Here is a 144179-nt window from a genome sequence, read left to right on the forward strand (position 1 = left end):
TAAAAATGATGTACTATTCTTAGTACTACGTAGTACGTAAAAAAATTTGAAATGGGGATAATCTGTAGAAATTTGTGTGAGACAAGTCTATCCACACCTCTCACCGCAATCCATTATTTGAGGCAATTGATGACTGGGTTTTATGGTGCCAGCTCTAGAATCCATAGAGTTCCATTGATCCTTTCTCATAGCACTCCTAGGATTTGAGCATAATATTGATAACATATTATAATAATTTCAGGGTAAAAGGAACAGCGGCGACAACGACGCAAATAAAAACACTTGCTCGCTCGTGGCGGCGTTTTGGTTCGCTTCACTTTATTTATTGAGCTCAGTGAGATTTAGTAGACTATAATTTATCGTACACTGCAGATATACATATTATTATATGTAATTATATAGTACTTAAACGTATATATTATATTATTATACATTTATATTTTATATTATGTATAACTTAAAATAATATTACCGACACGTAAACAATATAAACAATAATAATAATATACATAATATAATACTATATACGTGTACACATAAAAACACATGCATACAATAATATGCGTTCAATAAATATGTGTAAGCGTATAAGTACATGTATGTCGTTTTACATAATAAATTATAATATAATATAATATATTATGTTTGCTAACACAAAGAACGGAAGCACCCAAATAGATAATAATAATAATAATTAGAACCTTATATAGTGTTTTTGTTTCTCATCGACACAGTTTTTTTTCACAAGGGTTAAACGTAATATAATTATAATAACATATTACGTTTCGTCTAACAGCGAATACAAACAGGTGGTAAACAAGTGAATACAAGGTAATAATATATTAATATAAATTATAATAATATAATATAATAAACAGTAATATTTTTAACCGGAATGAAACACAAAATTATCTCGTGACAATAAACTACACATACAAACTTAAAATTATAACAATATTTTTTCTTATAGATTCACATTAACCTAATACAAGATTTAGAATATCCGATGGTAGTTATTTGTACATTTTAAAACAACTACCGTTTATCGTTTAATTAATTTGTATTATAATATTATTATTGTTATTTTCATACGTTATTAATTCTAAGGAAGTCAAATTTTTTTTACGTCAAGACGTAATTATTATATAATATATACGACGCACGTACAAACGTATAAATTATGCTTAATACACATTCTAACATGCGGCATTGATTTGATATTTTATTATTTTTAAATTTTAATATCTTTAAAATGTGCGAGTCACAATTAGTTGAAAGTGCTTTTAAAAAGTGTACGTAAAATAATCAAATCGGTTATAATAATAATAATAATAATAATAATAATAATAATAATGTTACAGTGATGTCGTCTACAGAGTTAGAATATATTATACCTACCTATACTATAGCGTATACAAATAATGATATTATAATATAATACGTATACTAGCTGATTCGCCACTGTTATGTCCTTTACGATTATAAATATTATGTACTTAAATAGTTTTACATATTTTTCCCGTAATTGCTTGATTGGTATCGATTTTAAAATGTTTTCAATAGGTTAACTTTTTAGGAAACGGACGTGCAGCTCAGTTGCGATACATCGTCGTGACGATGACAGAAAATCAAGAGACTTCAATGGACAATGATGGTATCGCAATAACGAGTATCGTACACATAATATAATATAATATATTATAATATCGCATGGCGTGGAGTCAATCATAGGCGCAACTAGCGGGTTCTAGCGTGTCTTTAAGACACACCGACTCAATATTAATCCATTAAAACCCAAGCCATAATTCTTAATTTTTACATACCTATTCAATAAATATTGTGTTGCAATTAATATTTTCCGATTGTTCAAATTCAGTTTTTTATGTTTTGAAATATTTTATTTTAGATTAGTTGTATAGAACGGTCTGATAATAATCATAATTACCACGGTTTATATTTTTAATGATATCATGCTTGTGGAATATCAATTAATATACAAAAATATGCAAGCTATAGATTTCTTAATTAATTTAATGATTTTTTATAGGAACATGTTGAGGTGAGAATCAATTGATTGGATGGGTATTACTGAATTAGTCGGCCGATAACAATTTAGTCTAGTGGCGCCTATATGGAGTCAATATTACATAATTTGTGACGTGACCATGCAAATTGTGGTGGTGGTGGTGGTGGAGAAGCTTAAGTCACTGAAGTCTTCCAGGAAATTTCAGAACAATTTTTAAATGGTGTGTGTTGTGTGAACGTATTATGTAAGACGTATCTGCATAATAATAACTATTAAGGTTGCTGCAAAATGTTGTATACCCGTAGAGTCAGCATACCAATCATATTATAAGGGATCCTAATAAGAGCCCCCCTCCAAAAAAAAAGAAGAAAACCATGACCACGCCACTGCATATAGTATGTAATATATTCGTAGATATTGTCTGGACTTCTGAGTACGCGACGATATCACTGAGTGTTAAAAAAAAATAATAAAAATTCCGTCCTAATATTATACATCATATTGATTACATAAAATATATGCTGATTTGTATTTGTAATATAATCGTATTAGAATATAATACTGATCAATTGAATAACAATAAATTATATTATTAATATCGTTATTATTTCGTAATTATAAATAATAATTTTTTTGTTTTTGTTTTTTTTTTGTACACGCGCATTCATTAATCGAATTATATAATAATAATATAATATATAATATAGTTTCGTCTTTTATAAAAATAATTTAATAAAATCAAAATCATGTTCATTTTAACAGGCGGAAAGGAAAATCGCAATAACACAAAACGATACAATAATAATAATAATAATACATTAATAATAATAATTGAATTTGATTAACTGTCAAAAGTTTTTTAAATTTTGTTCTCGATAATATTATAATCTACCATATACATACATATATTGTATTATTGTATAGTAATATAATATTATAATCGATGCGACGCGTGCCATTAAATCGAATGAGCTATATTATATTCGTCAACGATGCAATCGACTTCGAAACACGTAGACTATATTATTTTATATAATTTATGTATAATATCATCATGTTTATATTATATAATTTAATACATTTTAAATAATATGTAATTTTATATTTACATGTTATATTGTTAAAGTGGCGTTAAATTAGTTCTGTATTATTTATTATTTTACAAGTTTATTTTCGATTTTTATATTTTCTGTTTACAGTATAAAACACTATAAATAGTTAACTTTATAATTGTTTTAATTTCCATCATATTTAATATCAAATAATAATAATAAGAATAGTTTTCGTTGTAATGTTCTACACTTTACAATAATAATAAGTGGCCGAAATCAAATTTTTTTTTTAACAAGACGATGCGCCTGTTTCATGTCAATCCGGCGATTTTTATCCATTTCCATATTGGTAAGAGGTGTATCGTGTACGTAATAAATAATAATAATATTACCGGCATAATGTACCTAACTAAATTATATACAGCTAGTTGCGCGGATTTAGAACCTTTTCAAATCGGTCGGCGGAGGGTATTATAAAAACATTTACCTATAATACTCAAGCTCCAATCGAAATTTGGATTATTTATCATAATATCATAATACTTAGAATGCGTGTGAACTATACATTTTAAAATAAATAAATACGAATTTATATAGTAACATACAATATTCTTATTTGCATAAATAAAAATTGTAGACATTTTTTAATATTTTTCAAATTTACACCAAACAATGGAAGCATATCATTTGTAGGACTTAAAAATGTAAAGCAATTAGGGAAAAATCTCAGCTGGATTCGAAAAAAAATTGAAATGTTAACTGTGGGATGGGGTGAGAAATTACACCTCTCTCATAATATAATACATTACGTATCATAAATACGTCACAGAATAAATGCGCAGGTAAACATCATATTATTATAAATCATCTATAATCGTTTTCGAGAATGGAATAGAAATATTAACAGCTATATGATAATAGTTACTGTAATCGTAAGTAAATGTGAGTGTCACAAATCGAAATCGGAAATAAAAACGACGATTGAGCACTGCAGTGTATAATTATATATATATTATTAAATCACGTCTCTACGAAAATATAATATAAATATAATATAACGCCAATAAATATATCGACATACCAAAAACAAATGGAGAACTTGGCGCGACAACCGCTATTATCGTCGAAATTGTAATAATAATAATTATGATACTAATTTATTTATTATTTTAAATTTTAATTAAAAAACATCTTAATTCGAGAGACTTTCCGTAGTCGCGTTCCATCATCCGAATCACGCGATAAATACCGCTTAAAAACGAAATGTCGGTTGGTCGCCGTAAAATATTGTATTATATAACGAATTATAATCATTATTATCATCACGACAATCATGGTCAAGTTGGATCAGAATAAATTGCAATCAGTTGTAATAATAGAAATAATAACGACATATTACTATGTAGTCGTTCAACTATAATTTTACACTGCGGTAGACGTTTTTATTTTAAAGACGGAACGCATTAGAAATACGGATTTCAAAGCATCTTTTGAGACGGTAATTTTGTTTTTGGATATTTATTGCGTTTATAGAATATTACGGAGCGGATTTCGTTAGGTTGAGTCTGTGCGTTTTGGTCGAAGCGATAAAATAGAGAGTTGATCACGCGAAAGACCCTGCAGATATAATAAAGAAGACAATTCTGTCTAGACCTATGTTTGATTTTATTATAACCAGGGAACATAATATTTGTATGCTTTTGCGTCAATTTATGGGTTGGTAAAATAAAATAGCTGGGTTATAGTTTTATACCAAAATGTTTTTCCGGCTGAATGATATTGTACGTAAAATGGAATATTATATAGATTCGTTGTGGGATTTCATCCACTTTAAATTTTGATGCATAATTTAGATATTTCTGAAATGAAGTACCTACTAAAATTTCAATATTACAATATTTTTACATTTGAGAAAATAGCAAACATAATGTTTGATTTTCAGACTCAATAAAAGTAAAACTTAAAGCTGCTTTCCAAGGAAATATTAATAATAATGAATTTTTTTTTAACATTAGACGTTAGACATTTATAATTTTTATTATTATTTTAAAGATCACATTTTTATTAGTAGATATTTTAGGTATAAACCTAGGTATTCAAAAGTATAATTTAATATTAAACTTTGGTATTAAAATATCATATTACTACATTAGAATTTACTTTTTTCTTAGAGTATATTTTTGGGCATAATTTGTTAATTTTTAGGGCATATCATCATAAATATTATTTGTTGGTTTTTAATTTAGGTATATAATTCTCTGCCCTAATAATCCCTTAATAATTATATCATAATCGTACAATTAGGTACTATAATAATAATAATAATAATAATAATAATAATAATAATAATAATAATATAATAATAATTTAATATACTCGGGATGCAGTATTTTTCGTAGTTGAGCTCTTATACTAAACCTAGATAAAAATGTTATATTTTATTGTAGTATATTATAACATTATAATATATTATCGTAGCTTCCTCGTCGTCTTTGAGGCGCAAAGTCTGCGAATAAGTCTACTTGTCCGCCTGGAGCAGTACTAGGTCATCGGCCACCACGTCGCTGATGTGTAGGTAGATGATCCAGTACATAAGGTTGAAGCAAACGAAGCACACCGGGAACACGATCCTCGAGTACTTGTCGATGTCACTGGGCGTGATGCCGTACAGCTTGTTGATGTCCTTGCTCGGGTGCATGACGTGCTGCGGCGGTAACGGGGTGATGTTGCAATCGTCGTCCCCACGGCCGTTGATGGTGTTCTCCAGAGATCCGCCCTTGAGGTAGTTCTTTGGATCGTGGGCCTTGAACCGCACCTCCTGGAACAAATGGGAATCACTTACAAGGGGCACTGCAACTTATGTTTTAATTGGCGACCTATATAGTCCAATGTAGAATTGAGTTCAATAACATAGTGAGTTTTTGTTCATATTATAATAAATCCCATTGAAAAAGTAAAAAAAAAATGGAAAATTAAATTGTAAAAAAATGTTTACCATAACTATAATTATTATGTGTTTCCTCTACTTTTAATCATATACACTTAAGATCACTTACGAGAGAGTTCATTCATTTTAGCAAGTATTAGTCAACCCTGCAGCATATAGTTCCTATTGACTATTATATTCATCTTAAGTGCGATAAAAAAATATATTACGTTTACGGATCTAAAATCCAAATACACAAATGATTTTGATGAGCCTGTGATTGAAAATCTCAAAATAAATACTTCACTGTATGTTTTTTTGTTTTTTTTTTGCAAAAATGTAAGTAAATAGGTACCTAATAAGTGTGTCATCTGTGTTCATTTTTCGACAGTATATGGACTAAATGCATCAAAAAATTGCCTTATTCGAAGAAAGAAATATGACAACTGAAATATCAAATAATAGTAGGTACAATAACTAAGTACTAAGTACAATTTCTTAACTTTCTATTTTAGAGCGGTTACCGGTTAGTGATCCCTGACCAGAGCATATTAATCTAAAAACAGAAGGACATATTAAACATATTATGTTTAATCAACATAATATGTTATAATATAATCTTATTTAACGCGTAATATCCTCAAGCATACATATTATTTTAGAGTTCACCAATTAGTTTTATTTGAAAACAAAATAACTTTATAGTACAAATATTTGTACAATAATTATTTAATTTTTAATAAAACATGTTATTCGCACTGTGTTGAAGTAAATTTAAACAATATATTTAAATTTGATAATAATTGTATCATATTTGTTGATTTTATTTTTCTACATTTACCCTATATTATGTTTTACTCGCTGAATCAATCTATTTATAAATCTCGTCTGAGGTATATTTGACTTGGACACATATTATGACAAGATGACAAGTATAACAGAACTTTCTGATAAAAAAATCACTTGTTACAACGACACTCACCGTTTGTCTGTGCGCGTGGTCCATGTCTCCAGGAAGGATTTGGCTCGGCAAGGTGCCGCCGTGACCACCGTGGCCGCTGTGACTGTGCCGGTGGGTGTCGTATCCACCGTGGCCGGCCATTGTCCCGTGGGAAGGTGGCAAACCGTGGCCCGACAAGCCGTGTGACAGCGTATTGTGGCCGGAAAGGGTATTGTGGCCGGAAAGCGTATTGTGACCGGAAAGCGTATTGTGACCGGACAGCGTATTGTGGCCGGACATGTTGCCGTGACCGGAGCGCTGCTGTTGATGCGAGTGCCCGTGACCGAGTGTGTCGTGGCCGCCCTTCTTCTGCTCGGCGATCTTCTGAATGGCCAGGAAACGATTTTTCCTCATCTGTATCCTTTTTGCCATGTACCCGACGGTGGCGTACTCTATTCGAAACGTATACAATTTCCCGGCATTAGGAGGTATAAGGTATAATGCAATGTGGCTGGTATCATAATATAGTAGTAAATATTATAAAATTTACGGTATATATAATATATATAGCCTGGTAGCCTAGCGCGTCGATAGAACTTCATAGGAAGTAAATCGTAATGGTTTGTCCCTTTCCCCTATCCTGAGCACACTAGATGGATCCAAAGACCAAAATTATTATATTTTTAGCACTAGTTTTTTTAAGCACAATGTGTAATTAAATGATGTCAAGTATTATAATTTATAATGCTTATAAAGTGTAATCAGTCATAAATAATAATCGGTATAAATTAATATGATATAATATAATATTATATTTATATAATATACAATACCTATATCTCATTTTTGGAGGAAAATGGCAATGGTGATAAAAGTTATATCGCCAACGTATGACAAAGTAATAACAATAACGGTATTTTGCACACTAACCCAATAGTGAGGCGAACACCATGACGAAACACGTGCCCAGGTACACGTCGATGGATTTCACGTACGATATCTTCGGCAGCGCTGCGTTGGTGGACGACATGAGCGTGGTCATGGTCAGCACGGTGGTGACACCCAACGCCACTCTGGCTGGCGTGGCATTCCGGTTCAACCAAAAGCTCACCCAGGATATGATGACGATCAGTCCGCTGGGTATGTAGATTTGGATTAGATAGTAGCCCATGGACCGCACAAATTGGATCTCGCAAGCCAGTCTCGAATAGTTACCTGTACAGCGTATAATCCATATAATAGGTACGTTACAAGTACGAATCGGACTCGGATGTAATGTATAATGGTACTACGACCAGGGGGCTCGAAACCGTTTCCAAATTTAACCAGTTTCGGTTTTGGTTCTGATAACGGCGGGGTGCTTAATTTTCCGATTTTGTTATTTGTTTCAAGTACTGTTTTGGTTTTGGTGTTAAGATTGTATTTTGATATTTTTCTTGGGTTTTTTAAACCTTATCCTTGGTTACCAGTAATAAATATAGACCAGATATTTGTATCACCAATTAATGGATTTATTGACTAAAACTTTATAATATTATGTTATATTATATTTTCGTAAAATATAACCTAACCTAATAATGCAAATGTTTATGGAAAAAAAAGTGTATTTTTTATTGGTCTGAAATTATATTGTATTTCTTTTAATAATCTAATTACCATTAAGTAGCATATTAAAGTTATAGATTTAACTTGTGCATAAATGCAATTATTTTACAATGTCACTTATATTAATTTATATTATTACATTATTCTGCCTACTATATAAATTTATTAAATTTTATATTAACTTATTATTTTTTAAGACTATACTTTAAAACAGAATAATCCTTATTTTTTCAACTTTTTTTTAACCGGTTTCGAGCCCTGACTACGACTATTTGCTGCGGCTATATAACTATTTAACTATTATATAATAAAATGACGACAATGTAACGTACACACTACTAAGTCTATCGGATATATAAACTGACTACTGCCCTCCTATATGTATTGAGTGAAAATTATCTCTAAAAATCTACGTGGTCGGGAAAACTAGTTTTTTGGTTTCTACGTTTTCCACCTTGAAATCATTGATCCTCACTGTTTTTTTGCACATAATACTGGTATTTTCATTAATAATTATAGACGTTTAAGCGTTATTGATATTTTTTATGATTCATATTTGCAATCATTTTTACTTTCAATATACTCTATCGTACTATATTAATCCTAAATAATATCTCCTTGTAGTGATAAGAATTAATTTTCGGGGGGTAGCGCCACTGTCTCCGTAATAGTAAAAATATGTAATTTACCATTCGCCGATATACTGATAAGTAAGTAATCGTACTTAATATCTAATCTGATCTCCAAGTAAATGTTTCGGCTCATTTGTGCGTACGAATACTGCAGAACAATTTTATTGCAAATAGAATCACTGTAGGTGAACGAATTAGAAAATTGGTTTGAAAAAAAAGTTTATTTTATAAAAAGACTGTTTATTCTTTTGGACATGCTACATAAACTGCGTTTTATCATGGTAGGTTAATTACGTTGGGAATAATTATTGGCTATTTAGTCAGAATGACACGAAATGCCTTTTTTTTTTCTTCAAAATTTGGGTTAACTGTGTTTTCTTTAGGAGGGCAGAATGTTTAATTACTACTGTTATTGTTGACATAATTATGTGACAGTTTCACTTCCGGAAAAGTAGTTTAAAAAAATTATGGCTTGCTGTATTATTGTATAATTTAATATACGTTGACGTCAAAAACACCAAAAAACATTACTATTACCTATGTCATTATACATTTTATATTAAAATATTATTATTAGGTATATACTTGCGTTGGAGATATTTTTTCGTCTGAAACATTACCTGTTGTCAGGCTAATTTCCATAGCTCTCTGCCGATGTCCCAGCACTTTAAACTGAGGCAGGGACACTTCGTTGGACACGCCCACCGAGTTTGGTCCCTCATTCCACTTATACCGGATGTCTCTCATCGTATAACCAACTGGGGAAATCACAAATGCACACCTCTAACGTTTAGACCTGTCCTCGGAGCCCGAGACCCACCCATCACGTGTCGGGCACGCGGTCGACAGAATATCGAATGAGGTATAATATATAATATTATTTCGTACATCATGTTATTACTATGATATTAAGCGTATCATAAATTAATACAATATACAATGCATGTACGTGTGTTGATTACATATCGTAAATCATACATCCGACGTACCGTAAAAATCTATACAATATTGTATATTACATTATTCATCGTTATAATTATTAGGCGTAATCACGCGATTATACAAGTCGCGCGTGCGTGATGGTTAGGTCGCGTGTCAATAATCTACCTGTAGATAGGTTAATTTCGGTGGCCCTCTGCCTGTGCCCGAGAATTCGGAACTGCGGCAACTGCACCTCGTTGCTAATCCCGACCGATTTAAAACCACTTTTCCACTTGTACCGGATATCACGCATTGTGTAACCGACTGCGAATAAACGTGACAAAAAATGAAAAACAAACACCATCAGAACGCGTTGAACGCCGCGCGTCACTCACCGCAATCCATCGCAATGCGAATGAAGACAGTGTGACGCGCGCGAAACTTTAAGATAATAAGTCTATACATAATATAATAGGTATTATTATTATTGTTATGATTATATATATAATATAAAAATGTATGCGTATTATAAGCTTCGTCTCGTGTGTGTGTGTGTGTGTGTGTGTGTGTGTGTGACTGTGTGTGATGTGTGTAGTATATTTTTTTAGGTGTGCAAATTTTAATAAAAGTTGTCATATTATAATATGTAATATATCGGGTGATCCGTTGACGTACAACACTCATTAATAAAAAAAAACTATTAATGTACCTTGAAAATATTTTTTTTCACTTAATTCTCGGTCGTTAAAAACAACATTGTTCTAAAAATGTATATTTTCATGTTCTATCATTACCATTTTTTTAAATCGTTTATTTTGTTTAAAGACAACATGCATTTTTAATTTATTATTTCAGAGCAGAATATTTTATGGAAAACTTGGATGTATTAAAATTAATCGAGTTTTGGACGAGTAGTTTAAGGGTTATAATTTTAAATACCTATAACGAATAAACTACTCGTCTGAAATTTGAGTTTTATTGATTGAAATGCTTCAAATAATATTCTACTTTAAAATATTAAATTAAAAGTGTATGTTGTCACTCATTAAAAAATGATTAAGATAAAAAAAAGTTTAAAATATTTATTTTTTTCAAAAAATGTTGTTTTGTAACGTCTAAAAGTTATTTATGTAAAAAAATATTTTCAAAAATTTAAGTCTTTTCTTAAATATCGAGTGCCATACGCCAAATGAATCGCTCGGTATTGATTATTGAGTAATAAAAGAGAACAAAACATAATATTATGTGGTGCGTGCGCGATGTATATTATAAAATGTCGGAGAAAAATATATAATAAAATAATATTCGCGTGATGGTTGCCTGCAAAAAATTGTTGATAACATATAGTTATTATATAGCGTAATTTTCATTTTTTTGTTTAATATATTTTAGGTAGTTATATAGGTGCAATGTGCCTGGTCCTTCTCTCCTCAGGCACGTGGCTCAGTGCTGTCTGCGGGGTAGAAGGACACCGAAATCAACGATAAAAAAAATGTACAGATAGATTTTTTCATCGTCGTTATCTTACGATAACAATCGATAAATCAATAATGTATAAAATAATAAAATATGCATCGCTTAAAGTTGATACGCATTGACACTTACAGCTCTCGATTTCGATGTGACACAGCTGTCGGTCCATCGGGAAGTACTGCAGGTTCATGGGACACGACGCAGTGATCGTCAAGCTGTACATAACACGGAAACGTCAAACATAGACATTATTAAAATCATTATAATATTATACAGGTATTATACATACGCGCGTTATATATATTATAATATTATATTAAATGTGAATACCGGGGATAGTATTGTCTGCACAGTTTAAACCATTTAATTTTTTTTTAAATACAATTTTTCAAGTTCTGTTTGTTAAATTATTCAAGTTACCTTCTTGAGAACATACGAAAAAATAAATAAAACACTAATGGTAAGTCAGAATACATTTTTTAAATAATAAAAAAAAAAAATAAATGAATTTGTGACAACATACCCCGCGCTTTTGAGGCAGTTTTCACATCATCATGCGGGGTTAGTTGATGGGTGGATCTGCAGGTGAATCAAACGATAAGCCACATACAAATTAAACTTCTAGTTTTCAATGTTAAATTTTTGTCAAATTTAGAATTATTCTAGGTATGCAAATAAATTAAATTTAAAATAGTAAACATATTGAGTTAATAAAATGTAACAGATTTAAACATATTTAGTTTGAACCTTATAAACCCAGATGTGACCAAGCCCTTCGTAATTTGTGACAAGAAACCCCGTAGTTACAACTTATCAATACAGACGAAAATTAAACAACAAAATATATGTTAACACACTAGATAATCATTTGTAATTTGTCGAGTTAACAATTATGTCGTTCCCTATAGTAGCTATATAAATGGTAAATATTATACCTATGCATTTACGGAAAAAAATTATTCATAGACTTAAAGTTCACTTTTTTCGTCTTAAAATTCGTCATATGACTTCAACTAACCCGTAGTCGAGATAAATATGATTATTTTCATTGTGATAAGGTATAGTAGGTACATAATTTTATTACAACGAACATAAATACCATCTAGTTTCAGAGTTATTAACATTGTGACAACCAACCTGCCGGACAACTAGCCCCGGTCTCCCTAAATACATATATCCGTGACATATCGTGTTTTCGCGGTCATCTGGGACCGAATATCGTATTGGAATATATATATTATACATGTACAAGTGTACTACACGCCAGCTATCAGGTAGGTGGGGTACAATGTAATATATTATATTATTATACATGCTCGGTCCGTGTGTATTATAATTCGATCATCCTTGTAGTCCTGCCGATGCGCCCGTAACCGTTTCGTGTAATATGTATAATAATATAATATTATACGCTTACGACTTGGACTTGTACGTAGCTGCAGGCGACATACGACGACAACGACGGTTATTCGACGAGCGGTGGGTATAAATAATTCGATACAAATTATTATTGATATTATCAAATCGTTTTACTACCGAAACGTTATATGCAAAGGCTATAGACATATAACATTCCTACACCTGCGTATAGTTGCATAGAAGTGGATTTACGGTGGAGGGTGGCATGAGCGATTGACCTCCTTTACAACCTCCCCAACAGAATAAATGTTAAACCTTATTATTATAACGATAAGCGTTTACATTTTACGTATGTGTATACACTGCAGATCAATGATACCTTTTTGGAAAATTATTAATTATAAACACTGTAACAAGATGTTATTTTTTCAGTTTTATAAAAAAATATTACCTGATTAAAAGGTTATATTTAAGTTTTGTTGTTTGTATTTTATTTTTTATACAATGTTTTATGATCAGATGATTTTATATTGCAGAGTAAATCTTCCATCCCCATGGGTTTTCTATTGAACAAATATCACATATTATTTACATCTCAATGATTCTCATTAAATATTCATAAAAATACACCTCCGATACTATTATGCCCAGAAACGAATATTCACAGTACTGCCAAATAAATCTTCATTTTGGAAATTCTATTAATATTGAAAAACACATATATTGGTAGTATCACATACTTTAAATCTATAAGCTTAATACTATTAATTAAACATATTTTTTAGTTGGTTATAGTTGTTTTGGGCGAGTTTAACTATTTAATAGAATTTTCGAATCACGATATTATATATCCTATAAAAAATACTATGTTACGAAACAGTTCGAATTTATTAATATTGATTTTATAATAATTATACATTTAAAATATTTTTTGAACTTTTGTATTAATATAGATGATTCAGTATAATATATTTTTCTATAATATAAACTCTAATTTTCTTGTATATATAAATTATAAATGCTTTGGGGTGGAGTTCTATCCCCTCATCCTCTCCTTAATTACACTCTTTTTTTGGATTATATTAGGATATTTATTAAAAGTTTAATCAAGAATAGGAAATAATGATTTTATCATATCAATATGAACATACCATTCGTACATGAAATTAACGTTGTTATGCAATAAAAACTAATTCTAATTAAAAATAGATTAGCCATAATATAATGTATTAAAATAAATAATTAATCTTCATAGTTTATTCGTTCCCTTAATTAAATTATATATTTATATTTTGTTACTTATAAGTTATACCATAACTAATAATGAGGGACAAAAATGTCTGTGTCTTGATATGATAACTATCAGTTATAATCTATAATAAATGTATAATACGTTTATACTAGCTACAATGTTATAATTAAATTGATTAAAAAAAAAATCAATATTTCACAATTTCACCGGAAAACGAAATATTACGTCAGACTTCATCCACAGCGCTGTAAACACCGTACCACGTTATGCTATAAAATCGTTGTAGATATATTATATTATAATATTATCGTTCCAAACATTAATGAAAGTATGATAACGGAATAACATAAACAAAAAAGTTACCTACATTGAATTTTGACCGCTCCGATAAATATAAGTACCTACTATATATATTGAGAGGTATTGAAAATTGCAATACATTTCAATAATTTGATATGGATAATAACTTTCAAAATACCAGTGACTACATAATATAATATTATTTATGACGGTGTGAAACTCATAATTTATGCAACTTTGTAAACGCGATGTTATTGGAATTTGGAAATCGGAAATCACAATTTTATGATGCAAGTATAAGTATTTATCATAATAAGAGTTAAAAGGAGATTTCTAAGTGTGATTTCGTCTATAGTCTGCATATCCTTTGTCCTACCATCTACAAACAACTATAATAACTGTGCACAAGATTTCCAAAATTTCTCAGGTCTCGGCTCTCGCTGATCACAGACATGCGACAAATCTTGGATTTTTATCCAACCTCCTAACTGGTAAAATCGAATTCCTTCTAGCCTTCATATAACTTTTAATGGATCTTTTCAGTTCTCGTTTTATCCGGTCATATCATGTTCTATACCCCAATTTATCCAGCAAACTATAGGTATAACATAAAGAACATGTTCAGTTGGGAGAGGATAAAAAAAAAAAAATAGTAAAAATCTTGATATACAGTTTTAAAACCCAGATTTTAGTGTTAAATGCTTTAAGTCCCAACATGTTCTTAAAAATTGAATAGATGACCTTAAAATTGGAAATTGTCAAAAAAATGAAAAAAAAACTTCCTATTCTGAAGGAAACGCATATCGGAATGTGAACGAATAAATCGAGTATCGCGTAGATAGTTTCAGAAAAACTATGCAAACTTCATATTAAAATCCCAACCCTATTTTTATCTAATAATAATTACCGGTTCGAAATTTAATTTGTATAGATAAAAATACATCGTAAAATATACTGCTGCGGAATACACAATTATAATGTATGTTGTGATTCAAATGAGTGAAAAACTTAAAAAATGACAACAATACCAAATTTGAGGAAATGGATTTTTTTTTCTTGAAATATTGTTTCGTAATGCCTTAAAATTATGTAAAATAAATATTTTCAAAAACTTCAGTGGTTTCTGAAATAATGAGTATCCTAAGTTAAATTAATCACCCCTAAATGTTAACACCGTTGTTTTTTTTTGCGCTTATTCCGTAAGCTCCTATTTATCAATAAAAAAAAAAAAAAAAATAAAACAATAATAAATATGTAAACAGTCGTAACATTTACCGAATGCTCCGCGTTATGCTCCCTGAATGGTGTATCCGGATGAATTCGTTGCTGGTGGTCGCTATGTGGAAGTACGACTGTTTCTCATTGACGAAGAACGTGTCGGGTACCCAGATGTTCTTGATGAACTCCGATCCCACGGACAGCGTCTCGACGCCCGGCCGCTTGGTGAACGCCAGCCGGGGATCGGTCCAGAACTGTCTGAAGTAGAAATCTAACGTGAAGTCCTACATATGCGATGTGGGAAAAAAAAACAACAAAAACGATTAATTTCTCGCGCTCATCCACCGAATACAATAATAAGTCGAGTATTTCAAACCTTTCGCGGAACGTTTTACACAGGGCTGGATTTAGGGGAGGGGGCACAGTTTTGTAATTATTCAACGGTAAGCACAGAAAAATGTATTTAATATTATATTAAGTATTTATACACGTATAAAAAATATGTATAGGTAGTTTGAAACTTCATTTTTTAACTTGAAATTTAATTTTTATAATTTATACATTATACTGCATGGTATTTTAAGAAAACTTGATTTTCAAAATTTAACTGATAGTTTTGTGTGGAAATAGACCAGGGCAATTTTCAGGCATTCAATTTAAATCATTACTTAACATAATTATTTTCATTATTACCTAATATAAGTTACACTGATGTTTAGGCAATTTCTATTTTAGTAACGCAACTCCATGTGCTAATATAAATTACCCGATTTGATTGATTTTTTTTGTTTATTGTTGGGCAAGTAAGCAAGTTAATTAAATAAGAATCAATAGTTGAAAATACTTATTAAATATTTTTTGTAATCAAAAATGTATTGTTATGTTTATTTGCGTCATTACATTTCTAAATCCGCCCATGGTTTTTCATTTAAATGAATCAGCGAAACGTTAATAATTTATAACAAACGTTGTCGACAAATCAAACTGTTTTATTGTAATAATTGTAACAATTATATAAGTGTGATTAGACCGTTTTTAAAATTTTATTAAAAAAACAGATAGGTACCTAGTATGGTTTTAGATGGTTTCAAATACTCGACGTATTAATGTTAGTATCACTATTAACTATATAAATTGTATTGGTATTGCATTTTGATGATGAAAATGAAATTGAAAAAATAATGAAAATAGTTTTAATTTTATAATGAAATTATAATAATTTACACGTAGGTAGTAAATAGTATGAATTTTAACGTAAACTAGGTTTTATTATCATTGTAATAATTAATGTTCGTAAACATAGAAAATGAAAATGTGTATATACATGCAGCTAGTAAGCCTAAATCCAAAATCGCACGCCAAGGACTTGCGTAAGTGCGTTCGGTAAAATACCCGATTTTTTCTCATAAAGTACAGTGATATTCAAACGTTGCGTGTCGTGCAATCTATCTAACATGCGTTGAACATGCAATTTTAATTGACCGTGCACCATTTGTCGGCTAGCACGGAACATCCATAGTACAATAATATATTAGAATGAAAGCTAAATGGTGTGAAAACGTTTAATAAAATAATAATACGTATACGGAGGGAAACATATTAAGTATTCCACCGTTGATTATTATAATTATTACTATCTAAATATTTTCACCAGTCTAATTCTAATATTCACATTTACGTAGCCAGGTGGGAGGGCAAGGTGGGAGTTATCGCAGGAAGGGTTCGTGGGCGTTGAAAACTGTACGGCCTCAGTATTAACTCTAACGACGTTTTCGTTTTACTTATTCGGCTTGTGTCTAAACGATGTTATCATCGAGTTATATATTTACAGGGATATATTATTTGCCTGCAAGGAAATTCACCTCACTATGATAATATGGTTTTGTTATCTCTATACAGTTCAGTCAGTTCAGTGCAGTGATCGAACTGGTTCCTAAGCAATAAAGGCTACTGTTGCTGTACGCATTCATCAATATTTTGATTAAGCTCTTAATAAATTCATAAATACAATTTTGTTTGTGATTAATTCGTTGTTTTTCTTTGACATCATTTTTTCCTTATTTCAAGTGTATTTTTACGTATATAGATTTATATTCAAATTTAATATTATAAAACAAAAAAAAAAAAATAGAAAATTGCAAATTATCAAATTGATTTGAACAATTTATCAAAAATCTAAGTCCCTAAAATCAATTTTTAAAAATTAAAATAACTAAGATAGATTTTACTACAAAAATATTAACGTAAGTTCCATAAATGTTGCTGTTTCTGTATTTTACATTGTGTTTGCAGCAATCGTAAAAATAACGTCATCAAAATAAAGTATTTTATCATCAGCATAAAAATAACTATACCTACATTTACATTATTTTTTGACTTTGATTAATAAAATAATACATTATTAAATTGAAGCCACATAGATGTTGATATCTTGTTGATGGTGATTTATTATAATATTATGCTCGTGTATAATATATTAATATATAATAGCAAAGGAAAAATTACATATTACAAACTCTCTCACACGAACCCTGGCTACGCACCTGCTTCTAATGTAATATTATAGTAATATTTCTTTTAATGGTAGAGCGAAATATTTTTGAATTTTTTTAACGAGATATAAAGCACTATATTGACTATATTATATTCTATAAGCACGTTATTCGATAATAACGATGCAAGTACGATACTATATAAAAAAATCGTATTCTCGTTTTTACCCGCAAAGCATGACAACATCATATTGTTCAATACTTAGTTTCTATCCACAGCTATGTAGACCTCGCTGGACTCTTTTATCGTACGTAATAGACAATAATATTTTCATAATTATTTATATTGATATTTAATAGTACCTAAATATTTTTCTTATTCTTACTATTATTATAAAATGGATGAATAAAATATATTATACATGACATAATTCAGCCAAATGTTGTGTGTCGCAGTATGCGGGATCTGTTACCGTTGCGCAAGCCGAATGAACTCATTGAAATTCAAACGCTGAAACGGACGTGACCTTTGCCGAAAAAAGGAAACGGTTTTTGGACGGTTTTCCGAAAAAAAAAAAAAACGTTTGCCCTTTTCTCCACCTCTCTTTACATTTTGCGGTATACTTTATTGGACCGCTCCCGCGGTGTTAACGCAATGCGGCGGACGACAATATAATAAAGGTCGTTGTACGTAAACTTTGTTTAAAATAATATAATAATATTATGTACGTTCAAGTATAATAATTATAATACAGCTCAGCATGGTGTACATCATAATAAATTATACACTGTTATTTCCGGAGAATGACCAATTATTATTATATTATGCGCGTGGGTAGAGCCGTGCAGAGACTTATTTGCGGCGCTCGGAAACGATGCCGGGTGGACGAATAAATGGTGGTGGTGGATAGGGGTAAGAGAAAATAAATTACCAAAAAATTACGATAAATAAATAAAAATATGAATCGGTTTCGTTTACAGGCCAACCCTTCCGATGTTATCCGCGTCTAGCCGAGCAAAACATGCAAAACGCTTTCCCCACCGCCGTATATTATACGTATTCAAACTTAATCGGTCGTATATTACAGTATTGTTCCACAGTCTTTGCGCACATCTAATCAAAATTATGCACCACACAACTCTCACACACACACTCACACAAAGGACAGTTTTATAACACACTGCGTTGTGATATATTTAACCGGTTGCACTAAATTTCCAAGTCCACAATTTGTATTTTTGAAGAAAACATTTTTTACGTAAAGTGAAAACTATGGGTGACAAAATACCGGACAAACGGTTTTAAACACTAAAAAAACTTCCGACAGTTGTATACTGATTTTTATAATTTTAAACACAAAAATTGTTCATCTCGATACAGAAGAGTACAAAAGAGATTGTTTAGTTATTTTTTTAGTGTAGGTATATAGGGTTTTTATTTACGCATATACATATAATTATAATAATGTGTAGATAATGGAATATTCAAAACCAATTCAGTGAACTGGCTAAACTAAATATAGGTAAAAATAGAATTATCCAATTTTAGAATATCGATAGTGATATTTTATAAACATTTGTGTCTATAAATAATGTAACCGATATCCTACAATTATAAAAAATATATTATTCTTGTGTTACTGTTCAGGTTTTGATTCTAATACCGAATGTCAGGGACGCTTTTTCTGTATGGTTTACTTTCAACTTTGATTTTACAGGACTTTTTGTGACAATCGAACTTTAGTGACGCTCATAAGTAGCACATAGTGGATATTGGGAGTTCCCCCCTTACGGCTTATTTTGAACTTTAGTTTTATTTTCTAGGACTTTAGTTTTAGTATCTATTAAATTCTAGTTACCTACACACATGAATGGATCAGAGGGAAATTATACTAAATAAAGGGACTATCTGGAATAATCAAGAAAAACTGTATTTTTAATTTCATTCAAACTCCAGATACTAATAAGTAATAAGTAATAATTAATAAAGGAAAAAGGAGTTGAAATATTCGATGTTTATACATTTTAAATTTTAAATTTTTAGGAAAGCATTGCGCTCCCGGCTTTGAACTTAAAAACACATAATATAATATATACTTAAGTAATGGGTTGTTTTTAAAAACAATTTATCTTATTTTTTTGTAATAATATTATATTATAATGATATACAAAGTGTTATAAAATATTGTTCATGCTAAATAAAAAAAACACCACAAAACATATAACTTGGGAAATCAGTGTAGCCAGTTAAGTAGATCACTCTGTACATGTGTGTATATAATATATGTATATATTATGTAATATGTATATGTTGATTTATAATCCTATTCATTAATTATGCATTCGGACTTTTTGTTTTGTGCCACTTTATTTATGTGCGTTGCCATTTTGTAACGTCGTGTATATTATATATACATATATACATACATTTTACTGCTGACGGACATTCAATTTTGAATAACAAGTATTGTACCATGTATATAATATATATATATATAAAATACAATAAGGATTTAGAGGGCGTAAAAATACCAAATCAAATTACAAAAAAAAAACCATAGGTATAATATAATAAAAACCAACATCGAAACACCAAAAACAATAATATCGTAATATTATGTATATGTATATATAGATTTACTACTTCACAAATGTTTAGTAATATTGCACACATTTTACTCTTTTAAACGGTCTCTTATACTGTTAAACAGTTACCGTTTTTTTCCGCGCATGTGACGCATAAAAAAGGAATATTCGAAATTCGATGCTAATCGCGAAAAATAATTTAGATACCTATACAATATATTATTACGATCATCTTTCGTTTTTAACGCGAGTCTTCACGATTTGTTGAGCAAAACATATTATTACATGTTTGTAGGTACATAATATAGATCGTAAATAAAATATCATAAATTACTGAAAGTCGAAAAAAAAAATGACCATCAATATTTTATTATTCAGTGTTTAGCGGTTATAATATAATATTTCAATTAATTTTATGATTATCCATTAACTCGTTTTACAACATTCGCGTTGTGTCAATGCATCGTTGCTTATTATATTACAGGGTAATATACAGGGTCTTCCAAAGAGCAAATTTCGTGTGACAGAAAGGACGAGGATTACGTTCGTTCTTACGCGATCCCCACCATTTTTGTCAGACAAAATTTGGAATGCCCTGTGTATGGATATTGTTTTACAGCTCCGAATTTCGAATTACCTTTGGCCACGAAAACACAACGTTGTAATATATATAATATTATAATAGGTACCTACCTATAATATTAGGTGTAACTATAATATTATAGGCAGGGTGACACACGCTCGCGGGACCATCTGAAATAATAATAATATGTAGGTAATAAAACACGTTTAGGGGTATACTCAAAATGCAAACGAACGCCGGACCAACCAGGACTCCTCCTATTAACACAAATGCGACGAAAAAATATAGTATTATCTATTGTACATCTATTACAACGACCGCGGTAACCGAAGCCATACGTCTTATTGTGATGAGGTTTCTGAGACATTTTCAAAATTTGATTATTTTAACATTTTTGCTAAGCACAGGAAGTTTATTATGTTTAGATTTTTAAAATTAATCTTAAATAATTAATGACATATACTGTACTATTTTAATATTATGTACCTACCTACCTATAAAATATTGCTTATTTTTTTTGAAAATTATCCAAAATGAAATTTACAAATAACAGATATTATATCCTAATAATATCATAATAAGTCTTATTATTACTCATATAATATAATATATTATACGTATAGCTAAATAACATCAACGGTAATAGTTAATCGTCGTGCTGTAATAAATGTTATTAAAAGCCATTTGACAATACCTATATCTGTTTTATGTTTCACCGATTGTAGTAAATTTGATTTATCCCAAAATGTGATTCATGACGTAAGTACTAAGGAATAATTATTGCTTATTATGAAATAAAATGGGTATAATGAATTAACAAATTTTAAATCGTTAATTAGTTGGGAAAATTCAAAATTCTAGGTTAACAGTATTATTTAGTAAGTATTATAATAATATTAAACATTTCGAAATATCGAATTGTCTATCTATCATAGATTAGATAAAAACGAAAACATGTTTAAAACTATTAATTAGGTAGTAAAATAGGTACCTAGAAAATTAAAAACCGTTTGTTCGTATATACCTATACAGCTACCTAAAATTTGGTTTTACGATCATTATCAGCTGCACGGTCGCTACAACTAAACGAATTATGATCACTAACAATATTATTAGACTGCTTTGATAAAATCGGAGTATTTATAAGTAATTTCATTTTTAAAAAAAAATTGTCAGAACATGTATTTATAACGAAATAACAGTATACCTAATAGTGATATGTAATATACAATGTAGCTTAATTTAGTTAGGTTAACTATCTAGAATCTTTAAAAATGTATTTCACACTAGAACATTTTGATAACATGTAGGTATCTAATCATAATACCAGCTGTGATGTGTTTACTGTTAACATAGCAATCTGAGCTCTAGTTATTATAAAAAATGAAAAGAAATAAAAACGAAATTTTAAATCTATCACTGATCTAATTAATTCTTCTCAGTTGGGAATAATTCCTTACACATTTGAAAGTATAATAAGCTTAGTAAAACCTTACAAGTGTATGATAATATGTTTAAGCTATATTGTACCTTTCATCTACAATAGTGTGGTTATTTTTGGAATAATTATAAAACTCCCATTTTCCCAACGATTCGGTAACAGCTTGTATGTATGATAGATAATATTTTAATAAACCATCAAAAATATTATACCTACCAGATTATATTAAACTATATATTTTTATGATAATAAGTTCCTTATAGTATAATATGATTTATATTATTATTGTGGTTTTTATACAACATAGTACTGCCCATAAATTATTAGTTTGAGAAAAGGTATTAGGTTGATGAGACATTGAGATGTCCAAGTTATTCGCAATTTGTAACATTTAAATTTTATATTTAATTATTATTACACGAATACTAAGTATGTATGGCAAGTTATCTAAAGAAATTAAAATTAGTAATAACAATACAATTAAGAATATTTTATTGGTTTGGTGATTAATTAAATACACTGAAATCAGATTCAAGATATAAATATTGATTAAAAAAGAATATTTTTGGCGAAAAAATGATAACTTTATAGATTTTTTTTATAAAGGCCCAAAATATATGCCCGATAGAATATGATGTGAGTTAAATATCTCTTACTGGGTACAGGATGGGGCAGTGAAACGGATTTAAAAATCATCCATTTCATTGCCCCACACTGTATAAATTATGTAAATTTTTTTGACTTATTGGTCTTATCCGTTATTTTAAATGTTCCGTTTCTTTCAAAATAACATAGGTTAGGTTACCTAGTTATTTAAAAACATAAAAATGGTATTTATGATCCAAAAAATATAAGATATATATATAGTGTAAAAGAACACCTGACAAATGAAATAACTTTGGTTTTAATCAATATTTTAAAATATATTTTTTATGACCTCTTAAAATGTCAACATTTTTTTAGTAAGACTCATTAAGTGGAAAGGTAATAAATTTCAAATAAAAATGTACAACAACAAAGATTTTAACAAGTACTCATAAATGCTCTTAAAACATTTAAAAAAAGTTTAACTTTTTGAATTTGAAAAGTTTTTTACAACTGTAACAACATTAATTACCTAACAAAAATAATGAGATTTTAAAAAACTGTAAAAAAAAACTACAAGACTTAAATAAATGTTTTTACAGTCAATATTTTTCTAAAAACCAGACGATTAAAAAAAAAAAATGAAAAATATTGACTAGAACAAAGGTTGTTTCATTTGTCAGGTTTTCCTGTTACTCTGCGTATAAGCAAAATAATATAGTCTGGGATTATAATTTTTTAGTATCCATTATAGCCCATCTTACGATTTTTTCCCACTTTAAACACCGGTCTTTGTTGATTCTTAATTATTACTGGTTTCATGGATAGTATTTTAGACATTGAGGCGTCTGTGTATAGATAACTCTGACGTAACTGCGATGTAAAAAAATGCTGACAGAATACAATTATTGTACACTCAAAATGGAAAAATATGCGTCTTAGGAATAAAACTGTTCAAGTTGTCTATGTAAATTTGTATGAAACCAAAAAAAAAAAAAAAAAACAAGATGGCTCGCAGTAAATCCCGAAAGCCGATAATAGCCGTTTTCCAAATGTATATGTCGTGTTTTATGCATTTCCTGCAGCGGTTGAATGCCATGTCAATTCCAAAGAAATGCGCTGCAGGATGAAATACATTTTTAAACTGACGTATTCGAATATTACTGAGGTAAAGGTACCAACTGGGAATCGAATTTAAACGTAAGAATACGTTTATCGCCGTCGTTCGCGATCCAATATAAAAATATTATGTTTTACCCCAGTCCCCAAATGTCATTCTGCAAACAGCTTTGACGTAGTTTATCTGTACCTACCTACGTTATATTATAATATTTATTAGATCGTACGTGGCATGTGCACCTATAATAATAAGGAAACCCCTTACCACGCACCAGCTGTGTATTATAGACATTAAGTTAGCGTTAAAGTAAGAAATGGTGGAATTTCATGAAATGTCTGGGTGCTTTATACACTAACCTGCAAATAGAGACGATAAACCTATACGATAATATAATTTTAAATTTCACCACTAGTTATTTTATACATTTCTCGTGATTTCTCGGTTATATTGTGAACAGTATAGTTAGGATAAAACTACATTGCTGTGGCGTGTGAACTAGTTGGAGTCGTCCACGTTGTCGATAACTCTGTTAGGTTATCGTGTTCGAAGATTAAATTGATAATTTTTTTTTTAATAATAAATAATAACAACAGTGATAAACACCAGTGGTGTATTTAGGTTTTTGTCTTGTGGGGGGAGGGGGTATGATTTTCTTATTTATTAGAATACATATTAATTATTATATTGTAATGGTGTATTCCACGTATTATAAAACGTAGGCAGTAAATAAATTAATTTAGTTTTTAAAAAACTATAAACAAATTATATATTACCTATATATAATTAAATTGTTGTACCTAGGTATTTTTGTATGGTTTATATTTTCATGTCTTCATACAATTTTACGCACATTTTTCATTCAGCTTTTCTATTTTGTTCTAAATGTATGTGAAAAATATTTTAAGTATAAATTGATTATATTGTTTTTCCTGTATGTAACCAATACTGAATACTTTATTAATATCAAAATAATAATAAATGTATAACTAATCTTTTGCAACTGCCAAGTATAGATGTGTACACTTTAGCCATTACCAATCGGGGATCGTTTAGATTAACTATAGTTATACTTAGTTTCATACTTTAACACTAACATAATATATATTATGTTATAATACATATCTAGAATCGTGTCAAGTACGTATATACAGGGTGTGGTTACTTAGTGCTATTTATCGTATACTATAATATTCAATTGACGTAGCCACACAATGCGTGGCATTGACATTTTATATATGCATGCCGTGTACCTATGTACGGCAAAGGGATCTCCTAATATAATATGTGGATAAGATATTGCTCGGTACCGTTAAAAAAAAACACTCTCTACACTATAATAATAGGTACATTATATTATATACGTATATATATATTATATTATAGGTTTAGATATATATAAAATATCGTAGTAATGGGAAACGTTATTCGAATTCAATTCAGAACTCACGAAGCGAATATAGTCACTTATTTTATAACAATAATACGTCGTACACGTAATACATAGAATATTATGCTATGTATATATATATTATATATTATTGAAGTAAAACTACTTGCGCAATAGTAACCGTACATAATATAATAGATATATATATATATATATATATATGAAATATGTGTAAACGTATCTAATATCGCGTCGTCTGCAGAAAGCCACTGGAAACATGACGTGCAGAATATTACACGCGCGTCGTTGTAAATATTGTGCACAATAGTATATAATATAATAATATATTTTACTCGTTTCGCAAACTTTGAAGGTGCGTCTTGCATTCGACGTGCGAAACGCGATTGCGAACGTTTTACAGTACTTTTTCCTAGTATACAAGCTATTTGAAAATAGGTGACAAGGATTGTGGAAGAGTGTCGGAAAAGATTGTGTGTGTGTGTGTGTGTGTGGGGGGGGGGGGGGTAAAGAAAAGGAGAAGGAAGAACGGTTTTTCGCACATTTCACGACTATAGTATATTATACGTCTTCCGATCTTACTGATTTATACACGCGCTCGCAGATTTTGAACTGCGTCGGATCGAGGAAACTTCCGGGAAGATTGATTCCGTTAAACTCTGATTCTAAACCTCAACAGTGTGATTCACCGCTCATCCGCTCACTTCCATTTTTCCTTTAGTAAAAAACATATTCAAGTTCTCATTTTTGAAACAATTAAGCATAGTCGAGGACCGTCGTATATCTATTATTATATTTTTTCTTTGTATTACCACCACGCGAGGGCGAATCGTTTGCTTAATTCTTATAGCACCATGTAATGTCGTTTATCGAACAAAAAACAATATTCAAATAACGTCACAAATAATGCGTAGTTTTGCCTCGCAGAAGTGGATCATATATTCAACCATTTCGATTTATATACCATTTGAGAAGTGTCATGCGGCGATACAAACTTCTTTTTTTTCAATTGAGAATCATCAATTTCTATTATAAATTGTAAACCAGATTTTTTTTCAAATGTTGTTATATAATTTATGTCTATTTCAGAATTTGATCTGGAAGTTACTGAGTTATCAAAATATATTTTATACTAAGTACAACAGTTCTTAAAGATGGTTTTACAAATTTTATAAATGTGTGTAATATTGGACATAATTTTTATTATTATTCTAGGAAAATTTGTTCAAAATTTAAATGATTATAGATTAAAATATTAATTACTAAAATAAAGGTACTAATCACCATTATCATGAATCAAGTAATTTTAATTTTTTTTTAATTTAATAACAGTTATAATTTATTTCAACTCAATCCTTATAACATAGTACAATTATATAAAGTATTTACAAGAATTGATTATGTTTACCTTTTCAAAGGTAAATAACTCAAAGATTACTCATTCGAATATCGGTTTAGAAACAATACAATTCTGAAAAATAGTCATTAATAAATTTAAAAAAAATGGGGGAATGAGCATGGTTGGTTGACCACTGTGCATTTGATATACTATTTGATAAATTATCATAATGCTGAGTGGAGAAAACGAGACGATGACAATTAATAAGAAGTATAATACGTAATAGTTCATGAAATTATTACCCATATAATAACATCCATAGTAAATTTGATCAAGTTTAATCTGTTGAGATGGAAAAAATGTCGGGAAAAAGTTTATGGTAAAAAAGTGACTAGCATAGGTAGCCACAATAAATTATGGAAGGCGAGTAAAAAAAACACACTGGTAGGTAATTCTAGACAATAGATTTCGTAAAAATGGGGTCATTTGGACGATTGTTGAAATTCTCAACACGCCAAAAAATATAATACCTATACGATATCGTTACAAAAGTGAAACTAAAACCATGTCGTACTTACGCGCCTTTTATCTCATAAAATATGTAAGCCCCGCAGGTACATAGAAATAATAATGAAAATAAAAAATACAAATAAAACGCGGCAAGGTCGGACGGAGGAAGATGAAGGTAGTAACTAAAATAAAAAAACGTTCGCAATCGCGCTACACACACGGAAAACGTTAAGTAGGTATAGGCACCTAATTAATATGATACTTGCCCAGAACGCATAGGTTCTGCCGTGGTGTTCATAATAATAATAATAATAATAATATCATAATATAATATTATGCAGAGACAAAACACGAAATATATATTACACTCGATAGTTATACGGATGGTATTCTATATGTTACACATTTCGTGTTCATGTGAACGGTACAAATTCGCGATATATCCCTCGCTGCCAAATAAATATATTATATATTATTTTAGCTGCTGCATATGACCGTGTCCGATGGACTGCGGTTTTCGAGCTCTTCCGGTCATACGTATGGCTATAATATATTATATTTTTATCGTAGTAAAACAACATATGGAAATAATAATACTATTTTAAGCGATATATAACGCAAACGTCGTTAATATCATATTGTTATAATATATTATGTAATAGGGAGTGGCACCCGGTTGGCAAAGCAACGGACTTGCATGCAGGGAACGTCATTTAGTCCCATTCTGAAACGCATCGCTTATTGTTATCATAATATTATTATATTGTTATTAATTGTGTGTGATCGTTTCTTTGATGTATAATAACATGTATTATAATACAACACGAACACTTAGCAACAGTACGCAACATCAAAATAATAGTGAGTATACCAATAACGAAAGTATACGCGTTGTTTGTGTGTAGGTATAGGTAATAGGTATATGGAAAAAAAAAGTCGTTTTCGTTTAGGATTCTCAAACGATGAAGCGGAAAAAAAGCATCGGTATATAATATCATCATACCGATATAATATTATATTATCATAGGTACGTATGACTACGGACGAAATCGGTATAAAATAATATATTATTATAGTAGCTTACAACAATATATATTATAAAAACCGAAATACGTCAGTATAATATTATATTATAGGCAGTAAATATTATAATATATGCGCATAATAATTATATATATGTAGAAAACACTCATCAAAAACATCAGAATATAATGCATATTAAATTATAATAATATTGTGTTGTTCGTACAATATTATCATATTGTTAATTACTATCAAAAAAAAAAAAAAAAACACGAAACATTTAAAAAAAAGTAACAGTATAATATATTATTATTATATTATATTATTATTATCGTTCATGTTTGTACCATTAGTACTTCGGACACGGAGCTTATACTGAGAACATACATGGTGACTCCGACCTCTACTGGGGGCCCTGCAACGATATGTTAAAACGTCAGTGCCTTATATTATAATAATAATATAATATTATCACGTATTTTCAAATTATTAAACAATATATTATAATATTTTAATTAGGTATAATATGATCGTCATTTTCGACAAACAGATGGAATTTGTACATGATTTAGTTTAATTTAAATATATATATTTATTATATAATATACTACATAGGTAGTATACGTCGCGACATGCATGCATAGGTATTTAGGTACCTACACACAAGGCCAGATTTAGAATTTTGATGGTCTCGTAGTTCAAAAAAGATTGTGGGACTCTGGATTTAATAGACTTTTCTTCCTTATTTCCTCAAATTGTCGTCATGCTATACAATACACTGTTTAAAAAAAAAATACATCTTCACCATTGATTGTTTACAAATAAATAAAATAAGTGGTCTTCTTTTTCTACTACTTTGTAACATTTTAAAATATATTTACCTAATAGTTTTTGTGGATCGAAAAGAAAATAGAAGAGAATAATTGAAACAAAAATATCAAAAGCAAATAGTTATGTTTAAAAAACAATAATTTCTATAAACTATATACTTTAGATTATAAAATTGATACCTAATCATGAATTCAATAGTAAAGTTGTTGTCAGTCCGATTTAGTTGGGCAAAATATGTTATTGCCTATTGCCAAGCACTTTTCATTCTCACTACATGTTAGATTATCTACTATACGGCGCTAAAAATTTGGACATAAAACAAAATGTTACATAAATATTTGACCCTTCAAACCCTTTTTAACAAAATATCTCGTGGCACGTTTTGTGACACACATACACACACACGCGGGTTTAGATCGATATCTCAAAATAAAAATATTATATAGTGTTACATCATATTTAACTCTGCAAAATCGATATTTATTACTGATCATTATTTATTTGGACCTGTTATTATACAATGACCATGGGATATTAAACATCCATCGTACCTATATATTACTCATTTAAAAAATGCACAGCATTCGTAAAAAATTATTGTTTATCGATTGTAGCGCGTACCTATAATGTTTTTGGTCGAATGATTGAAAATATGCCATGTAAAAATAAATCCAATGGTTAGGAAACCCAACACGAAAACAATACTATAATACATAATAATATAATGTATAATATAAAATCTCGACTCGACGGGTCATTTTTAAGGACTATATTATCCTTAGTATAAACGTTTTAATAACTCAGAAATGGCTTGTTCAAATATTGAATAAGGCAGGTACATATAAATTTTCAGAATAATCATCCACAGTAAAATTTATAGCAACAAATGAGAGGTTTAAATGTATTAAAAAATAGACGTTTGTATCGTTTTTTGTAGTACAAAAAATCTCAAGAATTTGAAAATACGGACTTTAAGAATAGGTATACGAAAATTCAAAAAATAGGAAATTTAACAAAACAATAAATGATTTTATGGAAAAAAATTAAGAGGGGTAAGCATAGTTAGTGTAGGTAACACTCTGTATGTTAAAATGTTATTACAAAATATGTATTGATCATTATTGTTGCTTTGTTCTTTAACCATCACGTACCCGCTTTATTATAACGGTTTAACACGGCGGCTATCTATTATCGGACCTTGTGGTTTCAATCGATTTATTTCGACGCATCCGTTCTTGTTCATAATACCAAGACGTCATAAAATATATAACGACTAAAACGTCTCGAGGGCGATGTACATAGAATTACCGCACGTTTACGCGTAATATATAGGTAGTGTTTTCAACGGGAAATTAACTATAAAACATATACCGCCGCCGCCGCCGTACCTATACCAGGTAAGTCCACGGTATCTTATAATAGTATTTATATTAATGTCGTACGAATCGTCACGGCAGTGCGGTACACCTCCACCGAAACTCCATTTGCGTGCAATCGGCGGTATTCGGCTGACGATGTTAAATCATTTTTATGTGTAACCGTTTTGCGTATATTATATTTCGCAAACACGCCTATCATATTATTTTATCGTTGCATACATACTCCTACCATAATAATACGCGTACATGTCGAGCTGGTACCGCTTTTCCCTTCGGTTCTATTGCATTTTGTGCTGTATTACGAGGTTCGGTAGTCATTATTACCGTTGTTGCGACACGCGGAGAGCTCAACGAATTTGATAGGTCTCGACACGCGAACCACGATTGCCTATATTATACGAAACAACGCGATTTGTACCTGTTCAGCGGCGTGCACTGCATCGAGCCTATACGCGTCACCCTGATAAGTATAGTTAGGTAACCGTGGTATTATCGGCTCGGACGTCGATAACGGCGGCTCATTTGCAGAACGAGAGGAAAAATTCATCGGTGACTAGCCGAAAATTCAGAGGGAATAACAATAACTATCGACCAGTGGGATATTATTGCTTAAAATCTCGTCGATATGATCCAATGCGAATCAGCCACCATGTGTGACTTTAATGTTATCGTGGCTCGTGACGGTGAAAACGACAACGTACTATAATGCTTATCACTTATAAAATATAATCATTGACATTATTGATATTATTATTAATTTATTGCAGCATGAACATTAGCCGGCGTGGTATATAGGCAATATAGGTACATTGGTGTGTAGGGGCTTATAACAATATTTATTTTGTTAAAATATATTTGTCCCAAAATATTGTGATTATTTTTATAATAATACTATTACATTTTTGTGGGAATTTACAAATATTATAAGGCGTGATCACATTTCTTAATATTTTTTTTTAACTTTACACAATTTAAAATAATCCTGAACTCTGACTTATTAACAGCGTAAGTTATAATGACATTATCGTATTATAATATTATTATTATTATAGTGGTTTCGAAAACGCCGAGTTTAATCAACGGAAACGATACATGCGGTTGAATATTATAATATTAAATCGATTCGCGCGATATGACTGACAGTAGCCGTGGGCTGTATAGGTATTATAGGCAATTTAATTGTACCAATAGTGTTGGTATACGGACGAATTAATTCGTGTTATTAATAAACGGCGCACGTCCTCCAGTACCGTTGTGCAGATAGAATTACCTCCACGTCCCTCGACCGAGCTCAAGTCTCCGCGCTCGCGTATATACACACTCGCCAACTCTCTCTCTCTCTCTTTCTCTCTCTCTCACCACGCACACACACACAAACACACCCACATATTATAAATGGTGGACGGTGGGGAATTTTAATAACACGGCGCGGTGGGTTGAAGGACTAAATATTATTAATATCCTGCCTGCCTGCCTGGCATGCCATCACCACTTCTCTTCCTAAACGATCCTTCACTTCATACATAATATATATATATGTATACCACGTCACACAATTAATAGAATCCCGTCCCGTTCTGCAACCAGCAGCACACGGCTAGTCATTGGTTCTGCGCAATATAATATAAATATATATATAGTATATATTATACGACTTCCCACACATAATAATAATAATAATAATAATAAAACGATCTCTGTGGAATGTCTTCCGTCCCGGAAAGTGTGGTCGAAATAACGCGTACAATATAATATATTATGTAATGTATAATTGATTGTCGGCCCCGAAAACGGACTAGGTTCGAGCGGTATATAGTTGTACATGTGTGTGATGTGTATATTATGTTTACGGGTGTATGTGTTTATAGTGGCTTTGGAGAGTGTATAGTGCGGCGGATATTTCTTCGCAGAGGGTTGTAAATAGTCGCGTGGCACTCGTGTTTCCGTGCTTGTATATATATATATATATACAAGTTTATATAAATAGTATATTATATATTATGTAGGTCATGTTTTTCTAACCCCGTCGCGATGGCGCCCCTTCATACACACGGACGCGCGATGGATATAGTATAGCATACAAACACAAATACGTACATGTTATATGATATACTCCTACTGAGCTGAGCTGGTTCGCTTCGATGTACAACTCGTAACGTGTAACGTGTACCGTGTATAATATTATGTGGCTGTGTTGTAAATCGTGTGTGTGGCGTATAAATTCCGCGTTCTACGACGTTTTTCTGGGCCACAACTTTAATATAAAATATGTGTACATAATATACCGGGTGATTCGCTTAACGCAAGACGCTAAATATTTAACAAATGCAACTTCCAACGATTTAAAATTTTTTTTTGTTTTTACCTGATATTAGAGGTCGTTTTTATTTTTTAGTATTTTTTTTTAAGGCTTATTGTAACAGAAAAAATAAATTTCGATTATATGATATTATATTGTTGTATAAATATCAGATTTTGGACGAGTAATTTATAAGTATTTAACATTTAAACGAGCGGAGTGGAGTGACAAGAGTATCCTGCAAAATTTTAGTCCACTATTCCGATCATCTAAACTTTAAATTCAAATTATAACTAATAAACAACTTGTCTGAAATTTAGTTTTTATGTAATGAAATACTATGAAAATTGTTCAGTGAACAATATTTCACGTCAGAATATGAAATAAAATGATTTGTCGTTCATTTAAATGAGTAAAAATTAAAAAATCTTATAACGATAACAAAATACTTAAAACATGATTTTTTTAAAAAAAATTATGTAAAAGAAATACTTTCTAAAACGTTGCTGTTTTCTGAAATAACGAGTGTCTTATTTCGTTCCATGGATCACCACATTTATATAAATATACGTGAATATTATATACAATGATATTTGCATTATGTACTGCCGATGGAAACCACTGGAAGTCTTTCTATCGCAAGTATAGATTTATAATAATAATATAGTGTCCTGATTTATGCGAAACACGTTGCAAATGGCGCAAAATAATGATTTCCAAAAATATTCTTTCAAAAAACAGCACTGCATTTAAAACGTAAATACTTTTTATTTACATGTTTAGATTAATTGGAATATTTAGCAGAGTTGATATATACCTCTTCAAATCAAAGTTTATTATGTTTATCGAAATATAGACTATTTAAATTTACTAAATTTGGGCCCAACCTATTGCTTTCGATAAAACTGAATTTGATTAGATATATTGATAAATTCTGAATCGATGTCATGGTGTCAATTAATATTCGTATATAATATAATAATAGCCGTAGTGCTTGGTGCCAACAGTAACTAACAGCTTCCTATTTGTTGTGACTCGTGAGAGACCCTCGTGAAAACATTGATTAATGTTTTATAATTATATGTGTGCACGCAGAACTGTTTATTGATAGGTACACCGTGCACCGTTTCGGTCGGTGTACGTAACACGAATGCTTCACCTATATAGTCGTGTCTCAATATGTATACACACACATAAGAACATGAAATTAGGTGAGCATAATTGTGAAATCACATGAACAGAAAAGTAAACATTTTCAAACAACCAAAGCATCATTAAAATACTAAGCTTTTGCGATGTTAATTTACTGCTAAATTGGCGCGACTCGATGAGCGAACTGTCGAGCGTCTCGAATTTAAAATGAGTATCACCTAAAGCCCAAACAACCAATTTTTAGATTTTTTATTCTGTAATATTACTAATTCACTGGATAGTGTATAACGGGCTTCAGAACCACCTCGGGGGGGGGGGGGGGAATTCGAAGCTGATGAATCAGAATTTTGAAATGTTTCGATAACGGTCTTGGTTCATAAGGAACTCTAAGCGTTTACTCAACGTTTTAGTTGTCATTTTTTAACTGAATAACATAGGTTGAGGGCATGGGAAAGTCAGATGGAAATGGTAGATCGATCCGATATAGCAATAATTACACTATCCCTACACACACTGCATGAAGTCGTTCGAAATTTCTGAGCACGCTATGCAGACGGTCATATTATAAATATTTAATGGGCGTTCGTATTATACGATGCATCATATTATTACAAATAGAATTGTTGAAAATGTTATCGAACGTTTCGACAACAATATAATAATATAGGACCTAACCGCATAGTCTGGGATTTGTATTGTTGAATATTTAAACGGTATAATGATATAGATATAGTACATTGCGTAAAGTTTAATTCTGTATACTGTTATTGTTTGACAAAATATTACACTGGAATCGTGGTCAAAATATTATTGATAAGAACACAACTGTCACTGAAAGCTGAGCGGTTAAATCAAAAATTCCAATTATGTGCGCCGTGTGCCGAGCTTGTTATATAATAATATATTATATTCAGACGTCCTCCCAAATCCGTCATAGCTGTGCGTTTATTATAATAACAATAGGATATGGATTTAAATTCATATTGAATGTTTTCTTCTGAATGTCCCAATACGTAGGTATTGTTTTTCACGCACAAAATTCGTTTCAAACAACAAAAGACTATTGTAACTTTTATTTTAAATTATTTACAATTTTCAGGCATTTTTTAAACGTTTGGTAGGAATTTTTCTTGTTTCTTATGATATTAAAATCTGCGCCCCAACAATAATAATAACGATCTGCTGGATCGGAGTATGCAAAAAGAGTGAAAATCTGCGGGCCGCGTAACACTGAAATACCTGCACAGGATTGGTTGACCGAAGACGGTCTCGGTGGGGCGTGATGGGAAACAAGTGGGTGACGTGCGGGGTGTGACCGGACCGAAAAGTGTGAGTGGAAGCTGCAGTACATATATATATATATGTAATATATGTAATAATAACTAAATTATACAGGGTGATTCACCGAGCATGCTCATCCCCTTTTGTCTTCAACGACACAGTTATTCAAAATCTGATTTTTGGAATTTTTAAATACACACATAAAAACCATAATATTTTAAAATTCTTGACATTTATTGTACTACTTATAGGGTCTCCTGTGGTGATACATTCCTCTATTTTTAAAATAAGTATTTTCCTCCCCGTTTCAACTGAAAATTATAAAGCAGCCATTTTTTCTGAAAATGTTTACGTTTAAAAATTAAAATTCGAACGAGCAGTATTTGAGTTGTTTAACTTTGTGTACTAAGGATGATAGGTTCATTACACCAGGTTTAGATAACATACGAGGGATATTATGGTGATTAATATTAATCGAACAATATTTATAATTTGTAATAAACAACAAATACTAGATCCAATGTTACATCTATTTTTATTTCTGAAAAATCAATTTCAAGCAGGTCTATTATTCTTAGATCACACATTTTAATAACTGAGTAGCTCGTTTACATTTTGAATAACTTACATCCAAATTTTCAGTAAAAAAAGGGGTCTTCATTTTAAAACATGGCCTGTAAGTACCTGCATTTAAAAATTCCAAAAACCCAGAATTTAAATGAATTTATTATTGAAGGAAAAAACGGGGGATTTGCATGCTCGGGGAATCGCCCCGTATAATATTATGCACACTTCCACGCTGACCTACCTCCGCCGACACACGTCCGCCCATAGGTATACAGCTGCGTATATTATATTATATGTACTTCTTCGCGTCTTACCTATTATTATTATTATTATATATAAATTATACATTATATTACGCTATGATGTACACGCGCGTTCAGCACAGCTCTTCCCCGCCGACGAATTGGATTAAAATTATGAACGTCCCTTGATAACGTATTCAAAGAACGTAAGGTTTTATATATTTTGCATGCTCGTGGATTCGCACGCGCGTTCACGGCGGCGGCGCGGGCATCGTCATAGTCACACCGGCGGCGGCGGCGTCCGGAAACCCCATGAATACCAAACACGATGTACTCGCATTCAATAATGCAAAACCATTAAGGTTTACTGGTGCAACGCGTATTACATTAGACCGGCTCATGAAACATAATATACACCTACCTCTGGCCACCTACGCGCGTATTTCACTTGTACCTAAGTCATACAGGGTGTGGTTTGCCAAGCGTGCTCTGCACCTTCGCATTATCGCCAACAATGATAGTTGATTCACTCGAGTGGAGTGTCTCGTGCCGAGATCCACTTCGTTTTCAATACCACCCTTGTATTTTCCAGCAAATTGTGAATCACAATGACGGTTTTTTTTGAAAATTTTGATGTACGTCCTATCTAAATCGAAATTTAAACGAATAGTTTTTGATTTATTATTGACATTGTGTATTAATAGTGACTTGGTGATATTGGTCCACGATAACTATAAGTAATGGGTATGGAACATTTGATATTCCAAAAACCAGTATTTGAATGAATTCATTATTAAAGGAAAAAAAATTAGGAGTCTGTTGAACACCTTATTCACGTGCAATAATATTTTTAGATTATATTATACCAATTATGTTATGTTAAATATGGTGTGTGTAGTATATAATTATAGCTACGCTAACAATACTGATTGAGGGAAACGTAAATTAACCCGACGTCATATTATGACACCAATATAGCGCGCTGTCCGATATAAGTGTCTTAGCCAGATAATTAATAAATGTTTAATAATGAAATTTCGTTAATTTTAATTTTTCTCTAGAGAACCGCTAGGTATTTAATATTAGATACTTATAGTTCTACCTATGCTGCAAATTATTTAAATACAGTTTGTTGTCATTCTCAAGCCGTTGTCGCTTATTTACTCAAATTCGTCAATACGCTTAAAATTATATTGCAATTATCAATAAATACTTTAGCTGTTATCTGTTATATTATTATACTGATAACTTTAATCAGTAATCACACATATTGATGAATATGTCGATGTTTGTTTGATAATATTGTCTGCCACGAAATTTTTTAAAATTATATAGGTACGAATAATTTATTGTTTACATTGGCAGTACTTGTACCGATTTAAATTTAACAATTTGAATATACCTTTTGAGTAGTAAGATAATTTTTTATTTAATTTTAAAGGCAATTTTTTCAATTATTTTATAAATTTTTAGTGTATTAGATGCATAGCTTTAATGTACGTTTATTATGTTCTACATAGAAGTTAGTTACAGTATTTTAGGTCGATCTGAATAAAAGAAAATATAATGTTATAATATTATGTTTGACGCGTCCTAGAATGAACGACGGTGGTACTGCGAGATATGGATTACGGAATTATAATCCGTAGGTACGCCACTGCGTGGTGTGTCTGTCCTTACACTGACGGATGAGTTTTGGAAAATGTTAACCCTTTACACAAATCGCGCTTGAATAAATTACATTTTTTTGGCCCAGGAAGTGCTGGTTTTTAAAACGCCCGGGTCATTTGTTTTTCTGTTATTTCATATCGTGACCGTCGCGCAGCTGATCACGTGAACCAGTCAAAATATTGCTAATACGATTTGGTGGTAAAGCAATATCAATATCTGAATAATATACTAATAATATATTGTATTTGCAATTTTTATTCATTGGGTAATTTTTACTTCAAAACGCAGTTAAGGTTGGATAAGAAGGTGGTTGCGAGCGTCCATCTCAAGAGTGAATTTAGGGTGGTCACTGGCCGGGCCCACCGTAGTTTCCCCCAGGTCAACCTTAGCAAAGTGCCTGCCGATTTCGGGATATATAATGTTATAAAATAGTTTATACTTTCATAGACGATGCTGACGAGAATGTATAATAACGTGTGGTATGGAACCTTTGTGCGTTTCGACGTACAATTTCAGATACAATAATAACAATACTATATATAGATGTGCGATATTATTATATTACATTGAACTATGTAGTGAAGGTTTAATAATATTATATGTATTATATTATTATTATTATATTCTGTATCGGGTGCGTGCGTGGTTTAATTGAAAAACGTAATTATTGCAGCGAGCGGGGCATAATAATATTATAATCACGGCCGGCACAAAGGCAAATCCACCGTCGTGTCGCGTGCGCACCTTTCCGTGACCCAATTTTCGTCGAAGCGCCAACGCGCGCGGTTCGTCATCCCTCATCCCCCTCCGCGTATTGTATAATAAATTATTGTACCTGTGGTGCTAATAGCCGTCGTTTGATTTATCAACATACCCACACACTCACACACATAAATAGAAAACCTCCGCTTTTGACGGACGGAATAATGATTTATATGACGGCCGTTGGTGGAAATTGTGGGCGAGGGTGTGGAGAGGCAGGTTTGCGGGAGTTTAGACCACTCAAAAGTATTTCAAGCCCCTCTTAAAACAAATAAAAAATAACTTAAATACAATTTTCCGTCATAATATACTGCCCAAAGTGTCTAAAAAACAAGAAATTTATTCAGGGTGATCCATTCAATATGAGACACTCATTACATCAGAAAAAACCAACTTTGTTTTAATTAGTTAGCACCAGTATAGTATAGTAACCCCCTAATAATAGTACACCGTGTCCACCTATGACGACAGCCGAGCGAAAGTTATTCAAAATATCAAATAAATTCACATGATTATCTCCCACGTGCATTAGCAGTATTGACAAGACTTCATGGCAGAAGAGGGGGTGGAAAATTTAGTACTCAGTACAAAAAAAAATATGGTTTTCATCCTCTTGCCGAAGACCGTCCAAGCGTACTTGAGTTCTATATACCTAGGTAGTTGTTATATTTTCAAAAAATATTAACTGTTTGCCATAAGTTATTATTTTTTAAATTAATTTAAATACATACAAATAATTGATCAAATCCAAACGCTGTAATAAGGGGTTCACAATATATTTATATAACAATATTATAACATGCATCAAGGCGCAAAGCCGTTTTTTTTATCATTCCGCGCAGAGTTCGGACTCGGTCGGTTTGGCATGTCCTCAGGGGACCGAAAACATAACTGTACGCATTCGCCGGAGGTGGATGTTATATATTATAGTAATCCAAAGGGGCAAATAAAAATCGCACGAATTCGTAAAATATAATATGTATGTTACTCCAGTGCTACTGGTAAAAGTAGTAACTACAAAAATCAAATTTTTGGGAAAATGAACTTGTGTATTTTTAATTTTTTCTAAATGAATTAAATATTTCAAGTATACCTTTTTCCAGAAACAGATGGAAAGTTATGCCAGCAATTGAAAAAAGCTGTTCATTCTGGGGTAAATTTAATTCGACATTTTTCTCGTAATTAAATTAAAAAGTAACCATTTTTCATTTCAGAATTACCTACTCCAACACATTAAATACTTTAGTATACAATAATTAAGAAATGCAGTATCATCAATATCATTTGCCATTATGAATGGAAAATTCAATCGCTACAATGAACAAATAAATAGTAATTAAAAAAAAATATTTACGAATTGACAATAATAGTTACTTAAATATTATTGTTTTATAAATTACTTAATGACAACGAAATTATTATCTATATCAATAAATACTGCAAAATATATAACAACTGTTATAAAAAGAAAATGTAGTAAAAGCAAAACGTTTTGAGGCCTAACCTAGCTCAGTAACTGTGTGTCATATTTGATACGACTACTTTTAACTGCAGGAATTATTGTTGTTAACTTCGTTTTCCTCTAGGAAATTCACTATTTTTGTAAGTCATTTGTAGTTGTAAAGTTAATTAATAATTAATATTTCAGGCAGCACAAGATGCCAGTTTTTTTCTGTATTTTACCTTTACCCATATAAATCATTTTTGAAAACTCGCATTTTAAGGATGGGCTCGCACTGTGATTTTTTTCTGTAAACTGAAAAGGAATATTTTGAAAATCAACAACGGTATAAAGCTATGATATAGAACTTATAAGGAATTATAAGTATGCTCAATGATAAAACTTTGCATATTTTTTTAAAGGGAAATGTATAATTTATATAATATGCGACAAACAATTAACTCAAGGAGCCGTTACAAGTATATATATTTGATTTTATGCAATGCACAAAAACACAAGGCAATGCACATGGGTGAACTTGGACAAAAACATTGTTCGTGTTGAGCATACCTTTTATTTCTTATTCTATACGATGCTGGGATGAGTTGGAATAGCACTTGTGGAAATTATTTCAAAAAAATTGATATAACAAAATATTATAAAAAATAGAAATAGTTTTTACGCTCAATTTTATGTTTTATATGTTTTAAAAGTTGAAACCAAAAGGTTTTTTTTTCGTATATGAAAATGTTATAAAAAATTAATCATACATATTTTATAATGCTCGTAATGATGATTTATTGTGGTGGGTTGTGAAAATAAACAACGTATATCTTTCAAAATAGATAACTATTATTTCGTTGAGTTACCTATAACTCATCACTTCACCACACTTTTTTCCGCATACACAACTGGTAATATTATACTATATACATATTATTATATCGTATTAAGGTCACAAGTCGTATCTATATAATAATATTATTATACACTGTACAGGGTGATTCAACAAGCGTACTCAATTCCTTTGATAATGTGTTAAATCAAATTCTTATTTTTGAAATAAGATATATCTTTAATAGATACCTACATAAAGACTATATTTTCAAACTCCTGAGATTTGATGATCTACCTTTCAAATGAGAACCCACACCAACCCTATCAACTGTAAATTATTTAGATAAATTATATTTATATGAAGTACGAAATTTCAAAATTCATGCAAGTAGTACCTATCTCAGTTATTAAAATGTTTATACTAAGGAATACATAATATTCCTTAAATAAAGTTATACAAAAACATAAAAGAGATGACGTACAATAATATTGGATCTAGTATTTATTATACTAGGATCATTATTACAAAATATAAAATATATTGATAAATTAATATTATAAAATCGTGTGCTATATTAATGGATCTATTACGTGAGTAAAAAAATGGCATAGATATTATTATTGCTGTTGTCGCAAGCAATGTACATCGTTGAGTGTCCCGAGTTTACGTATATAACAACGGATTCAATATACTATTATATCTTCGTACATTATTATAACCACCCTACTATGCAGTTTAAGTGCAATTTACTATTCCCACACCCTGAAAAGTTTTTGACATCAGCTGCAATTTTGTGTCCCTAATAAATTATATCGAAATTTAAAAAAAAATCGATAACTTACGTTATGTATTTTTATAAATACATATTACATGAACAATAAAAAATTTAAAAAAAATTTAAAATTCAACAATAACCAACAGGTCTATAGGCTTAAGTAATAGGTATTTAACTAATAAATAGGTAGGTAATAACTAATAAGTAATATTTCGTTCTCTAAGGTCCATTTCACAGCCGTACGTTACGACGCATATGGGACGCACAAATCACGATCTTGCTCGTACGGCTCGAAGGTAGAAATCAAAATTAAAACCGTAAAAATGAGTGATATTTTATATCGAAAAAATTAAGAACTGTGTTTAAAATGGAACTAAAAATCGAAAAACAATTAATTCGATATTGTGCAAAAATATAAAATTCATAAAACCAATATATTTTAAGTAATTTAAATCTAAATCAGAATAACTAATATCGATTGGCAAAATTTAAATTTAAATCAATACATTTCATAAGCCCTGGTTGTGGCATATAGCTTATAATATCGGTGCGATCAATTATTCAACTCGTCTGTAGAAAAATTTGTAGGTTGTTGTTATTATTATTACATCGTTGTACATTGTAGACGTCAGGCGCGCGTTTCCCGAGAGGGTCGTCGATCGCACGCATATTTCGGATCACTGTGCGCATTTGTGTACACGACAAGTAGTAATAATAATATGAAAAAAACCGCTCGTGCGCTGTACCAATATATTATTATATATACGGGTCACGTCGGTCTTCGATTCCGCCGGTTCTCGAGGGGGTGCAACAAAAAATAAATAGTATCGAAATCGGATCTGTATATTCGGTTGCGTCGCCCAGAGAGAAAACGCGGTTGAACTCGAAATCCATCATAATGTCACATACTCCCCTTTAGAAAATAATATTTTGGGTCAGATTTCTATAGCGTCTTAAATACGTTCCGTACCTACCGTTATGCACAGTAAAGATTATTTTTGTTTTACTATACGTCACGATACAATAAATTGTATAGGGCGTTATCATCCATTTCGACCTAAATCCAGTGTTCCAGAATCTCCAGTGTTCCAGTTATGTCCTTAAGTCAGGTTATAACACTGATAATAAAATGTATTTTTTAATTATTTAGTCCTCCTATATTAAACTAAATTGTGTTGATATACACAAGTTTTTCATTCATTAAATGTTTGACTGATTATATCTAAAATATTATAAATAATGATACATTATTTGTACTATTGTTGCCTTAATTAATTTCCCTGATCTCTCATTGTACACGCTTTATAATGTTTTAAATACCTACGTAGTTTCATTTAATGTTTATTAAATTTACAATAAAACGCCCACAGAATAGAAAAAAGGAAAAAAGAATTTATATACCTGAGTACCTACCTTACTTTGCAGGGACTCAATGGACAATGTCCGATTGAACCATGCTCACTGTACAATATTATAGGTATATTATTATTATTATTACTTCATCATTGTTACACGAAAACATGCAGTTGGCGTCGTTCATTGCCATAACTTAATGAGTGTCGTAACTTTTTGCAAACATCGCCGCACCATCATTATAATTACTTATATATGTGATACAGTTGCAATAAAGATTATAATATAATTATTATTGTAATTAACGTTGTAGTGATCCTTCGCTTAGCATTATAAATGTATTCCCTAGAGACTCTGCAGTCTAATGTTTGGATAGTTCATGGTAGGTTGTTGAAGAAAGAACGGTGTTGTTTTCATGTAAGAATAATAATGTATTTATATAAACTTATGAACATTTGTGGACAAAGTGGATCAACTCTGACCTAGAATACATAATATGCTAAGTTACACTTTGGGTTTTGCACTTGTAAAACAAGCAGTGATGTTACCGCGGAGGGAAACCACCTGTATTATGTAAGCCTTAAAACGTGTCTACTGATAATGGACTTAAATGGCGGAAATATCGGTGCATGGCTCAACGACTAATCTAATTCCTGTAAGCTGGGATGTTTGACTAATTCTAATTCTATAGAATATCGAGACTTGTATATTGTACGAAGTCTCGGCTAGTTACACGATAGATTATAGACAAGGACTAAGGAGATGGCTAAGAAGACTGATGTGCAGTAGGTGAGTTGTCGTTGCACAATATTATCCTTATGTGATTTCTGTGTTATCTTAGCGAATACCTATAACGATTCTAAGAATCTGGCAACTCACGTCCGTATGCATAGTCAATTGATGTTTTTCGTAAGACTTGTTGAACTATTTAGTTAGCTAGTGATCTAACTTGTTTAATATTGTGAATGTCAAATTCTAGGAATCTATGAGTGGGTTTCCCGCGAATGTGTTGGTAATTTGAATAAATTCCAATTTTCGTATGTAGCAAAGACAAGTGAAACAACACAGTTACGTGACGATTTTCATAATACATAATAGAAATGGGACAAACAGTTGTATAGTTAATTTATATTTTTAAAGATATTTCGAGGATAATGTTTTCCTTTTACATTATGTGGCAATGCAATATAATTACACTGTGGAATAGGCTAATACAATAGGACATTAGGACGTGTATCATTATGCTTATTGGCTTTCGCTGACAACTGTTCGTCGTAACTCGACACTCGTTACACAAAATTGTTATTTATAAATATGAACATTGGTTTCAATATCTCAATACAAAACCGTAACAAATCCCATTGGTCACCATTATGACCTAATTAATGCGTGAAAATGATCTGTTTTTGAACGTATTATAGTTGAATACTTAGAACAGCTATGATGCTATATGTACTTAATATGTACATTATAAAATATATCTAAACGACAAAATATTTATATAATATAAATTATAATGATAATCACACACTCTCGGCATTCAGATGGCCCATAATGTATTTCAATACACAAAAGCGTATAGCATTTCAGTCTATAACTTGACAACATTTATGTAATATACCGGATGGTTCATCAAGCATGTTCATCTCACATTTTTTTATTTAATACATAATTAATTAATTCAAACTCCGATTTTATACTTTATCGGGTACATTGTTTGGTGGATAGTTTTTTTTGGAAATTTGGATTTACTCACCTAATTCAAAATTCAAACCTGTAGCTTCTCAATTATTAAAATGTTTATACTAAGTTTATACTTGTTACTATTAGTCATTGAAAATAGTTTTACAAAAATAAGAAATAGATATAATAATGGACATAGTATTATGCTTGGACTATTTTTATAAATTATAATTGTTGATCGATTAACATGAATTACTACCATTTTCAAATCATCATGTACCCATATCTTCCTAACCCATTATCACGGACCTATAAATACCCTTAGTATAAAGTTAAATATAACCAAACGACTCGTTAAAATTTTGAAAAATTAGAAAAGTCAGAAAAATAATCACCTAAATAACTTGCGGTAGTAAAAATATACTGTTTGTATCCACAGGACATTTCCTTTACATAAAATCCCAAGAATTTTAAAATATAGTATTTAAGTCTATTTAAAAATTCCAAAAAATCAGGTTTTCAACAACTGCGTTATTTAACAAGAAAAGGGGGTGAGCGTGCTTGGTGAATCACCCTTTTTAATATTATGCTCATACCTAAACTTACTAAGTACCTACTATTACAATTTATAATATACAAAAGCTAACTATTACTACGATTACCTATGTTTGTTATAATATATGATATGCGTTTTATTGTTTGATGCAGCCTTCACTATTACAATTTATTGTGTACGTATGCTATCATCGTATACTTAACGTGTTTTTTTCCAGAGAGTACAAGTGAAAAGATAAATAACAATAAAAAAATAAAATAAAAACAATGATAATAACGACTCGTGAAACAACTATGCAATATATTGCGTGCTCAACAACCCTACTACGCTAACAACAAAGCGTTTCTACCGTTTGAATAATACATTTCTTTACTAAATATTCGTGTGTTACTCGACTGTAGATGAAAATATTTTGAAATCGTTAAAGGTATTAATTTTATTATTACTGACTGAATTGTAAGTCATTTAACACGCGAGGCACTGTCGTTTTCCTAAAGAATTATATTAGATATTACATCATTCGATTTATTCCACGAAAATATTTTGGCAAATGTTTCTTTTCTTTTATTTTTTTAAATTTAACGCAACGAAAACGATTAAATTGTTTAACGTTGTAATCCAATTGTATTGAAAAAAAAAAAATAATATACCTATACTGATAAGTCAAAGATGATTGTTTGATACAGCAGATTGCAGAGTATAATAATTAATATTATGTAACACACGGCACACGCAAAGTTATATATATATTTTAATTAAACGTCATGACGAGTGGTTTGAGGTATAAATGTACACATTTACGCTCTTGTATACTTTAAACGATTATTGTATGATTACATAATATATTATTACTAATTAGTAATCACCTATATTTCTTATGTTAGACACGGATTTCTAAACAAAAATATATCCAGTGAAATAATAAATTAAAAATAATATTTGATTAGCCTATTATGTAGCCACTAGGTAGTAAAATAATGGTTTGATAGTTCATAGCATTATAATAATATATTAATATTTAATGTGGCCAAGTGTGGCCCGGTGGTTGGCCTCAGTCACTAACGTGTTTTGAGATCAAGCATCGGCCGGTGTAGTTAGCTTTCAGATGGTATACTACCCGGGTTTTTAGTGACAAATCCTCGCCACATATACACGTGTTCCAAACCATACCCTCCTCCATACTAAAAACCGACTGAAAATCACCTTTAGGCTAATGACCAAAGTTGTAGAATCCTTAATTCAAAAAAAAAAAAATATATTATATTTATTAACTCGTTCCATCTACTTCTACAGATAAAATATTTTGATCACAGTAAGTACACTTATGTTCACAAATTTGAAAACGGAGACCGTCAAATAGAGACGATCACTATTATAAAGTATGTATAATATATACCGCACGTACGGGAAATAATAACAATAAATATTGTTCTCGGAAGGTAAATTACCTACTGCGTAAAAAAAAATCAAGTTTTTATCGTACCGTGGCGTGTGTGTATGTTTTTTTTTATTGCGATAATATTGTATACTGTACATGATATTACTGCCTATATATAGTACGTCGTAATAATAATAATAATAATAATAGTGGTGGGTACATAATGTATACGCGGGTAGGTATAATATAATGTATATAGTAATAATAATAATAATAATAATAATAATAATACGTGAACTTGAATGATCGCAGTCGAAAGTGATAATAATAATTCCGTATATCACGCGGAAAGAGTATAATAACGATAAAAAAAAATTCAAAGTTTGCGATCGCTTTTATGATAAACGCACAAATTGCATGTACATAATATAGAGCGATTGTTGCGAAAGTTTTTTTTTCGCGTTCATAGTCGTTGACCTGACACCTGTAATGTTTTCGGGGGCGTCGAGGCATATAGCGTGTATCAGAGACCGGTGTGTGTGTGTATATATATATATATATTATAGGTGGTATATACATATTATATATTATGTACTCGTGTATATAATATATTATATATAAATGTATATATAATATATGAGTGTGGGGTGAATGCAGAATTAAATACCTTGGCGTTTTTATTTGTGCGCTTGAAATATCTACTCGGCCACCCGCCGGGAAAATTTATTTGCACGCGATCACGTGATACCGTTTTACGTGTAACTTTTCTTTTTCTTTATCATATTAAATGTGTTTATTCGTGATAGATATAATAATAATAATAATAATATGTGTGTGTGTGTGTGTGTGTGTGTGTGTAATATTATATGCGTGCACGCATGTGTGTTTGTATGTATTACGTAGGGAAATTTATGTTTATTATTATTTATATCTTTAAAAAACAAAAATAATAATAATTACGTAAGGCCAAAATATTATATTATTTGAAGTGAGTAGTGTAATGCAAAATTTATGTTCCACGAGTCAGTTATACAGGTAGGCCGTATGCTAATATGAATACGTGTAAAAAAAATGCATACTAATTATATAATATTATGATACACCTACCAACGCACAATAAAATAAATGAATGATAATGATTTTGTTGTAAACAACATGCTGTCGGTAGAGTTCCAGTTTTATCGATGTATCAAAGCGCATTTCGGCAACCGTTTTCCGCATTATTAGTGTTTCATTGCTATATATATATTATATAATATTGATGATTTTTCTTAGAAAAATGCAGTTTATAAATATATAATATGTGATGTGCAATAGTGATCACGTCTTCTAAAACAATCTATATAGTACATATTACTGTGTTTTATAGTTATACAAAAATAGGTATAGTTTTATTTTTTGTCTATTGTATAATATGTTCAATAGATATGATAAGATTATAATTAAAATGTTTAACCAATAATTAATTAGTAATTTAATACCGATGTATAGCGATTGATCAAACAATCGTAAATTGAACATAAAATGGATGAAAAACAGTTTTCTAAAGACAAAAATGTATGAGCATGACTCTAACTGTAAAATTACATTGAAAAAAATAGAGTAAAGCACAAAAAAATATCTAATAAATAAACGAATCGCCAATAATTTATAAAATTAACACTTCCATCCCCCAGAAAAAAAAATGTTATATAAAAATAAAATTGAAAATCTTGTCACGAAAAATTAAATAATATTATAATATGATAATTTAACTCAGATAATTTAATTTAAATAGATATATATACAGAAAGATACTTCTATTATTCATTTTTACTTATAATTATAAGATAAAAATTAAAATAAAATATAAATATTATTATCTAGATAATGCACGACACTACCTACAACTAATATCACTAGTACCTATATATTTCTGTAGTATTTTTAAATTAATAATCATATAATTTCCCTTCCTTAAAATACCCAAACCATGACCTCAATATAGTATGTCATCTGAAGTTTTACAACTCGTGTTATTTATAAGAACATTATTATATACTTATCTATTAGCACAATGCTTGTGATAAAAATAATGATTAAAAATAATTTTAAAAAGCAAAATATATTATAATGGGTATAACAGTCAATATAGTAACGTATATAATATGTAATTTCTATTTGGATTGTCTATAGATTTTATTTGAAATCTATATACCTACATGTGTTGAGGTGTGTATGATATCATGTTAAAACCGGTGTTTGATTTTGTACTAAATCAATATGAATTGGTTTTACGTCTTAAAATACGCCTAAATCAAATGCTCGACGATTCTACAGCGTGCTTCTATAGCGTTCTTTCTAGCGGAGAATAATACGTAGGTAATACAAAGCGGAAAGAAGATCGCAATCGCAAAAAAAAGACTTTTTTTTTCTTGAAATAAAATAATATCATTATTATGTTATTAAGTAATTCATAGTACAAAACATCACGCAACTCTTATTTAAGAAATATATGTATAGACACTACTTATTTTCAATAATACAGAATGACGCGTAAAAAAATGTTTGGTGTAATACGCTATTTATTGATAGGCACAAAATATAAATTAAAAAAAAAAAAAAAAAAAAAATCATGATTGTTTTGTGTTGTGTAAATATTTTGTGTGTACCATTTTGACTTCTGACAAAGAGCTGATGCTCAACACGTACATGGTGACACCGACTTCAATTGGCGTACCTGAAATTCGGTACATTAAAACAAGTTTATGTAGAATAGATATATTTTATGATATGTTTATTTTTAATTTTTTTCTAAAGGGAGTTGCAGAGTTATAAACTATATGAGACTGACTATATGTATTGGTAACCGTGTATTTTTTTCTCGCGATATTCAATAATAATTTACGCAAGGCCGTACTTAGAACAAATTGTCGGTGGGGAGGGGGTTGGGGAGGATGCAAAAGAAATATTATTTAAAAAAAATTATTATCTCATTCAAACATATTAATTTCAAATCTCACAACAATAACATTGGTACCAAACTAATAAGTGTTAACCCAATTTGACGTTTAAAGAGACATATTTTGTGCAATAATCATTTAAACAATTAACCACTTTTATGTTTTTGATTATTGTGTTTTGGCATAGGTAGATTGTAAATATTTGGTAAACAAAACGTAGCGTATTACTAGATATTTTCTGTGTATACTAGAAAAATAATGAATAACAGGTATTATGTTTGTGCTGGTCCCAGTATACGCCATATTCTTAGTTTGGATTTCTAGCGTTCAGAATACCTAGTCGTAATTACAATTTTCAAACCATTTTTATTAAGAATATGAAATCAAGGTTGCTATGGTAACTTAATTATGAAATTATGCATTGGTTGCTAGGGAAAACCAAGATACTGTAACACGAAATCGGCCTGCAAAATAAAACCTGTACCTGCCAAAAAACATATCCACGTCAAAAACTGATGTTGAACTCCAAAGATTTTTCCGAAAAAATTTCTGGGGGGGTTGAACCAAATCTTGAACCCTACTCCCCCCCCCCCCCCCATTACAAAGTACGGCCTTGTACACACAATACACCACCACGTTATACTGCAAGGTTATAGGACGTATTTCATAATATAGCAGTGTATTGTTTGTGTATTGCGGCTTAATCGTGTCGGAACTCGCGAGAGGGAAGAAAACACTGAGTATAATATTATACCGTTTTGTGATTATATTTTGAACTTTGATATCATATTGCGCAATTTCAAACGCGTGACAATCGATTTATAAACGCGAACGATTTTTCATCGCTTAATAATCTCGCTCGCCGAGCCATGAATTCTGTTCCCGAAAAGGGAAACCGTCGTTAACACTAAACTAAACTGCATCGTAATATTACTATCGCGTATTCAACCAACGTTTTCCACCCCGAGGATAGTCGTGGAAAATTATTCTATATTTAACTCTGAGTACGTATAACCTTGATTTATCATCGTAATCTCCTAATAAATATATTACTTACGAGTATATACCTACATAACATCGAAACGAATATTAATCCAATGTTGATGGTTGTGGATTTTTATCAAGTTAGATTTTTTCCTCTTTTTATAACACTTAACTTTCTCAGCACGATATAAATGTAAATAGTGTGTCATACTCAATTATAGTTGTGGGAATATCGTTTTCTATTTTTTTTTTATCGTTCATATTTCTCTAGGTTTAATTTTCTACCTTTTTTGTATATTATCGTTGTTTTTAAGCATTTTATGGACATTTATACTGATAATTGTATTTTTTAAATACCTTGTACACAGTAAAGTAGTACACAATATACAAATGGGCAAATAGTAAACAAATGGTTACGGTTGGATAAGATTATTTAAATGTGTGGGTTAATTAATTAAAATATTGATTTTATGTTTTTACTTTAATATGTTAACTATAATTACATATATTATGTGTAGCATTCAGTATAGTTTATTTTGTTTACAATAGACTTTTTTAATTTTCATTGATTTTTTTAAAAACTATTTGAGGTTAAATGTACTTTTAAGGTTTTATATTGCATTATATTCATATTAGTTTTACGTCAGTTCTCATAATATACAACTGAATCGAATTCCAATATTATTTTATTGCCTCTATTTTCATGAATGAAATTAAAATGATTCCTTGTGAATTTTTCTCCTTGTTAAAGTGCTGTTTACTTTTTCGAAATTTATGAGACACAAATAAAATATTTTAATACCTACATATAATTATATAATATACCTCTGTGCGTAGTTGAATATCTTATACAAAATAAATCAACCGTGTTCATGATATTCTGCTGGTTTAATATTCTACCTATGTTATACGTGTAAAATAGGGTATAAAAAAATCTGTTTTTAAAATATTGTATATAAACTCTTTCTTCTATACATTTACAAGTCTATACATTTGATGTGTCATGAGACGTCAACGTTTTTTAAAATCACAATGTCATCTGAAACATATTATATTATGCTACGTCGCACTATTAAAATATAAATAGTGATAAAACACCCTATATCGTCTCTACGAAAAGCGAACATGACGCAGCTCGAACTATAATAATAACAGTTTGCGTATGTGTTATGAACCCGTTTTTTAATAACATCGATCTGCTGCGGTGTAAATAATAATAATTTATTATACCTAATTGGAGCGATACTCGGTTTTTATTTAATATTGTTGTTGTATACAATAGGTATACCATAACGTACGGTAAACGATAATTCGGTATACTAAGTCTCACGGCAGCAGCGAATATCAAAACATTTTATTGTGCGACTGATTTCGATTATTTGCGTAGCGTTTTATAATAATAATAATAATAATAATAATAATGTAATTTCTCTTATAATAATGAATATTGAACACACTCCATAAAAATATTATAATGGCTTTGCGTATTATAGGCACTCGAGCTTCACAATAGTCGCTGTACAATTATTATTTTACGTAGTAGTTGTCGGTTTTGATCTATATAATAAATGTGGATTTCAATTGTATATGATAATATTATTATCACAGACTGGCCAAACGCGTGATCTACTAAAAATCAGACGTATAATATTGTCTCAACACCCACACCAACGAATTTAAACACTTTGCCACACCTAACTAAATATACATAGACATATATAGTTGGTACGCAATTTTTACAACACAAGTTTTTGCTCCACAAAACCTAAACTATGGAATCCAAAATCCGGGGAGGCGCTACCTACCAAGTAGTGATACCGATATAATGTTGAAAAAAAATGTGATTCAGACTTCATAATAATAATGTTATAATACTGTATGTCAATATGTTATAAGATTAGTTATTGTAGTTTTAAATTCTTAAAAACTGCTATCGAATATCGTAAAGATTGAAAAAAATGTATTTCTATGTAATGTATTGGTTTTCATAAATTTTATAAAATTTTATCATTTCGGATATCACCTAATACTGCTTTGTATTCGTATATTTTTAATAACGATTTAAAAAACCATCCTTTATATTTCGACCATATATTTTGTGCAAAATTATTAAAATTGCGTTTTTACCATAACAATGCTCATAACTTATTTCTGAAGCAGTCACCAAATCGATACTACGTTTTTCCGATTCCGAGGAAGATAATTGAACAAGTTTTTATTATTGCAGTTGGTTCACAATATAGGTAGATATGTATCATAAATAGACAGTTTATTCGGGCATTAAACCGCATAATAATAATGTAGTAGACGGTTTTTTTTCGATCGCCCCTCTCGACAATGTCCAATCCAGAAACGCCCTTGATCATCAGTGCAGCGTTTCGAGTAATTTACGGCAATTAAAATCGTTTGTGGACCTCAAAACGTCGCATCCACGACGGTCGATAACAATGATACGAGATTATAACGTTAAAAAACGAATAACACGCTTCCCCGATTTCTGGAAAACCACTGCAGTAAGAGACATAGATGTATGATTAGAATCGTCCGCAGTTGTCAACGATCTCATAATATTCTACAGTATTAAACGGGACGATCCACCGATCATGCTCATCCCCTTTCTTCTTTAAAAAGATACAAATTTCTGATTTTAAAATTAGATTCACCTTTTGTTACTTTAAGTCATTTAGAAGATATTTTTTTTTGAAAATATTGATGTAACTATATCTATATTAAACTTCAAACGAGTACCTACTTACCTACTTTCCTGTTTATTAAACGTAATATATGTACTAAGAATAATGGATAATAATACAGTGGCGCAACCAGGATTTATTCAAGGGGGGAGGGGGGTCCAAAACAATTTATTTAACTACTGTTTTTCTGTCCCTTTCCTGAGTATATACATACATTTAATTTCTTAATAAACACAATTTGCTGAGTTTAAGACCAATAAAAAAAAACACACAATTATATTATTTACATTTTTAAATTTATATTTACAATGTATGTCAATTAATTATCATCGGATTAGACGTGTTATCAACAAAATACCTAATGTCCAAATCTAATCTAATAACTAATAAGTAATAATCAATCTAATCAATAAATTTCGATGAACATTTCACGGGAACTTTTAAAAATAAAAATACATTTATGACATAATCCAAGGGGGGGGGGGAGAGGTCCGGACCCGGAGTCCACCCCCCTGGGTTCACCACTGTAATATATGCTTATAGTATACAAATAACCTAAAATATATTATTATGCAATATTTATTTGTTTATATAGATTTACGATGTAATTTAGATAAAAGATTCGATAAGATATAGGAAGGTGTAAACCACATACAAGGTTATTGCACATAGCCTATACTGTAACCAAACAAAAATAAAATGGCAGCGTAAGGGTACAGTCCATAATTTTAGGATATAATATAATCATGGTATAGCCAGTATAGGTCGTCCCCTTACGATGCCATTTTAATTCCTTGACGTGATAAAATGATATAGTGAGGGTACCATTGCAATAACCTTGTATATTTAAGTCAAGGTGTAAACTATATAATTAATCTATTAGTATTTAATAGCGTGCAGTAATTGTCTGAATAATAACTATACCTAATAAGAGCACGACTAGACAATTATTAAATTTACATTTATAGAACATAAAGTTTAATAAGCCGGAAACTACTCGATCGATAATTTTGATTTAAATACAATAACATTTTCAAAATAATTGTCTTCTGAATAATTTAAAGTAAAAAAGAGTGGTTAATGTTTGAAAAACAGATTTTTGTTCCGTCACGCTCCTTAAATGGTAAAAATAACTCGAGTATTAAAAAACATTGTGTTTGAGTATAATTAAAAGTTTCAAAAATCAGATTTAGAACAAAATTAAAGAGAAAAGGGGTGATCATGCTTTAACAATCATCCTGTTTTTTTAGTAAATCAAGCGATTTTTTTTTTAGAAAATCCAGAGGAGAAATGCTAGTTTGAAGGTCACGAAAAAACGTGGGAGTGGATCACAAAGCCACATACTTGTACTATGATGTACCTAAGTGCCTGTAAATCATGCGTTTGACAGCGATTATGTAAGAACTATGATTAATATTAATTATTATTATTATTAATATTATTTTGATCAGCGGTTCGTCATCGCGTAGTCTGCGTTTTAATCCGATTTAAATATTATATTATATAATAATGTTTGGCGAAAAAATCGCACGTTGTTTTATAAATAATAATATGCTATACAATATATTTGGGCGCGTTATGATCTTCTAAGCTGTAGCACTTTGCGAGCAGTAAAAAAAGGGCGGAAAAAAGTAGGAGTGAAAAAAAAAATATAACGGTGGCGGGTGGCTGAAACCTAAAGTTGTTCACGTACACAATAATATATATATATGCGGTGGCTGCGGCTATGGGGGGGGTGGCGGCCGAAAGGGATGTCGGCGGGCGCTACAGGTCAAATCGATTTCGGCGGCACAAAGATGATGTGGGACCACCGCGAGGTTATATACGCCCTCGCGCGGGGTGCACGCTTGACTCGACCACCGCCGCCGACGACACACAACTCTCTCCATGGTCGGGTTTGCGTGTACCTATATAATATTATGGAATAATAACATGTTGTACACCTCGACCACGTCTACATTATTATTGTTTACACTACAAATGCAGTAGAAACCGTACTTTGTATGAAACGGCGTGTGTTTCCACCGCCATGGCATAATAATAATTATTGTGCAAAGCGAAAACGGGTCATGGCCACCGCCACCGATCTAATTTATAATATGATAGTATTATTTATAGGCCACGGACTGAAACGGGATCGAAAACAACCGGTTTGGGATCGACAAACCCAGAAACGACGCTACTACGGTGGTTACCATTTTAACACCTTTTTTGGTAAATGTCCAATTTAATTTTACAGGTACAGTTTGTGCAAACATTTTAAAAAAGGTCATGACACGTGGTGCATACAAAATAATAATATTTTATGTTATATTTTTCTAAAGGCTCTGCCCCCTGCATCACTACTACAGTCCAAGGGTCGCCCCTTCTACATCTTGACATTTTTATTCCTATAAAATATGTGAAAATTAAAATATACCTAATGCAACTTTTTCATATAACTGTAGGTAGTTACTTATCATTGAGATATCTAACCAATTATTTAATAATCATATAAATTATAATGTTATGGTAGGTAGTCGAACTTAGAACTTATAATATTTTGTTAAAATAATTTTTCAAGTCCTTAAAGTTCTGCATATAATTGATTATTTGGATTATGTTTTATAATTTTGTATAATAATATCATTCATAGGTACCTAATTAAAATAATAAAAATTTGGATTGAAAATAAAATTTTGCATAGAATAATAAGATATCATCATCGATAGTGATTAATATTAAAAACTAAGGCCTGTGTTTAAAACCGATTTTGACCAATATTACATATATTTTTAATGTAGGTATACCTTCGGTTTGTTACTTTTTACGATAGACGAGCTTTGCACTTTATCATTTTTCATTTTAAATATTATTCAAATGTAGGTACAACAACGTGCAATGACTTTTTTATGTATGCGGAAACGGTCTATCAAATTACAAGTAAAATATCCAGAATGCACGCAACGGTATCGTCACCAAAAATCTGAAAATTATTATTTTTGTACGAAAAATACCCGCAAATGTTTTGATATCGAAGTGATTTATTGCTTCTTCGTTTTAAATATTTTTTTTTCATTACTTAGGTAAATGATTTCAAATCAGTTCTCTACATTTAATCGTTATTACAGCAAAAAAGTACCTGAGTTCGCTGGGAAATAATATCAAATCAGATCGTATGTAAATTAATATTTTTGTTGCACAAAGTTTTGCAAGCGATCACATCGACAATAATATTTTATATCGGGTTTGATCGCCCGTGGGTTATTTATACACAGTTTTTATGGCGTATTTTTTTATAATTTATAAATAATATTACGACGAATACGACGATCTATCGAGATCGTATTCCGGAATGATCGCAACGTTTACTTTCGCAAATTCGTTAGAGATTTTATTTACAACCACACGGCGAATATCGCCTTGGCAATATAATATTGCATCATTTCAACGAGTTCGGCGAGTGGCGATGACTCGGTGTCTATTGTCACCCCTAAATAAGACGATTGATTCGTATATTTAGAGCTCGGGACCGTATCGATATTCAATGATATTTATAATATTTTATTATATAACATATCTTCAATTATTATACACAAAGGTGGGCATTAACTTAACTATAGTTGATTGATTTTATAATAAATTAACTCATGAACTTAACTGGTTTAATAATTTAACTTTTTTTCAATACTTGATTTAATTTTGTCAATCCGTTTGTTTATCCATCGATATAAAATCAAAAATGTTTTTGAAATTTTTGGTTTTTATGGCATTATACTTACTTACATTAACAATATATTACTATGTGTATACGGTATTAAATAAAAAATCATATAATACTATAGTATTATAAGTGTTATATTTTTTTAATGAAATAATATTATTTAATATAGGTAGGTACCTACTAAAATATATTCTTTTTGTGTTTTACGTAAGTACTAATTAAAAAAGTAAGTACACAGATTTGTTTTTAAATTGAGTTAAATAAATCTTTTTTTCCACATCAACTCGTAAACTTGGTGAATTAAATTTGTTATTTGTTACTTGTACTAACTGTTTACTAACGGTATTGTGTTCACTTAACTCAACTTGAGTTAATTAATTTCATTAACTTGCCCACCTTTGTGACGATATACACTAATTTACTACGATCGTGGCCGTCAAACGCGTCTGATTGTCGTGACAAACACTCATCACGTATAACTGCAAACTGCAGTAACTTAACTGCAGCTGCTGTGTAGTATTTAATATAATATGTACTATTATAACGTAATTGTGTTTTGTGGCAGTACCTAGGTATATCTCATCGGCTTAGAGCCATCGAATCTTGGCGATCGCATCCAAAAAAGTCGTATTATAATGACGTATACAAAATGAAATATAATATGATTATTAAATATAATAGAACATTATTAGGTAGGAGTTTATCATCTATTTTTATAGTACAATTTCATACCTACTATATTATGCATTTTGCGTAATCGCGTTTTACATAAAGCGACGACCGATAGAACGGTCGCATAATATATTAATAATAAGACGTGTTATACGGCCTGCTCTGCCAGCTTTGTATTATTATTGATCTGAAGTCGTGAAATCGATTTTTGCTTCACGTGACGAAGACCAACGCTCGTGCATCGTAAGTCAGGTGGAAAATACGCATTACACTTTAGTTACGTATGTATACATATAGCTGGCAGTATATAACATAATATTATTTATATTATGATTTATATACTCCATCGATTTGGACGATTTCACCACAAATATTCAATATTATTAGACAGTTATTTAAACATTATAATATCATGGGTTATCAATTAAACAAAATTATTCATAAGATATTATTTAATAATAAATATTTTATAATATTATGGTTAGTGTAACAATAATAATATCATGTTAAAAGGCAACACTCACCTCCGTAGTTTGGTCTTACTCTTTTGTCATAGCTCAAACTGAACGAATCGAGAATCGCCGATATGTTTACGTCACCGAACATACCACCGCCAGGGGCCCTGAAATAACAATAAATCGATATAATTTATATTATAGGTATCTGGGTATAGTGAGGTTATTGAATAATATTAATTTCTGTGTGACGAGATTAGGACGTTCCATCAGTGGTGCGATCATCTAGACCAGGGGTCTGCAACCTTTTCGGTGTCAAGGCCCAGTACACCTTATTTTATTTACATTTTACAGTTTAAATTCTGAACAAAGTATTTAATCAAATTTATTTAAGTTTCATCGCTGTTTGGTATATTAATTTATTATTAACATTATCAACTAACATAATGTGATATTCCATATTTTTATACCAATTATAAATTGTAATCGCGAGCCTCATAAAATCGCCCGTTCCCCCATTAAGGTTAGTTTCGAGTAATCATATCGCAAATAATATATGTTTTAATAAACAATATGTAGGTAAACTATTCTATTATTCATGTTCAACAATTTAACACAAAGGTTTAAAACGACATGTCAAACCTGTAGAACTCAACTCGAAGTGAAACATATATAACCGCGAGTGTCGCCGATATGAGACATTAAGAAAATATAACAATATAATATACCCGATAAACTGAGCCAAATCATGAGACCACAAATTAAATCGAAGTGGTACAGTTTTTAAAACAGACAGCTTTGTATAAACTTATTGACAATCAATAAACGAAAACTACCTAATGTTAAATATAAAATATTGCATATAGATTTGTCATATACTTTACATACAGCCAAAGTCCGGCTAAGTGCATTATTTTTTTGGACGCTCTGGGACAATTTTCAGCGTTTTCAGGTAATTTTATTGGTTTTTAGTACACATCTAAAAATATTATACAAGATTGTAGTGTAAAATGGTAAACTCGAACTATTATAAAAATAAATATTCTTATTATAACTTTAACAGTTTTTAGGTATTTTCCATTCATACAAAAATTTGTCAATTGTGTACTATTATTATATGAATGAAAAAACTTCTTTAACTATCTTCAGTGGTTATTGGATGTGGTACGTATTACCAAACAATTAATAAAAATTAGGTACCTAGTTGGTTAGTAGAAAATTTATCGCGAACGCATTTATTTCCAAAAACTAGTAAGTATACTGTTTATTTATTGAGCATGACAAAGTTTGGTATTTTGTTTTTGTATTATTATTTTTTTCTTTTATTGGTTAAACTTCAGCTACACAGGTAATTAACTTTAACATGAGTATTACTTTTATACATTCTGTTATAAGTTATTGTACATTTCAATTTTTTTTAAATATAAAATTATGTTTTAATAGTTTGAAATGGACCAATCGCTTCGTACAGGTTGTCAGGGATGTTGAAGTCTTTCCTAGCTTCGTTGAAGTTTGGGCAGTGGATGATGATATGTTTGATGGAGTAGTTTGTATTGCATGTTGGGTATAGGGGTGGATCTGTCTTTGCCATAAGGTGTCCGTGTGTGAGTTTCGTGTTGCCAATTCTTAGTCAATTAATAATTATCTCATTTTTTCTGTTTGGATCAGTGTATTTGGGCCAGAGTTCAACAGAGTGCTTAATTTATCCTAATTTATTTTCCGTGGTCGTGTTCTACAAATAAATGTAGTAAGTATTTGTTTATATTTCTTTTTATGTCTACGAGTGAAGAAAAGGGAATTATTTCACTGTCGGGACTATTAATCGCATTTCTAGCTGCTTTATCTGCTTTCTCGTTTCCCTTTATGTAGCAATGTCCTGGGGTCCATTTGAGTCTAATGTATTTGTTTGATTTGGAAAGAAGGTTAATTATTAGAGCCAATGGCTCAGTTAGTATTTGGATTGCAGATTAGCTAAGGCACTGAGTGAGGCAGAACATACATCTATTTGGTTTTGTATTATTGTTACCTAGCTAAGTTTAGAAAGTATAGAAGAACCTATTCACATGGTAGTTGTGTGCTTATACAACAAATGTTGGTCATTTTTAATGGGATTGTTGCGTTAAAAATTCATTTTTTATGGCATTTTTTTGTTATTTTTTAGAGTAGGTAGGTAGGTATCTATGTTTTGATGGTTTTTATAGGACTTTTATCCAGGTTCTTTACTCATGGCCAATAAAGTTATAATCATTGTTGTTGAAGAGTATTATAATTAAAATATAATATGAATAATAATAAAAAGAAGATATAAAACAAAAATGTATACTTATTATTAGGTATATGGATTATTTTATTATATTTATATATGTATTAGATATACCTCGTCTCCTAGTCACATGACAAATTTACGATTAGTGGAACCCATTTTAGTTTCATCAATTATTATTATAGAGTGAGATGTTCCAGCCATCATCAAATATATATAAAATAGGGTAGTAAATAAATAACAGATATTATAAAAGTACCTGTTTATTTCCTCATAGGTTTGTAGTTTAACTATAAAGTGAGTTGTATAATTTATAAGCCCATAAAATATTACGATTAAAAAATTCACATTTCTTCTTTTAAATTTGATGCATAAAATAACCCGATAAGATAACACATATTATAATGTTCTCACCTTTACATATTTTTATTACTAGTTAATTAACTCTTATATTAAAAAATACTAACTAATTAAAATTATTTCATCAATGTATTGTCTTATGCGTTTGTATAAGCTCGGGTTGAACATAATTTCAATAATATTAAGTAGTAATTAATAGGTGCGTAGATTGAGCCTCACTGGATCATAATATAAAAATATGTGTGTACGTGCAATAAACGTCAATGGATTGCGTAAATCGCGGACATCACATTTAGGGGAGGTAGAACATTCTTTTTCGTTTTATATTATGTGTTCCCAGTGGGTATGTCTACATAAGAGAGAATAATAATCAGCCGAAACAAGCTTTCAAACGTATTTGAATCCACAATATAAAGTTTGAATAGAGATATTCAACGGAAATAAATAACAAATCTACTTTTAAAATATTTACGTAAATATTCTGGACTCTGAATGTGAATTGATTGAAATGAATTATTTTCAAATCGAATTTCACAAATTTATTGAACAGAAAATAAAGTTGCCGAAGATGGAAAATACCAGTGAAATATCGCTTTGTATGTTATTATTATACCGGATGATACATTTAACATAAAACACTCATTATTTCAAAAACTATCGACGTTTTTGAAAATATTTTTTAAGTGTTTTGAAAAAACTTTTTTTTTATAAAAGTATATCATTATATTTTTATAACTCCTTATTCCGAAACAGAATATAATATTAACAAAAATTGTTGAGATACTTTGATATAGGTCAATGAAATTTGAATTTTGGATGGCTACATACTATATAGTTTGAGTCATAAGTTTTTCGAAGTTAATATGTTGGTCTACTATTCCTCTCATATTTACATTAAATACCTACTATTGTAACTAATAAATTGTTGTCCCGTATTTGACATTTCTAGATCAATATATTCCAAAAAATATTCTGCTCCAGAATATAAAATTAAAAATTCACGTAGAAAATGACTTAAAAATACTATGTAAATGAATGATATATTTGGAAAATTTTTAGTGTTTTGGATGTGGCGATAGTGCGCCTTACGTTAAATGTAACACCCCGTACATTACGATGGCGTCGTCGAAAACTCTGCGATAAAGGGAAATGCGTACACATTGCGTACCTATGATATATAAATATACATATATAGACAAATCACATACACGTGTATAAGATTATGTCCATACGCCGAAGACGACCTCGTTGCCAATTTGCGGTGAACGCAGACAAAGAGAGAAAATTACAAGAAAAAAAGAAATTTAAAATTATATAACATATAATATTGTATGACGTTTTGGTTGGCGTGCGCGACGTCGACCCCGTTGTGGTGGCGTCTCTGCAGATGAAAACTTTTCGGGGTGGCAAAAAAATTGTTAAGCGAAAAGACGCTCGTTCGGTGTATACACACACACACACACACACACACATATAAATATATATGATTTCGAGCCGTTTTGAACGGTGTGTGATTATGTAAATTTCCGCACAGCCGAAACCCTCGACAAAAAGGTCACCAGTAAAATAAACAAGGCCGCGACACAATCCTGCACGTTTATATATATATATAATATAATATTACGGTCTGCTGCAGCTCGATATAAATTATTCTTATCATATCTCTTATATATTATTTTTCTTTATTTCGTTCTACTTCCCGGCAAAACTTAATATACGGACCACGACTGCCAACGACGCAAAAAGTACAACTGAAAGAAGAAGAAGAACAACAACAACAACATCGCGTAAAGCGCGCGTTAAAAAAAATAATAATTTATCATAAGCACTCAGAATACAATATATATACACCAGGTGATTCATTAAACGCAAGACACTCATTATTTCAAAAACTATTAACGTTTTTAAAAAATATTTTTTTATATAATTTTAAGTTGTTAAAAAAAATTATATTTTATACTGTTTTTTAAATTCTTTAGGTACTTACTTTTTTAATGACAGCATACGTTTTTAATTTCTTATTCCAAAGCATAATATTTTTTGGAATACTTTGACTTATACAAATCAAATTTTGGACGAGTAATTCATGAGTTATAACTTATAAGTTATAAGTATTTTAAATTTAATTGAGCAGTGTGGAGGGGTTACAGGGAATCCTGCAAAATTTCGATCCACCTTGTCCATTCGTCAAAATGTTAAATACTTATAATAAATAAACTAATTGTTTGAAATTAGATTTCTATACAACGGAATACTCCGAATTATATTATGCTGCTTCAGAATATGAAATTAAATGTGTGCGCTGTAATTTAAAAATAATAATAATTTAAAAAAAAACTGTTTCGTAATGACTAAGAATTAGGTAAAATAAATTTTATCGAAACATAAGAGTTTTCATAAATAATGATTAATGTGGGTCTCTCATTATGTGGACCACTCATAAGCGTGCGCACGGGGTAGTCATGGTAGGCACTTGACTACTCTGCGAACTCCCACCGGCCCCCCTCAATATTAAATATTATTATTATGATAATTGATTGCCAACCATAAAATACTTTTTTACTACCTACGGTAAATTTAGTTAAATGAGGTTACCCCATCCAAATTAGTTTTTATAACTTAGGCGTGAATATGAATATTATAATATATACGTAATATGTGCGTGTGTTATTGTTTTATATACTTATGTATATGACTACCCTGCTAGAAATTCTGCGCACGCTTATGGGACCACTCTGTATACATACACAGAAACCGTCTACGTGAGTTTTTACAACCGCTTCATTATGTTAATATAGTATGATATTATATTGTTCAGGCGAAATTTTTCGTTTTTAAACTGTCGCTACTTTATAATATTTAAAGCCACAATCACGCGCGTGTCAATCACTGACAATGCCTATACATGACGGATTTATAAACACCGCTAAATAATATGATTAACTTGTAACTACACAGTGGGCAATAAATTATTAACATGACTTATAAGTGTTTGGGGAATCAATGTGTGCAGATAGACATTTATACAGTACTTATAATAAATTCACGAACGGAATTCTCTTTTATTATTTAATAATTTTGGGTTTTAGAATTTCAAAGTTTATAATATTTTATTTATTTAAATTTAAATAGTTCAGTTCCATGTACAATATATTTTTAATAGTACAAGTTCAAATGTTAACAGTAATAAAATGATAATATTATAATACAATAATAATGTCTATGAGATCCTTGATGAATTCAAAAACTATCATAAAGTATACGCCGATGCCTCCAAGTCATACGGAGGGGTTGAAATCGTAATCGTATTCGAAAATATAAAACTCAACATTCAATAAAATATATGTAGTATTTTGTCTAGATAACACTTAGGTATATTAGAAAAATGTATACAAATCATAAAATATCAATACATTCGTATCAATTATATACTGGAATGTTCAAATCATTATATCCTCTATATATTTTAAATCTATTGTCATGGACTATTATCTTGAGTTCACAAGTTTAAAAACTCAAGAAGTACAGGACAAATTGTCATTTAAACACGTAAAACTTTTCAATTTACAATAAAAAGTGTGGTTCTCATTTAAAAAAATCAATTTTATCACTACAGAAGACTCCTTGAATGAAAAAAAAATCTAAATAATTTAAAATACCGTCTTTATGTACAACGAAAAATTTAAAAATCATAATTTGAATAATTGTATACCTAATGTACTAAAATAAAAAAAATACGGGAGTGACTATGCTTGTTGAATCAATCTGTATAATCTTTATATAGATAACAATTTATAATACCTATAGTAACCATTTCGTTTATACATTTAGCTAATAATTGTATTATTCAATAATATTTAAATACAGTAAGAAGATACATAGGTATATCTTACCTACCCGGTATCAGGAATAGATTTTTATTAATAGGTACTTGAAAGCGTTTACCAGATGTTATGATATTACATACCTATATCTTATCGGATAACGGTTTTAAAATAAAGAAAACAATATCAGTTTGAATATATTGTACAAGTTTTATAATAAAATCAGTTAAAAAAAATATATTTTTAATATTTCTAATCATTAAAAATATGTTGCAGGTACCATCATGGGATTATATAGAAGCCCATTTCTACTCAAATTTTTATCGACATTTTAAAAAAATCGGCAAGAGAAGGAAGTCTTTATAGCGTTAGTAATTGAATTATGTCATAATAACGACTTATAGATTTTATGATGAAAAACGTTTGTGACGTAATAATAATAATTGAAGCGTATTCCGTTTGACATTATACGCTGGGAACGAGAGGAAATCAACGAATTATAGGTATCTTTACAACTTAAACTGCAATCACGTCCGATTTCCTACCGAAAACAAAGATACCGTGTGGGATCTTTCTCCTCATATTCCAAAAATAGCGACTAAAGACATATACATACATATGTAGATAAAAACACATCGTTGTTAAGCTATATAATATATTAATACATTCCTCGCTTCGTTGGAATCCATAAAAATGTTTACGACACGAAAACGATTCCAAGCAGCCTGCAGTACCTATGATGTTTTATATATTTTTTTTACGTGCCCGGCGTTTGTTTGAAATAAAACAAAATACATTTATATATACAATAAATAAAACAAACGGTAATTGGACGCCTATGGTATGACTAAACATAATATAATATATATATATATATATATGTTCACGACGGAAAGTTGAAAAGCAAAGTACGTTGCGATTTAGTTGTGGGGGACGGGCCAAGGACGAATGTACATGCGGACGACCTTGGGCGTTTAATGAGACAAAATGCGTTTTATTTTCAGGGTGGTTTTTTTTTATTTATTTATTTTTTAATAACATCGTTACACGACGTTTCTCCCTCTCACCCTCCCGTGCGACCTGCGATGCTCATTACACCCAGCTGCAACCGGTGGTGGTGACGTAATATACAACGACGTTTCAATGGTGGTTCCAAAATGTCACCCTGCCGTATAGACGTATAGTAGCCCTGACACGAGATAATAATATAATAGTAATAATATTCCGTCAAAGTAGTACGATATTATATAGTGTACGAAACAATAATGATTTGTATGATCTTTATATTTTAATGTATGCAATCGCTCGAAATAAGTTCGTGTGTACGTTCAATATAAATTATGATAAATATAATGTTATAAATTTATAATAATTTATCAGATTCTATACGATATAATATTATTATAATACAACGTACACTTTATATCTAATACGACGATAAAGAGACCGTCCGGAGCGATTATTTATTATATAATATTATATTCACAATCCCCCCCAACACGTGACCTACAAATTAATAATGCTATGAGCATATTATGATATCCTAATAAGACATGTCACGACATACACGAATAATAAAATGTAAATAATAACAGCTTAAATAGCATAACAATATTATTATTATGCGATCGAAAACGGCGACGGATCGGTGTTGTTCGCGTGTTGTGCGAATTACGATCGAATATAACCGTACAATACGTGTCGTTGGCGCCAAGTGAAGGGTGTTAGGGAATTTCATGCGGGTGCGGTGGGTTGAAAGGTGGGGATCGTCGTATTTACCGATACGCCACTTAATTCCATACAATATTAAGGTCGTATATTATACTATATAGTAGCTATTTTTGCAAGCCTTATTATTATTTTTATTATTCATTGGCGAGAAAAAAAAACTTTATCGTTTATACTGTAATAATATTACAATGTTGTTACACTAAAGAATAATACTATATACACCGCGTATATTCTGTAGCACAAAGTTGAGATCGTTCTCAAAGAGACGGCCGAATACAGATAAGTTTTTAGGAAACTGACAACTTTTACAATATTATATTATTGTAACCGTGAGACGTAAGGTTTTATAAACAGCCACAAATTTCGTAAAACAAAACAGACAAACTTGTAAACAATTGAAATTATCAGTTGTTCTACTCTCGAAACTCAAAACAATAGAACTTTTCATAAAAGTATTTTATAATCTCTCTCCATCGATTTATCACTTTTTATTCACTGCATAATATATTATGTCTACTGCATGTACCTACTACAACAGCGATCAACAAAACAACTAAAAGTAACTGCGGTATAACGTATAACATTTGAAAGTTATCAAAAAGCTCAATCAATAAACATGTGTAAAAATAGAACACTAGGTGGGCCGGAGAAGAAAGCTCTGCCATAATCCCTTCTGTCAAATCCACCCCGAGAGAGATTTGTGAATTGAATACGTATAATTATACGTATATTATAATAGTATATTACATATATAATATATATGTAATATATATGTAATATACTATTATATTATATTGTATATTATACAATATAATATAATGTAATTTAGGTAATAATGTAAATTAATAGCCAATATAATTTCATTAAATATACAAAATATTAATAGACGATATTGTCAATACTTATGCATCAATAGACAATATACAGGGAATGTTGTAAAAATTAAATATTTCGTTAGTGCATTTACAACAATGACTATGAAATTACCTTAACGCATTTAAATACTGCTAAGACAATATTGATGATTTCAATGATTATTGACAGTCAACAAATAAATAAACTAGCTGATCCCGCGCACCTCGTTGACGGTAAAAAATGACAACTCTTAAAAAAATTATGATTGTTCAACTCCTTTTGGGAATAGCTCGCTACAGTAAATGCAACTCAGCCTCCTTGGTAGTCAATCCGACTACGTTGGATCGCGAACCTTGGTAGGCAATGAGTGATAACTTAAAGTTTACTAGGTTTAGAAGAAAAGAGTCGTCGACTTCAAGAGAAAAGAGTTGTTGACAGTAATTTTACAAGCTTTTAAAGAATTCATTCTTAAGTTCTCTTGATATAATATTAGATAATATATATACCTACATCAATCACGATTAAATGGAATAATTATTCAATTATGAGACATGCGTTTTATATCGTTATAATATACGAAAACAATATTTTACACTTAGATATAATGTGCGTTTATGCGACACTATATTATACTTATATACAATAATAGTATGGCGTTCAACGTTTCAGCGGTGTCTAATTTCGTGTGCGAATAATATTTATTATTTCACATTCAGTTTTTCTCGTATATTTAGTGTGAAAAGGTGTTATTATAGTAAGTATTTTTTTTTTTTTTGATGAAAAAAAATTCATTTTTACAAAAGCTTTTTATCGTAGTGAGCTTTTGCTGGATTTGCTTACACCGTGCAAACAGGTTATTCATTTCAATATTATTAATTTTCTATTATACAAATCAGAATAATATTATATTATTGAAAATATACTGTGCACGGTATTATTTAATCAGAGTCACCGTATAATTTTGTCGTTAAAAAAATGCCCTTTTCAAATACACCTCCTACCGACTGGCCGACTATTGCGCGTGTGTCTGTGTGGCGTGCGTGTCGGTGTGTTGTATAAACATAATTATATTATAAATATCATACGAAATGCCGAACGCAGCAACGAGACGTCCCCAGGCGAACGTGTATTATATTATATTATTATTATTATTATTATCATTGTATAGGTAAGTGTGTGTGAGATATTATTATTGTTACAATGGAAAACGACAGAGTAAATGTTTTTAAATATTCAAAAACCTCTTCAAACCGCCTGGGCGGAGGGTCGTGTGTGCATGTGTGGTGCGCTCACGACGATTTGGAACGGTAATATAAAAACGGGGAAAAAACCAACATCCGTTACACGGGCAATAGTATTTTTCGCGGGCACACATACACACTTTGAATGGACTATATTATTATTATTATGTAGGTATATAACGCGTACGTACAAAAATAATAGTTATTATATATATGTATAATACAACAACGACGTACGAAGTCGGTGCAGGCATGGTTAAACCCATATTTCCGCCGTTTTTATTGTTCTTCGATATACAACTACTACAACTGCACTCAGCGGGCGTTAAATAAAAGCGTAGGTTTTCCGACCAGCGTCTCTGTACGATGATGATAATAATAATAATAATAATAATATACACGCATACTGCAGTCACATATAACTATAATATTAACGTGCATTGGTCCGTTAGGATTTGGGTAGGTTTTCATCGGCGTAAAGTTTATCGAAATTGGTATACACCGTGTTATATTTTAGTGAATAAGAAGAAAACTTCACTCTGAAGTGTTGTAACTTTTATAAATGATTAAAAATACTACCTACCTACCTATACTGAATTAAAACGTTCACTGACGGTTGGGAAGGCTTTACCTCCTCAAAAGTTGTCCAAGCCTATCTTGTAATATTATTTTCCTCATAATAATAATATTATACTGTCCAAATTATAAAATTAATATTGTATAATATGTATTTAGAATATTTGCTTGGTAATATAGATATTTTGACTGACAAACATTCCTTATTTTCTTATTGTACTTATTGTAGGGGAAGCTGTCGTTATTTAAAAATTAAATTATAAAATATCGAGAGCTTGCATTAGAGAACCGTTTTAAATTCAATAAATTCAATAAATCATTGTAGATTGTATTTATACGAGAAAACAATTCCAAGCAAAGGAGATGTACAATTATTTGAGTCTAAAACACTTATCAAATAAAATACCTATGGTCTTTTCAATATTCTTAGACCTTTGTAAATTGTTATTATTTGCATTTAAAGTAATTATTCACCCCCCCCCCCCCCCCAATATAGTTTTTTTTGTTGTAAAATTATACTTTTTTCCGTTTTATCAAAAATTATTATTTAATATTTATTATTTGTGGTAGTGACCAGTGATCATTTTATACGTTTGAAGGGAGCTAATTACTCGGATTGTACGTTTGAGAAGAGAGTACACCTCTCAGGAACAACTAATTTTGGCCAATATGGTGACCGCTATGTACATCTTCACGTGATTATTGTGATATCTGATGGACAGCTTTGACAGGTAGGTGACTATATATGACGGACATGGGATAATATATACTATAATGCGATGCGTTGACTTTGACGTACCTACGTTTAGTACAACGACAAAAGTCGTACCGTTGACGGTGAATTTTCATGGTGGGTGGATGAGGGTGGTCGGGTATATAAGACGCAGAAGGTAATTTACCGACTATTATTATGGAATGTGGCGAACTGTGTAAGTACAACATGACAGAGTGTTATCATTATTACAATAATATTATTATGTTGACCGGTCAACGCCAGTCTGAACTGAAGGCTGGGTGGGGTTGGACGAGTGGTTTTATGGATTTCAAACGTAATCTCTGGCTGAGCGACCAACAAACATTTAACCTATACCACGGTCTGGGTATATTACGTTATTAATATTGTACCTATACCCATAAGAATTATTAAAGCGGTAAATTAACCCCCAAAAGTTAAGATCGGCCCAACTCTGGAAATTTACCGGTAGTTTGTGGTTAATGAACGATACCGTGATTAAGACCTCCAGTGTCCGACTTAGGGAGAGACTGCAATGCACGGGCCTTCAATTTTGAATTTTTTTTTTAGACAAAAATTTGGGAATACATTTTCTAACTACCTAGGTATAGTGTGAATTATGATCGAAAAAAATAAATAAGAAATTAACCACCGCCGCTTATCCTAAACTGTTACATGGACTCAGTTTTATCACTATACTTCAATACTTCCGACTCAATTTAATGAAGTACTAAATTCAAACTTTTCTTTTTTAATACCATCTTCATTAATCATTATTATAAAACACCAAAGAACATAGTATAATTAATGCATCATAAATAATAATATGTACTACTTATATTGTATAGGTAGTTATAAATAGATTTTTTTTTTAAAGCGGCCTCCAATATTAGTGTTTACTGCACCCTGGCCTCCCAAGTCTTAGATCCGGCACAGATTACAACGTGGCCAATCAGGATACAATAAAAGACACACGACACAGAAGTGAATGCCAAGTCGCAACTTTAAGGATCTCAGCCGCCCGTAGATCGCTGACCCACCCTTCCCACTTTGTCCGGATATCAAGGGACGACACAATAACAACAACAACAACAATAACAAAATGATCGTCATGACGTGTACTCACGCGGCGTGCGCGTCCGGCGGCGCCATCGGCGCCATAAAGGCGACGCAGGCCACAAGCCATGCCGTCGTGGTCACCGTGTGCGCGGCGCGGCCGGTCATCGCGGCTCGGGCGTGGCGGCGTGGTCGTCGTAGCAGCAGCAGCACGCCGTCACCATCGCCGCCGCCGCCGCCTTAACCGTCTTCGGCGTCGTCCTCGTCCTCGTCTTCAGCAGCAGCCCGCCGGTGAGCCGTCAAGCGGACGCGTAGAAGGACGTCGTCGTCTGTGTTGTCGGTGTGGGCGAGTTACATAATGGTCGAACGGAAAATCAGAAATAAGAAACCAGACCGGAAAAATACAATTTATGATAACAAAGGCGTCTTGCGTGCGTGTTTTGGGTCGACTTTTAAGGATTAGATGATTAAAGATTTCTAGGAAAAATAGCAAAAACCAATTCGACGAGTGTGGCGAATTTTACGTGACGGCGGCAACGGCTATTACAACATTAGCGACAACAACAACAACAGTGGTCGTGTGCGCGTCGTGGTCCGCCGTGCGTTGTCTCCGGTGCGAACGTTCCCGGAGATCTCCGGGCATTCGAGCAGTGCTTACCCCCAAGCAGCTGCTTGGTGGCGGCGGCGTACGGCGACGCCCGCCCCGCCACAGGGGTGCCGCCCGGCGCGCACCGCCGCGGAATACGCGAAATACGGCACAAGCGCGGCGGCGGCCACCGTTCGGCGCGCCGGGCACGCCGCCGCCGTATTGATTCAACGGGCCGACCTCTCCTGCCGCCACTGCCCGCGCGTTGTCGTTAAACTTCTCTCGGCCCGCGAGCACTGTACACACACACACACACACACACACACACTCTCCGGCGCGTCTCCGTCGACCAAAATCTCTAAACGTAAACGACACAAGTACCCTCTCCCCCACCCCCAACGCAAAACCGAAGAAATACGACATAATAATACATGGTGGATCCACCTGAAAGCATGTTCATCCCATCTCATAAAAATTTTCCTCCTGTAAAGAATTTATTCAAATTCTGATTTTTGAAATTTAAAGTAAAACAATTTAAGCACACTTTAGGACCATTGTGTTATTATTATTATTATTATTTTCATACAATCGGGTTTTTCACACTATTTTAGGAGTGGCCTGCGATAGCGGCAGCAACTTATTTTAACCATAGTAGGTAACCTTCTTTGGGTAGGTACTGTAAGCAATTAGGAACCAGATGAATTTTTTGAAAACATTAATTTATCATTGCTATTAAAACTTGAAAGAGTAGTTCAAGAGTTTTTTTTTACATATAAGGTCCTAAGAATATAAATTCTTAAAAATTGTTATATAGAACTATAAAATATATGTAATATTTATTCTACTACTTATTGTAGATTAAAATTAATTACTACATACTAGGTATAATTTTGGTTACCGAATAACCTATTTACGTGGAACCTTAGCTATAGAAGTTGAACATTTTATAAGTTTTGAGCCACAAAATTATTTTAGAATTTAAAATTTGATAAATGTTGTTAAAAATCGAACTTTAAATGCTTATAAATAAAATTGTGCCTATGTATTTTTAATAATTTTCAGCTACTTTTTAAACATATATCAGGAGCCTTGTATTACATTTTGACGCTTTTTGGGCCAACAAATAAAATTTTATTGCTGTTTATAGAAAAAAAATCCTAAAAAAAATTTAAATTTGAAATTGTCCGTAAACAGCTGAAGACAAGTAAAATATTTTTAAAATGTAAAAGAATTGATAAAATAAACATAATATGATATAAATCTCAACTGTGTCTACTATTCGTTTTTGAAATACAACAAAATAAGAAAATCACCACATGAGAAATCGAGTGAATGACCAATGTTGTACAAATTTGAACTTCAAACACTCATAAAATTTTAATTTGACTTTTTTATAGATATTTTTTTGTCGATAAAGGTAGATAACCTTCTAAGGAATTGTGTATTACATTTTAAAATCATAGATTTAAAAAGCAAAATTTTCTGAAATTTCTAACTCAAAATAATTTGCAAATTTTTGTGATTTTTACGGATTGCGTCGAAATTCGAACTTTAAATGCTTATAAAAAAAATTGTGAGTATGAATTTTTAATATTTTTAAAATATCAATGTAGCAACCTATTAAGAGCCTTGTAATAAATTTTAAAGCTTTTTTACCCATCAAATACAATTTTATTGAGATTCATAGACAAAGAAAAAACTAAAAGAAATTGGAAACTAAAAATGTCCATAAACAGTTCAAAACAAATTAATATTTTTATTTTCATATAAATGTTTGGTGAAAATTGTATGTTTCTACTGCCATTTATTTTAGAGTTACGTCAAAAACCAAAATAAATTTTGTCAAAAACATGTTTTGCGTAAATATTCCCGTTTTTCCTTAATTTTTATGTTGTTTTTCCCAGCGCTTTTGAAAACTATTGGAAATTTATATATTTTGACTTCCCAAATTTACCAACTTGATTCAATTTCCCATCAAACAAGATACTGTTAAAAAAAAAGTCGAAGCAGTTTTATTGCTCTGAACCTTGATGATAGACACAAAAAAACACACATCATTGTAAAATCAATACATTCATCGCTCCGATCAGAATCTAAAATGGGAGTGAGCATACTTTGTGACCAGTGAATCACTCTGTATATGATATAATATATTGTGTAATTAGATTTCCATCCCGAAAATGACGTGTGTATACTAATTATGTAAATAATGACGACATCGACATTATTGTACATTATTAATAGGTACCTGCGTGGTATACTGCAGTAATGTTTCGATATAATTCGAACTGTATACCTTAAAGTTATAATATAATATTATATAGTATTTGAATAATGTAACTCGACAAACACAAAATTACTATTTATCCTCCTTGATATTTAAGTGGTCTATAATACTCGGCTGTACATACATTATATGTAGGTATATGACATAGGATATGGCTATGTATTTCTGACAATAATATATTATGGTTATCGTCTGTCGACCGAAATCTTTAAACGTAAGTTACGAGTACATAAGTTCCCCTCACAAAACCGAACGACATATAATATTATAATAGGTAGGTAGGTATGTGATAAGATTTCTTCTACGAAATTGTCACGCTTATCATAGATACCTCGACTTCGACGGGAAAACGATATTATCATTATTGTAATCCTCTAATTATTATGTTAACATACAGTCACGAAGACAACATAATATAAAATTGTACACATTATTACGTGACAACGTGAGTACTATACAGTTGTGTCTCGATAAAACGTACAATACATTTGTTACGTAGAAAAAATATGTCGTTAAAAAGAATTACAATTTTTTTATATTTCAAAAGTATAAAATTAGTATACTACGATAATCCGTACAATAATATACTCAGACGATTTTTGCAAATTAAAAAATTTCAAAATATTAGTACAATATTGCCTTATCATTACAACATCAATGCCTATTTATACCAATTATCATAGACTATCATCCTAATTCCTAAGTACCATAATGTTTAATAATTTGGAAGCTACTCGTTCGAATTTAAATTTAAATATATAAAAATTTCCAAAAAAAAATCATCTGGTACCTAATTAATTTATAGTAAAAAATGAAAGTTTTCAAATTTGAATTTGAATTATTTTTTTATGTAAAACTGTGGGATGCATGTTTGGTGCATTACGCTGTAACTACATATATGTACATATTTTTTCGACTCAGGGAGACAGTGAACATGCTGGGGTGCTAGATTTATGTCAAGTTAAGTGGTCAGTGGGGGGCTCTGCCCCCGACACCCCCTCTTTTCGTACAACTTATTTTTTACACCATCGTATTAATCTTAATATAAACATTTACCTATACCATAATACACTTTTATCTATATTATTATTCTGATAGGTACTTATGCATAGGTAATACTAGAGAGCTATCTAGGCTCTCTAGGTAATACATGTATTATTATTATTATGAAAATGATAAGGTCCAATACCTATGTCATAATATTATAGTCAATAAAGATTCGATTATGCTATCAAAAATTTGGGGGTGCTATTATGTATTTTGGGGGAGCACCTATTGATATCATATCACTAAATATTGTAATATATTATACAATCCATATTATTCTAGTGACTATAGTATTTCTCGTTTGTCCATATTTTTTTTCCGCTATAATATTCAGTATAACATATATCTTTTTTATGCGATAACAATCTTAAAAGCGAATAATGTCGAATAAAAACTTATTGTTAAATATTTCGTTTTTGTATACATAATAATATTTTGGCAAAAATAACAACATAAATATTTTCATGTTTTGACTTTTTTATTACATACAAATCCACGACCTAATTATTGTTATTATGATCGTTCGGTGTGGGCGTATTATAGCTGTATAGTAAGTTGTTCTCGTAATATTTCAAACGTTTATTTGTCGCACCACATTACGGGAGAAGAGGGCAGGCGGTGGCGGGCGAAACCGAAAATTTCGCATCTCACGTCGTCGTCGCGCGGGTGCCCATTCATACGGAACGAGTTTCGGGCGGCGGCGTCGGCGACGACGACGACGACGACGACGACGCACCCGCGAGAGGTACACCCAGGCGCCGAGCCCACCCATGTCGCCACCCACGACCGTCGCCGCCCGCATCCGCCGCCTGGGTTCGACCCGACTCTCGTCCGAAATGGTATATTTTGTCTTCAATGGAAAAACGATCAATGGACAGACGAAAACAATGGCCAACGCTCGTTCTCACCGCCACCGTCGCTTTTTTTTGCCGTCCACTGCTGGCGAACGCCCTTCATAATATTATTTACCTACAGAACACATTTTTTTCCGTTCAACCGCTTCGGAGTTACTAAAATATTAGTGGAGAGAATAATAAATTATCATGATGCTGTACATCGAATAGTTATAATTTTACCTATGCGCCTCGTGCGACAATAAAATATATAGGGGGTGAACTTAACTTAACCCAGTGGCATGGACAGGATACTTAAAAGGAGAGGGAGTGGGTAATAAATAAATCTTGTAAAATTAAACTTGTATTAGTTGTATTGTCTTTACTAATACATTTTATATTTGTTATATTACCAGAAATAAGAAATACAATACTAAACATCCTACTGAAATGAATAACATTTTTAAAAACTATTTATTTATATTAATTTATTAGAAACAATAATTACATCTTAATGAAGTACTTATAATATAATATTATTATTGTGTATAATAGGTTCAAGTCCAATCTAAAACATTCATTCTTCTGGGTGCTTTTTTTTTTTATAAAAGCAGTCTCAATATTTAATTTTCTACACAATATATTTGGTAAAAATATGGCCGATCGGTGAGCCACTATTTGACGCCCCTTCTTCTACGCTACTGACTTAACTACAAGTTACTGTAACTAAGTTTATATTTTAGTAACTTGATGGTAATTTAATTACATTTTATTGTAAGTAATTTATATTTATTTTTCTATTAGGCATTAGTACAACGGAAGGTTAAATAACTTTGCCGAAAAAATTGCATTTTAAAATGTCATTGTGTGTATAAAATATTAAAATATGATAATATATTTCAAAAGTTTCAAGTATTCACGGACCACGAATAATATTTTCAAATTAAAACAAAATAATAAATTTTCTAATTTGGCCTCAATAGTACCAAATAGATTCACTTTCCCATCAGAAAAAATGTGTAAGTTGAAAATAGGAGCATTATATCTTCTAGAATTAATGTTTACAGACAGAAAAAAAACACACATCATTGTAAAATCAATACGTTCATCGCTTCGCGCCGCTCAGAATCTAAAATAAAAAGTACCTACCTAACTAAAATTGTAATGGAAAAAAAAAATAGTAATTACAATTTTGAAAGGTGATGCGTAATGTAATTTAATTACAAAAAAAAAAAAGTCCCTAACGCTGGTCTTTTTGCTTATCGAGCGTTATCCATGTATAGGCACTTTCATAGAAGATTCAGCGGGCTATCAATGTGTGGAATCGGTTAAGATCGAGCAGAATACTAACGATACGTCATATTATACTCATATTCTCCACACCGTCGGCCAATCATCGTCGTGTTGTTGAGCAAAAACGTCTACATGCGAACTCGTAAAAATAATATCATTATAGGACTCGCCATATTATTTTGATACCGGATATTAGAATAATAATATTACTTTATGGCAGCGCCCTTTTGAGGGTTGATAATCCTATTTTTTCATTAATTGTAAGTATTTATAACCCTATGCATCATGTCATCTTGGCTACACTGACCATAGATAATACAATTTATACGTCTATATTGCTATATTATATGGCATAACTGACTACCGTCACCATTAAACAAAAAATTGCGGATTGTGAGTGCGTAAGGATGAAGAGAAATTTCTTTCAGACAAAACTGTGATAAGGCTGGTTCCCCGGCTTGAGTCGAACTCACAACATCGTGGTTGATAGCTCATGGTATTGGCCATTACGCTATTGTGTGTGTCATGACGGCCGTAATGCTGATCATGACGGGCGGTAATCTTTTTTTTTTTCGTACAATCTGCAAGGAAGTTTCACTTCTAAAAAACAGTGGACCGAAAACTAAATTATAGTGAAAAAATATCATAATCTGTAATGTAATACTTACCAGTTATGCCAAAATAAAGAAAAATATAAGGACATATTTTTAGGTACCTACTCAATATATTTTTAAACAAGGTACAAATTGATTATTTTCGTATAGTATTGCAACGATGGTTATACATTTTTAAATATATTATGGAAACCGCAGATAAATATTATTGAAAGACATGGAGAAGTTTGGAGACAACATTGTTAGAAAAATAAAGCATACACCTATGTATAGTGAATCAACTATCCAGAATCACGATATAATACGATCATGTTACGTGTATATGCTGTTTTTGTTTTTAGCCATGCAAAACCTGATTTGGTCTACAGACAAGAGCAGAAGTGTGGAATACCAAATTTCACATAGAAGTGTGACCTACCATTATGGTCCGTCTATTATTATAAGATCTATTATTATGTCAGTCAATGAAGGATGCGCACTGAACAGTTAATTGTATATTAATATGTCTATGGTGGAAAGTGCAGGGAACACATTACTTGTGAATTGTGATGCCATCCAAGTGTCAACTGTCAAGATGAACTGGACGGGTTATAATTATATTAATTTAGGCTTCGTATGTGTTTCTTCACTTAATTGTCGTTACCATACTTGCAATGCGTTTGTCACTGCCTTCTCGGCTTTATTAGAAAACATTCATCGAACTTTAATTCTCTTGAATGTCTTTCAGCGCTTTATAATGGCCTAGTAAGGACGTCATAAGAATATTGTGCTGTTTTCTGCAGACCGCCATGGTCTTCCTTATACTATAGATGACACGTGTGATTAACTGATTAACTCCAGAACTGATTTCAGAGTTTTTTACGTCACTGTTTAAATATTTCGGTACACAAACATGATTACAGGTTTAATATAATCCACTGGTTCAATTCGTTATCAGAACGAAAGGTCCTAAACTGTCGTTTATTCATGAATTTATTGAAGATGTATTTAGTTACATATTTTTTTATTTTTATTATCTGTTAAACTAGTTTAAATTGTACTATATTGTACTTGCAACTCACTTCGTCATTGTGAAAGCTACAATTACTCTGAAAACAAGTTATTTTATGTAAGTAATCATTATTTAATCAATTTTAAAAAGCATTATTAATACCATGTAAAGGGATTCTCGACTGATGTCTAAGCCAACTTGCGTTACTCTAGCGTGACTTGCAACAGTAAATTATTGTTCTAAAATTCCACCGATATAGGTACATAAATACGCTATACGCAGTTACGGTGTATACAATATCGCTAGATATTAATAAATAGTCTGAAACGACGATAAATATTATACGAAAACAATGACAATCACTAACAAACGAAAAGCGCGTGAATATAAAATAATAAAGTAATTTTCTACAAATCTAAAAATATAGAATAATAATTCATTAAAAACAACATAATATCGATGATATTTTAGATCATCTGAAGCCCTAAATACGACTATTTAAATAGGTATTCGGTGTCTTTGCTCAGTGGTGTTCGTGTATAATATAATATAATATAATAATAAAATAATATAATAGAAGACACCTACTTTAATACCAGTATCGATACTGCGGAAAAATTGTGAAAAAAAATTATAATATATTATTATATCGGAAAAAGGCCACTACGATATATAGGCATGCCGAGCGTATTTACCACACCTTAAGCTCGCACTCCTACAGGGTGATACATTTAACTGCACACACTCGTTTTCCAAGCATTTTTTATTTTTATACCGTTACAAATATTTATGACATTTAATATTTGTTTTAAAACTTTATTTTCACTATCTTTATGGTTTCTAAATTTTTTTTAAATATTTTTAATCACACAATCATCATAAACAGAAAGATAATATTATCGATAGTCGATACTCTATAGTTATATTAAGAATTACGATAAATAATTATAATAGGTACTTCTAAAAATTAAGACTTATTAAAAGAGAATCACTATTATGATAGGATATAAATTAAAGTACCTAGTAAAATGTATATTATTTTTTGCAAACATATTATTATAATGAAGTTAAATTATTCTTAAGTATATAGTTTATACTCTTAGTTAATAGATACTAGGTATTGTAACGGTTTACATATTACTGCCTCGATGTCGCTCTCAGCGAATTAGCTTATGTTAACAGACCGTAAGAACTTTGGATACGAGCATATATTGTTATACGCACTTTGAACAGACAATTTAATAGTTGGTTTTAGATCATGAAATAGAGACTACAATAAGTGTCAACTCTACATGATTAACATATAATTTTAAATCGCTTTACTATAGGCAAAATAAAGTAGGTTGCATTGTAGATGAATCAAAATAAATGTCGCCATCATATATTATATAATTATACTAATAAATGTAATCGTTCAACTTGTGCTTCGCTACTTCTCTGATCTTCAACACCACCATCAACAAAAAAGATTATTCAGGTGATAATGTACACTATGTACAGTGGAGCAACTCAATATTGAAAAACCGGGGGACCTGAAGCCACTTATTTTTTCGGTTTGTCCACAAATTACATCAATTATAATGAAGGGCCTAAATTCAAAACCGAGAGAGCTAATTACCCCCAGCTCCCCTCACCAATTAGTCGTGAGTTAATAGTCATAAGTTTCTAGGACCTGTAAGATATAACTGGAGAAAACTGTATTTTTATCTGTCCAATAATAACCAGGTTCACAAGACCCGTTCGTGGTGTGGGAATGGCAAACCAACACAACTCCCTCGTTAATTTTGACCAAGTCGTCGTAGATATTTATACCTTAACTTATCCGGTTAAAGGGATTCGATATCAACCGTTCTTAAGAAGTTTAATATTGGTAATTTTCTATGTGTGTGCATCCGGGTCGTGAAAAGTGTATGCGTGAAAAGTGATCATTAGTGTGCGGGATCATATTGTGTAAAAGAAAATATAGTGGAACGCTCCCACACATTTCAGTGATTATAATATATTACTTAGGTAATTGTTTTGTTTTTTTTTTGTCAAAAGTATATCAATATTTTGCCAATCGCTTTAATATTAACCTGTTTATACTTAATTGCACAGAATTTCTGCAAATATATTTGCATTCGATATGAAATTACTCGAAAACGACTTTCTTACATTTTAAAATTAGAGTCTATTTTTATAAGTCACATCCGGTAACCAAGTAGTAATAATAGTTGGTACGTTTCCATAGTAAGATACCTAGGTCAGTTTTGTTAGAAAACACAGACGGGATTTTAGGTATAGTTAAACGACGAGTCAGTAATCTGTAAACCATAACACTATAAGTTACACTAATAGTTTCAATTATATAAAAATAACGATTTGAGTTGATATCGTATATGATCGTAGCCCGCCAAACGGATCACTCTGTATAATATAGGCACACTATACGCATTCACGCGTATACGTACACACACCATAATATAATATGATAGCAAAACGTAATAATATATATAAAGGTACCTAGCTATACCTACACACACACACGTGACTTGTCGGAAACCGGCGAAATAGTGTGAGCTCGGTAGCTATATATAAGTACAATATAATATAATATATTGTATATTATTATAATACGTACCTATATCGGACTCGGCACGTCGCGCATTATTGTGTCCGCGTTTTTGGCTTTTAAAGCACAAAGCCATAGGCGAGTGAAGCGCAATATGACTAATGATCGGAGCTTGGGATTTCATGCATTTGCATAATATTATTATTATTATTATTATTATTATATAAACGATTAAAATCCGATCCGATGCGATTATAATAATATACGCATAGGTTTTGCGCGACCGTTATGACGCGTACATTTTAAGTTTATTATATCATGTACCTACAGCGTATAATAGGTGGTAAATGTTTGTTAATCATTTTTCCAGTTGATTAGAAAAATAGAATTAAACGTGCATATTATTCGGTTTTGGCGCTTGGCTATTGAGTATTTGTCTCCGGACGAACTGCGAATGGTTTTGATGAGATAATTTAAATTTACCAAATATTTGGTTTTATTTACAATTATTCCACGACAACTTACACAAGTATTACTATAATCCGTCTATACTCGGAGAACGATTTCGACGCCGTTGTCATTATAACGATATAATAACGCCCGTTAAAATAAAATATAAAAAATAAATTAGTAAAAATGATTACCTACAACTATCGGCGTCCTGGATATGCTATTTCGGTAGGTAACTCCGTGTCAGAATTTTTTTATTCGCCAATTATTTTGTAGTTAATATATTTTTATACTTTAGTTTTGAAAAATGAATACAAGGTTTTTCATAAGTTTTCCTCACAAAAAAAGGGTAAATCACTTAATCTACTTTATTTTTAATTATATTTTATAATTTGTTAGGCAATACAACCCGTTATACAATTCCAACTACAATTGAATTGATGAACTTGTAATTCATCGTAGTATAATTATACTACCTAGTTAATTGTTGCTTGGAATTTCATTTTAAAACATTAGGTTAGATTAATGATGTACATTTTATTTTCGTTTTTATTCAACATTTTCAAATTAGGTAATTCATTTTCGGTTTTTATTTTAGTTAAAATTGCATTAAAATGCACAGTTCGGTCACAGCGTTCAACACGAATACACGCACGTCGTAATCGTCCGCGCTCCGTTATCATATCACTATTTATAATAAAATTTGTTACAATAATATTACGTCATTATCATGCCACATACACATAAAGCAATGAAGCGAAACCTATCTAGCAGTTCGCCCAGTCGAATTGACAAAAAAACAAAAATTTTTTTCACTTCTAACCGTTCCGCCGTACTCAACACTGATGAAAACAATTTATCCACCACACCCTCAACTAGTAATACGGGAAGACCCAGGCAGTTCACTCCAAAAAGATCACAACGTCGAGCCCCAGGCTCTTACTATCTACATTAATACATATATAACTTCACAGCATTCAACACCGTCCTAAAAAATAGCACCAGATCCATTGGTTTCACATGTAAGTCTACTTCATCATACCTACCTCATCGTACAATCCACTGGTCTCCGAAATCACAACGTAATTGTATAGATCATTTACATGAAATCAACACAAGTTTCCATTCGTTTACCCCTCGGAGTCATCATTTATCGCATATACAAAGTCGTCATTAAAAATGTACATAACTCCAGCTTACACACCGAAATTACTTCTGCCCTTGCTGAACTAGGACATTTGCTAAAGAACGAATTTACAATGCCAAAAACAAAAATAAATGCCCACTTCCATTATTCTTTGTGGATATCCGTCCGCAAGAAAATAACAGCGATATCCGTGTAATTACATCTCTTCTCAACACAAAAGTAAAAATTCAAAAACCAATTAAAAAAAGACGAGGCCCATCGCAATGCCATAATTCCCAAAATTACGGACTCACGAAAAACTACTGCAGTCACGATGTTCGATATGTCAAATGTGGCGAAAACCACAAACAAGCGCACCAAAGACCAAAATAGCCCTGCTAAATGCGCCCAATGCACCTTAGACCACATCGCGAACTCCAAAGGATACCCAGTATTCGAGTCAACTTTTAAAAAATCTACTTCAAAGATTCAACCAGTCAGCGATCCAGACCCTCCAGAACCAAAACCAATTCATATGCAGAAACTACCAGCAACCAAAATATAATCACAGAAAAAATATCAAATACCTTTTCAAAACTCATATTTAATTCAAGCTCTTTAATTAGTCCATTAATTTCCCTTCTCACCTCAGTTTTAAACGCACTAATAGCTAAAGGCATTATCCCCATAATATTATCACACATACCTACATAATCTTATCTTTTCCTCAGATTTATTCTCATTCGTTTTATTTTTAACTTTAATTGTATATAAATTACGTTCAATCATGTCTACCACTACAACTATTTGTAAATGTTTCATTTATAATGAGTGGTTGTAATAATACTTAGTGTATTGAAACAATAAACATATTAAATAAAAAATTAAAATTAAAAACATTAAAATAGAAAATCATAATTTGTAGAGAACAATATAATTATAATATTACAGAAATAGGAATTAATTTTATTTTTGAAATTTGTAAGCAGAAACTGAGATATAAAAAGTATTGACCTTCGCTTACTTAGGTACGTATCATAATTATTTACATAAAAACCAATGTTAAATAATAATACGTTATTAAAACAAACATAGTTATTATTAAAGAAGGTACCTAAACCTAATTATGTATATTTTGTGATAAATATTTCTATATCAATACGATTTTTAGATATATTCACCTAGGTATTACTTCTTATTCACAAATACAATGTCTAAGATTAAAAATAAAATTAGGGGTTAACCTACAATACGAAATCATAAAGGTAATAATATTACGTCGGTACATCCAGTGTCGCATCTAGACATTTTGCGCCCCAGTGCAAATAGAAATTGGCGCCCCCTAAGCTCCGGTGAAAAAAAATTGCTTTCCCCTAAGGGGCCTACCCACGGAAAATATGGGAAATAGATCCTCAATAAACTTTTAGATTTTGAGCACAGAAAAGAATATTTATTTTACAATGTGTGCTTTTTCAAAAAATATTGTTTAGTAATTGCTTGATCCTCTCTCCGCAAAGATACATTTGAATTTATGTCACCTAAACGTTGCTTATAATTCATCATATAAATTGTTTTTTTTAACATATTTAAGTATGTTGTAGGTATTTCATGAATAAATAAAATAAAATTATATAAAACTATGCAAATTAATATTAATTAAAAAAACGTCAAACAACATAATACTAATATACTTTATATATAATAGATACTGTTATTAAAATAATTAAAATATACAATTTTAATAATTCACAAGTAAACATATTTCTGGCCACAACATTTTGGCGCCCCTAAAATACTGGCGCCCGGGGCAGTTGTACCCAGCCCCCCCCCCCTAAATGCGGCCCTGGGTACATCACCTATTATAAATATACACGCATGCTGTACTGCTAAAGAACATTAATTTACATTAGATTATTAGAAGGAACTAAGAATATCAGTGTAATTAATTTTTGTGTATAGGTAATATTTTAAAATACTGTCATCTATGGAACATTTTTATTTAAACTTTTGGTGAAAATTTAAAGTATCTACGGTTATTCATTTTTGATTGCTGATTCTGTCAAAAACTGGTTTTGCGTAAATATTTCCGTTTTTTTTTTTTAATTTTAATTTTTCCCAACTTTTTTTGAAAGCCATAGTTACTGAGAATTTTTCATTTCGCACCAACTAGATTCATTTTTCCACTAGAAAAGATACTGAAGTTGAAAACCGGAACATTATTTCGACTACTTATCGTATACTTACATCATGGATAAAAAAAAATATATCATTGTAAAATCAATACATTCATCGCTCCGGTCAAAATCGAATATTTGAAAATCATATTTCAAAAACTGTAATTAGCGTCAGAGAAAAATTATAAAGCCCATACACATATAATTAACGCCGAATAGTGTAGTATACAGGATGATTTTAATTTATTTTAACAATTAATATATTATTATATTAATAATTTTTAACTTTCCAAACAATTTATATTGCATTTAATAAATATTACAGGTATACCTACGTTTGTTTTGTGAAACCATTATCAACTTTTAACTTTTAGATGACAAACCTATGTTTTAATAATAATTGCGAAATCTAAAACAGAATACTTTTCTAAACAATTTGATGGAACTCTGTTTAAAATAATATACATTATACAGACTAATATTTGAACAAATGATAATGGTTATTTTCATTATTAACGAGTGCATAATACGTTTACTTAAAAATACATGTATATTTTATGCATTTTATTGTTAACATAAACAGTACAACGCTTTCACTACGTTGTAAAATAAATTAAAAATATTATTAATATTTTATGATTAATTAATTATGAATTCAGCTAGTTTTTTTTATTTATATCTTGCTTTTTAATATTTCTTTATTCGCTTTTCTCTAAGATTTAGGCGAATTTGTAAATTACTTCAGTATAATATAGAGAAGCCCGTAGTCAATCTTAATCGTTAGCAACGTCAAAATAATTATTATGTAGACTTCAGAACTACAGACTCCCATAAATTATAATATAAAATCAATCGATATAAACTAAGTTGACAGTCTGTTTATACGTAGTAGAATAGTATAATATATACCTAGGTGTTATAATATCGAAATAATAATATGCGTGTTATATTTTTACAAAATATATAGGTAGTCACTGAATAAAATCAATAATAGCTATTTATTACGAATATTTTTGTTTTTGTGGTGGGGAGGAAATCACCTCTAAATTTTAAGTTATCTTATATAGTAGATACAGACGTCCTAAGCCTAACGTGTAGAACAAAAACAAATTATTAAATAAAATATTTATGAATCTTCCCCCTGTCGTTTTATAAGACTGAAGTGTTGAACAAACAAAAACGATTCTAAATTATAATAACAAATTAATAACACGTCATTTAAGTTTAAGTATACTTATTAGTATACTTATTTTACCTGATACGTTAAGTCAAACCGTTGAAGACAAACGCGAGGGATTTTTGTCAAGAAAAAAATAACATATTAAGCATAATATGGCAATTAAAAAAACACAAGAATGTGGCGAAAAATAATAATCTAAATTAAAAAAATTGTTGTTATAAATCAAGAATAACACGCACTATGCGTCTGTATCTGCTTTATTGTCATATCATTTACTTGAGTATACTATATTTGTGATAGTGTGAAAAGTTGTTATACTTCTTCTACACTGTGGTAGTGCTGTATCATCTGACCCAAATAATTTAGATAATATTATGCTGCACAATGCCTTATTTTGAAACTACAACACCCGACGATATTTTGAAAGCCGTCTCCGAAAGTCTAATTTTCCGGTATTGACAAAATTACACACAACTTATTAAAAAAAACACACTAATATCATTTCAAACCTATAGGTCACATTAACCCAACATTACCTACATTAATGTGTATCGCAAAATAAAGTGACTGATATTTTTAAAGTTGCTGTATTAACTCAGATACACAAAAAGTCCTATTCTTCTTTCGGTGGTCTTTCACTAACTTCTATAATATTAGTAATTACAAAAATATTTGAAAAATAAAATAAATGAGATTACTGAATTTAACTACTATACTTAAATATTTTACTTTTAAAAAAAAATCAATAAGATCGTTATATCGAGTAAAAGTAACGGTCATGTTATAGTTACTAGTAAATGTAACAAAGCTTATATAAAAAGTTTTTCAAGAAGGAGAAAATTGTATAACAATTTATTTAGATCTAACTAAAGCCTTTGACACGGTCAATCATACTATATTATACTGGTTAGTGTCTACTATATCTGTTTCTGCTACATTTATGTGTTGTAAATACCGGAGCTGTTTGGAAATTTAGTAATTATCTTTTTGTAAAATGGGAGCCGAACGGGTTACGCCTAAATTAAGAACAGTATACATCATTAGCACTTGTTGAATTTTGAATTATACACGGTAAATTGGGTTGGGGTGGGACCTATGATAATGTTCTCATACACGTCTCGTTAGTTACCCCAAAACTTTATTTTCATTGACAAAATAAATATTTATCGTCACCGAATTGCAACGTAATCTCATGGTTAACTGTTCCACTACACCTGGTCATTCGAAGAATCTGCAGTGGAAATCCAGTTAAAGACGTTGATGACATACCAGTAAGCTATATAAATCAAGTTTAAAATATTTTTTGAACAGTTTACGTATAGGTACATAAAATACATACCCAATATAAAATAACGAGTTTCATTCCATTTTCATGTTTGAAACGAAACTAATAAAATATATTTATGGATCGACTTTGACTTTTAACATATTATTATTAATTATTTAGATTACTCATACGATTTATGCTATCATAGTTTTGCTATTTGTATAAAGAATTATTAGCTTTCTAATTTCTAGGACTCCACGACAGTGATAACGAAGAAAAACAATTTGAAACTATAATACATTATATGAACACGAGAATGTGGTCGAACATGATAATATTATAAATGTATTATACACTCATTGTGACTTATTGTTATCAAACAAGTATAATATACAACGTACTGTATCAGCTTCGTCGTCTAATAATATTATTCATCAGGGAAGCACTTCATCTTACTTTCGTGTTTAATTGTTCGAAACCGATGTTTAAACTTCCTGCGGTTCTTAACATGGTGCACAATTCACCGCCACCCGTTTGGGGTAGAAGAGTAGAACATTCACGTCCAGAAGCGGCTGACAGAAAGATTATGTTGGTGGAGCTCGCCTGAAAATCTACCTAACCTTAGGTGCATATTATATCATATAATCGTCATATATAATATTAACTATTTTAGACCATAATGTCATTATTTTAATTCTCTGTTTGCTCGTGTAAAGGTGTACTGCATGAGATATAATATCATTGCTCTCCTTAAAGTAGTGGTTCTTAACCTTTTTTGATTTTACGGAATACTTAATATTTCATGAGATTTTCGAGGAACACAGTTTATGTATTTATGTACGTTTTCAAATTGTATAGTATATTAAACAATGCATATTGCAGTATATATCACAAAACAGTTTATATTCAAATTACAAATTAGTCAATAAAAAATGATAAAATCAATAAAAAAATTTCACAATTTTATAATTTTTCCTCAGGTTTTAAAACGTTGGCAGAACACTTATTCTATATGGTTGAGAACTACTACCTTAAAGAATCATCCTCCAAAAGACCAATTTTGACTGGGTGAGCTTAATAAAAGGGATAGTGGGACCAGCCTAGAAATTCGAAAAAAAAACCCAGGTAAGAAGAACCTGTGAATTATTTATTTATTGGTTATAAATATTAATTATAATCAATGGTAGTATATTTAACAGTACCCCATTGAGAAATTATTACCATCAGAGACCTCTCTCCAATTTCTTACTGTGGATAGACTAAGTGCGTTAAAAATTCGTTGATAAGCATGTGGCTCATGAGGTATACCGAGAGTTCAGGGGCAATTATATTATGAAATTTATTTTGTCCCAGTTACATAACTCGTTGCTGGGGACCATACGACAGCATCGTATAATTCTACGATTGAGCGAATGAGAGACTGATAAAGTGAAAGAAGTCAACGGGCTGACATGACAGATCCAGTATTTCTTCTGATAAAATCGAAAACCCGCAATGCTTTAACTATTGCCTACAGTCAATATGGGACTTGAATAATAGAGAATTGAAATTTCTCGAAGTATTTGTTTTTCTGTTAATTGTATGGATCAGCGCCTGTGATACAAAGTGCATTGACGCCTCTAAGTAGATAAAAACTGACAGCTTTTGATTCGGGTACGGTTACACGTCTTCTGCAGTCCAACATCTTCCTAAATGATAAACAATATTATAATATAACGAAATAAACAATACAATAGTATATTATACCTATATATGATTTAAAAGCCTATTTAATTCAATTTCCTAATATTTGATAATCATCCTAATTATGACACGCATTAAATCATGTGTAAACATTTAACAATTACAATAAATGTACTATCAAAGGGGTCTTATGCAAAAGTCTTTTCAATTAAACTGATTAAAAAAAAAAAATTTAACGAGAGAGTTTTCAGAAGAACTTGATGTTAATGCCATAGGCTTGGATTTTAAAGAGCTGCATTAATTACGTAAATAGCTAATTAAAAAAATGTGTTGATGGATAAAAATTAAGTAATAAATATCTATATCCGGGAAATGGGTCCATTAAAAGCGTTTAACTTAATAAACCCACTAAAAATACGGGATACATAATTTTTGAAAATAAAAAAGTACGAATTATATAAACACAATATTACTATAAATGTTCTAGGCATAAATTCAATGACATGTTTTGGCAAGTTCTAAGTACAATTGAATTAAATTTATATAAGCTATGTATCCGTGGTATCTCACTCGTGTGAAGCTGAATTTATTGACAAACCAATGTTTTGAGGCTTTTTGTTTTATTTTTAGGTTTACAACTTTGTTGTATGTACTGAAATCAATTATTTAAACGCCTGTGCCAAGTATGACTATGCGCCATGTCATCTAGCCTCATGCTTCTCAAACTACTTAATTAATATAATGCGGCCCCTTGAATTTAATATAAAACTGTTATGGCACCTTAAAGTGTAGATTTTTTACCATCATAATCATAAAACATTTTTTTTAAACTAAATACATGCTGTTTTTAATTTTTGGACATATATTATAAAATATAGATTAAATAAATAGTAAAATTATTCCATTTTCTAATATACCTACCTTTAGTGTACCTTTTGATAGATTTTCATCCTTTCCGGTGAAGCCTAGAGTGCGATAAACTTATTCGATGAATTTATTATTAATTTTATTATTATTAAATTACTAACCATTACATTTTTATAGTACAAAATAATTATAATTTTTGTTCGTTAATGAATTTGAACATAGGTAAAATAAAATAATTATAATATTTGTAGAAATATTTCACGACACCTCATCAGTAACATACATACCTACTTATTACTTATTACGGACCATGGTATAACGTGGCCCACAGTTTGAGAAGCACTGATCAAGTTGATAATTATTTTGTAGAGCTTTATAGGCTGATTATATTCGGTTATAACAGATACATGTTATATTATAATGTATAATATGATATTATTTTATTACGTTTTCTAAAATAAACAATTTTTTCTTTGATCGAAGAAGTTGATTGATAGCGATGAAACCACTATATTATAAAGTTTTCAAAGACGTTCGTCGAAAACGTTGTTCTATCGAATATTATTAGCTCATACATATTATAATTTCATTCTCGAGGTATAGGTACCTATTATACCAATAGGCTGAGTAATAGCAACAATAATATTATAATAATGTTTCTAACGAGTGTTTTGCAATAAAAAATAAAATATATAAAACGATTACACGGGTGGATGATAATTTTATGTGGGTACCTATACTACCTGACATACACATTATACTTTATAGAATGAGAATTTGTTCTCAGAATTAAATATTATTGCCAAAAAGCTTAGCAATTCGAGTGGAATTATTATTAGAATTTCGATTCGAAACGCGTTGTTTTCAAAGCCACGGATGAGAATAATATTATATTATTATTTGGTATGCATTATAGATATTAGTGCGTCAACACTCAAGGCATAAGACTAAACGAAATCATTGGCGTCCGAATAAAACGTCTGACGATGGCGTGTATACCGCCAACAATAAAACACGACGAAATAATTTAATTCGCTTTGTAAATTTCAGTAAGAATAAATACCACGACTTGCTCGGAAAATGGGAAGATTCGATATACAATGACCACAAAAAAAAATTAACATCCCGACTTGAAATATTATTATTCTTTTCAAAAGTGCGTAGAAATATATTTTGCGTCATATATTATACTTAATAATAACGCGTATGCGTGTGAGGGTATTTACTTCCTAAATTTATACACTCCTACTGAAGTATACACCAAACCGAAAACGGTAAATTTGTTGAGTCAACGAACGGCTACTCTAAACTTTTTTAATTGATTACCACCCTCGAAAACTTAATATGAAACCCGAACGCACGTCGTGCAATAATAATAATAATAATAATAATTTCATAACATGATTACGATGCGGTCGTGTTGGTTATAATAAAATGCAATAATAATAGGTACTATATATATTATACCGATGCAATAATACAATTAATTATTATTAGCTGTCGAAAGTTGGTAACAATAGGTAATAATAATATCAAACGACGATATTATAATGTAATATTATAATAGGTATATATACATTTTTTACAGTAGCAAAAATTATTTGATTTTCAATAATGAGGGTAGTTTCTGGATTTCTGGTAGCGAATTGAATCTATTTTTAATTTTTGTGGGTGGGGTCAAAAGTTGAAAATTCCCAGTAATCTTCAAAATAATCGGGAGTTACAAAAAAAAAATATAAACATTTATTAAAATTGTGATACTATTATTAAAATTATTATTTGTAACCTTGCTAATTAACAAGTTAGACCGTCTTCGCTTAGAATGGGTTTTCACCGTATACAATGACATCCATTACTGTAACCTAATAGGTACCTGACGACTTTATTGAATTTTTTTGAGATTTTTGTTTCTATAGATAATATTAATTGTTTAATACCAATTTGTTATGTTAAAATTGCGTATTTCCTATTATAAGCCATATGAAAATGGAAACTAAAAAAGAATAACTAAACTTAAAACTAAGAAAAACTCTGTTTATTACATGAAAAATGGAGCTATCGAGTTTTGGCTATGTTCATACGTTGCGTCGGTGAAAAAGGGAATTGGCATGATATATACTTTAGGCACATTTTATAAATTAAATGGTGATGATTTGGTTTATTATTTTCAATTTTCTAATTTACTAAACTAATATTGTTAAGAATATGGTCTCATACTCATCCCTGTGTAACTTTATCATTCATTACTATAATACATGTTTAAAAATAATTATTAGGTATACTTTAAACTGTGATCGCACGTGTTGGGCGCTGGTTAATAATCAATAAAATTAGCGATCACAATATTCTAATAAAATATATTAATATATAACTATGTAAGTGATTATTAATAATTAGGAACCTAATATTAAATAAATGAATTAAAAATAAAATATACACAAAAACTATGTCAAAAGCTATTAAAAGGTATATGCCGATTGTTTGATTTTGATTTTTCGACAATATTTAGTAGTTATTACTTATTAATATTTTTTTAATTATTAAGGAAATTTAAAATTATTTTATCGATAAAATTGGAATTAGAGTTTTTTTTTACACACAGATTTTACTGTATGATTATAGGCTGAAACAAAGCATGTCCAAAAAAGTTCAAGTGATAGTCTGGTAAGTCCATATTACCGCGGTGTTATCAATTTTTCACTCAATACTCCGATATTTATTTTAGGATATGTTAGTTCATTTTCTGCTTTAAAAACTCAAACAATTTGAACCGATTCTAGATGTAAAATTATTAGAGATATCAGCACAAGTTTTTGAAAATTGTTTGTATAACTACTTTTTTAAGACTTGACTGTTCAAAAACATTATTTGTTGTTTCTTAACTATCATATTATTGACTGGAGTTATCCTGTTTTTGCATATCACGGCAGTATGGCCGTATGGCAAAAACTGTGACGAAGGTTACTTTTCCGGTAAAATTACATAATTTAATTTTTTTTTTTAAAAACAGAAGTTTATTATCACCATATTATCCTAAGACATACTGTGTTTAAATTTCAAAAATCATATTTTTTTTTATGTGAGCTATAAGCCTTTAAATGTTAGCGTCCCTACTTTGCTACTCATACAACATGTACACATAAATATATCCCAAGTCTTAATAAACATTTCTTCATCATATTGTAAATTTGACTCCAGAGTTAAAGAAATGTATAATGTTGACACAAAAATATTGGATATAATATAGTATGTAAATAGGTACTCTAGAAAAGTATTACTCAAACTTTTTGTGATGCAGCTTCCCGAATTTAATGTAAAATTGTTACGGTCCTCTAAAGTGTAGAATTTCGGGAGGTTCTCAAACAGGGATTTCGATATTTCCTATGGACATTTTTGTTTATAAATGGTTGCCATGAGTTTTGAAGCTATTATACATAATAATAATTATTGGTTGCTGGACAACGAAGTACACGGGGCAGATATAGGTTAGATCTATGGGCAGAAGATAGGCTAATTTAAAAAAGGAGAAGACCAACCCCGGGACGTGCTCAAACAGGGATTTTGAGATTTCCGGTGGAAATTTTTGTTTATAAATGGTTTCCGTGGGTTTCAAAGCTATAATTATAATAATTATTGGTTTAAAATTGTTGGTATGGTAACCGTTATATTATAAAAAAAAACATATTATTCATATAGCGTTGGTATTTTTAATGGGTAACGAAGTGCACGGGATCAGATATATATAGATTAGACCTCTTTTCAGAGGATAGGCTAATTTAAAAAGGGAAAGGACCAACCCCAGGAGGTGCTCAAACAGGAATTTTGAGATTTCCGATGGACATATTTGTTTATAAATGGTTGCCATGGCTTTTGAAGCTATTATAGTAATAATAATTATTGGTTGCCGGGAAAAGAAGTGCACGGGATCAGCTAGTATATTATATTATATAATTACTTTTATCTCTGAGTACTTAGTCTAAAAGTGATATTTCAACAAGAAGACGACGATATCTAGAAATTAAGAACAAACTATCAATTACTCTATATCATCCATAAAATTAGTGTTAGAATATTTTCAGATGTTGACGATTACCGAAGATAAATAATTCATGTGATGTTTGGAACTGAAACTAATTACAACCGAGTAGATCGAATTCACATTAAATGCTATAAAATGGACAATAATTCGAAACATTAAAAGTCAATTCATTTTTATTTTCATCAGCCCGACCACATACAGACGCATCAATTTGTCATGAATTTCTTCTGGTTTAGTCAGTACTACACTAAAAATAGGCGCCACATATTTGATAACACTTGCCCTATATCGACTCATAACAACTTATCATTACTAACCACGTGACGTTGAACATGTCTGGATAAGCATTATATGTCTGTAAAATATAATTTTTTTTAAAAATCGTACATGTATTACTATGTTATTATATAATCAGTAGCTTTATAAAACATATTATAATATTATATTATGTTGCATATTTAAATGGAAATACATGTGCTGAGTTGCACGAACAATCACTAGGCATTTAACGAATCAATATAGTGAGCTAATAGTCTCCTAAACATGATTTAGGGAAATTTTAAATTAATTATTTTTCCGTGCAACCTGGCATAAAGTTTTCAAACTATTTATACCACTCATCTACATTTATTTTTTCTTGTTTTTTTTTTTTAGGCTTACTATACTAAAGTATGTCACGTCACCCAATGACATGCATTGTCGCCTATATTGCATTGAGTTAATGTACTTTTCATGTTGAAAATTCTCTTTTGATGGATTTTTTTTGTTGCGCCAATGTAATAATAATATTAAGAGAAAAATGGGCAGTTAAACGATTTAATTTATTTGTAAATTAAATTAAGGTAATACAAAAAATTATAACTGAATTGAATAAAAGGGGTTTTGTAAATGTTAACAACGCGATGATAAAATATTATTCGACTAACACCATCATCTTCGACAGCTTGACTTGTCGTACAAATGAATTCTGATCATATTTTTGTTATGATTATTTCATATTATACATAGTTCATAGTTATTACAATTTATAATTTGTAGTGTATATTATAGAAATATGTATTTAATTCAACTAATATTTATTCTTTGAAAAGTATATTTTGATTCCTGGATACCATATGTTTTATTATTTAACTTCCATTTAACAAAATGTTCTGTTTAACAAACATGTTTTGAGAACTATATAACCAAATTACAATCAAATTAATTTAATTATATTATTTTATCAGAATTTTTTATTGTTCATTGATATTTCATAATATTTAAGTTATACTTCGTTTGGTCTCTTCTATAACTATTCCAGTTCTGAATTTTTTTCCCACTTCATAGTCGCCTGTAGTAACGTTATTGTAAGCCCATAAATCGGGTTTAGTCCTTATTTCTTTCTAAAGTTAACAATTTGTCCTCTTCACTCTTAGTGGTTGACCACGTTTCGCATGCATACAGGACGATTGGTTATATATATCATAAATATAGTAGTTTTTTTTAGTTTGTCATGACAGCATTTTAAAGCTAAGTCATGACAGCATTTTATTTATTACAAATTATGATGCATGCGTTTTTTCTGTTAAACTGCATTTTTCATATTAATAATTCCACAGTTTAAGTTAACCCTTAATAATGCAAAATTGTCTACTAAATCAAATCCAAATTGTCCAACCTTAGGGTTGGTCATATCTTCTAGATATCGAGACGCAACCCCTTATTTCTTTTTAGTATAATTATTGACAGTCAGATTAATGAATATTTTTTCTCAGAGAACTGTAAAATATATAAGATTACACAATAATATATATATCAATATATGTATTATAAAAAGTAATGCGTTTGCAAACATTAAACCTGACATAATATTAGATTCTAAGCGGAGATGAATGGATTGATTTTACAATAATGAGTTTTATTTAACTGTATAGTGTATACACAAAAAGTAGAAAAAAAATAAGGTTTTGACCATCAACGAATTATCATAGATATTTGAAATTGTTACCAAATATTTATAGTAGCATTTCCCGTACGACAAACAATTTTAAACATATTTTGAAGCTTTTTGTGCAATTAACAGACATTTGAAATTTTATCAAGTCAATTTGAGACTGGCCTTATTTTTAATTTATTATTCTAAAATAAATCTCACATGAAATTTAAAAAAAAAATGTTTGGTACATATTACGAAATTTCAATGGAAATAATACCCATTAAATTTATTTTTTTGTTCTGGCTCAAGATTCAAAATAGACTTTATAATAAATTTAAATATGTTTTCAATATTATCATCGAAGTAAAACCATTACTTCTATCACGTACTTCACTTCCTACGAAAAAACAAAATTAATTCATCCTATTTCACCTCAACTACATCTTAAAATTAAAGTATCAATATGTATTTAACTTTCCTGCATTATTAATATAAATAAAAAGGAAAATAATATCTATTTTTATTCGCTATTAATATTTTAAATACATTCTTCTTAATGGTAAATTCAGTGTCCAAAACAATGAAACTAATTAGAATAAACTCAAGACACATGTGTCCCGCCCAATCCAAGCATTTGGAATATAAGATATACTTAATATTTGGTGTATAATAATTTACCAATAATAAATATGTATTAGGTTTATATTACACACTATGTAATAAAATTAGTTTTAAGGAGTTTTTAACGATAATTTTCACACCGTACTACTGCTACCTTTATTACCTATATTCTGTTAGCGTTAAAATTGAGACTGAATATTTTATGCGTTTTATCTCCCAATGACGGTTCATATTATATCGACCGTTGTGTGTTTATATTAGCCGAGAACTCGTAACAATGTAGGTACGTGTGCTTGTTTATAAATATTTTCACTCGGTTTCAGCTAGCTGCATCACAAGGGTCTGTGAAATGACGCATCGTGACGTATAATCCAAGTATAATATTAATATTATAGATTATCGTCGTCTTCGTCATTATTATTATTATTAAATAGAACGCGTGGTGCGCGAATGTTCGCATTCCTAAAGATAATATTGTTGTTATTTTCCTGCCAATAAGTCCTTGACACGTCCTCGGCACGTCCTTATCGACTAACGTGCGAGGCATAGATATCTGGTTTATTGTATCATCAACTACAACACGGCCTTGCACAATATGTGAAAAGTTTTCGGTTGTACGGGTGTTCTATACTTTTACACGAGTTATTGTAAGATGACAATATAATCTTATACTTCATGGTTTACCATCTGATCCTGCATTATATTATAATTGATATTATTTTTTAATTAAATATAGAGGGTCAGCACGGTATAGGGTATACAGATTACAATATATGGGGAGGGGGGGCACGTAACATTATTAATTCAATTTAAAATTGATTTTGCTCATCTTCTTTTCTTATATTCTGCATTCTATTAAGATGATTTGAGTTTGACTGTGAGAAAGACACTACAGCATGATAAAATACGGAAGACTTCTCTCTTCATTAAATGTATGATAGTAAGGCGTATATGTCCTATTCTGAGTTGGTTCAATGGATGTATCTTACTTCCTTTAGGTATTGACGGGGAATGTCTAAAGTTGGATAGTTTTTTTTTTTTTTACTTCATTGAGCTTCGTTGATAGTTTATTCCATTCTTTTTCCCACCGACAAAGTGTATCTATTTAAATTACCTTCTTTATGTTACAATAGGCAAAGAGAGGGGTGATAAGAACATAATAAGGACATTTATGGTCGAGTTTGGCGGCGTTGTAACCAACAAGGTACAAAAAATTGTTTTTTTCGAAAAGGTTGTGTCCTAACATGGGCATTCAGAATAAATAATTATTTTATCATTTAAACTAAAAATATATTATGATTAAAATGGAGTCCAATGAAGGATCATTATCAGGTTTTTAAATAAATATATTATGTACCTACTATTCTTACGCAGCGTGTAGTCAGTGTTACATAATAAGTAGATGTAAATTCACATCTCAAAATAAATTTAAACTCATGTGAGAAAAATTATTTTTTAGTTCGATAATTGGTTTTGATTGTTTTTATATTTTATACAACAATATACCTAATACATTTTAAGTAGGTTGGTGTAATCGAATATTGTTTAAACACACTTACACACGTACTATACTTTTAAATTTTTTGTTTCAAACATCTAACGTTAAAATCAGTCGACAATGATAAGTAGAACTCTTTTGTGTAACCAATTCAGTACCTATAGTTACATAAATACCGCCGATTGGTTAAAAAAAACCATTTTTAATTACTTAGGTGATAGAACCTTCTGTTCCCAGTCCCGTGAATAATAATAACAATTATAATGATAAATCGATATTCCACCGATGTCTGACGTGCTGACCGGAATTTAACCGGAACCATTTAAAAATATTCAAAACGATTATTATTCGTAGATAAATGCCATTTCGGCTATAGATGAAGGGTGTACTAAAAAACCAAATGCCTCTCATATACCTACATTTTTTATTTGTTTTTCTGTATTTGTTCATTGAAACGACCTCAAGGTCTTTGTCAATGACCATCACAAATAGTAGAGAGTCCATGTGATCTATTTATCTATGTATAATATATATCTATATGCATGATACTACCTCCCTTCTCCAATAGGAGCATGTGGAGATGTGTGGTATCTTCACTCCTTTGAGTGGGACCTAGTTAGAAACCAAATGAAGCAATATCGGATGACAGCACGGGAAAATTGTGATTGCGTAGAACCACACAAATGGTCTGCACTTTGCTATGAATTGAACCGATGACAACACCGCCACTCCAGCCCCTAATATACCTACATAATTAATAAAATGTTTTTTATTTTAATATATAAACAAATTATGGATTTGAATTTTTATTCAATTTCAATAACAATTTTGAAAAAAAGCATCATAAAACATTTTCAATTTTGATAGGATTTGATTTCATACAGGATGATTTTGAAATCTATTTCAAGCTTTAAGTTTTAGTAATTTGTTTTGTTTTTGCATAAAGCTTGTTGATAAATAATTATACTTTGATTACACTATGTAGTACCTATTCTAGTAATAGTGTTATTCTTTTTTAAATGATAAACGATAAAAATAAAATAATATAAATATAGGTCGATGGGTGCATGTTGCAGGTAAGTCTCGATTGCTATAATACGCGACACATACAATATCGTATCATTTCGGAATTTAAGTAATATCACGCTGAATACTTTGGCAACAAAGCGTTCGCATACTTTCAAAGTGTTTATATCGGCGTGACGGTTCGAGAAGAAATTGAGTTGCCCTACCTAATTAAATGCGCTGTGGTATTATCATTGTTATTATTATAAACATTTATGAAAACGCAGAAGCGTTTGGCTGTGTGTAGCTATCAAAATTGCCGTAATTAAATAAGTAATTTCATAAAGTTTACACAAATTGTATTATATCCATGTCTGAGACGTTTCCTCAAAAACATTATATTATTATACATGTAGATAAACGTTTCGCAGTTAACGAAGTACCTACAAAAGGAATCTTTTTACTGTACATCCACTGTTTTTGGTTGGTTTATTAAAGGGTGTTTTTTCATTTTTATTATTACTTCTTGCGTATTGTATAATATGCATAATATATATTATTATTATGACGCATGTTTTAAAATAAACTACAGAGTAAGTGAGTTTGTATTATTGTTATCATTCTTCTTATTATTTTTTAATATCATGACAAATTAAATGACAATAATAATATAGTATAGTCAAGTGGACAATAATTATTATTTGTTGTTTTTTTAAGCAGAGTTCCTACCATTCGTATATTTTACGGATATACATGAATAGTCAAATAATCGACAAGTTACACGATTTTTCAAGTAGATTATTTCCACGACTGGTCTATTTGATGGAATTAGACTAATATTCAAATAATCACGAAGTTACACGAATAGCCAAATGAACAATTCCTACAATTCGTTTCATATTCGTCATAAACTCCTAAATTATTCGTGACCATTTTTACCACGGATAAGTATGATAATATGTAATTTTATTTTAATAACATTTCACTTATCATTTTTTAATTTTCTGTATTTGCAATTTTAGTGAATTCAATCTCATTTATTACTCATCATTTGGTAAAAAAAAAAATCTTTAAAGAAGAAGATATATATAGTAACAGTTGTATATGGATCATTCTTACTTATGAGTGAAGAATTTTGAAAATTGAAAAAAAAAGGTGTGCAAGTGGATGTCGCTCTGCTGTACAGTAGGTTACAAGTGGGTCACTGTAATGGATTGTATTAAATTTGAATTCAATGATATAATATCATTGTATAAGAAAATCGATTCTCAACGGAGATGGTATGTCAGCCTAGGGATAAGACATATTATAGGTATACTTATCTATGGTATAAAAAAAATTGACCTACAATAGGTACCTATAATAAATTCCAAATTAATCATATCACATTATCCATTAGGTACTTATAACTAAAACAGTTATTCTAGGTTTTTTCAATATGTAATTTCGTCCAAATTTGAACTTAAAATGACTATATAAATAAACTGTGCTTATGTATTTTTTAGATTTTTGAACTGCTATTGTAACAATATATCAGGGGCCTTGTATTACAATTTTAACCTTTTTGGCCCAATAGATAAAACTTTATTGATATTTATAGAAAAAAAACTAAAAACATTTAAAACTGACAAATGTCCGTAAACAGCCCAAAAAGAGTCAAAATATTTTCAAAATTGTATTGTGTATAGACAATGCAAATATAAACATTCAGTACAATTTTCATGTACCTATCCACAGTTATTCGTTTTTGAATTACAACAAAATAAGAAAATCGCTACGTGAGAAATCGAGTGAATATCCAATGTTTGAATTTCAAACGCTCTTAAAAATTTAATTTGACTTTCTTGTAGACATTTTTTTTTTTTGATAAAGGTAGGTAATCTTATAAGGAATCTTGTATTACATTTTAAAATCTTAGATTCAAAAAAAAAATATATTTATGAATTCTTAACTCAAAATAATATGCTAATTTTCGTGATTTTTCCATATTTTGTCAATTTTTGAATTTTAAATGCTTATAAAAAAAACTGTGACTAAGGATTTTTAATATTTTTCAAATGACATTGCAACAATATAGTAGGAACCTTGTATTAAATTTTCAAGTATTTTTAATCAACAAATAATGTTTCATTGACATTCATAGAAAAAAAACTAATAAAATTTGAAACTGAAAATGTCCCTTTACAGTTCAAAACAAATCAAAATATTTTGAAAATTTTATCATGTAGAGAAAATGGAAATATAAACAACCAGTGAAAATTTCATGTACCTACGTTCGTTTGTTTTAGAGTTACATCAAAAACCAAAATCGATTTTGTGGAAAACCGATTTTGCGTAAAAATTCACATTTTTCCTTAATTTTAATGTTGTTTTTCCCGGCACTTTTGAAAACTATTCCTTTTAGAACCTATAATAGTTTCTGTCGTCTCAGACTGTTTGGTTGAAATTATAAAACAGATATAATGGTTCTGATGTATATGTTGGAAGACCTACGATGAGTACGCCTAGTGTGGAGTTTGAAAATTTTTGTAGAAATATGATATTTAGCAAATTTGTCCACGATATAATATGTCATTATGAATTTTCTAAAATTTGAGATCAATAAAATGTATATATAAATACGCACACACGACACACGTTAAATTATGTTCTAAATCTTTATAAATTATAATATGATTTTTAAAACGGTTTTTCATTTCTATGAATCTTCTTGTAAAAACACTCTTAGTGTTTGATAGTTCATCATTGTCTGTAGACATGGATTTTATTTTATTAACATTTAAAATATTCTACTTGTTGCTTTCAAAATAAATACATGAAACACGACGCTGATGGTTCTAAAATAGCTTCTTTTATATTATAGCACGACCATAGTTCTTGTCACTTCGATCGTTATTGCTTCGTCACCGCCGTGAAGAATTCGTCTGCGTCACCGAAGCCGCCACATGTATATTATTGCTTTACTCGTCGAGATAAGGTTTTTCATCAATTCTAATTTCCAAAATAAAGATGTTTAGTGTTTTCACTGTTGTTATTACTGAAGTGTTTTTGAACATCTTTAGCCGGAAAATCATTTGTTCGAGCAAGATTGATAATAACGGCGTTGGATGGCGATGCCCAATTTTAAATTTTTTCTTCCAATGATATTATATTTAAATAGCTGGCTATGTTGTTTTATATCTCATAATGTTCATATATTTATTCAATTGAAAGATAGCTATTGGGCTGGGTAAGGCTATAGTAAATCTGAATGACACGTATTACAAGTTCGATTGCACTGGGTAAAAAAAAAAATACTATTGACTTCCTGATTTTTAATGCAGTCGAAACCAGGTGGTAAACTCAAAAATTGTAATAGCTTTAAATAATATAGGTAAGTACCTAGTATCCAATACTATATTATATATATATTAAAATTAAATTTAAAAGTTTATTTAAATATTATATTGTTTCATTGAACTTTTATATTATATAGATAGGTACTGCTGCTGTTCGAATCGTTTGATCAGCTATATATTAATATTTATTATTCATATAACGGTGATTTCAAACTCACGTCCGAGTGCAGTGTTAGAAGCTATACATAAGTATAATATATTACGACGTGTTTTTCATTAGATTTTATTTTGATAATTTCTCCCGTATGAGTGATAAGTGTGATATTTTTACTCTTTGCGTAGACTTCTGTCACAGAGAGAGAAATATATATAAAAAAAAAAAAACAAAAAATCGATGGTAAGACAAAAACAGCGAAATAAAAATAATATTAGTCGTGGTACTGTTGCAGAGTGTTACAGCTGAGTATAATAGTATAACACTGAAGTAAAGAACAAAGAAATAATCAGATAAGACAAAGAAAAGAAATTATGACTCGGGAGTTGTGCAGCGGGGTGGATAAGTTTAAGTACCTACTCTCTGGGTCCGCGTCGCGAAGAATAATTGGTAATTTTGAATAGGGTGATTGTGGTCATATGACAAATTGTGGACGGATAAAGCAGAGGGAAACGTTACCACGCGGAGCATCATAATACACAATAAAAGGATTCATTTTTAGTCGAGGTTGAAGCACGGCTAGCAGTATAATTATATCAAGGAGATTGTGAAACTGGCAATAATAAAAATATACAATGATAGTCACTATTATATTTTATGTTAAAAACTTGTTTTTAAAGTGGAATGTATTCTACGTATTTTTGGTTTGTTATTGACTTTTGACAGATAACAATATATTAACTGTGGCTAAAATTTTCCAACATATATGAATGGACATAAAATTCATAATAAGGTTATTTTTTGAAAAAAAATTCAAAATTATTTTTTTATTCTGTGCTAATTAACAATAACACCAAATTATTTATAATATGGGGTGACCAATATCTAGAAATTGAATATTGTGGTTGAAAAAAAGTCTATATTATTGTAATACTGGTGGTAATTGGTGAATGAACTTGGTGGAAAAGTAAAACATCCACGATCGCGGTAAACCAATATAACACCTATATTGCAAATTTGCTGTAGTGGAAGAAGAGACTATTTTACGAGTATGGGTTTCGATTACGATTTACGAATTCTTGTGGATACGATTAAATAATAATTATATAATGTATCATAATATATTGATTTCCACTGATCGCGCACAGGACGCTTCATCATTCTTCATTATTACAAAAATTCACGAGATACCATCATAATTTGTCTTATGGATTATTTCATAACCACAGATCTATAAATTAGTAAACTAATAATTAATTTACTTTTATATTAACTTGTTTTTTTTTTTTTAAAATTGATATCTTATAATTTATAAATATCTTTTATATTATTTAAAAAGCAAGGTATTAGGGGGTTTGGGCTCAATAACGTTTTACAAGTGAAGCTCTTTTTTTAAAAGCAATCGCAGTCTCCCTACTTCAATTTTGCCAAGTCGAGCACTGTGCGTATCTATTTATCAACAAACAAAATATAAACAATAATCTACGTGTCGCATAAACTTAATTCGTGATATTTAAAAAAAAAAATAAACAAACAAAATGCACAGTAGTAGAAGTACCTACCTATTAACCAACTCTAACTACCTATTCGTTCTTTTTAACAGAAAGACAATGCATATACAAACCGTGGGCTGTTGAATTTTCTGAACTATACTATATAATAGTCTGTAGAAACTAGAGAGAAAAATGCGTTAGAAAAATGTGTACAAACGCATTGCACCGTAAATTATATATAAAAAAAAAGTTCACCCAATGCAACATAGGTAATATTTTAAAGTCATTCGCCATAACGTGTATTATGCATTTATGATAAATCATTGCAGTTTTCACTAACGCAATCAGCCATAAAATATAGCATCGATTTTTGTAGTTTTCGGTGTACGGCATTTCCGCACATTTTATGTCATAATAAAAACCAAAGGTTAACGAAAATTAATTTATAAATCACGTGCACCCACGTTGCATATTATAATATTTTAGGCCGTTTTGGCACGCCGTTCGACATTGTCTGCGCCATAACGATAATAAGCGTTCGGTACTTTTAGCACTTATACTCGACCATAATATACCGTGGTTGTTTTTTCGAGAGGAAAAAGAAAACGATTTTCTTGGCACTATAATAATTTCGATATTATTGAGAGTTCTTATGCGATATCGATACAGTACTCGAGCGCATTAATAATAATGGACGGGGTGTTATTATCGTACTCGACTCGAGACTCGAGAGGTCGTGTCAAAAGTTGACGAGTTTAATTATTGTATAATGGGTTTTTCACGAGTGACGGGTTTGCGTTAATTAATTCAAACTTAATGAGCATCTTTTTTTTTTTTTTTAGTGGTGTATCACAAAATAATATTCTAGTCGATTAGGTATACAACAAACAATATTTTCATATGATAATACGAGCTGTAGAATGGAAAACGGGAATTTTATTTTGTAACGTACAATATTATTACTGTAAGATATAAAAACATAGTTTTAAACTCTATTCAATATAAAAACAATAAAAAAACATTTATGTGGTAAAAAAAAACCGAAAAATTATATAAGACAGAAAAAAAATAATGTTTTCTTACAACAAAAACTGTTTTGACAAATTTGAAATGTATTGTACTTTGATAGCGGTGATATTATTATGACATATAATGTTTAATACTTTTTATGAAAATATGTCTTGAATTCTGCAAGATTATATTTATTTGATATGTTTTTCCGTAGTTTTTACATTTCCCGAGACATACATATTGTATAGTATAAACTATAAGTATGTATTATAATAGATCAATATACCTAATATATAATATATAAAAATGTACGCAACATATTATTAATTTTGAAAACCATCTTCCAAACGATGTATTATTTTTTAAAATGGTCCATTTCCACTTTAATACATTTCTCTTTATATTAAACTAGTATTTTTCATTCTGTCAAATACCGCCACGAAGGTAATGCATTTAAATAAATAATAGCCACGTTGTAAATATATAAACGAGATACGTGTGATCCATTTTGAACCATAAGTGAAGTAGGTAGTGAACTATATAGAATATGGAATGGACCATACTACTGCACACGTTGCTGATATTCTGGAAACTTTACGGATTCGAAATTCTCAGTAGAAACTCGAAATATATTTATGTCTTCCTAATGCCAGTCACTCTGAGATAATAATTTCATGATAAAATTCCAAACAATTATTACGACGAAGGGATAAAATACGTTTCATCGCATAACTTGAAATTGAATTTTCAAATCACATTTTACTTTGCATTATATTCATTAAAACAAGGTAATAAATAATAATGTAAGTTTATATTCTCACAATTTTGTGAAATATTTTAACGGAAAAACATCGCACTATATCAGAAAAAAAAAATGTTTAAAGAAATATTATATTACATTATTACGCTGTTTTTAGTCCCATTTCAAAACACAGCGACGCGTTATGTTATTATGCCCTTTTGGCGCGTTTACCTAATCAATTACTATTTGAAACCCGAGAAAAGGGTTACCGTGGACATGTACTGAACCTAACCGATTACGATATATCCATCATGGAGTCCGACAGTAAACTTCTCACGCGACAGTGCTACGGGTAAGCAGGGTCTCACGATGGACAATATAACACTTTGCATCGTTTGGATATATAAGCATCTATACTCTATTATAAATAGGTACATATTACCTTAACCACCGTTGAATCGAGACAATTTTTCTGTGTACCATGGGGGTCTCACTTTTTTTCAATTATAATTTTATTTGTCAAACATTTTAGTAATATCAATAATTATATTATTATTATTATTTATTACAATTATCTCAGAGTATAGTTGACATTTGATACGAAACATATTTTTATTCTTGCATACAAATCGATTGCCTCTTCGATGCACTCCTGATATGGGTCTTTTCGCCTTCCCACACAATGTCACAAATTTAGTAAACTAAAGGTGTAACTGATAAAAATTGATTATATTTTATTTAACACGATTACATTGTATGTCTTAAATATTTCGATGTAAAACGTATGGCCGATAGCTGGTAGGTATATTCATTGATAAAAATATTAAAAGATTATCACACCGTATAACGAGTATTGTAAATATAATAAATACATTTTGTTGTTGGTTGTATAGTTTGTCAATGGGTGAATGCCCCCTCACTGGAATTGTATCCCCCTTCAGGGTTATACCTGGATTCAACACTTGTTTTAACTATATTATAATAGCATAATAGGTAGGTATTTTGGAAGGACATAATTTCATTGGGGGTAGGTAAGTATAATATAATTATTTTATAAATCATGTTTACAGCTGTTCGACACATTAAACATTTTAGCAGATCAATTACTAAACGAGACAAATGTGTAAAATAATAATAACCTATCAATTCCGTAGGTATGTATATATTGTGTACATATTATATATTATGATCTGCGTTCAAACTTCAATCTTTCGAACAACCTTATATTTTAATAATAGTTTGATTCAGTTTTACGCCCGTAAATCAATGGGTTATAATTTATAAATAATAAATAACAGTAATTAAACTTAGGCTCTTATAACTTCCCACCAACAATTTTTAAAGTTTGTGTTATTATTTTAATTGCAAATAGACAAAGTTTAATATGATAATATATATGAGCTATAAGTTGCTCTATATTCAACTCGTTAAAGTTTTCGCGATTAAAAACGTAATTAATATGAGCTTTTAATTTTAATTTCGGAAAGGTACTACAAACACGTCGAACCAACAGCAATAATAATAATAATGGTAATAAACTACAGTCAAGAAAAACATATTTTGACGCTCCAAAATAACTGTAATAATAAAAATCATTATGAAAGGAATTTATATAATAAATTGTACCATGAGTTTAAAATTGATAATTACAATATTGCGCAGCAGTAACACAATAAATATTATATCCCTTATATTATTGTCTACAAATAATATACTTTATTGATAATTTGTGACACCGCGTGATTAGTTTCAACTAAACTTAAAGAAAAAAAAAACACTTTCTCGAACTTTATGCGTGACATTTAGATTTATTTCAAATACAACGTAATAACTGCGGCCATATTCTGTTAAAAGTCAAAAAAGTTCATAGCACAATATTTTTTTAATGTATTTCTGACTTTTATCAAGATAATATACGCGCATTAGGTACCAACAATAAGTTTGAAACTATGCTAAAACCTATTACAATAATGTTATATTATATTTTAATGTAGGTATACGTCAAGAAAAAAAAAGAAAAATGTAGAAGCATTAAATTAGAATAATAATCATTAAGCTGAAACGATTAAAATTGTACTAAGCACATCGGTACCTATATTATTATAATAATATAATCGCATATTATTTTGAGAATTTCTACAGCTAAAATTTTTAAAGATAACATCCTTTATAGAAACCTGATTTTTGACATTTCTTATTAGAATTTTTGAAAAAATATTTGCATCTATCAACTGGGCGATTGTAAACTCCGCCAGAATACCGGTTAGATAAAAAGGTAGGTAATGGAAAGGTCTAATGTAACTTTGTCGTCCGTCAGTTTTATTTTCTTACCTGGAATGGGTACCTATATGGAAACTCTGCCAGTATTAAGGCCTTCCTTATGTAAAACTAAATGATATTTGAATATTTCTCTCCTAAGTAAACTCAAAAATTCAAAATGAAAAAAAAAATGATTGTGTTAGAGAAAGCTATAAATACTAAATAGTTATAATAATGGATTTATATTAATAATTGTATCTCATAATTTTAGTTCACAGTTCAAAATATTATAAGTTATAATATATAATATAACGTCATAATAATATAATATACATACATATTTTTTGATTGTTGGCAGGGGTGGCGCTACATTGGGGCCAGGGTGGGGAAGTGCCCCCAACATTTGATTTTGCCCCTCTTTTGTCCACCCACCCCATTTATATTATTTATATTCATTTAATACTAATAACTAATGGTATTTTGATATTTATATGTAATCATTATAATTAAATTAAATAAATAATGCTAACATAATAAATTGCATTTATTGATTTTTATTTTAATATGTAATACCAATATATTGTTATTTAGATACTTAAAAGTTAAAAAGCCCTCTCTTTCTTTGTTTAATTGCAATGAATATAAAATATGTATGTGTATATATAACACATTCGTATGTCTTAAGTCATATAACCTTACTATAAGTTTATATAAAACATATTATATAAGTACTTTAGGTTACCTACTTTGGATTCTATTATATTAAAAATATATAAGTAAATAAAGATATTATATTAATAAATTATTTTATTTTATTTTATTTTTTTGATTATTTAGAAATATAAAATATTGTTTCATATTATACTTACTGAATGTATCATATAAGCAAATTAGTGGGTGATCGAGTAGTGATACATAAATGCCCCACCAGAAAAAAATTTGCCCCCGTGTCGCCTCTCCAATAAAAAATATCTGGCGCCGCCACTGATTATTAGTTATTTCAATTACCTATCATAATTTTTTAACATAATACTGGCCATTGCAATTCGTATGATTTGTTCGAACAATTATTATTTTTATTTTTAAGTTTTTGTACTTTTTGGCATATTCTTATTTAATTAGAGATAATTATTACTATAAAATTATGATTTTTTTGTTTAATAATAATCTGTATATTATATTAATTGTATATAGTGTATATCGTTACTTGATTTTTTTCACTGGCGGAGTTTACATGAACCCAATTTTACCTGTTTTATTTTCCTGGCGGAGCTTATACTAAAAAAAGGTTATCATGGTGGAGCTTACATGAGCCTCTATCATGCGACTACTGATTTTATCTATATAGATAGATTGAAAATTTTTCCAATTGCATTGTTTAAAATGACAAAATGTTAAGTATGTTAACACTTTCCAACCTGCAGAATAAATTGATTCATTATGTAAAAATAAAAAGTCCCCCTAAAATAAAAATTGATTGCCGATGAGCGATGATCAATTCGAATATATTTTCAAAAATGTTTAGAACTTTGGTTGTGAATTAACGAATACGATAACCACGGAATATAATAAATTTTTTATTAATTAAAAACGTATTTACCTCGTACTGCCGCATATGTTCTCGTCACCATTTTATGGATTTCGACTTGAATAAATAGGTATTATATTATAATATATTCTCACTATAATTTCAAATCCCGGAAGGTCGGTTAGGCAAATAAATCACACCGTTGATAACATCGTATATATTATTTTATAAACAAAATTTATTATAACGGCCATGGCCTCCAGAGAAAATGTATCGAAGCCTATATTATGCGCACTAAACGAATAATGATTTAGTCTTTGGAAAAGTTAAAAACGTTTGATCGTTGTAATTACGGTAATTATGCAGATTTTTTTCTCGCGTTTCCGCCATTGCCCATTAGTTCAAATGACCTAAATAGAAAAATAGAACTTTTTTCCATTTTATCGTAGAATGTATATTGTACTATAACGACATTCATAATGTTGTAAAGTGAATTAATTCACCGTTAGCAACTAGTTTTATATTCAATATTTTTGAACATTTGAATTTTGAAAATCATTATGATAGGTATAGGTATATTAGAAATCCGCAATTAACCATTACAAATTATAATGATACATAGTTGATTCGCATATGAACTTGAAATGAAAACATTCTCATATTATCTATTGATTTATATTGAGCATAAACACGTTTAACAAAACCAAGCATTGTTAGTGTCTAAAAAAATATGGTTTAGTATGTCATGGATGAAATGATGATTTTGTGTCAAAAACTGTACTTAAGTCACTGACCGTGCTTCCTGTGTGTTTAAACTTATAGAATTACCTACTGTTTTAATAATCGAAGACTATTGGACGGCGATATGTGTAGAAAGACACACAACTACATTTGTGTATATCGAGTGACAATACCATGATCAAAGCCAAGTATTATTATATAATATATAATATACAGTAGACACCATACTTTTTGTTATACGTACAAAGGTTATTACAGCTTTAACGCTGTGTATATATATAACTTGAATATTTATATTTTAGATGAAGACAAAAAAGTGTTACACAACATTATTTTAACTTAGACAGTTAGACCATACACTATAATACTGCCCTACAAATTGTCAATAAATTGAAATTATTTTGATATTTAAATAATAGTCATTGCCTCAGAAATTATTCCTGCATTCGAATCCAGATCAAACAATATCTATTTACTAATCGAAATATTCACAGACATTATTGTACAAGTAACAAACCATATATACTTCACGCTGTCCATAAATATACATACAACGCGTTGTATACAATTATTTTTTCGTTTATTGCTTTATTTTACTGGATGTAAAACAAATATAACAATATAATATAAATATAAATATAACTAGAACGTAATACTAATATAAAAAAAATATATATATATTTCGTCAATGCTTGGCTAGACGTCAAAACGATTTGTGAAATATTGTATCGGAAAAAAATGTTATTAAAACTTAGTTATAGCTATCGCTGACCCAGGCTAATCCACTGGGAGTTATATTTTTTTAGTTTTCACACTATAATAATATATAAATATTATTCGTAAAGTAATAATCTGTTTACATTTCGTTCGCGTGTTTAAAAATTTAACACAACCAAATGCGACTAGGTAAGAGATAATATTATCAATGAATAAAAAGGTTTTTCGAAATTCACACAAACAGTAATGGACATGACATGGCCTGTTGTTAAACATAATATACTCCTACTAGAAAATTCAACGATTCTGGAATCACTGTCCGAATCAGGACTTCAATAAAACTCAATCTTCGCCGGTACGCCCACCATCAAATTCATTGCCTCCACCAGTTTTCACGAAAAAATTATAGTATAGATACTGATCATTAAGTCGTTTATACATCATACAATTTTAACGAGCAATGACGTTTATCATATACGTTTTTAAAAATGTTGACATGATGATGATCAACTTATATTAGGTATATATACGATTTTAACACCAATATTTGTTCTTTATTTATTTTATCGTATATAAATCATCTTTGGACATAATATTATATCTTACACGCCATCCCTCCGACATTTATAATTATTTTTTTACAATTTTCTGTCCGTAATCCACACTTTGAGTAGGTATATAGTGTTGGTGTATCCTTGATTCACTCGTCAAAGAGTTTTAATGATGTATTATGTAATCAATATAATATATATATATATATTGATTACATAATACATCATTAAAACTTTTTGACGATGAGATATATATGTCTGTGAATTACTGACATAATAGACACTGCTGCCTTATGGCAACTTAAATAAAAAACAATTAATAATAATAAAAATATATTATACTTATAAAAATAGCACATTATATAATACCTATTTGTCTTCTATATCAGATAATAACTTCCGTAAAGTTAGCCCAATAATTTGATAATAACTGCATGAAACTTGTACAAACATTTTGCAACTAATTAGCAACTCTTTACAACCTCCACGACAAAATGTGTAACTTAATATTTAATCTGGAATTTATTTTTTTAAGTTTGAAGAAAGAGAGACGAAATTCGAAATATCGATTCTGATGTAAATTTGATACTTTCCCAATTGTGTTGTAACAGTTTTGAATTGTTTTCTTTTTGCAGGGTACAATAATATTATATTAGCATGAGTTATGAGTGACATGATGATGACACGTGGGGAGGATTGTGGGACCAACTTCAAGGATGTCAAATAATTGACCATTTTTACTCAAATTATCATTCATATAGGTGTACAAAAGAAACGAACCTTTTAAAGTCAACAAAATAAATGTACTATTTATTTAGTAAAATATATAAAGTGATGTTTCAAAGAAAAAAACAATTACAAATAAGTTTTAATGAACTTTACCATAAATGTTAGTTAAATCATTATTTAGCAGGTATACTATGTTTCCTCATCTACATCATCCCTCTCAAATTTTCATACCCCCTCAACATGACTCTCACAATCAACAACATCTTTACCACCTGCAGCGCGTTCCCTGCGAGCGTTTCCTCGTCAACTCTCTGCAATAAGCATATCAGCACCCACTTCCACTCGTTTCCCGAGATATTTAAGCAACATCAAATTAAATGTATATTTACACTCAATATTATTAACACCGTAATTTAATATTATATGGCAAATATTCGAATTTATATAGTATAATATATTATGTATTACCGGACTCCGATTAATCTGTATTTTTATCGTTTTCCAATTGGCTTCAGTTGTAATATAATATAACACAAACTCTTATGAAGTCAATCATATCTCATAAATTGGAGATATAATATGATGACGAAACTGATAAATAATAATAAGTCAATAAAAATTGTATATTGTTCTAAAGTTTTTCCCCGGTAATAATTAACTTTCAACACCATAGGACCGATAAAAATTGTAAAGCTTTTTTGTACCTATACTTAAAAAATGTATATAATAATCGTGACAATACAATTTATAGTCGATATATTGTTATACATTTAGGGGAATAATAGCTGGTACCTATATAATGCACTATCGCAGTAAACTCGAATTCTCTCGGTGACAGAGCTTAAAAAAAATAAAACCTAACAACGTATCGAGACAATTCGTGTAGATATACACGCCGAAAGCATCCAAGACCTGCAGTGTAAATATTCGAGTAGCTTAGAACGTCAAACTTTAGTCAAAGTTTACTTTTGCAATATAATGTTTACGCCGAGACTGCACTCAAAACATTATACATAGCGCAAATGATTATACAAACCGTATTTAATCACGTGGATATATAGTTATAATATGGTAGGGGGTAGGTACTCGATGCGTCTGAGGTATTTTTTTGTTGTACTGTGTACAAATCTTTATTTTAAATGATATCTATATAATATTATGCATATATTGTTCGCAGTAAGTACCTATATAATTATTGTGTGGGCACCTATTTGCATATTATAAATTGAATTGTGATTAACATAGGTAGAAATATATAAAATAATGAATATTACATACATTTTGAATGCAAGGCGATTTACGGTCGGTGTTTGTGTTCTTCGACTGTTTGGACTTTCAAGTTCCATTTTACTGCTTTTAAATTCACTGCGTCACTGCTTTTTCGCTGCACAACAATTTATCATAAACCAAGGCTTCAAAACGTTTTTATAACGTTAAACATATCAAAAAACGATTGAAATCGATAACCGATAACGAAACAGAAACGATAAACGATTGAAACATATAATTGCCTGAAAAAAAAATATTTATAAAATTATAACTATCAGTAAAATATATATTATGGTTATTTTCGTAATATTATATTTTTCAATCACTGTGTGGGAAACAAGCTATATCCATTAGATAACTCTAAACGCTTCATAACGTTTACATTTTTAAAACGTTTAAACGCTTAAGTTGAATAACGTTTAAATTCTATATAACGTTAAACAGTCATTCGATCATAACGTTTAATATACATACCTATAATGTTAAACAGTCATTCGATCATAACGTTTAATATACATATAACGTTAAACAGTCATTCGATCATAACGTTTACTATACATATAACGGTAAACGGTATTATTATTTTTGATTTAAGCCCTGTGACATAAAATGCTGATCGTTTTTGGTATTTGAAATGATTACCACCAGCGAATCGAATTCGTATAATATTCTGAAATGGAACAATATATTTATGAATATTTCGGTGTGTACAAAATTAATATATAAATTATAAAAATTAGAATATATTAAAAACAAACAATCAATCTTACATACTTATTATAAGGTCACGACGATATGATATCCCGTGAAATCAGCATGGAGCACTATAATATTTTGATGTTCCACTCTTAGTGAATTTCTAAAAATCGAAATGTTTTCAAAAAATGTATCTCTATTATACAACTTGAGTGTTGAGGAATGAAATCATATAACCATTAAAAGGATCAACGAATGTATTGATTCCCAAATGTTGTGTGTTTTTTATGTTTATGTCTTAGGACACTTTTTATAGGTAGTAGAAAAAATACTTAGGTGTTCAACTTTAGGAGTGCTTTCTAGTAGAAAATTGGATCTAGTTGGTAATTTGGGGGTCAACATTTTAACCCCTCGGTACTTTTTAATACAGCTGGAAAAACAAAAAATTAAGGAAAAGAGGAATTTTTAGGCAGAACCGGTATTCTTATTTGGTTATTTAATCAATTTTGTAGATATCAGTAGTTCAAATTTGGAAGAAACTTGATATTTAAACGAAGAATAATGATTTTAGTTATTATTTAATGTACTTTAAAACTTTAATTTGTGAGTGCTTGAAACTTTTAAAACATATTATTTAGTTATAATATATTATCCATGGTAAAATTTTCAAATGAGAGGTTTTCGTCAAAAATTAATTCAACCTACCGTATGACTACTAATAGTGGATATAAATTACTTTAAGAGCAGTATAAATATTTCATAAAATAAACTTAGTAATATAGGTTAATTTCTAATAAACCATCTTCGCTTAGAATCGTTTTTCATAAACAATATTTTTTATTATTGTATTCGAATTTAACGCATACATTACAGTGACTTACTCAAGGCCGAGGTATGTATAAATATACTCGTCGATTCCTACTGTACATCAGTCATCAAAACACTTATACTTATGTCCCTCCTTTGTTTTACTTATTTACTGTAGGACAAATATATTCAAGCTTATTTATCATTATTTTCATCGTTTTTTTTCTTACTACACATAACAATATTATTTATCTGTACATTTATTAACAATATAATGGAAACATATTTTGTTTGTATGATATAATGGTTGTTATCTTTCCGTTCCTGAGCAGAAAACAAAAAAGGTTGTAGTTTCTCATAAATTCTAACTTTTATATTATATCTGTGTTCGTTTCCAAACCGTATTGGACGATTACGATCTCGCAATACTTTTGTCGCTTTAAATAGACAAGGCGGTACAATATTATTATATTTAATACTATAAACATCAGATACTCAGATATATGGTGTACCTATACGATGTTATAATCGTAACCGTTGTATGCAATTCACGATCAACTTATATAACATTGCTATTATACGACGAAAAAGTAAAAGTTCAAAAACCTTAACTCGATTCAGGTCAAAATATTTTATAATTATTCGTTTTGTGCCCGTACGCCAATTAATAATACGAACGCGATACGAAAACTTCCATACTTTCGTAGTTTCAACGAAACTAATAAACGAAACTTGTGTGCAAGCACATCACTGTATAACAAACACGTTGAACTGCATAATAATATTATATTCTTATAATCTCGTGTGTTATTTTTTCCCTATCGAACGGAACCCGGGAGACAAACTGACTGCAAGTGTGATTCTAGATTTTTAATTATACATTTCTTCACGACTTCTATACTATAGCTAGTAGCATAATATATATTATGTGGATTACAATTTGATGTCGACATTGATACAATTGTTCTGTTTTCATTGCTATTTAAATCGTTTTAATTCGTTCGTCCAGTCAAACGGTCTCGAGGAAGGAGATAATATTATTATTGTCGACGAATGTTGAATCGGCGCCAATTGGTTCGAATAAATCGCGGGTTAGTATTATATTGTATTTTTTCCTTTCTTCGTCGAAAGTCAAGCATTCGGTCACTGTACTATTATGTCTTATATAGTTAATCTGACTCCAAACGATGAGCTGCATAGTTGCTGCGGGTTCATTGTTACCCATTAAGTACCCGTGGGTTTGTTGGCCGATTCATAGTGTATATTATACTCGTATTATGATGAGTCATATATTTTTTTAATTTTTGAAGTAGACCAGAATTTTATATTTCGTTTTAATTCTCTTTGGTTTTTTTTTTTATCGGGTTCAATTAGTGGTTTGCCAATTATGTATTTTACATATAGCTTAGAATTATAAAGTACATTTTTTTCCAATATCTATTACATATTTACACCGTAATTAATATTTTTGAAGTTTTATCAAACAGTTTCATCAATTTACATAAGTTCTTACTGCATTTTTTCTAGCGAATTTAGGCTTTAAAATTTCAGTGAATATTGGAGCTGTGTCTCCACTATTCAAAAATAAATAGTACAATGAAAAATATAATAGTATTTGATAATTTTAATTTTTTGAATGGGTTAGTAGTTGTTGCGAACATTATTTTTAAAATAGTTTTTGTCACCGTTGTTATTATTGAGGTTCAGCGAAGATATAATTTTGTTTAGGGTGATTTTCAATGAATAAAGATCATGAGCTTTCTACTGTGTATTGTGCATAAGTTAAACGCTGATTTGAAAGCGGCTCGTGAAAAGTAATCACGTGTGTGTTTTTAACTTTTAAATAAAACGCTATATTACGTACGCATACAGTTGAAGTTGTGGAGTCAAAAATTAATTGATATTTTAATTTTTTCAATTAATTAACAACCATCAAGTGGAGTTTTTTTGTTGAAATTCATACCTCCTATAGTAAACATTATGTTACATAAGGTGTAACTCAAAGGTGGGCAACAGTTAATTTTTTTTTAACTTTTTAACTTAACTAGTTAGTTTTTTTGGTTGTTAACTTATTGACTTATTCAGTTAAATTTTGAAATTTAAAAAAATCAACTAGATTGTTTTTCATAGTACATATACCCTAATAACAACAATTTTTATAATGAATTCCGGTGGTAGTGATTTGTTTCTGTCAAATCATTAATTTTGGTTCAGTACTTTAGATCAGTTACTCTCAGTAACTATGGCCCATAAAAGTTAATTCATTAATAATTGTAATTACAATAATTAAAACACATTCATTCAATATAGAGCTAAATATATTTTTCATATTTTATACAATATCAATATATTTTATAAACTTAAATCTCTAATCTAATGAAACACATAAAAAACATGTAATTTAATTCAGGAAAATATACCAACAAAATAGTTGAAAAACATATTGTAAATTATTTTTAATTTTAGCGTAAAATAGAAGAAGTGAAATCATAACTTATTGGTTAATTATATACATTATAACTACATAAAAATAAGTTTTCTTACTTAAAATAGCTTAAATTGAAATACTTAATGAAGTGGCTAAGGTAATAATAGTGCTCGATTGTTATTTTAATAACATTGAAAATTCATTATTAATCTATTTCATATAAACCTACGTCAACCATTAAGATGGTTAATTTATATAGTTGTTTATTTTGTTCACTTGACAAACGATTTTCAAAACGATACCAATTTACCAAAAGAACAAGATCAGGTGACCAATTTTTTACCATATAAGTTACATTCGAATGATATACATTTCACGGTATAACAATTCACCGTAAATATTTTAAATTAAACGACATTAAACGAAATTTACTGAAATAGTGAAATATAAATAAACTTAACTTACTTCTTAAAATAAAAAATTAATTCGTTAATTTCACGTTAATTAAAAAAGAAATTTAGTAATTTAACAGTTAAGTTAATAAAAATCATAAAGTAAAAGTTAAAAGTTAAAAAGTTAAAATAAAATGAACTTTTTAACTTAACTTTAACTTTTTAACTCTTTAATGCCCAGCCTTACTTAATACTTACTCCGATATTTATTTTAGGATATGTAAGTTAATTTTCTTCTTCAAAAACTCAAACAATTTGAACCAATTCTAGATGTAAAATTGGACAAGTTTTTACAAATTATTTGTATAACCACTTTTTTGACGATTGACTTATTGTAACATTATTTGTTGTTTCTCAACAATCATATTGACTGGAGTTATCCTGTTTTTGTATAGCATGGCCGTAATATTGTCAATAATTTATATAGGCCAAAACCTATTTTTTGATTTTTGAAGATGAAATGCTAATTTCTAATAGTTAAAATCTAAGCAATTTAATATTTATATTATGTTATACGCAAAAGGCACACATTTTGGTACATTATAAAGGTCGAAACCTCCAATAAATAATTCCAATAAACCCTTCTATTTTATATACTAACATATTATAATTATTATGCTACAACAACGCGTTGTTATTCTGACAATAACTCTGGGGTGTCATTATGTGAAAGCCATGTTAGTATAGTTTCTATGAATCCGTGAGTCTGTAGCATTACCGCGAACAATTTCATACAACCAATGAGGAGGATCATACCCAGTTGATTATAGGGACACATTCAGTTGCCCTATTATGCTGCAGTCGTCCTGCTGTGCCAAACATGGATGTATGAAATAAACATATATTAACTTACAAATAGAAAGCACAACTTACAGTTTTTCCGATGAAATTAGGCAAGTCTGCGGGGGTGAAGTTAGACCCAGCCACAGGACAAATTTTAAAAGTCAATGTAGGCATATTTTCTTACCAATAGAGGCAGGGGCAGACTGAGGCCCTGAAGGTCCAGGTGGGTATAAGTTTTAAAACTACCAACTATTCAAATAAAATGAAAAAAATTTTTTTTTATATAACTGAGTTCAACATAATAAAAAAAACAAGTTACTTCAATATTAAAATCTTAAATCTTTTTCAATACAATTAAAATTTCAAAATTTCAAAAATAAATGGAATGTTTTTAATTTAAATACTATTTTTAACACTAATTACTATAATTGCTTTAAAAAAATAATAAATTACCAAGTGTCCGGAACTTCTACCAATAGCATCTATTGACGTGTATCGTTACACAATAAATTCCAAAAATTAATCTAAAATAACTTTCATAGCCTTAAGAGCTGCAGCCAGACTGTTCCAGTTGTTTTATTTTTGGAAATAGTATTCTAATATTGCAATAATGTACGCAGGATTTTTCAATTGTGGGGGGGGGGAGAGGCTTGATAATTAGTTACAATTTTATTTTTATTTTGATCAGTCTAATAATTTCAGACGTAGTGCAATATATTCATTAAATAAAAACAATAACGTTTTAAATTGTAGGTATGAAGAGTTAATGAGTGACATTGAATTTTACTAAGACATTGAGTTCAAAATTAACTTGTTTGTTGAATCATATTATTCTATACTTATATACCTATTATCTATTTAATACATATTTAATTTGTTAAAAATAAAATAATATGTCATAAATACAAAGATAAAATAATTACTACCTACCTACTTAAGTAATTAAGTTTAAGCATATTTATAATTCTAACTACTATTTTAATAAAAACTATTAATAATTTTACAAGTTTGTTCAACTCAAGCATGTACATTTAATAAGTAGGTATAATAAAAAATAATAGTGAAGCATAATTGATGATCCTATCATTTAAATTAAAAAAAGCTAAACTAGAATCCATCAAATAAATAGTTGTTACCTAGTGCATAAAAAGTTAAGTTGTTTTTTGGTTCATACTGCAACTGCTCAATTAAAAATGACGAACATTTTACAATTTACACATAAAATTGGCCATTAAAAATAAGGGAATTTTAGATTTTTCGATCTACATAGTAATAATTTAAAACCACGCGTACGACGAAATAAGAATGCAAGATACACCCTGTATAATAAAACAACCGCTTCGTCGCGTCGTGGCCTCCTTTTTCTGTTGTTCGTTTTTCCTCTCCGCTCTCGAAACCTTTCTAATTATTATTCACTCCCTCACCAATACGAAAAAATATACATACTGTTGGAAACTGTCCAAAGTGAACGTTATCCGAGCTTGTACGCTATAGGGATGGTATTCGAGAAATCGCCAAGCCCGTTTGTGTATAATAATAATTATTCGATTGTCAAAATATTTTGTTAAATTACACACAACTGCCGGGTTCCAAGCTCGGTGGCGTCGTTTGGGTGGGGCGGACGCTCGTTTATGCGCATTAACTTTTAAAAACAGGACCTATACTTCGGTCTCAATCTAGATCAACGCAAAGCCATAACCACACCGTTTAATATTATGATTATGTATTATTGGCTTTACTGGTGTTTACCGTTTTTTTTTTTTTTGTTGTCTTTTGAATTTCAATATTATCTAAAAGTTATCACATTATTGTTATTCATTGGTCAGAGGCATATAAATACAACAATTTTGTGGGAGGTTATTTATGTATATATTTCATATTCGTCACAAGGAGTGAATGACAATTTGACTGTATGTTTATATTCTCATCTTCTAATACACTATAACATTTTAAACATATTTTGACTCGCTTTGAGCTGTTTACGGACAATTTAAAATATCAATTTTTTTTAGTTTTTTTTTTCTATAAACATCAATACATTTATATATTTTGTTGGGCCAAAAAGCGTGAAAATGTGATATAAGGCTCCTGATATACTGTTACTTTAGCAGTTGAAAAATATTAAAAATACATCGGCACATTTTTTTTTTAATAAGCATTTAAAGTTAAAATTTTGACAAAATTCATCAAATTTAAAATGTAATTATTATAGTGTAGTTAATAGAAAAATGTTGAGCTTTTATAGCTAAGGATTGAAAATTAAAATCAAGGTTCCACGTAAATAGGTTATAATATGTAAATTATTTTATTTACAATTATATCATTAAAATGTAATATACTTAGTAATATCATATGCTAAACGACCGACGCGGCGTTAACTTAGAATCGTTTTTCTTGTACAGTAATATTATATCATTGAATTCAAATTCAACACTGTTCATATCAGTGACCCACTAATAACCTACTGTACAGCAGAGCGACACCCACTTGCCCACCTTTTTTATATTAATTTTCAATTAATTTTGAAAAAAAGATAAATCTGTCGTTGAAAAAATAACAGTTAACTTTGTATGTGTGTGTGCGAGGGGGAGGAGAGCCATCACTATACTTTCAGATAAATTCGATTTTTTTAATTAGTAGCAGCCACCGCTCTTAATTGAGTTTCAGCCGATACTGCCTCTACCGCAACCCCAATAGCACTGATTGTAATATTTAAATTATATATTATTAATCCACGCGAGCCCCCGGGATACAATATGGTCGCTAGCTTATCAGTTTCGGATGTTAAGCCGGATTTCGAAGGTTTTTGACGAATCCCAAAAACACCCCCTCTTATTCTCCCCCTTACTACTATGGCCAAAAGTCTCACTCATCCCGTGCATCCGGCTCGTGTGCGCCTCTACGGATTGATCGTGTAAGTACCTATGCATATAAAATATGGTCCTATTACAGTCACAAATGGATACTCGTGATTTCTGAATAGGATTAATACATAATTAAAACGATATAATATGTGTTTATAAATAGTAATGAACATGTTGTACGGATTTCTTACTTTTAGATCCATATCATTGTAATGGTTATATTATTATGATGGCGCTCATCGTCAGTCAACACGACCTTATATATTTATATGCTTAAAACTACGTGACATATTGTAGTTAACAACCGACCATATAGACATATTAATATACACATGCATGGTAAAATTAGAAATGTTTATGAAAATAATATTAACGATAAAATATTATATGATATTAATATACTATTAAGAATGCATGTTGCATTGATATTGGTCGAATGGTGACAGATCAATCCAATCATTGACGAATGATTCGACACCCTGGAAATGGGTCAGTGTTGTATAATTTTAGAAACTGTTGCAGAATACAATCATTAACATACATTTGTATATCGACGCTATTGACTTCGTTTACACAGTCTGTCATATTATTAGAATGACAAATGAGAATTTTCAAAAAGTTTCTCCGTGTGCATAGAGATATAGCTATGGCTAAAACAATAATTATTTTAAACGATTACGGTTTGTATAGTTTCAAATTTGAATACAGTTCTACCCGCAAGTTGTATGCATACTTCACTTTTGGTCCCCGAAGAATTGCATAGACGATTGCGATAAAAACTTCACAAAATCAACTCTTCAGGCCTGTAAACGACCTGCTACATCAAGACAAAAGTAAAGGATATAAAAAAAAGTTTCTACGTAAAATATATTATAATATTGATATGATTAATTTTAAAGTTGGGTATTTAAATTTTTATTAAACGTGCAAGACGGATTCACCCCGAACGATTGGAGCATTGGTATCATTGGTCGCGTCTTCCTGCAGCTGTAGACCTGCAGAATTGTTGGCTACTTTCTGTGCAAGTGCAAATATATTCAAAATTAAGTATCTTCTAGTAGCGTCCTATATGTGTCATACTCGCAATTTTTATCAAAAACTTTATTACACTTATGATGCATATTGTATACATAATTATATTATTATTATTGACACATAACGTAGACGTTATTCATAATATATTATATTACGTGCTACACAATGTTTCACTCGGTAAAGGTCGTATCACCTATGCGGTTATACCTGTAATTATTATTATACAATTGCCAAAACTCATATTATACAGGCAAAAATTGATTCCCCGCGACTCGCGAGTACAGTACCTGCAGTTACAAGATTTTTTCGGATTAAGATTTTATTGTTAGGATATTATCAATAATTATATAGAAATTATAGTATCGGTGCAGTCACGTAAACGTGGGGTTTAAGGGTTAAAACCTCTCTCGACATAATTTCAAACAATATTATTTTTCAACATGCAACTATATTATGTAAAATACAATTTTGAAGTATTTTAAATAATATTTTGCATATTATAAACAGTTTATAATATAAGTATTAAGTAACTATATAGTTAGTTACTATTCACGACTAAATTGACGTTGGCACGTTCCGCACAATAATACCTATTCCTGCAGTATCCACCGATATTATTGCGTTATTTTATGATTTATTTAAATTTTTTTAACGAGTGTAGTGTTTGATGGTTTAAATATTATTTTACATTTTAGCGATTCATTTGTAAGATATAAGCGAATTTTTTTGAATCTAGTCGAATCAAAATATTAAATATATTTCATAATCATCACAAGGAGTGAATGCAAATTTGACTGAATTATATTCTCATTTTCTATACACTATAACATTTTGAAGATATAAATTTTTTTTTTTTTAAAGTTCAGTTTTGATCAAAACAAAAAAAAATTGCCAGTGTTAACGCAAAATAAATTGTTAGATGTGCAATCATGAAAAATAATTCGTTAGGAAAAATGATATACAGTTTCAAATTGAAAATAGTTTAAAATGGCTCTGCTGAACAATTTGATAATTTGAGATAGCATCTTTTGGTTCTGATTCCATGAATCAATAAGTTATACAAAAATAGCTGAATTCGAATATTTTCAACGATATCTTAGAACTAGGCAATTTCTAAATCTCAAACCACTTCGTAATATAAAAATTAACAGCATACTCACACTTCACACACACGTAGTTAGTTGTAAATAATTAAAAACTGTTTGAATTTTATTGAACACAATATCGTCTACCCAATTCATGAACAAGTTGCAAATAAACTATATATATCTCATCTGATATCAATTCGTGTAAATATTGATATTGAATTTATCATAATTACGATTCAATATAAGATTGATACTCTAAATAATAAGAGCACTATGGACCATGAACATTTTCAGATAGTCACACAATCTCAAAATAATATTATCAATCATATTGGTCTATGTGGAACTTTACTTTTTGTAACTGACGATTCCCTATAATGTCTACAATATACCTATATTATATACCCAAAATGTAATTAAATGAAAATAAAACGTCAGTGCTGGTGTTGATATATTATTTATTTATTTTGTATAAATATATTTAACACTTACAAATATAATATGATATATAAAGTTTAGTAGACGGATTGGGTTTTTTGTATTATCGAGACACTTGAAAAATGTATATTATAAAGATTCCAAACCAATTTTAGCGAAACTAAATAGTTTTTTTTTGGAAATCAATCGTTATCTCTCTCTCTCTTCTTCTCGACCGTTCGTTTTTGACGTGCCATGTGCGAAACGTTCGCAGCAGTGGATAGAATAAAATATGATCGAACCGTATTAAAAAAAAAAAAAATGAAGCAGAAGTAAATAAATAATAAAAAGGCTGGCGTCGTATGATTCAGACGATTCAACAACCGAGTGGCGACGGCGACCATGTCCATTTGTTTCGTATCCTGCAGGGTCTTTTTTACCATGCCACGGTCGCGGAAAAAAAGATAGTTCCGGTCATTAATCATTTTACATTGTACATAACAATATATATACCTACGTTTTTATTATTATTATTGTTATTATCCTATTTTCTACGAGATATTTTTCATTGTGTTGAAAAAGTGAGGAGAGAGTGCCTCGGCAGCTTGAAAGTGATTTAGGAGAAAACGACACTTGTTTTTAATTCGCCTGGTAGATTAAAACTAATATACTCGTATAATATAATATAAAATATTTCTGATATACATTTTATATTACGTATAATTTGTTGTATTTACATCACAAACGCGTTTGATTTTTACTAGTTTATTAAAATATGAATCTACTATATAGCTGTATTAAGTACCCGACTCCACAGCCAGGATTAAATAATTAATCTATTTTTCTATCGTTTTCTGTATGGCTTCGTTGAAAATATATAATGTATTATGATGCAAACCCTTATGAACACAATTACAATGGTTACACTTATGATTAGTAACTTCTTGATTCTAGACACGTTTTTGATGTAAACACAAAAAAACTGGAGGCCAATTGAACAAATGCTTAAAAGCTGACGTAGAGCCTATATGAATCATATTGGTTTTTATCAAAATATATCCAGAATTAAGAAGTAGCAAATCGTTAAAATAACCGTTGTAATACATTGTGTTTATAAGTATTTGATTTTACGATTTTATGTTTTTAAAATATATTTGTAAAAATGTATATCTTCATCAGCGATAATGAACCATCTGCATGATATAGCTGACCTTGAATTTTGAATGTATACATAAATTATAAACGTCTTATATCCGTTATCCAAATAATGTAATTTGAAAAGCAGAATTAAACTAGAATGATATAACTTCTTGTTAGTTGTTACGTTGTTAGGCTGCATCCTAATTGGTTTTCATACCTGAAAATTGACATTCGAATTGGTTTCCGATATTCTAGACGGCACACATCCAAATCGGTTTCCGATAAAAACTTTTAAAAATTAAATTGAAATATAATATAATATTAAATAACAAAGGTCAGACAAACAACAGAACCAAGACTTAAAGTAAAGAAATATAATATGTAAATAATAATAGAAATGGATTTAAAAAATCTATTTTATAAATAATATGATTTAAACCAATGGCAACCAATAATTATTATAATAATAGCTTCAAAACCCATGGCTATCATTAATAAACAAAAATTTCTATCGGAAATCTCAAAATCCCTGTCTGAGCACCTACCAGGGTTGGTCCTCTCCCTTTTTAAATTAACCTATCTTCTGCCCAGACGTCTAATCTATCTAATTTAATCTATCTATATATATAAATAGCTGATCCCATGCACTTTGTTGCTCAATAAACTCTATACGAGTAATATGGTTCACATATTACCATGGTAATCATTTACATACGAAAAAATTCCATCGGAAATCTCAAAATAATATATAAATGGTTGCCATGGTAATATGGACACAGACCTATATTCATTTATATATATATAGATTTTACATTATACTAATCTTTCTTATATATATAAAAATCTCGTGTCACAATATTTGTCCAGGATGAATTCCGAAACCACTGGACCGATCTTGATGACATTTTTTACACTGTGTATAATTTGGTCCAACTTTAATTTAAAAAGGGAGAGGACCAACCCCGGGAGGGATGCTTAAACGGGAGTTTTGAGATTTCCGATGGAAATTTTTGTCTATAAATGGTTGCCATGGGTTTTTAAGCTATTATAATAATAATAATATTAAAAAAAAAAATATTTGCTTTATTTTTTATGTATAAATTATAATATAATATCTAACTATAAAAATGTGAAATGAAAATCTCTGTACAGGATAAACTCTGGAACTACTTATCAGATCTTTTTGATTTTTTTTTAAACAAAAGAGTATTTCACGGAGAAGTTTTATATGAAATTTATTAGGAAAACCAACCGGTGAATAATATATTGGTTGCTATTGGTTAATTGGGCATGTTTGTTGATTTGTATTATCATCTTTTGTCAATATACATATACATAATATATTGATATATACAAGAAAATCTGATAAGTAGCTCCAGAGTTAAATCTATATAGTTATTAGTTATAGTCTGTGTATTTATATCTATATATATAAAAGAAATTCGTTTATAACTCAAGAACGGCTGAACCGATTTGGCTAATTCTTTTTTTGTTGTGTTTGTTATTATCAGAAAAAGGATAATATAAGAGGAAAGAATTGAGAAAGTTACGGGGTTACTAGAGAAAAATGACTGCGGTGGTGATGAATAAACTAAATAATAATAATAATAATAATATTTTTTTTGTAACCAATGGTAACGTGAAGAACAAACACATGATTGAACAATGGCACGGAGTAAAATAAACTTTATTGAATCACCGTGGAGACGGAATACGTGTTTAATCTTATCTTTTATATATATAGATAATAATAATAGTAATTATAATAATATTTTTTGTAATAAATAGCAACCATTTAAATAAACAAAAAAATAAAATAAATGTATTATAATTACACAATCACGCATTTTCTACTTATGGCTTTGTTTTATTGTGCCGATATTCTCATTAACAATACCATGCCACGACCAAGACGATCAAATACTTCACGACAAAGCCGTAATGCAACTAGTTTGTGTGTAGATTAGACCTCTGGGAAGAAGATAGTCGAATTTAAAAAAAGGGTAATTTTTTTTACTTTTTAATTTTTAAAAGGGGTTAAAATTTGAAAACGGTTATTTTTTTAAAAAAAAAGGTCAACACTTTTTTTTAAATAGCAAATTTTTCATAAGGGTTAAATTTTTAGAAAAAAATTGGAAAAGATTAATTTATGAAAAGGGTTAACATTTAAATAAATGAACATTTTTAAAAGGGTTAAATTTAATTTTTAATTTTTTTAATTTGGTTTTTTTTTATCAAAGTTATACGAAGTAAAAATGACAAACTTGATATAACTTTGATACTTTAGAGTTAATTCATACACTTACGTTCAAACAGCACGGGGTCCGCGACCTACCGCAGGTAGATTGCCTACCCGATAATATACTGCTGCGAACCAGAATTTATATTCTGGGCAACAGAAAAGTTAAGATAAATCTAGAACATCATACACCGAATATTAAATAACGCATTGAACAAAGTTTGAGTCATATAAAAGTTTGTACATTTAACGGGTAGCACGGGATCAGCTAGTATAAATATAAAAAGAAATATTTACTTATTTGTTTGTGTTTATATTTTAGTTATGTGAGAAAAATAAGTAAAGTCCGAGATGGAGACATCGGTTCATTATGACAGCTTCGTAATCGGAACGATTATTAAATTACCAAAATAAACTTATGATTGTTGTGTAAATGTTCACCGCTTACCTGGGTCATGAAACCAGATAATTGTATCCACAATTAAAGCCAAATATTAAGTGCTTTGGACATCTGTTCAGACTACATTCGTCAACAATCAGTGAAAAGTTAATAGCAAAATTCAATTTATCACTCTTTGTTTTCAAAAAATTTAATTATCAAGTAAGGGTAGTGTAACTACTGGGTGACTCCTCCCATCACGTTTTCATGTAAATATTCTTTTCTTCAAATATCACATATTCTTGTTGTCCCTAAAGGAACAGATTGTAGGTATATACCTTATAAAAATAAAAAAAAATAAATTAAATAAACACATACTTTTTTATAAATAAGTAGGTATATATGTATTTGTTTTTGCGTTAAAAATTATTTCTATTGTATATTTGAATTATATAAAATTTATCAATTTAGTCATATAAATATTCTTCTATATGTATTAATAAATTAGTAACTATTACCTAATTAATGTTAAAAAAATGTTTAATTAATCTTAACAAATGTTTATGTTTATTTTTTTTTTTTTGGATTATATGGAAAACCACATTATTGAGACAAAAAACATGCAAGACACAACCGATGTGTTTCAATAAAGTGGAGAATGCATTTTTATTGTATTAACTATTTAATGAATTTGTATTTCAATTCGTGAACTCATGGGATCCAAACAAACATGTTGAGTGGGGCCCATTATCCTCTCGAAGTTAATTTACATTTTAAATAATATCGCAGTACAATAAAACATATACATAGCCTATAAAACATGAAAAAGGTCTATTCAAATATTGTAACTTTAGTTGTGGTCTAGATATAAGATACAAAAGATATCAAGTAGTGGTCCTTGGAAAAATAAAATAACGTGGACAAAATAAACATTTAACATCGAATGTTACCACCAATATCCATATTGAGCCCGGTATTGACGTTTATACAAGACAGCCAATATCAAGTCGTATTCAATTTTAATTTATTATTAATAATACAGAATAAACATATAGGATGTCAGTACCTACACTATTTATTTCATCTCTCTGACCTACGTGCAACATTTGAGTTCAGCAGAACTCATCTTGTGTTAGCTTTATGAGGGTGAATTGACCTATTATCAAACTTTCAGTGTTTCTCTGTAAGAAAATTAAATTAAATTAAATAAATAAAAAGACCTTAAAGCACTAAGCTGCAGTCACTCACCTACCCAACCACCACCTACAAAAGTTATGGAGTATTTAGCCATACGTGTTCGGCACCACTGATTGCCTATATTTCTAACAATTTATTTACAACAATATAACAGTACTTACATAATATATTTTGTACATTTTGCCGTATAAATGCAGTTTAGTTGCCACGCGATTTTTTTGATTTTTTCCTCCCAAAATGTGTGTTTTTAAGCACTGAATACAAAATTCTAATTAAAAAATTCTCGAAAATTATTATTTTGGAAGTTATATCTTTCCAAAGTTTACGATTTTACGTATTTACGTATGAACTTTGTTTTCCCACGTTTTCGTATTGGATTGTCGCCTCTTATTAATTATGTTATTTTATCTTGTTATAGTATTATCTAAAGTAGTTTTAATGAAAAATGTAGATTAATATATCTGTGACCAATGTGTCCTACATGAGGTGGTTTTGCATAACAAGTCGGGGGATATTTTTGATTTGCGGAGCGGAACGACGGTGCCGAGGAGTGTAGCAAGGAGTGCCGATACACGCGTAGTTACTGCCGAGGGATATTGACGATATTGTGATATCAAGCTGTGATACTGTGTAAATTTTAGTTTTAATTTACGAGTTTTTAAACAGCAAATACGATGATTAAAATCTATTTGCATATTTCCATCTATCATAAAAAACATACAATTTAAAAAAAAAATCAAAAAGTTTTTCCGATGTTTTTATTGAGGATATCACATATTTTTGAAAAATGTACTGTTTTATAGTTTTTTTGGTATAACTTTTTAAGTAAAAAAATGCGAGAATTTTTTAATTAGACTTTTGTATTCAGTGCTTTAAAACACACATTATGGGAAAAAAATAATCGAAAAAATCGCGTGGGAACTGAACTGCATTTGGTCCAGTATTACATGAGTCAGGATATCTGATGTCAGGATATCTCATGAATATCGTATTTTTCATGTTCAAATTATATTTGTATATCGTTAGTCATATTATGTTTTTGTATCTGCTCGATAATTCCTACAATATTATAATGTATAACCAAATGTATAACGTTTATACTATATTATTGTAAATTGTTAGAAATATGGGAAAAAATGCAGTTCAGTTCCCACGCGATTTTTTCGATTATTTTTTCCCCTAAATGTGTGTTTTAAAGCATTGAATACAAAAGTATAGGTAATCCAAAAATTTCTAACAATTTACAATAATATAGTATAAACGTTATACATTATAATATTGTAGGAATTAACGAGCAGATACAAAAACATAATATGACTAACGATATGCAAATATAGTTTGAACATGAAAAATACGATATTCATGAGATATCCTGACATCAGGACTCATGTAATACTTTATAGACGCAGCGGTACTTGCGGCTGTTCCATGTCGATCTGCAGGTGGCCAAACGACGGATCAGCTGCTGATGACGTGCAGTGACTTGGAAATCTGCAAAAACTAACAGGCGTGTCAGCAGTGCGTCGCCGAAGAGACGTCGGCCGACGATTGGACGTGTGGCCGCATCAGAAGTCGCATCAAAACATGCGACGGACAAACTGCTCTGTCCGGCGCCAGAGCGTGCGGTGACAACCATTGGCTTTCGGCGCGTGGTCCGCCTGCCGCGTACCATCGGCGCTGAAGACGCCATCAGCTGTCCCCGGTTCCAGTTCCGACGGCCACGCAACGCTCCTGGCGGAAGACCACCGCCTCCTGGTCCGGCCAGGAATAACAGTCCGCTAGCCACCGCAGAACTTCCGGTGTTGATGGAGGCGTCTTTAGAACCGCGGACGGATCGACGACGACGCTGTCCGCTGACAGTACCAGCGGCCGGTTGAACGCATGATTCGGCAGCCAGATCTGTACCGGCACTGGTTTACCGAACAGATCCAGTCCCATTATCTCGGCGTCCGATCTGTAGAGCCGGTGTCTCGGCCGATCCGCCCCGGCCGCGATGTCTCCTGCGTCTTGGACATAAGTCTGACGCGGCTGTGCCGAGAAATCTGGCGCGGGGTCATGTCTGCAGCTGGGCTGCTCTGCACGGGTGACGTTCCGGTCCACGTCCCATCCTCGCGGAAAATCGAACTTTGCGGCCCTCCGTTCCGCAAAAACTCTCGTCATTTCTTCGGCCTCCGCGGAAAGAGACTTGTCTTCAAACAGCTTCATAATAATGATACGAGTTCAATACAATCGCAATAATCCATACGATACTACAACGATGTCTAACCTATGACAGCAGTTTTACAAATAGGCGATCATCAAACATTTTAGGCTGTGTATTTTAATCAAATCTAAAGCAACGGAATGTTTGTTGATTTGTAATAGGCCAGTATTACTCAGTATAGATATGCACTCTTTTCAAAAATATATTTTAGATTCCCATCAAAGCGAAAGAATGTATTGGTTTTAGAATGATGTGTGTCGTCAATGGCTGAAAACGTTTTAAAATTGTTTGAAAATATTACCATGTATAGATAATGGTCTTATTGACATTAATTGGTAAAAAATTTAAGTATCTGGGTTCATTCGTTTTTATGTTACAACAAAATATCAAAAAGTGATTGATGAAAATTCTCTAATTCACCTATAAAAATCCAATATCGTAAAAATTTAAATTCATACATTAATAAAAAATTAATGTTGCTTTTTGGTTAACTTTTTTTTTTTTTTTTGATTAAGGTAGATAAATTTGTGAGGAGTCTTCTTTCAACATTTATAATGTAAGCTTTGTAAAGTAAACCATTTATGAATTTCTAACTGAACAATTGTCGATATTTTGTTGAATTTTTTCAAAATTTGAACTTCAATTGCATATATAAAAATATTGTGCATATGTATTTCTGGTTTTTTTGAACTCACATTTATAAAACTCAAAGTTCATTTTTGAGTTACACCAAAATTTTTGAGTAAAAATTATCACTTTTTTCAGTCTTGTTTTGTTTTTCTCTAAACTTTCTAAAACTACTTGGAGTTTTCAATTTTTACCTCCCAAAAGTACCAACTAGGTTCACTTTTCTATCAGAAAAAATGCTGATCTCAAAAATCAAAGTATGCTCACTATCCAAAATGTTGCCGACAGGCGGGAAAAAAAAACCACAGATCATTGTAAAATCAATATACTCTTTCGCTCCGCTTAGAATCTAAAATGATGCTTGTTACTGCAGAATATCATTTAATAAACGTTCATAACAATTATCATGTTTTCATAATTATTTAGATGCTATAACCCTACAATTATGTTTTAAAGGTATTTTATTTGAAGTGCAACCCTACTTGCATGCATGGGCATAAAAAGACGGATAATAGCTCATCTAATTATAATTTATATTTATAGTTAATACTATAATATTATGAGGGTTTATAATAATTTGTGTATCGGTGATTCTAATGTTATATTGCGATAAAAATATGTTCACCTAAATCAACAAAAACATTTTGTTTATCCTCAAAAACTATTGCTACGCACTGAAAATACACACAAAAAGTTAGAACGTGACTAAAAAAAAAAAGTTCGGATAAACGGTGTTTCGGGAAGAACAGGCGTCAGCCAAACAATTATACCAATGTTAAAAATTTAAATAATTAAAACCCAAAAACTATTACTGTGAAACCATATTACCATGGAAGTTTTTAGTTTGCATCAAAATAAAGATATATAATTTGTTCCACCACAGGTAACCAAAAATAGTGTTTGTTATTTGCAAATGTATATTATAAATAATATATAAATGTGACGGGGTCTAGGCAGGGGGTCTGCAGGTAGCCCTAGAACCTGGCCCCTCACCCCGTAAACTTACTACTGGATTAAACACAATACACTATGACCGCGGTACCAGCAACACCAAATGGAAAGACTAAACATATCCGAAAGCCTCAACACCACTCTTAGACCGAACCCGATGAACAACGAAACAATCATACAATTTAGAAAAATCATCAACTTATTTGACAAAATCTAAATAATACTATGTACAATATTTACCAATTTCATATTATATTCATATTTTTTTTTTTATTTAAACTGTGTAATCTTCTCTTAAAACCACATTGAATTTAACATTGGAAATTGGAATTATTTAATCAACACTGTCACGATATTAAATTGTAACTAATGGCGTTTGTCGCCGTTGGTTTTTCGAAATCAATAAAACAAAAAAAGTAATAATAAGCTAACAAACCACCGTCGTAGCCGATGCCATTTTAATATAATATTAAATTATATTTTTTTTAAATCGTTTACAAAATAAATCACTTATAATTTTAATTTATTTTCATATTATTTATAATGGGATTTTTAAAAGTTGTTTACGTGTTCTTTTTTTAATTGCCCATCTAGGATCAAACGTTAAGATGTTTATAGCTTTCATTTTTACCTACCTATCAAGTAAAACATAATATCAATATGATTGTTGAAAAATGTTGAAAAAGCATATTACAACCTAAAGTTTACTTGCCCCTAATTCTTTCCCTAAAAAAATGATTCTGAGGCACTCGGGGACTGCCGTGGTAAAGCTATTGCATAGAAGTTGTGTAGTTATGTATCAGTTATAATTATAACCATTTTTTTTTGTATGATATTAATTATTCAAGTTACACTTTTTGAGCGCGACGACTATAAAAAGAAAATGACAAAATTAGTTTTTTGTTGATAATGTTACCCACTGTACTGAAATATTTTATTTGAGACTTTTTTTACTAGACAACTGGTTAGAATCTAACCATTAGACTGTATAAATAACAAAAAAAAAAAAAAAAAATGATAACTCAGCATCTTGTACGGTCACGCTTCTTTGTTACGAACATTTGTTTTTCAGTCACCACCCCAGGTCCACGATAAAGGCTATGCAATAGCTTGAAAATGTTGCTACAAAATATAGTAAAGCTTTCCAAAATACATATTATGACATGGACGAAAAAAACTTTTCAATGTGTATCGCACATACTGTAGGTATCAGCACTTATCGCACATGAGTCGATTTTCAGACTGACGCGCGTAGTTGTGTCGTTGCTCGACATTGCTCACATGTAAGAATTTCCCTCACAAGAAGTTAACAACCAGGGCGTTCAAATTTAAACAATCAAGAACCGCTGTCTTGTTCATAATTATATTTTCGTCAAGGTTATAGTAGGTACCCTATTATCACGATATTTCTTAGGTGGGTATATTAATTAAAAAGAAACAATTAATACTTAATCGTCTGTTTGGGTACCTAACATATTGCGTTCTGAAGTCAGCTATTTCGTGTTTTTTGAAAAATCCATCTACGCGTGAGTAACATCTTAGCAGTATATTACTGTATATTTTTTATTGCTCTGCAGTGATTATTATAATTTTTTTATATATACCTATATTAACTAAAATTATTTTAAATTTTGTCATATTATGTTGATTTATTTACTCTAGGTTATACGTAGACATTTAATTATGTTAGTATATTTTCTGGTGAGTGAATCATTCCACGTGCGCCTAATAGTGTTAAAATCATATGTGCGAGTCACGGGTTAATAACCACAACACTATTAATATTTCGATTGCCTCGTGCAGTTGCACCTTGCACACCAGTGATATTGTGATCAGTACACATAAATGCGTGAATTATCCGTGAAAACGATACAACTGACAATTTATTGAAACATAATAATATCTGTGTAAGGGTCTCACGTAAAATAAACCATGATCAATAATTATTAAAAAAAACATGTGAAAAATAATATTATAAGTGTCTTGTGCACATATTGGTATGTCGTTCACGGTGAGCATAATATACAATGGTATTAGAATAATATATATTATAGTATTAATATTATATACAGCTATTCAACTGTAAACGCTATAGATTATGGTACCAATACTCGCGATTAAGATATTAAAAATTATATTATTGTTGTGTTTTGATATTATTATGTTTAATAAAATTACGTGGGAGAAAACAAACATAAAGACGTATAGCGAGATACTTTCAAACCGTGATTTGCATAATAGTATTATACAGGGCGATTCGCCAAACATACTTACGACCATTTCATCCTTTAATAATGCATTTATTACATTTTAAGTATACTTAAGGACCATATTTTCAAATACTTCATCTTCCTTATCATTCAATACCAGGAGTATCATTATCATGTGATAATACGTACTTATTTTTTTCAATCGAAAACTACCATTTTTTACTTTTCTTTAAAATTATTAAGCAGAATGTCTGATGGTTGTTTTTTAAAATATTTACCTAAATCTAAAACGAAATTTGAACGACTAGTCCCTTATAGTCCTTAATAATGGTTTTACATATATTAAAAATAAATGTAACATTAGGCTAGTACTTATCAAACTCAGACAATAGGTCCTTTAACTTAAAAATAAATAACAAATGCTGTTATATTTATAGTAAACAAATTTAACAACTACTCAAAAACTACTCGTTTGAATTTCGATGAACCTACTTACTTGAACGTTTTCAAAACAAATCATCTGCCGAACAATTTACAGAAAAAAAAAAAAAATTAAGATTAAATGCATAATAATAATTATGGGAACAAATCGGGGTGAGCACGCTTGGTGAATCGCTCAGTGTACGACATGAAGAGTGTACGAGGGGTAACACTTCCCACCAGTGTACCGATGATTAACCGAGGAAGAAGTCAACCAGCTAAGTGAGTACGGCCGCAATCACCCACTACACTTGCTGAAAACAGCACTCAAAATCTGTCCAGTATAATATATATAATTTGCAAGCGAGAGCAAAAAAACGAGAGAGAAAACTATGGTGGCACGGCGGAACAACAGTCGAGAATGACGTACTTGGTGGTGTTAATATTCTAATATATTATTGTTATTATGAATTATGCAGGGATCTGGTTAGCTTAGACGTGGCACTTTAAATGCTATATTATGATTATTTTTTTTTTAGAAGTTTTTTCTGAGCGAAAGTTTGAAATCTACGGAATATCCATAGGTCTTCTCATGACATGTTTGAGCTTATAATAGGCTGGTTTTTTTTTACATTACACCATATAAAAGTGTTGTATTTACTGTGACAATGACGAAAACTCACTGCTGAACATTGACAGTCCGGTCGTCAAATTACTGTAATTCAGGAACATAATACGAAGGCATACACGTGTCGTATACTATCTACCGTGGACGCTTTATACTGTCCATACACTCTTTAACGATACATACTTTTTCCCAATGTTACGTGCTGATTTTGTGCCTTTATTTGTCATAATAAGTATTTGTAAAATGGGAAATCTATTTCGAGGACCATGGGTTTAAGAGAAAAACAGAATTGTCAAGGTGGGGGACACGAATGTGCTTTCTTAATTCTAAATCACATACAAAAATTGGTTCATTAAATATTTGTCGATTGGTTATGCTACCCGATATCTGTCTGGTAATTTATTTTAAATATTGACTTATTTGGGATTCATTATATGCCTGGTGTTCACTTCTTGGAGACTAGCCTAAATTAATGTAAGTGTATAGCCGGTGCACGTGCACTTGTCACTCAAAAGACCTAGGCCACTATTATTGGCCATGCCTTCATTTTTATTCAATGCAATAAAATAGGTAAATACTTTTTTTATATATAATAATATTATAAACAATATCAATCCCATTTTTTTTTTTTTTAGTGATCATGTTGACAATCTGTAATAATATCTTGAAGAATTAAAATTATTTTATCAAAATTCATCTATAAGCATAGTATTTTATGTTCTATTATCCATACGGTATTCATGAATTCATATTATAAAACCATGATTAGTTTCTATACCGTTACCGTGTGCACAACATAATCCGATTCCGATATTTTTTTTTTATCCAGCTTAAAATTTTAAATAATAATTTACGAAAATAAATTTAAAACTTTAAAAGTGTTATATAATTTTCTTTAAAATTTTAATATTCATGTAATATTTAAATTTAAATTTTAATTAATATTATTAAATACTGCTAAATATAAATTTAAAATAAACTTGACTAGGTACTAATTATATGTTTTACTGAAAGATATTTTTTGGCACTTGAAAGAATAAAACACAACTTAGGAGTTAGGACTCGTTGGACATATAACCGTTTAGATGAATCGTCTTTGTTGTCCGTTGGAACTGATATTATTTCATCATTAACACTTATGACGAAGTAATTGAGACATTGCCCGCCAAAAAACTGAAAAAGAAATGAGTATGAAATTAATTGTGATATTATCGTTTATATTTGTCAATACATCTAGCCTATTGTTTTATTAAAAGGAAAGTGATTATATTAGTTTTAATATTAATAAAATTAATAACTGTTACTGTTTTGTTTAAAAAGTTACTTCAATTATTTATTATACGCAAATATAAGACTTCATTATTTATTATTATTTTATAGCTATATAAATAATGGAATTAAAAATAATGTTGTGCTATTTGCATATTTTATATCTTTTTCATAAACATAATTAAACAGGTATTATTATTAAAATTGGGAGTTATAAGAGTTAATATTTATGTCAAGTAAATACACTATACAAAAAAACTATATATAAGTAACAGTAATCGAGGTATATTGAACTGAACTATTTTGAAGATTATTTGACAAGAGGCAGATAATGATATTTACAGAGTACTCTGAAATAATTTAAATATATAGACTATAAGATTCCGGTCAGGATTTTGCACTTTATACCCATTTTAGTTAATCAAGCCCTAGCTGTTTGAAGGTCCCTTAGTGGTCGTTTGAAATTATTCTAATTGAGTCGTATCAATATTTATGATTCGCATGATATTTTCTAAAGTGATGATTCATATTAATTGCATGTAATTTTAATTTTTAGAGTCAGGTCAAACGGATGCCTATTGGCCTTTCCACGCACAAACCTCATAGTTCATAATTATTTGTAAATTCGTGCAAAAGAGTTTTTTCCGTAGTGTTAATAATCAAATCTGATCACGAATCTATTATAATATATTATTTTGTACAAATTAATCAAAAATATTGTCACTAAATAATCACAATGAACCAGAACATTCTACACGTGCTAAATAGCATGGCACATTTCTTCCTTGTTATGTACCTACTATTAAAATACAATTGGACAGATAACCCAATAGTTACATTGAAATAATACTATTTACATGTGAATATACTTGTTAATAATTAATTATTAATAAGTAAGAAAATTGAGAAGATAGTATGTGTAATGTAATGAAGAAGATCATCGTTCTCTTCTTCATTAGCAGCATAGTTTGTGATACATATTGAAACATAGAATGAACAGATATTGAGTGAAGAAAAATAATGGATCTTAAAATTAACTAAGTTGATTTGAAGGGTCAATACTCAACTCATCAGCAAACTGCTAAGAAAACCTAAACTTTCTTGGACTCTTCTATCAGCTGGCAAGTAAATGTGGCTGTTAATCAATTTTTATTATAAAGCCAGAAACATAAAAAAATTATACTGACGTCTTCTTATGATATTATAATATGTCTAGATTATTAGAGCCAGTAGAAATATAAACAGGTACCTAAAAATAGTTAATATTAAATGGATACGTAGCTATATAGAGACTTATTGCAATATAAGGTACCTAATAGAGTAAAAATCGTTGCCCATTGCACTGTACAAATTGTGAAAGTTAATTAAAAACATAAATCAACTCAATTGAAAAATAATATTGCTAAATTTTAAAATCATGTGTGAAATACAACGTTCTCAATTTACTATACACAATATAAGGAAGTTGACATAATGTCACAGTACACCCCCTTCTATAACGTGATGCAGTTTTTGATTTGTTCCGTCACCGGGATACTTAGAAATTATTGTTTTCAATTGTACAAATTGAAACTAAAAATCAAGACACAAATATGTTCTAAGGCAGATGCGGTGGCCAGTGGCCCACCCTGTATAATATATGTGTGTACACAATAATATTATGTGTAATATAACAGATTACGTACAAGGTCAAATATTATGGTTAACACTCTGTATACATGTATATGAAATAGAGTTGGCGAACTCTCGGGGCGTTTGATAATATACATTTATTATATATAGGTCGACAGCAGTGTGCTATAAGTATCGACATTTTTTTTTAGCACCGGGCGGAACACCGGATACGTTATAATGTGTATACTAGCTACACTTCGTACCGCCACCGATACCATTTTTATATCAAGTACTTTGATAAAGTTTATTCCCCCCCCCTCCATATAAATCTTATTCGGTGCCAGTTCGGTTTTTCTCTCTCTCTCAAAAAAAAAATAGTAGCTGGAAAAGGTAATTCATTATTATAATAGCATTATTACGCGTAGGCATGTCATGGTATATGGAGTTGTTCATATTTTAAATACAATTCACCATTATATGAGCAACAATTTGTGGAAATATAATAACTAAGTAATATTAATTATTGCTTTAAATCAAAAAATATAATATAATTTTTAATTTTTAATTTATAAATGTCTATATTTATGTTATTTTTTTTCAATCCTATGATTGGTTAAGTTATTGGGACGTATCCCACCATTTTTCTCTGTTGGTTATATTGGTTCTTTTGAACTCCCTATATGATTCAATTCCGCGGTGTCTCCTTCAATTACTTCATGAACAGTGTTCTGTGCCTTCCTCTTTTTGTTTTATCTTCGATTATCGTATTTATCCAATGACTATATTCTTTAATGAGTAATGGTCTTACTCACATGTTTGATCTCATTCTAAGCGTATTTCAAATTGCTGTGTTCGCCCTCCAGAAAAATTCATAATTCCTTTATTTTTCTGTCCATGACATACTTAACGTTCTTTTCCGGCTTCATATTTCAAAAGCTTCTTATTGTGAATTCCCTGCTATCTACATAATATTTTAGTCTATGTCTCTGTTCCATTTAAAGCCAGGCTTTACACAAAACTTTTTATAAATGTCCGTACTTACTGAGTTTGTGGTAAAACGATTTCTATTCTTATAGAAAGCTTGTTTTTCCTGACATTTATATACCTAGGTAATAATATAGCCAATATATATTAATTTGATTTTAATATACATTATACATCCACCGTAACCCACGTTAAATACGAATGATAATAATTACCTAAATATAAAAATATTTAAAAAATATGTAATTTTATGATCTAGCAACTAATTACAAATGAAATTACTTCATATAATAAACTAGAATAGTTATTGAAGATCTATATTAAAATGAAAGAAAAGATAAGATATTAAACAGCTACACTATAACAACAGTAATAATTATAATAATATTGGTATAGGTACTGGAGATGATAAAGAATTTTTGTTCGTAAATAATTATAAGTAGCCGATGAAATTTCAAAAACCAACAAAATAAGAGATGAATTCCATTAACTGCTATATAGTGTGTGTTATTTCTAGCTTAGGTGGTCGTCTATATATGAATGTATTAATTTTACAATGATGAAGTATGTTTTTTTTGATTTTAATTTTAATTTGTGTTTGCACTCACCTTGAAAAAATTTGGTTTGTATTATTTTTTTTTTTTAATTATTTTCAATTTAAATAATGAGTTTTCATAAATGATTCATACTATAACCAAAAATCTAATAAATATATAAGCACAGTATTTCTATAGACATTTTAAGTTTAAGTTTGGACGAATTAAGATATTTAAACGAAGAATAATGATTTTAGTTATTTTGTTGTAATTTAAAAATATTATTCGTAGGTACTTGAAACTTTTAAAGTATATTACCATGTTTTTATACACACAATGAAATTTTCAAATGCAACTTTTTCACAAAAAAATAACTTAACCTGCGGTAGTACTAATGCCTAATAGTGAAATGAATTACTCTGATAGCAATGCTATAAAATATACTTAGTAATATAGGCTGACAGACCGTCTTCACTCAAATTCGTTTTCCGTATACAATGATTCTTTATCATTGAATTCAAATTTAACACATCTATTACAATGATTCTTCTAGTCACATTTTGTATAGCAGAGCGTTACCCACTTTCCCACTTTTTATTATTGGATGGTAGCCGGTAGGGTGTTTTTTTGTTTTTCCAAGCTATAGGCAATATAGCGTATTTCTATTCTTTTTTATGTTTAATTAAAATGATATAGGTACTTTAGGTACTTAGGTACACTGTACAGTAATTATTTTGTAGTATATTGTGCACTATCGCTGTGAACACCTATGGGTAATCGTATTTAAAACACACGTATTTACGAGTAACTAATATACACAGGTTGTACAGGAACACGTGACTTATTAAATAACTTTTGTTCTAATCAATATTTTTAGTTTTCATTTTTCTATATTATTATAATGACGTAAACACGTATAATAGGTATAACATTTATTTATATTGTTATTTGTTGTCATATCTGGATATTTTTTTTTTTTTTGTAATCTTTTTGTACGATAATACTGGTTTCATTCTTTGTATGTACAAAATAAGGAACGATATAATAATATAATCTAGTATTCGTGATTATTATTATTGTCATTTTCACTGTTATTTGTTTAGTTGTGGAAATATATTACTACATCGGGTAAACGGCATTTTTGGGATTTGTTTGTTTTGTTTTGGTATTTTTTTTTTAAAACAACATGGTGTGTTGTACAACTCAAACCCACACACACACACACACACACACATACACACATAATATTATATTTCAGAACCTAAAACAAACGACTCGTATATAATACATAAATGTAAATATAAGTGCTGACAATAAAAACTTATATTTTCCCCGCATTGTCTAAACGCTGTGGTATAAAACGGTAAAGTTTCGTCGAAGGTTTTTCGTAATACTCAGCTGAAATAATACCCACCAGACTTCGACAGTAAAAAAAAAAAACTCGCGACTCAGTTTAGTCCCCAAAGTTGTTTCGATTTTTTATCCCACCTTTTTATTTTTATTATTCCGCTAGGTATATACTGTTTATAGTTGTCGTATATCGTATGCATGGCCTGCTGTACACAGACATAATATAATATTTATACCCGCGCGTTACGGTTATTTTGCATTTTTCGATCTCGAAAATTTCTCAAACAAATCGTATCCACCGCGTGATATTTTCATATTTGTGGAGATTTTTTTTTATTCAATAGAAAATTGTATTAACCTGTTATTACATAATTTTCAGATGGAAGGTGACAATAATATAATATGATAATACGCCAAGACATGTCAATACAAGATTAGTCTTATACCCCGAAAATAAGGGAATGTACTTGGATATAATATTGTTTTAATTATCTATAAATATTGTTGGTATATATTTTATATTTGGTATTCTGAACGGAGCGATGCATGTATTAATTTTACGATAGTGAATGGTTTATTTATTTTTGTTTTCATTTCAAGTCCAATTACATACGAAATTAGATATTTAACAAAGAGTTAGTACCAATTTTAGATATTATTTTATAATTAGAAATTATTATTTATGGGTACTCGAAACTATCAAAGCACATAATTATATTTTGCACACCCAATGACATTTTTAAATGCCATGTTTTCAAAAAAAATTAATTCAATTTACAGTATTACTAATAATAAATTTGAATACCTTAATAGCAATAATATCACAATATATACTTAGCAATACAGTCAAACAGAATATTTTCACTTAGAATCGTTTTTTTTTTGGATACAAAGATTTTATGTCATTACATTAATTTTTAATACATTGGTTTCAGTGACCCACATGCATCAGATCGGTACCCGCACTTGCCCACTAGCTTTTGAATTGTAATTATATAATTGTACAAGTAGGTAAGGAAATTAATTTTGTAATTACTAATTTAAAGATGTTATGTCACATTTAACTTTTAATTATCGTTACATTTTTGTAGGTAACACATACTTAATTGTATACTGAAAATGAAAATAAACACAGATTTGTCATAATTTATTTCTAAAAGAAGAAATTTAATATTAATTAAAGTAATTAAACAATAAATATAATATTTACTATTACAACAATTATATTTATTATTAAAATAAATAATATTGATGAGATATAATATAAACAAATACTAAACATTTTTTGTTTTAACTATAAGTAAAATAATAAAATTATTATCTAAAAACAATAAAAAAAAAAAGGACGAAGAATTTATTTGAATTTTGAAAAAAACGTATTTACATAAAATTATTTTATTTTCAAATACAAATAGCTCCATCCAAGTATTTACATAAATCTACTCAAATATTTTACAATACTTAAATTATGATACTTTCTATCATTTTGGGGAACTCTATTCTACATTTCTAAATCGACGGGTTTATCTTACTCCATCAATGGTTTATTCTACACTGACGGTGACTGAGCCCGGATTAAGACATTTTGAGGCCCAGGGGCCAAAGTTTAAATGAGGCCCTTGTACGAAAAAAAAATATATGTATATAATGTGTTCATAATGACGTCATATAAAAGTATACCAAAAATGATAAAGAAATAGCCTTTAAAGATTGGGTCCAACTTTTTATTTTTTAAGTTATGGGCAAACTTTTTTCATCAAAATCATACATATCACGCATTTGTTTATGTATTTTCAAAAGTTTTTAACATTTTTATTTTTATTTTTTTTATTTTAAAGCTATTTAATTGTCTTATCAACACTCCAAAATACGCAATTGAACTAGAAATGCACTAATTATTTTTATTAAATTAAAAATGTACAAAAAAGTTGGCAAAAATTAGCATTTTTTTAAGGAAATCGTGTATTATTCCAAATAATTTATTACTTGGTATGGGTTTTTTGTTTTTTGTATTATTCTGCTGAGTTATACTGAATAACACATTAATATTCCAAGAATACCTTAAAAGTTTGGTTTTCATAATATATTCCTGTTACAATCTTAGTTTTTCTAGTATTGAGTCGGTTAATTGGTCGTCATTCGTTTAATTTTATACTATTCGGTAAATTTTAGTTATAATACAAAAAACAAAAACTCATAGTTAATAATAAATTATTTGG

At 30.1% G+C, this 144179-nt stretch overlaps 1 protein-coding gene across 4 annotated transcripts; it reads right to left on the reverse strand.

Annotated features, from left to right (window-relative positions):
* Positions 1 to 5373: 5373 nt before the first annotated feature.
* LOC100160775 (gamma-aminobutyric acid receptor subunit beta) lies at positions 5374 to 71749 on the reverse strand. 4 transcript variants are annotated; one of them, XM_003244409.4, is made up of 9 exons: positions 71155 to 71749; positions 58515 to 58612; positions 29136 to 29203; positions 15762 to 15988; positions 11708 to 11790; positions 9802 to 9939; positions 7875 to 8159; positions 6987 to 7396; positions 5374 to 5896 (listed from the first exon to the last, which is right to left on the reverse strand). In XM_003244409.4, exons 1-9 carry the CDS (start codon positions 71250 to 71252, stop codon positions 5597 to 5599), a joined length of 1707 nt encoding a protein of 568 aa, XP_003244457.1. In that variant the 5' UTR covers positions 71253 to 71749; the 3' UTR covers positions 5374 to 5596. The 4 variants fall into 4 exon arrangements, with proteins under 4 accessions (XP_003244457.1, XP_008183011.1, XP_001947125.2 ...); XM_008184789.3 differs by having other exon boundaries at positions 5375 to 5893; positions 71155 to 71748; XM_001947090.5 differs by lacking the exon at positions 29136 to 29203 and adding an exon at positions 49648 to 49715 and having other exon boundaries at positions 5375 to 5896; positions 71155 to 71748.
* Positions 71750 to 144179: the final 72430 nt, after the last annotated feature.

The sequence above is a fragment of the Acyrthosiphon pisum genome, chromosome A3 (assembly GCF_005508785.2).
Source record: "Acyrthosiphon pisum isolate AL4f chromosome A3, pea_aphid_22Mar2018_4r6ur, whole genome shotgun sequence".
Lineage (NCBI taxonomy): Eukaryota > Metazoa > Arthropoda > Insecta > Hemiptera > Aphididae > Acyrthosiphon > Acyrthosiphon pisum.

Excerpts from the sequence above, each read along its gene's own strand:
- LOC100160775 (XM_003244409.4), bottom strand. The coding sequence starts at position 71,252 with ATGACCGGCCGCGCCGCGCACACGGTGACCACGACGGCATGGCTTGTG. Across the intron at positions 15,989-29,135 it reads CCGTGTCCGAAGTACTAATG|GACTTCACGTTAGATTTCTA; the intron begins GTACAAACATGA and ends TCGCATATGTAG. Across the intron at positions 8,160-9,801 it reads GGAAATTAGCCTGACAACAG|GTAACTATTCGAGACTGGCT; the intron begins GTAATGTTTCAG and ends TACGCTGTACAG.